Consider the following 144,179-nt stretch of genomic DNA (forward strand, 5'->3'; position numbering starts at 1 on the left):
TAGCCCAGGAAATACTTTGTGCCTAGTAGCAGTGTCTGCTAGTCAGCGGATTATCCCGGCTGTTAAGCAAGCTACACCACCTGTAGTTTAGACACTTAATTTTTTCAAAGGAAATGCTTCGGGACCATGGGATACTCAGTGAAGAGCATCAGGAGGCACCCCAAGGCATAGGGGCTGGGACTGGCAGTAGGATGCCTTGCGGTGGACAGCCGAGCTCGATCCTTATAAAAGCTTTTTAACTGCAGCAGCTTTAGTGGACGCTACTGGAGCTGGAATTACGCGGCTGCTGGCATGAGACTTGCCCTCCAATAGATCCTTGTAAATGGATTTAAAGTGTATTCATTCAAATTAGAGAGACAATTTAAATTAAAAAGCTTAGAGCTGCCTCCACCACAGGGGGGCTCGCTCGACCCACCAGCGGACAGGCACCAGTATTGGGAGAGGGGGGCTGGCCATCAGGGTTCACCGCGGCTCTGGCACAAACCCGGTGACACGGAGGTGGCACGGGCAGGAGCGGACTGGGCGTGTCGGCTTCTCACTTTTTGGATTTTAGAAGGGCATGACATGCCTATATCTGTGTCTCCCCCTCCTTTTACTCCTTCACCTCTTTTATTTTCGCATGACTATATGTACTTGTCACTTTTCCATGTGTTAGTTGTGTCTTCTGAGCAGTTTGTCAGCTTTTGGACACCTTTGAAGGTGTTTTCTATGTGTTTCTGTAGCGCTGGCGTCCCTGCCCTCTGCTAGGCAGGGACGCTGCTCCCCTCTCCGCTCTGCTCCGTGCCCGGCGTCCTCTCCCCGCTCTGCTGTCAGCGCGCGCTCCTTCCCGGCGTCCTCCTCCCGCTCTGCTCTCAGCGCGCGCTCCTTCCCGGCCCCTGTGCTTAGGGCGCGCGCGCGCGCTCCCCTCCTCTTAAAGGGGCCGCGCGCGCCGTCCTAAGGAGTCCCCGGCCAATGGCCGGAGGACTTCATCATATATAAGGCACCTCCTCCAAAATGGAGGTGCCCGAGCAATGTTGTTTGCACCTGTGTCTCACCTGTGCTTCAGCCCTCAGGTCCCGTTGCCAGTTACCTGCCAGTTTCCTGCCAGTTTCCTGCTAGTTACCTGCCAGTTACCTGCCTGATTCCTGCCTGAATACTTGTTACCTGTCTGCCAGTCTGAGGTCCGACGGTCTGCCTTACTACTCCTGTCAGTCTGTCTAAAGGACCAGCCTGCCCGCTCACCTGGGAGCGCATATCAGCTACCTGCCTGCTTGCCTGAGGTCCGACGGTCTGCCTTACTACTCCGGTCAGTCTGTCTATGGACCAGCTTGCCCGCTCACCTGGGAGCGCTTCTCCGTTATCTGCCTGCTTGCCAGCCCGGAGGCTCCGTTGTCACGTGCGGTGACCACCAGCTATCTCAGAGACTCTTGCCCGCTCACCTGGGAGCGCATCTCCGTTACCTGCCTGCTTGCCAGCCCGGAGGTCCCGTTGTCACGTGCGGTGACCACCAGCTATTCCAGAGACTCTTGCCCGCTCACCTGGGAGCGCTTCTCCGTTACCTACCTGCCTGCCAGCCCGGAGGTTCCGCCGTCACGTGCCGTGACCACCTGCTATTCCAGAGACTCTCGCTTGCTCACCTGGGAGCACACATCTACCATCTGCCTGCTAGCCTACCCGGAGGCTCTGCCATCACAGGTCGTACCTACCCCTTACCCAGAGACTGCCCTGATCACTTGCCGTAACTCCCTGTCCGTTCACCCAGAGACTGCCACCCGCTCCCTTACAAGGGCCGCCCCCTTGTATAGTAGCTCAGAGGTTCCGCCTCCCGGACCCGTTACAGTTTCTATGTGTTTTTGTTTGCCTGCCATTGGTTTTAACGGTGTTCGAAGGTGTTCGACGAACAGTTCGACGAACAGTTCGGCGAACACACGGGTGTTCGACGAACCGAACCGAACTCGAACACTACGGGGGTGGCTCAACACTACTGTTCACACTGAACAATTCGCAATACTGGTGTTGTTCTGTGCTTTCCTAGTAATTCGATCAAGAAGTGGGAGTGAGAAGTTGTGGCTGTTGGTTGTGGCACATTTTCACCTTGGCCACGGCCCCGTCCTCTGCACGCACCATCACTAGAACGTCCAGTTCCACGTCCCTTGCCACACGCCTTGCCCATTGTAAAGGAAGTAAAATAGCTTACACTCGCACTATCAATGGAAAAAGGTTAAAGGTTGTTCTATTTCTCTGGCCTAAACCCGACGGAAAAAATACCAAAACCGGAATAATAGAGATTTTTTACCATGGAATGGCAAATCCACAGTTATTGTTTACTGGGGTATATGTAGCACTCTGAGGATTCGGCTGCTACAGGGGTATTGCACCTCAACCCAGAGGTGTGATATTCCACTCCCGGGTAAGGATGGAGTGTGGAACTGAGCTAGTAGGCTGCATACACTACACACATCCCATTTCCGGGGAACAGACCGATGGTACTCCCACTAGAGAAATGTGCAGGTACGACAGTGTCTGTTCCTGGCTGGAGTGGGAGGGGGGTGGAACATCCCAGTAGTGTAGGGGCAGATAGGGGGAGCAGCCTGGGTAAAGCTAGGAGCTCATTGGGTGCTGGTCACCTGGGCTCACACATAGAGGGAGTATATAAGGTGGGCACCATCTTAGATCAGAGTCAGTCAGCCACAGTCAGTCAGTCAGACAGTCTGTCTGAGAGCCTGAGAAGCAGAGCAGAGGAGAAGAGAGAGAGACCCAGAGGCGCAGAGGGGACCCCAAGAGCCCATAAGAGAGCTAATAGGGTGAAGGGTCGGCAACAGGGTACCGGATCCCAAGCTGGCAGAGGCTACAGCACACCTTAGCCAGGAACCGGAGGTCGTGGGCAGGATCTGCCACGATCACCCACTAAATCTACCCGGAAGGCAGACCAAGAATAGGGTCAGGGAGCCCAGAGGAGGCTTGACCAACAAGAGGCCCGAGGGAGCCGGACTTAGGTGGATCCCTGGTGGGAACGGCCAGAAGAAGGGAGAGACAGAAAGGAGCTCAGGACCACACTCCGGAGTTGCCTGGGAGTTGACCGAGTCCAGGACCTGGTGGACGCAGCACGGCTTGGGTGGTCACTGCTGTACACAGTGACCCGAGCAACACCAGTAAGTAAAACCCTGGAACTGCATTTTATGTCTCTGAGTCTCCTTGCTGCACCTTCACAACCACCATCCTCCACGGCTGACCCCCTGAGGCTATACCCCTCCCGTTGGGGGTTATACTACCTAAGCTGCACACACCTCACCAGCCTCAGTGGACCCTGCTGCAGCGGCGGCCTTTTGACCGCAAATCAACGGGTGGCGTAGTCGACACAAAGAACTCTAATAACATCTATAAGGACTGCCGCACACTGAGTTTGACACCCTGGGCACGGACCGGGTCACAGCCACTCGGAGACTACAACCCCCATCTGATCCGGCTCCGGGTATCCCTAACAACATGGCCCAGGGGGCGCGTCAACTTTGGCGTAGTCGGCAGGATCACGTGCCCGCAACAACCGGGTACTGCGTGCCTGAAGAAAAGATCGCATTTACCTCAAAAAGAAGTCTCCCGCCAATTCCAGAGGGTCCCCGCCATCGGACGCCATCTCGGATCAGTTCCTGCCATTTGCCCGTCATCTGCAGTCTTTTCCCGCCATCCACAGAGTTTCCCGCCACTGGGAAGCGGTTCCCGCCATCTGAGAAGGTTTCCCGCCTTGGCAGAGCGGACGCCATTATGGGCGTGCCAAAGGATGGCAAGAGGCCACCTCCCATCGTGGGCCAGGACCGAAAATGGCGCCAAAAGTGGAAACCGCCCCCACCAGCAGAGACTGTGATGATTGATATGTCCATCAGCGTGAGAGAACTGCCCCTGGAACTGACAATCACAAAGTTGCCCCGGGACCACCCTCGATGTGGGCGGAGACTGAACAAGAGAACGAAGATGGGTGTCGCCTGGAGCAGTCTGGAGAGAGCGCACCCGGAGACAAGACGTCTGGAAGAGAGTCCAGAGAGAGCCTACCCGGAGATGGAGGGAGAGTCAGGCAGCACCGATCCAGTGGTCAGGAGCCTGTTGCAGGTCGCCACTCCAGAAGGCGTGCTGGAGATCCTAGCACAGCTCCCCCGAGACCGGGAGTGTGCACAGACCGCGTTGGAGGGCCTCGCACGGAGGATGGCCCGAGTGCAGCGGGACGTACTGGCCGCATGGAGCAGAGAGATGGCCCAGCAGGCTGGAACCCGCCAGCGAAGCACGCCACCCGAGACGAGGAGACAGACCGCCTCTGAGGATGGCGCAGGAGGAATGAAGGCAGGAGACGGCGCCGAGAAGGGAGCTGAACGGACGGAGGCAGGTAAAGGGGACGTCTCTACCCCGAGCCGAGAAACCGTGTACCTGCCCCAGCTCCCCGTCGCAGAGCCCGAAGTTCCCCCTGCCGTGCCCGTCACTGCATCGTCACCGCCGCAGACTAGGCCTCAAGCAGTAACCGTGGCCGCGACCCCTGTGACGTCACGCGTTTCGACCCTGAGCGCGGCAAAGCAGGAAATACCATCGGCCTGGTCGCAAGGCCTAGTACCTCCGGGCGCCGCAATACCAACAGCGCCCCCTACCTCCGCGGAGACACCGGCCTGGCCGCAGGGCCGAGTAACCACGGGCGCCGCCGTTCTTACGGTGCCCTTTTCCTTTAGCGTGCCCCAAGCCTGGTCGCAAGGCCTGGTCAACCCGGGCGCCGCTACCACCACAGCGCCCATAGCACCTAAAGAACCGCACCTGGGTGAGGACCTGTTCGCCCAGCATACGTGCCCGGATGGGCAGCCCTTCATATGGCCCCAGGAGTACATTCAGCTGGAACTCCAGAGAGCAAGGCCCATGTGCGAGCCCCTGATCCCGGCTCCGAAGCCTGTAAAGAGGACCTCGCCCCCGCTGGAGGAGGCACAGTTCGAGTGGGACCCCACCGGAGAAGACCTCATGGGGTTCACTCAGGAGACTCGGGAGGCCGCAGCAGAGCGTGCAGAGTGCTGCCGGCAGCAGCTCGAGGTCTTCGAGAGGGAGCGGAGAGAGAGGCGGGTCCGGGAACAGCAAGCGCAGATAAGGAGCGCGGAGCAGAAGAGCCGGACCAGGAGGAATCCCCGTGCAGCACATGGTCCCCCTTCCACCGGGACTGTGATAAAATTCAACATGCAGCACGGATGGGGCTTTATCAGAGACCATCAGACCCCCGGCGACGTCTTTGTAACCCGCAGAGACGTAGAAAGCCATCTGCCAGAGGGACACAGAGGTCGTGACCTGTATGTAGGGGACGAGGTCACCTTCACCCGGCACAAGTGTGCCAAAGGACCCTACGCCCTCCATGTGCATCGCCTGACGGAGGAGGAGCTGCAGTGTGAGGAGGAGCAAGAGGACCCGGACGGGTCTGAAACTGAAACCAACCAACAAGAAAGAGCAGGAGGACGCCGTCGTTGAAGTACGGTAGAGAGAGACTGTACATAGTTACCCGTCAGGGTATAAGAACTGTTCTAGTTAAAATATAGTCCCCGTTGGGACCAGCCAATTGAACTGATGTCCGTTTGTCCCTAGTTCCTAATACCTGGCCGAGGACTGAGAGCGGCCATATCCCCTTGTATATAGTTGCGCTTCCTAAAGCGCCCCCTACCGGTTTTATAGGGAACTGTTTTATTCCAAGAGAGACTGTCGCACTTTACCCGGTCACAAGTTGCACCGTGACCGGAGGAACCAGAAACAAGAATGTTATTTATATGAAAAGTTTATTGCTGATATATATATATGATGTTTTCTATGTTTATGTTTATGAAAAAAAAAAAAAATTGTATGTTTTGGATGTTTATATTTTACAGCCCGAGGACGTGCTGTGATTTACCAGGGGGGAATGTAGCACCCTGAGGATTCGGCTGCTACAGGGGTATTGCACCTCAACCCAGAGGTGTGATATTCCACTCCCGGGTAAGGATGGAGTGTGGAACTGAGCTAGTAGGCTGCATACACTACACACATCCCATTTCCGGGGAACAGACCGATGGTACTCCCACTAGAGAAATGTGCAGGTACGACAGTGTCTGTTCCTGGCTGGAGTGGGAGGGGGGTGGAACATCCCAGTAGTGTAGGGGCAGATAGGGGGAGCAGCCTGGGTAAAGCTAGGAGCTCATTGGGTGCTGGTCACCTGGGCTCACACATAGAGGGAGTATATAAGGTGGGCACCATCTTAGATCAGAGTCAGTCAGCCACAGTCAGTCAGTCAGACAGTCTGTCTGAGAGCCTGAGAAGCAGAGCAGAGGAGAAGAGAGAGAGACCCAGAGGCGCAGAGGGGACCCCAAGAGCCCATAAGAGAGCTAATAGGGTGAAGGGTCTGCAACAGGGTACCGGATCCCAAGCTGGCAGAGGCTACAGCACACCTTAGCCAGGAACCGGAGGTCGTGGGCAGGATCTGCCACGATCACCCACTAAATCCACCCGGAAGGCAGACCAAGAATAGGGTCAGGGAGCCCAGAGGAGGCTTGACCAACAAGAGGCCCGAGGGAGCCGGACTTAGGTGGATCCCTGGTGGGAACGGCCAGAAGAAGGGAGAGACAGAAAGGAGCTCAGGACCACACTCCGGAGTTGCCTGGGAGTTGACCGAGTCCAGGACCTGGTGGACGCAGCACGGCTTGGGTGGTCACTGCTGTACACAGTGACCCGAGCAACACCAGTAAGTAAAACCCTGGAACTGCATTTTATGTCTCTGAGTCTCCTTGCTGCACCTTCACAACCACCATCCTCCACGGCTGACCCCCTGAGGCTATACCCCTCCCGTTGGGGGTTATACTACCTAAGCTGCACACACCTCACCAGCCTCAGTGGACCCTGCTGCAGCGGCGGCCTTTTGACCGCAAATCAACGGGTGGCGTAGTCGACACAAAGAACTCTAATAACATCTATAAGGACTGCCGCACACTGAGTTTGACACCCTGGGCACGGACCGGGTCACAGCCACTCGGAGACTACAACCCCCATCTGATCCGGCTCCGGGTATCCCTAACAACATGGCCCAGGGGGCGCGTCATATACCATAAAATTTTAAATATACAGTGCAGACCAAAAGTTTGGACACACCTTCTCATTTAAAGATTTTTCTGTATTTTCATGACTTTGAAAATTGTACATTCACTCTGAAGGCATCAAAACTATGAATTAACACATGTGGAATTATATACTTAACAAAAAAGTGTGAAACGACTGAAAATATGTCTTATATTCTAGGTTCTTCAAAGTAGCCACCTTTTGCTTTGATGACTGCTTTGCACACTCTTGGCATTCTCTTGATGAGCTTCAATAGGTAGTCACATACACTCACATACACGTACATTTTTTCAAGGATAGCCAGGTACTGAAGAATAAGGAGTCCACAAGTGAAAACTGCCTCTTGATGAGCCTCCCCATGGCTGCAGACATCGTTCCCCTCCCCTTCCCCTCTGTCCCAGCTGAAATTGTTGTTGAGGAGTTGAGGGGGGGGGGGAGGGGTCACGAGTTTAAGGCAGAGGGCTAGTACCAGCTAGAAACACTGCAATGGCTATAGCAAGGAAAGGAAACTTACTAGTAGCAAATGGCTGCAGCGCTGTGTGAGTACTGAAACAGCTGATTGGACAGATCAGTCACACCTGCTGATAGGAGAAAATGTCCCTCCTCCTTGCAGCTGATTGGACAGCTCAGTCCAATCAGTGTTCACAGAGCTTCGCTGCACTCCCTAGCCCAGCACTAGTGAGCGATACACTCAAACAGTTTTTTTTAGATACAAAGCCCCACAACTGGATACTACAGAGATTTGACCCGTGGAAATGCAAAACCACACTGGGATTTGTCGGGCCTACAACAGACTATTTTCAACAGATATATTTTTGTGTCAGAACAGTCAGGAGACACTACTGCTTTTTTTTAAGGCCAAAGAAGCGAAAAGCAGGATAATAGAGATTTTTTACCGTGGAATAGCAAACCCACAGTTATAATTTACTGGTGTATACCAGACTTTTTTAAATATATAGATTTGCGGCTGATCAGTGAGCGACACACTCAAACTGTTTTTTTTTAGATACAAAAGGCCCACAACTGGATACTACAGAGATTTGACCCGTGGAAATGCAAAACCACACTGGGATTTGTCGGGCCTACAACAGACTATTTTCAACAGATATATTTTTGTGTCAGAACAGTCAGGAGACACTACTGTTTTTTTAAGGCCAAAAAAGCGAAAAGCAGGATAATAGAGATTTTTTACCGTGGAACAGCAAACCCACAGTTATAATTTACTGGTGTATGCCAGACTTTTTTAAATATATAGATTTGCGGCTGAACAGTGAGCGACACACTCAAACTGTTTTTTTTTTAGATCCAAAGGCCCACAACTGGATACTACAGAGATTTGACCCGTGGAAATGCAAAACCACACTGGGATTTGTTGGGCCTACAACAGACTATTTTCAACAGATATATTTTTGTGTCAGAACAGTCAGGAGACACTACTGTTTTTTTATATGGCCAAAAAAGCGAAAAGCAGGATAATAGAGATTTTTTACCGTGGAACAGCAAACCCACAGTTATAATTTACTGATGTATACCAGACTTTTTTAAATGTATATATTTGTGGCTGAACAGTGAGCGACACACTCAAACTGTTTTTTTTTCGATACAGAAGGCCCAAAAATGGATACTACAGAGATTTGACCCGTGGAAATGCAAAACCACACTTCTGTTTCTGTGGCCTATACCAGACTCTTTTCAACAGATATATTTGTGTCTGAAAAGTCAGGGACACCCTTTTTTTTTTTTTGGGGGGGGGGGGGGGGGACAGCAATAGGTTAATAAGACGGGTATTTGTACAGTGTGAAGGAGGAAAAAAAAAGGAGGATTTAGATGAAAGAAAAAGGATTTTTACTGGCCCCCGAGACCTGGAGCTAACTCCAGCAATTTCAGAAACAGGAGCACACAGGACTGTAATGCAGCGTTTGCTGGTATAACCACTGCGTCTCTTATACAGCCTGCCTGATATCTGGGATGGATATTAGTCCTGAGAAGGACTGTTTGTTCTGGCAGCCTTTACAGACCCTACACTAACTATTTCGCAGGAAAAATCTCTCCCTAGCTCAGCAGCGCTGTCCCTACACTGTCTAATCCGGAGCGACTATGTCCAAGATGGCGGTGCCCGGTTTTAATTACTCGAGGTGACGCTGTGCGGCCAGCCAATCACTGTAATGCCCACAAACAACATGGCTGCGGCATTACAGTAACTGGCTGGCAATCCCTGCATGTTCATTGGCTCTGTAAAGAGCGCCAAACATGCAGGGCGGAGACCCGAGCTCCCGCCCGAGTAACCCGGAAATGCTCGGTGCTCGCCGAACATCCCGAGTAGCGTGATGCTCGGGCGAGTACCGAGCAGTGTCGAGCATGCTCGCTCAACACTAAATACTATATATTCTACTGTTTCTTCAATTTTGAGTTCTCCTTCCCCTTATCCATTTTCCCACACCTATCCATTCCTCTCCCGTCCCCCATATATTCCTCTATTCACTAACCATATCCCTACCCCTTGAACTGTTATAAAATATTAATAAAAATGATTGAAAACAAATATAGTGTTACAGGGACAACTGTAAATCAATCTACTAGGTAAAAATTCCTACGACGTGCCGCGTCATATCCTTCACAACCCTGAAGGTTTAAATCATGTGATATCTAACCACCGTCAACCATTGGTACAGTGATCACTTAAAAGGTCCAGCGTCCCTCTCCTCTGACACGGCCCTGAGGAAGTGTGGACAAAATGCGCGTCGGGGAAGAGGGATGCAGGACAGACCCAGTCTCACACTCCACCGTGTAAGTGGCATAATGCTATTAGCAATACATTTTACCTTTTCTTGATTGCATCTAGCAGGGTCATTGGCAGTCCATGTTTTCCAGGCGTGCGGTATTGCATGTATAACCATACATGTTGTGAGTTTCTAACAAGCATATAAACTGCTTTTCACCTCTACTCTTTTGCTTCTGTGAACACTAAGTTATATACATGCTCTGTAGTAGCCCTGTCATTTCCAGACATTGGTGTATTATAATTCTGAGCATTATAATTCTCCATACACATGCACTTTAAGGGTTTATTATTAGTGTTGAGCGAGCACTAAAATGCTCGGGTGCTCGAAGCTCGGGCCAAGCTCACCGTGATACTCGGGTGCTCTACCCGAGCAACGAGCCCAATTTTAGTCTATGGGAGACCCGAGCATTTTTGCAGCGGCACCCCCGGCAGTCTTTTAAAAGCCTAACAAGTGCTCAAAATGATAGTGACAGTGCTCAAATGACATGGGGACAGCATGGGGATCGCCCCAGGAAGCATTTCAGACCCCCAGGTCACTGCTGTCAACAATGTGGTCAGAGGTATTAAGCCACTTTTAAGGGCTCACAGTAAAACGTTCAAAAACGAAAGTGAAACTGCTTTCCTGTGAAATATGTTAAGGAAGTTCCTTTCCAGGGTAAAGACTTGCGTATAAGGTAAAATAAATACCCCCCCCAAAAATACTCCTACACCTTGGTCTATGTTCACAAGTAGCATTTTTTATGCGTTTTTGCACTTTTGTATTGCTTTCAACCGTGACAAATGCATTCACCGGGAAATGTCATTTTAACATTTTACAACCTTATCTGGCCATGTGTTGGTTGACACATGCATACAGTGCTGAAAAGACATGGGAATAGCATGAGAAAGACCCCTGGAAGCATCTCTGACACCCAGGTCACTGACTAAAAGTGTGCCCATCAGAAGTCATCCTTGCCGCATCAGAAGATGCAGACTTGCAACTATCCCCTTGCAAGTCCTTGTCCCAGGGCAGTGTTCAATTGTACCTCCCCCATTCCTTGCAATGCAAGCGCAAATATGCAGCCAACCACCCACCCGCAGGCTGCAATACTATACTGCTTGCTTGCACTTGAAATGGGGCCTTTTAGTTTGGAGGAGGCCGAAGCTGGCCACTACCTCATGGCTGCTTCGGCAGCGAGGTATCCATACTCAGTCCCCAGCCACCCGGCGGCCTGGTGTCCACGCTCGGGCCCCAGCCGCCAGGGGGTGGCTGGGTGTCCATACTCGGTCCCCAGCCGCCCCTATTTCTCCTGTCACCTTCCCACACACTTTTCTTAGCCCGGCCTGCTTTAGGGCAGCATTGGACGAGCCCACCAGAGACCCAGACTCCTCCAGTGGGCCCTGGCTTCTCCATCAGTGGAGTTGAGAGTACCAACGTGAGGAGCATGATGATGATGATAGAAGTTAGCATCTGCTTTATTTTCTTTGAATGCAAGCGTAAGTGTGCAGCCTGCCACCCACCCACCCCCAGGCTGCAATACCATACTGCTTGCTTGCACTTGAAATGGGACCTTTTAGTTTGGAGGAGGCCGAAGCTGGCCACTACCTCATGACTGCTTCGGCAGCGAGGTATCCCCAGCCGCCCCTATTTGTCCCAGTGTGCCTTAAAATAAGATTAAATGCACATACCAAAACATTACCTGTGCCCTCCCCAGTGCATTTAGTGGGAAGGACAGCCTATTCCGCTGTAGTGTGTGCATGCCAAACCCATGTTCATGGTACATGCGAAGATGCCTCCCACCCTGCACCTGTCATTGCAGACTTGCAACTATCCCCGTTCAAGTCCTTGTCCCAGGGCAGTGTTCAATTGTACCTCTCCCATTCCTTGCAATGCAAGCACAAGTATGCAACCTGCCACCCACCCTCCCCCAGGCTGCAATACCATACTGCTTGCTTGCACTTGAAATTGGGCCTTTTAGGCATGTGGAGGCGGAATCTCAGTCCCCAGCCGCCCGACGGCCGGGTGTCCACACTCGGTCCCCAGCCACCAGGGGGCGGCCAGGTGTCCATACTCGGTCCCCAGCCGCCCCGCGGCCGGGTGTCCACATACGGTCCCCAGCCGCTTGGGGGCAGCTGGGTGTCCATAAACGGTCCCCAGCCGCCCCGATTTCTCCTGTCAACTTCCCCCCACACACTTTTCTTAGCCCGGCCTGCTTTAGGGCAGCATTGGACGAGCCCACCAGAGAACCAGACTCCTCCGGTGGGCCCTGGCTTCTCCATCAGGGGAGTTGAGAGTGCCAACGTGAGGAGCATGATGATGATGATAGAAGTTAGCATCTGCTTTGTTTTCTTGGAATGCAAGTGTAGCGCCCCGAGGGTTCGGTCGCTACAGAGGTATTGCACCTCAACCAGAGGTGTGATATCCCACTCCCGGGTAAGGATGGTGTGTGGACCGGGACTCAGTTAGCTGCATGCATCACACACACCCCATTTCCGGGGGACAGCTCAACGGTGCTCCCATTAGTACAGTAATGCAGGCATGACAGATCATGTCCCTGGCTGGAGTGGGGAGGGGCGAGAAAAACCCAGTGATGTAGGAGCAGGAGGGGACGGTTTCTGGGCATAGGTAGGAGCCCATTGGTTGCAAGTCACCTGGGCTCATACACAGAGAGGGAGGTTTAAGAGGTGGGCACCATCTTAGGACAGGGGGAGAGAGTTCAGTCGTGCAGAGAAGAAGTGCAGTCGGTGAGGAAAGGCTCTGCAGGAGCTCTGCTCCAGGGCCAGGCCTAGAGTAGAGGCCGGGGCCCGAGAGAAGAGAGGAGAACAGAAAGGAAAGTAAGAAGGAACAGAACACCAAGAGAGGCCCAGAGACACGAAGGCAGAAGGAACCCTAAGGACCCAGGAGATTACGGGTGAAGGGTTGGCAGAACAGGGTACCGGATTCCAAGTTGGTGGAGGTGACTAATCCTTAACCAAGAACCGGTGGTCGTGATCATTTACTGGTGCGACCCCTCACTACACCTTCTAGGAAGGCACACCACATAGGGTCAGGGAAGTGGACACCCAGTCCTCCTAGGAGAAGACCCGAGGCAGCTGGACAGAAGTAGTGTCACTGGTGGGGCACGGCTGACGAAAGGATAGAAGGGAGTCCTGTGCCACACTCTGGAATTGCCTGGGGGTTGATCGAGCCCCCTGCCTGGTGGACGCAGCACGGCTCAGGCGGTCCTACCTGTGCACAAGTGACCTGGATGAGAACTGTGAGTAAAGAACCTGAACTGCAACACCTTGTCTCTGTGCTTTCTCACCGCGTCAGCACTACTAGTACTGGGACGCCCCGCACCACAACCACCATCATCACTCTACACTGCCCTGAGGCTATACTTCTCCCGTGGGGAGTTGTACTACACTCTGCTGCACCCACAACACCAGCCTCAGCGGTCTGCCCTGCAGCGGCGGTTCATCCTGACCGCAATCCACAGGTGGCGTAGTCGGACATTTAATCATAAAAACCACATAAATAGACTGCCACTGGTTTGACCACCCTGAGCCATGGGACCGGGTCACCGCCACGGTGACTACAACCCCCAGCATCCACGAAAAGGCCCGGTTCCGGGTTCCCCACGCGGCCCAGGGTGTGCGTCACATGTATGTAGTAGCGGCTAGGCCTGAGGTGGTCAGCGTTTTGGCGCATATCCTACCTCCTGCGAGGATTGCTGGATGTTTTCCTGCTACTATCCCAGTTCTATAACTCCCGTTAAAACAAAGCTTCATGTGATAAATGATGAATGAGGTAGTGGCAAAGGAGAAAGAGCAGGAGGAACAGGGACCATTCACATCAATATCAGGCCAGTAAACCACATATGTCTTGTAGGATATGTTTCTGTAACAAAAGGAGCGGTTCGGCTACATAGTTATAGGGCATACAGTGAGTGCAATGCCTACCAAAAATTTCGAGGCACTCCAATGCCCTTTGGAAATGATATGGAGGTCAGAGGGCCTTAACTAAACAGTTTTTACCATTTATAGCAACTGGGTCTCCTGTAGACTGTTGGCCTAAGCAGTGAATGGAAGGCTTTCCAAAAGTTATGAGGAACTGCAATGCCCCTTGAAACAGACGTGGATTACAGCGTACTAAAAACCTTCTACCCATTATTGGGGAGTGTGTCTCCCTTAGTTTTCGCCTTTGCATTGAAAAGCAAAAGCTGACTAAAATTAGGAGGAAATGCAATGCCCGTTGGAAGAGTCGTGGAGGTTAGAGGTAATTAAAAACAACATTTCAATGCCCCTTGGAAGAGCTGTCGAGTTCAGAGTGGCTTAAAAAGACGCTTTTAATGCCCCTTTGAAGAGACGTGGAGGTCACAGTAGCTTAACAAGACAGTTTTAATGCCCCTCGGAAGAGACGTTGAGGTCCCAGTAGCTTAACAAGATGGTTTTAATGCCCCTTGGAAAAGTGGTGGAGGTCACAGTAGCTTAACAAGACGGTTTGAATGCCCCTTGGAGAAGTATTGGAGGTTGCAGTAGCTTAACAAGATGCTTTTAATGCCCCTCAGATGAGACGTGGATGTCCCAGTAGCTTAACAAGACGGTTTTAATGCCCCTTGAAAAAGTGGTGGAGGTCCCAGTAGCTTAACAAGACGGTTTTAATGCCCCTCAGAAGAGACGTGGAGGTCCCAGTAGCCTAACAAGATGGTTTTCATGCCCCTTGGAAGAGATGTGGAGGTCCCAGTATCTTAAAAAGACGGTATTAATGCCCCTTGGAAAAGTGGTGGAGGTCACAGTAGCTTAACAAGATGCTTTTAATGCCCCTCAGAAGAGACGTGGATGTCCCAGTAGCTTAACAAGACGGTTTTAATGCCCCTTGAAAAAGTGGTGGAGGTCCCAGTAGCTTAACAAGATAATTTTAATGCCCCTTGGAAAAGTGGTGGAGGTCACAGTAGCTTAACAAGACGCTTTTAACGCCCCTCAGAAGATACGTGGAGGTCCCAGTAGCTTAACAAGATGGTTTGAATGCCCCTTGGAAGAGACGTGGAGGTCCCAGTAACTTAACAAGACGGTTTTAATGCCCCTTGGAAAAGTGGTGGAGGTCACAGTAGCTTAACAAGACGGTTTTAATGCCCCTTACAAGAGCCATACAGTACAGCATCTTAAAAATATTATTCCCATTATTTTGGAGTGGGTCTCCCACAGTCTTTGTTTATGCCTTCCAAGCAAAAGCTGACAAAAATAAGGACGGAGGAACTTTCAATAATGGCAACACGGACCACGGTCACCCTGGTGGTATAGTGGTGCTGGAGGCTGAGGATAAGGAAAAGAACATAAAACAGCCGAAATGAAGAAATGTATACCCATGTGTGGGTATGAAGCAGTGCATGTGAATACACCTCCCGAAATAACACAGTGGATTTGACTTTATGTTACTCTGCTGTCATTTGGTGGTGATGAGAAGTCTGGCTCAATCCAGCCCTTGCTCATTTTGATAAGGGTCAGCTTGTCAGCATTGTCAGTTGACAGGCGAGTACGCTTATCAGTTATTATTCCCCCAGCGGCACTAAAAACACGCTCCGATAACATGCTAGCGGCAGGGCATGTCGGGACCTCCAAGGCGTACAGAGCAAGTTCATTCCAAGCGTCCAGCTTGGATACCCAAAAATTAAAAGTCACAGAGGAATCACGGAGGACGCTGGTACGGTCGGCAAGGTACTCCCTCACCATCTTTTGAAACTTTCCACTCCTTGTGAGAGTACCCCGCGCCTCAGGGTCTGTCCGAAGGGAGGGTCTGAGAAAACTGTCCCAGAATGTTGACAGTGTTCCCCTGCCTCTGCTGGATTGGAGTTGCGTCTCTCTCGCATGTACGCCTTGGTTGGGCAACGAACTGTGACCTCTGCCGCTAGCGAGTTCAGATTGGAATTTTTTTAACAGTTCTGCAGCAAGGGCCTTCTGGTACTGCCCCATTTTTGTAGACCTCTCCACCTCAGGAATAAGAGAGTGAAAGTTCTCCTTGTAGCGGGGGTCTACAAGTGTCACCAACCAGTAATGACTGTCACCCAACATTTTGACAACGCGAGGGTCACGGTTAAGGCAGCGTAACATAAAGTCAGCCATGCGTGCCAGACTGGTAACGGGCAAGACTTCCGTGTCCTCACCAAGATGACGACTGACCATGCTCTCCTCCTCCTCCTTCTCCCCCCTGTCCTCGGGCCACCCACGCTGAACCGACGGTATGACAGTTGTACAGGTACTATCGTCTACAGCGCATGATACAAGCTCCTGTTCTTCCTCCTCCTCCTCCTCCTCTCCCTTATTGTCCCCCAATGCACGTTGGGATGAGATGAGGCTGGACTGTGTGTAATCGACCGCTATGGCTTCTTGATCCATCTCATCATACTCTGGCTGCAATGCCTCCTCTTTAATTCTCTGCAAAGAGCATTGCAAAAGACAGACAAGTGGAATGCTAACGCTAATGATGGCGTCATCGCCACTCACCATCTTGGTGGACTCCTCAAAGTTTGTCAAGATGGTACATATGTCAGACATTCAGGTCCACTCCTGAGGTCTTATGTGTGAAGTCTGACCTGAATATGAACGGTCTTGTTACAGCTAGTACTCCACAACTGCTCTCTTCTGCTCACAAATCCTTTGCAACATGTGGAGAATAGAGTTCCAATGTGTGGGGACATCACACACCAGTCGGTGTGACGGAAGCTGCAAACGCTGCTGCTACACAGCAAGGGCGGCGGAAGCTGTAGCCGACTTACAAAAATGAGCTGACAGGTGGCGTATTTTGACGAGCAGATCTGGCAACTCGGGGTACGATTTAAGAAACCACTGAACCACGAGGTTAAGCACATGAGCCAGGCATGGTACATGTGTGATCTCGCCTTGCCTCAGAGCCGCCACCAGGTTACGGCCATTGTCACACACGACCATGCCTGGATGGAGGTACAGCGGTGTCAGCCACAGATCTGCCTGCTCTTTCACAGCTGTCCACAACTCACAAGCAGTGTGAGATTTCTCACCTTAGCTTATGAGTTTCAGCACAGTCTGTTGCCCCTTGGTGGAGGCAGTACTGCAGTGCTTCCAGCTTGTAACTGATGTGGTGATTTCTGAGATGGAGGCTGAACATGAGGAGGAGGATGATGCGCAAGAGCTGTACACTGTGGGGGCAACTCTGACTGACATAGGGCCCGCAATCCTCAGTGTGGGGAGGATGTGTTCCGTCCCAAGGTCCGACTGGGTCCCGGCTTCCACTATGTTTACCCAGTGTGCCGTCAGGGAGATGTACCATCCCAGGCCACAAGCACTTGTCCACATGTCCGTTGTCAGGTGGACTCTCCCAGTAACTGCGTTGTTGAGGGCACGGCAGATGTTTTGGGACACATGCTTGTGTAGTGCGGGGATGGCACACTGGGCAAAATAGTGTCGGCTGGGGACCGTGTACCGAGGGACGGCCACCGCTATAAGGTTGCGGAAGGATTCTGTCTCCACCAGCCTAAAAGGCAGCATTTCCAACGCAAGCAGTCGTGAAATGTGCAAATTTAGGACTGTGGCCTGTGGGGCGTTGGCTGCGAATTTCCGCTTTCGTTGAAAGGTCTGGGATATGGAAAATTGAACGCTGCGGTGGGACGTGGACGTTGATGCTGTTTCTTGAGAAACTGCCAGAACAAGTGAAGTTTGAGACGAGGGGGCATCTTTGCATGCAGTATGGACAGGGGATTGCCTTGGACGTACAACAGGGGGTTCTATTGCACGCACAACAGTGGAAGAAGCAGTGATGACACCCGCTGACACTGGTCGTGGACCCTGGGGTTCACCCCACAAAGTCGGGTGCTTTGCTGCCATGTGCCTGATCATGATGGTGGTGGTCAGGCTGGTAGTTTTGTCACCCCTGCTGATGCTGGCATGGCAGGTGGTACAAATGGCCTTTTTGGGGTTATCAGCAGAGTCTTTAACAAAATTCCAGACTCTGGAAGACCTACAGGTTGTACTGGCAACGTCCCTCGTGTTGGTGTTACGGGGAACTGTTGCCTGCCTTCTGTGTGCGGCCACCACACTGCTTCTTCCTGGCCTCACTCTGCATGTCCTCCTGCCACGTTGGGTCAGTTACTAGATCATCCACCACCTCCTCCTCTTCCACTTGCGCACCACGATCCTCCTCCTCACTTCCTGGCAATTGTGTCTCGTCATCGTCCACCTCTTGTGACAAATTGCCAGCGTCGACTTCCTGTGGCCGTGGCTGTTCAAATATTTGGGCATTGCTACATGGGATCTCCTCTTCCACCACTTCAAGGGGAGCAGGCGGTGAGCACAAATCTGGAAATGGACCAGTGAACAGCTCTTCAGAGTGTCCAAGTGTGGGATCAGTTGCTGTCTGACGACACTCGGCATGGTGGGAGGAAGGAGCATCAGAGTGAGGAGGAGTATGCAGTCGAGACTCATGGCTACTAAGAGTTGACCGTGTGGAAGACAGACCGGAGGTGGTGGTGCCCAGGTAACCGGAAGTATTATCTGCTATCCAATTAATAACCTGTTCACACTGATCAGTTCGCAATACTGGTGTTGTTCTGTGCTTCCCTAGTAATTCGGTCAAGAAGTGGGAGCGAGAAGATGTGGCTGTTGGTTGTGGCGCATTTTCACCTTGGCCACGGCCCTGTCATCTGCACGCACCATCACCAGAACGTCCAGTTCCATGTCCCTTGCCACGCGCCTTGCCCGTTTTAAATGAAGTAAAATAGCGTACACTCGCACTATCAATGGAAAAAGGGTAAAAAAAAGTAGATTAGAACCGTGGAAGAGGAAAACCACAGTTATATTTCTCTGGCCTACACCCGACTCTTTTAAACAATCTGAACAATCAGGGAGAAACTATTACTGTTTTTCTTTATGAAAAAAAATACCAAAAGCTGAATAATAGAGATTTTTTACCGTGGAATGGCAAAACCACAGTTATTGTTTACTGGGGTATATCAGACAATTTTAAATAGATATATTTGCGGCTGAACAGTGAGCGACACACTCAAACTGTTTTTTTTTTTAGGTAAAAATGGCCCAAAAGTGGATAATACAGAGGTTTGAACCGTGGAACTGCAAAACCACACTTCTATTTCTCTGGCCTACACCAGACTATTTTCAACAGATATATTTGTGTCTGAACAATCAGTAGACACTATTACTGTTTTTCTTTACGGCAAAAAATGCCAAAAGCAGGATAATACAGAGATTTGACCCGTGGAACTGCAAAACCACACTTCTTTTTCTCAGGCCTACACCAGACTATTTTCAACAGATATATTTGTGTCTGAACAATCAGGAGACACTATTACTGTTTTTCTTTACGGCAAAAAATGGCAAAAGCGTGAAAATACAGAGATTTGACCCATGGAACTGCAAAACCACACTTCTATTTCTCGGGCCTACACCAGACTATTTTCAAAAGATATATTTGTGTCTGAAAAATCAGGGAGACACTATTAGTTTTATTTTTATGGCAAAAAATGCCAAAAGCAGGATAATAGAGATTTTTTACCGTGGAATAGCAAAACCACAGTTATAATTAATTTAGTGGTGTATACCAGACTTTTTTAAATATATATATTTGCGGCTGAACAGTGGGCGACACACTCAAACTGTTTTTTTAATATACAAATGGCCCAAAAGTGGATAATACAGAGGTTGGAACCGTGGAACTGCAAAACCACACTTCTGTTTCTCTAGCCTACACCAGACTATTTTCAACAGATATATTTGTGTCTGAAAAATCAGAGACACACTTTTAGGGGGGGGACATCAAAAGGTTAATAAGACGGGTATTTGTACAGTGTGAAGGAGGAAAAAAAAAGAGGATTTAGATGAAAAAAAAAGGATTTTTCCTGGCCCCCGAGACCTGGAGCTAAGTCCAGCAATTTCAGCAACAGGAGCACACAGGACTATAATGCAGCGTTTGCTGGTATAACCACTGCGTCTCCTATACAGCCTGCCTGCCTGATATCTGGGATGGATATTAGTCCTGAGAAGGACTGTTTGTTTGATCTGGCAGCCTTTACAGACCCTACACTAACTATTTCGCAGTATGTATCTCTCCCTAAATCAGCAGCGCTGTCCCTACACTGTTTGATCCCAGCCATCTGTGTCCAAGATGGCGGTGCCTGGTTTTAAATACTCGAGGTGACGCTGTGCGGCCAGCCAATCAATGTAATGCCCACAATCAACATGGCTTGGGCATTACAGTGACTGGCTGGCAATCCCTGCATGTTCATTGGCTCTGTAAAGAGCACCAAACATGCAGGGCGGAGACCCAAGCTCCCGCTCGAGTAACCCGGAAATGCTCGATGCTCGCCGAACATCCCGAGTAGCGTGATGCTTGGGCGAGTACCGAGCAGTGTCGAGCATGCTCGCTCAACACTATTTATTATGTATTTATCCCTTGATTGGTGACTTTTAAGCAGGGTTTATTTTGTTTTTGTTTAACCACTGGACCACCCCAATTAATGAGCAATTTCCTTCTTTGATATGCACATGCACTTTGGATAGTTTCAATCCTTGTAATCGTTGGATTATTTAACGGTATAGGTTACTCTGCAGTGACTATCTCTGTTAGGTTGCTCTATGCTATTTTGTGGGGTGCACCAGGAAATAATATTCATGCATACTGGGTTGGCATTTCTTAGCATCCCTCAAACAAGAGGCATCTGTTTTTATTTTATGTATGTGTTTGGTAATTTCTATGATATTGTTCAGTAAAATAATTTTTTTTTTATACACACTAACTTGAAGTGTTCACATTTGTCTACTTAGTCCATTTTTTTTTCAACCATTCGTGTGTACTTTTGGATGTGTGCTTTGGGTCATTGTCTTGCTGGTGGACCCATGATCTTTGACTCAAACCAAGTTTTCTTACACTGGGTTGGACATTTCATTCTAAAATCTCTTGATAATTCTCTGATTTCATGATTTCTGTGATACGGTCAAGGCCTCCAGTACCAGGTGCAGCAAAGCAACCCCACAGCATTATGGATCCTCCACCATGATTAACTGTTGATAAGGTGTTCTTTCCTTAAAAGCTTCATTGCACCCTCTGTAAACAAACTGTTGTTTTGCATTGCCAAAAAGTTCTATTTTTGTTTCATCTGTCCACAGAACATTTTCCCAGAAGGATTGTGGTTTGTCAAGGTACTCTTTGGCAAAGATCAATCATTCCTTTTTATGTCTTTTCTTCAGCAATGGTTTCTTTCTTGACCTTCACCCATAAAGCTCTGCTTGGTTTAGTGTGCGGCGTATGGTACTTTATGAAACCATGACCCAATGTAAAGGACATATTAATATTCATGCTATCCAATTGTAAAGGACATATTGATACTCATGCTAGAGCAACTCCATTTTATCTGCTTGCTTTAAAATCATGTTATTATCACTAGTGTTGAGCCACCCCTGTACTGTTCGAGTTCGGTTCGGTTCGTCGAACACCCGTGTGTTCGCCGAACTGTTCGTCGAACTGTTCGTCGAACACCTTCGAACACCGTTAAAACCAATGGCAGGCAAACAAAAACACATAGAAACACATAGAAAACACCTTCAAAGGTGTCCAAAAGCTGACAAACTGCTCAGAAGAGACAACTAACACATGGAAAAGTGACAAGTACATATAGTCATGCGAAAAGAAAAGAGGTGGAGGAGTAAAAGGAGGGGGAGACACAGATATAGGCATGTCATGCCCTTCTAAAATCCAAAAAGTGAGAAGCCAACACGGCCAGTCCGTTCCTGCCTGTGCCACCTCTGTGTCGCCGGGTTTGTGCCAGAGCCGCGGTGGACCCTGACGGCCAGCCCCCCTATCCCAATACTGGTGCCTGTCCGCCGGTGGGTCGAGGCCCCCCACGGTGGGGGGGGAGTAACATCTGCAGAAGAAAGACCATCTTCCAGCCAAACTAAGATGTCGACTTCTTTTCGTGGACAATGTGATACGATCCCATTCTTACGGACACGCCCATCGCTACAAATTCTAGATGAGGCACAAAAACAGCAGGTGCTTCAACGGATATCAAGTGCTCCTTCAAGTGGGCTCTCCATCACCTCAATTTCAACATCACAAATACTCCAGTCCTCAGAGGTGTCACCCCAATCGCACTTGCTTCCTCACAGCTCCCAAGTCTCCAGCTGCCCGTCTGAGTATGGGGTAACACAGATGGCTGAGTCTGCCCAGCTGTTTACTCATACTATAGCCTGGGAAACGGAGGTCTGCTCCAGAGCTTCTGTTAATCCAGATGAGGAAATGATCTGATCCGATGCCCAGAATCTTTATAAGTTGGATCCAGGACCAGATGAAGAAGGTTCTGAGCATAATGTAGACCCTTGTTCCCAAACTGTAACTCCTGTTGGTGGAGACAATGATGAAGACAATGATGAGACTCAAATACCTGATTGGAGCGACAACTTGACTTTTCGGTCAGGGCAGGAAGAGTTTGGCTCTGAGGGCGACGGGTGTGATAACACACAGGGTGATGATGACGAGGTTGGAGATCCCACTTACTGTCAACCCACAGTCAGACAGTCGATGAGGTCAGCAGAGGAGGTGGAGGAGGATGTGACTAGCCCTGGGGATGGGGATGACTTGGTACCCGGGCATTTGCCTGGCCTTGGGGATGTCGCGGTGGTCGGCTCCCTGGCCCGTACCCTGGGGTCTCTCTTTAAAAGGGTGGATAATTGTTAATTTTATAAGAGTTCATGACGCCACCTGTGGTATCTGGTGACAAGCACCAGCGCTGCAGCAGTCCACTGAGGCCGGTGATAAGGCAGCTCGATGGTATAGCTTCCCACAGGTGGAGCTAGGTCTCAGGGCAGCGTATGCAGGGGGAATGCAGGACAGGCGAGACCCAGCTGGGTCAGAGCAAGAACGGGAACGGACACGGTAGTCACTTCAGTACCTTTTACTGGTGGAAATTCAGGCACATCCCGGAGCACTGTAGGGTGAAGGGTGCATATCAGGATCCTCCCCAATGAGCGGGTGTAGGGCCTCCTGTTTCTTGCCTCTGCGTAGTAAGTTTCTGACCTGCCTGGAGCTAGGCCTAACTTTGTCTCTGTCCTGCGCTGGCTGACCTTGTGGTAGGGCCTTCTCTTGGAGTTCACGCTCCCAGTATGCGGGGCCTAAGCGTCTCCTGGCTCTGTTACATATCAACACCTTAGCGATCCTGGGACTTGTAGTTCTCCAGGGATTCCGGTTATGCCTTACTGGGTCATAGAGATACCGGTAAGCTCGGATCCTGTGTCCGGTAAATGCTTCGGGGTGAGCTGGTTAAGCTCCTCTGCCCCTTATGTACTAACTCGCCACTCGCCTTCGGCCTACTCGGGCCCTCACTAGGCTATACACACTAACGGCAGCTTGCCGCGCTTCACTGATCTTACGGCACCGGCACACCTTAAGCTCTATCTGGGCTCCCTGAATCTAGCAAGCAGGAGCCTCGTGCTCCACTGCTGAACTATTAACTGCGTTCTCTAGACTAGACTGAGCTCCACTGCAGACTGACCTCTCTTAGGCTTCTCTACTGCAGGAACTCTTCAGAGGAACTGAACTGTCTAGCTCCACCTTCCCTATTTATATCCCTAACGGGCTCCCTCTGCTGGTCTGAGGTGGAAGGTGGAGATGTGTGAATGTTTATGGGGGCCTCTTGTGGAGGATTCCATCAATGCACTCTTGTAGGATCTGTGATACCAAACGCAGCGGGGCATCACAGATGCTATTGACGACGAGCTTAGGTTGCGCCTTCCTGAACAGAGACGGAGTACTGGAAGCACGTCAACAACTGCATCCTCAACCACAGCTCTGCCTCTGACCACAAGTCGTAGTGGCTCTTCAGGTCACATGGGCTCTAAGCCTTGCATAGCCTGGGCATTTATTCAGATCGATAAGGATGACCCAACTCGTGTTATCTGTAATATTTGTCAGCAAAAGCTAAGTAGAGGCCAAAAAATACATAGTTTGAGTACTTCATGCATGTACCGTCACATGGATATGAAGCATAAGTTGCAGTGGGAAGCTCACTGTGCTACAATGCGGCCTAGCCGGCTGGGCCAACCACCGTCTGCCCCATCTTGTGCATCCGCAGCCTCTTCATCCTCTGTGACTGGGGGGACAGCAGTCACACATGTTTTTGGACGCAGACCTGCCACCTCTTTACCCGCAACAGCCAGTGTGATTGGCAGGTCGTCAGTTCATTGGGAAGTGGAAACACCTGCTAGTGTTGAGCGCTCTCCGACATCGAGAGCACCACCTTTGGATCAAGGCAACCTAACATGTCCGCCTGCATCTTCCTCACAGACCGGCAGTTGCCGGGGACACCCTACTCAACACCGTCTAAGCACAACAGCCTGCCCTCGGTCACTCAGATGTGGAAAAGTAAAAGACCATTTCCTCCTAGCCATGAGAAAGCTAAGAGGTTGAATTTCACCATCTGCAAGCTGTTGGCTACAGAAATGCTGCCTTTCCACCTGGAGGACACAGAGGATTTTCAAGACCTTATGTCCGTCACAGTGCCCCAGTACCAGATGCTCAGTCGGCACTACTTCTCAAAGAAAGGTGTGCCTGCGCTCCACTAGCATGTCGCACACAACATCACCGCTTCTTTGAGAAACTCTGTGTGTGACAGGGTGCACTTCACCACAGACACTTGGACGAGAAGGCATGGACAGGGGCGTTACATGTCGCTGACTGGGCACTGGGTAACTATGGTGACAGCAGGACAAGGGGCTGCTGTCCAAGTCTTACCGTCCCCACGAGTTGTGTGTTAATCCTCTTTATCTCGAACTGCCTCCACTGCTTCTGCCTCCTCAACCTCCTCTCGGTCCTCCACCTGCACCCAAAGCCTGTCTGGTAATGCCACCTGCTTTCTAACTGCGCAGAAGGAATCCTGCACACCTCCTTACTATGCTGGCAGCAGGTCTCAACGCATCAGTGTTTACTTTGAAATGTCTGGGAAATGTGAGTCACACAGCTGAGGAGTTTTGGTCAGCTCTGGAGACCCAGTTTCATGAAAGGTTGTCTCCACTGGACCTGCAACCAGGGAAGGCCATGTGCGACAATGCTGCAAACCTGGGTGCGGCACTTCGCCGGGGCAATGTCACACACGTGCCTTGTATGGCTCACGTGTTGAACCTGGTTGTCCAGCAATTTTTAGCCCACTATCCCGGACTAGATGGCCTTCTGCAGAGTGCACGGTCGCTGTGTGCTCACTTCCGCCGTTCGCATCCCGCAGTTCAACGACTTACATCTCTACAGAAGTCGTTGGGCCTGCCAGTTCACCGGCTGAAATGCGATGTGCCGACACGGTGGAATTCAACTCTGCACATGTTGCAGCGACTGTGGCAGCACCGACAAGCCCTGGTGCAATACGTTCTGACGTATAGCCTGGGCCAACGAGATCCAGAGGTGGGGCAAATCACGCTGGAGGAGTGGTCTCAGATGAGGGACCTATGCACCCTTCTGCACAGTCTTGAAATGGCGACGAAGATGTTTAGTGCTGACGATGCCATTATCAGCATGACTATTACGGTGATTTACATGCTGGAGCACATGTTAAACAGAATTCGGAGTCAGGTGGTGGGACAAGAGGAGGTGGAGGAAGTAGAGGAGGAGTCGTATGCGGAAGGGATAACATCTCCAAGGTCCAGACGGTTGGCAGCACCAAGGCGGCAGGCATGGGAGGGTGGGGGAGAGGGATTAACCAGGGCGCATGGTAGCAGCCAAACTGTTGAGGAAGGTGCAGGAGCCGAGGAAGAAGTGGAGGACGAACTGGCAATGAGCATGGAAGACTCATCAGATGAGGGAGACCTTGATCACATTTCTGTTGTGCGAGGTTGGAGGGAGAGGGCAGAGGAAGGAAGCATGATTCTTACCTCGCTACCAACACAACAAGGACTTGGTCCTTCTGGATGCACAAGACACATGAGTGCCTTCTTGCTGCACTACCTGCAACATGACCCCCGGATTGTCAGAATTCGAAGTAATCCCGACTACTGGGTTGCCACACTCTTAGATCCCCGGTACAAAAGTATATTTGCCGAAATAATTCCTGCCATAAAAAGGTATTGACGAATGCAGGAGTATCTGTTGCAGAATCTTACATGTGCTTTTCCACAAAACACCAGTGGTGCACGTAGTGAATCTCACAGTTCTAACTTGCCAACGGTGGGACTGTCGAGTCTTCATCACTCAAACAGTAACAGTAACACAGTATCTGCTGGTAACAGCAATTTTGTGGAATCGTTTCACCACTTTTTTAGACCATCCTTTGCAAGGCCACAGGAGACAAGAAGTCTGACACATAGTCAATGCCTAGAGAGGATGGTACAGGAGAATCTCCAAGTGAACATCGAAGCCATGACTGTGTCACTGGACCCTTGCTCATTTTGGTATTCCAATCTTGAAAAATCGCCGGAGCTCGCCACTCACGCCTTGGAGATCTTGTCATGCCATGCAGCCAGCGTTCTCTCTGAACGTGTGTTCAGCGCTGCTGGTGGTGTGCTGACAGATAAGCGCACGCGGCTGTCCACTGAGAATGTAGACAGACTCACGTTCATAAAGATGATCAAATCATGGATTCGCAAGGACATTTCTACCCCTGTGTCATCCTTGGGAGACTAAAAGCTTGGGGATTTGGTAAAATCACCTCACCAACCGTTTTAAGCAACAGTGGGGCAATTGATGCCACTTAACCCTAGAACGCATGACCATAAAAATCTACACTTTCACATACCTGGGGCCCTTTAGGCCCGTGTGCAAATAACATGGAATAACTCAAACTCAAATGACAAACAACTATATACATGAAGAATACCTAGAGTTTCAAAATTCTAACTAAAGCAATCTTGCAGAAAATAGAAAACAATTAACTGGGCGGGCCTGCAAGGCCACAGGTATGCGTTCTAGGGTTAAGTGGTGTCTGTGCCACAATTTTGGGAGTCCCCTTGCTGTGTCTTACGTGACGTTGGCATCGTCAATTCCAGGTGGGTTGGGTCGCACCCCCCCCTTTTAACTGTAAGAAACTACATACACTATGGCTTGGGGTAACACAGATGGTTGAGTCTGAAGAGCTGTTTACTCAGAGGTCTGCTCCAAATCTTCAGTGTCTGCTAGTCAGCGTAGAATTTTTAACTGCATCTAGCCTAGGCAATACTTTGGGCGTAGTAGCCCAGCTGCGAAGCAAGCTGCACCGCCTGTGTATCTAATAAGAATTTTTAAATTAATCTAGCCTAGGCAGACTGTAGGGACCCCCAACCAAACCCAGATGCTCAGCCCCCCTACCGCCCCCCTTTCATGGACAACCCAATAATGTAACTCTTACAACTGGATGGGTGAGGATCGGTCACAGCTTTATTAACTCTTTATACTCATTCCATTAGAAAGGCATTTTATTTCTAAAATAATTCAGCTTGTTGCAGCATGCCCTGGGTCCCCACTCCGGCAAGTTGGCCAACAAGTGTAACTCTCCAATATGTCCTTTCTATTTCCAGGCCACGGAGGATCCAGCGTACTCGTATGCAGGACTCTGACCCCCACCCATCACTCTTAACGCTTGTTCCACTCCATCCTGGAGTCCTGACAGGAATATGTCCAGTCCAATATCTATTAAGTGAACACCGTCGGGCCGTATGAGGCCTGCTTTATCTCCTTCCAGTTGTCGGTGTCGTATCACTACACTGCCTCTGTCTCTTCTAAATTTTGCCATCCGAATATTTATTACCCGCCTTGTCCATTCGATGGCCGTGATGTCTCGCGCACCTTGCCATACCGCTATCGGCACAATCTCTGACCATACTATAGCTAATTTTGTGAAAAATTCTCTGAAGCGCTCAGTGTCTAGTTTCATTATTGCCATTAGTTATGCGCTCTTGTGATGACCTAGGTTGTTTCCCCCGGCCTGTATAACTAAGATGACCGGACCTCTTGCCTCTCTCCCTACCTTGATTACCTCCATTAGTACCTGTGGCCATAGCAGGCCTCTAATACCTCTCCAGTTGAAATATGAGTTATGAAACTCTAATTTCCTCCCGCCTGGGCGGACTTTCGCCCTCTTTTGTGCCCAATATATATACGAGTGGCCTATCACTCACACTGTTGGCTTAGCGTCACCTGTAAAAGAAACAAACCACGTTAGGATAACAAGTCCGGTCTTATGTATCTCGCCAAACACGTGGATCGCCATCTCCCTATCCTCTGAACTTCCGTTTCTGACAGTCCTGCTCTTGCTGCTTCCGTGGCCGCACCTATGCGGAATGAGTGTGTCCCGTAATCTTTGGGGTGGTTCCCTGCCGATGTTATGCATTTATTAAATACAGCTTGGAACAGGTATCTTGATAATGGCGTTCCATCAATGTGTGATACGAAAAAATGTGTGATCTGATGGTTAGATATGTTTTTACTATTGTTACCCGACTCAGTGTACCGTTTGTGGGTTGTAGAAGTACCCAAGTACCCCTGCCCGCTGGAACCGTTTTCGATTGGTGTATGCGTACACGTATTCCATTATTGGCTATGACTACTTCCTGGTGTAATAAGCGTCCACTGGTGGTAATTTTGGATTGAGGGACTAATTCGCTTATACATAGCGCCCCGAAGAAGTCGATCACAAATGCAGTAGACATTAGTGTTGCTTCAAATTGTGAGTGTCATGTTAATGGTGTTAGGGATAAGATGTGAGAAATCAGTTTTAGTGACACGGGACGGGACGTCTACATTCCTGACTTGGCTGACCCCTTTTCCACCCTTTTATGGATTGTCTGATGATGAATCTTTGTCACATCTCCCCAATTCAGTAGTTGGAAGTGAAATGATACTCCGGTCAGACACCGCTGCGCTGACGCCCCTGATATGCCCCTCATCATTAGCTGGTGGAGAAATTCTATGGTGACTTGTGATCTGGCTTGTTCACATTGGTCAACGCGTCTGCTTGCTACTAGTCGTGTCCACTCTTCCCATGCCTTACCGTATGCTTGCCACGTTGACGGGGCAACTGACGCTCTGATTAATGGCATCAACTGTTCGCCACTAGATCCCATAGGGAGGGTGGGCAACTGTTGCCCGATGGGTGGGCGTTGTGGAAGAGCTCTGTGAAAATCTGCCAATTGAATTGTTATAAAGCGTTAGCAGCAGCTTTATACCCCTCAGCATAGTGGCTAGCGCGGACCCATACATTGTGTTTTAGGCACAGGAATACTAGCCTGCGTAGTAGGCCTAGCACTGGGAGAGACGATGATGCCATCTTATTAATGCAGTGCGCTAGGCTGGTGTTTTGTGTTATGAAGCGTATATTTTTGTTAGCCAGGCGCGCGCCCCATATTTCTATTGCTACCACTATTGGGAAAAATTATTTTCAGGGCTAGAAGCAGCTAAAAATTATTATTAATTTCAAAGCTGGTGGAGCTTGGTATAGATGGCCTAATACAATGAGTCCCACACACTTCTAGAAGCCCAAATATTTTTTCAGAGGTAGATGCAGATAAAAATTATTTTTAATTTGCAACCTGATGGAGGTCAGTATAGATGGACTAATAGAGAAAGTCCCACACACTGCTAGAAGGCCAAATATTTTTTCAGAGCTAGATGCAGATAAAAATTCTATTCAATTTGCAACCTGATGGAGGTCAGTATAGATGGACTAATAGAGAAAGTCCCACACACTGCTAGAAGGCCAAATATTTTTTCAGAGCTAGATGCAGATAAAAATTATATTCAATTTGCAACCTGATGGAGGTCAGTATAGATGGACTAATAGAACAAGTCCCACACACAGCTAGAAGCCCAAATATTTTTTCAGAGGTACTGTAGATGCAGATAAAAATTATTTTTAATTTGCAACCTGATGGAGGTCAGTATAGATGGACTAATACAACAAGTCCCACACACAGCTAGAAGCCCAATATTTTTTCAGAGCTAGATGCAGACAAAAAAATATTTTGAATTTGCAACCTGATGGAGGTCAGTATAGATGGACTAATAGAGAAAGTCCCACACACTGCTAGAAGGCCACATATTTTTTCAGAGGTAGATGCAGAAAAAAATATATTCAGTTTGCAACCTGATGGAGGTCTGTATAGATGGATTAATAGAACAAGTCCCACACACAGCTAGAAGCCCAATATTTTTTCAGAGGTAGATGCAGAAAAAATATATTCAGTTTGCAACCTGATGGAGGTCAGTATAGATGGACTAATACAACAAGTCCCACACACAGCTAGAAGCCCAATATTTTTTCAGAGGTAGATGCAGAAAAAAATATATTCAGTTTGCAACCTGATGGAGGTCTGTATAGATGGATTAATAGAACAAGTCCCACACACAGCTAGAAGCCCAAATATTTTTTCAGAGGTAGATGCAGATAAAAATTATTTTTAATTTGCAACCTGATGGAGGTCAGTATAGATGGACTAATAGAGAAAGTCCCACACACTGCTAGAAGGCCAAATATTTTTTCAGAGCTAGATGCAGATAAAAATTATATTCAATTTGCAACCTGATGGAGGTCAGTATAGATGGACTAATAGAACAAGTCCCACACACAGCTAGAAGCCCAAATATTTTTTCAGAGGTACTGTAGATGCAGATAAAAATTATTTTTAATTTACAACCTGATGGAGGTCAGTATAGATGGACTAATACAACAAGTCCCACACACAGCTAGAAGCCCAATATTTTTTCAGAGGTAGATGCAGAAAAAAATATATTCAGTTTGCAACCTGATGGAGGTCTGTATAGATGGATTAATAGAACAAGTCCCACACACAGCTAGAAGCCCAATATTTTTTCAGAGGTAGATGCAGAAAAAAATATATTCAGTTTGCAACCTGATGGAGGTCTGTATAGATGGATTAATAGAACAAGTCCCACACACAGCTAGAAGCCCAATATTTTTTCAGAGGTAGATGCAGAAAAAAATATATTCAGTTTGCAACCTGATGGAGGTCAGTATAGATGGACTAATACAACAAGTCCCACACACAGCTAGAAGCCCAATATTTTTTCAGAGCTAGATGCAGACAAAAAATTATTTTGAATTTGCAACCTGATGGAGGTCAGTATAGATGGACTAATAGAGAAAGTCCCACACACTGCTAGAAGGCCACATATTTTTTCAGAGGTAGATGCAGAAAAAAATATATTCAGTTTGCAACCTGATGGAGGTCTGTATAGATGGATTAATAGAACAAGTCCCACACACAGCTAGAAGCCCAATATTTTTTCAGAGGTAGATGCAGAAAAAAATATATTCAGTTTGCAACCTGATGGAGGTCAGTATAGATGGACTAATACAACAAGTCCCACACACAGCTAGAAGCCCAATATTTTTTCAGAGGTAGATGCAGAAAAAAATATATTCAGTTTGCAACCTGATGGAGGTCTGTATAGATGGATTAATAGAACAAGTCCCACACACAGCTAGAAGCCCAAATATTTTTTCAGAGGTAGATGCAGATAAAAATTATTTTTAATTTGCAACCTGATGGAGGTCAGTATAGATGGACTAATAGAGAAAGTCCCACACACTGCTAGAAGGCCAAATATTTTTTCAGAGCTAGATGCAGATAAAAATTATATTCAGTTTGCAACCTGATGGAGGTCAGTATAGATGGACTAATACAACAAGTCCCACACACAGTTAGAAGCCCAATATTTTTTCAGAGCTAGATGCAGACAAAAAATTATTTTGAATTTGCAACCTGATGGAGGTCAGTATAGATGGACTAATAGAGAAAGTCCCACACACTGCTAGAAGGCCACATATTTTTTCAGAGGTAGATGCAGAAAAAAATATATTCAGTTTGCAACCTGATGGAGGTCTGTATAGATGGATTAATAGAACAAGTCCCACACACAGCTAGAAGCCCAATATTTTTTCAGAGGTAGATGCAGAAAAAAATATATTCAGTTTGCAACCTGATGGAGGTCAGTATAGATCGACTAATACAACAAGTCCCACACACAGCTAGAAGCCCAATATTTTTTCAGAGGTAGATGCAGAAAAAAATATATTCAGTTTGCAACCTGATGGAGGTCTGTATAGATGGATTAATAGAACAAGTCCCACACACAGCTAGAAGCCCAAATATTTTTTCAGAGGTAGATGCAGATAAAAATTATTTTTAATTTGCAACCTGATGGAGGTCAGTATAGATGGACTAATAGAGAAAGTCCCACACACTGCTAGAAGGCCAAATATTTTTTCAGAGCTAGATGCAGATAAAAATTATATTCAATTTGCAACCTGATGGAGGTCAGTATAGATGGACTAATAGAACAAGTCCCACACACAGCTAGAAGCCCAAATATTTTTTCAGAGGTACTGTAGATGCAGATAAAAATTATTTTTAATTTACAACCTGATGGAGGTCAGTATAGATGGACTAATACAACAAGTCCCACACACAGCTAGAAGCCCAATATTTTTTCAGAGGTAGATGCAGAAAAAAATATATTCAGTTTGCAACCTGATGGAGGTCTGTATAGATGGATTAATAGAACAAGTCCCACACACAGCTAGAAGCCCAATATTTTTTCAGAGGTAGATGCAGAAAAAAATATATTCAGTTTGCAACCTGATGGAGGTCTGTATAGATGGATTAATAGAACAAGTCCCACACACAGCTAGAAGCCCAATATTTTTTCAGAGGTAGATGCAGAAAAAAATATATTCAGTTTGCAACCTGATGGAGGTCAGTATAGATGGACTAATACAACAAGTCCCACACACAGCTAGAAGCCCAATATTTTTTCAGAGCTAGATGCAGACAAAAAATTATTTTGAATTTGCAACCTGATGGAGGTCAGTATAGATGGACTAATAGAGAAAGTCCCACACACTGCTAGAAGGCCACATATTTTTTCAGAGGTAGATGCAGAAAAAAATATATTCAGTTTGCAACCTGATGGAGGTCAGTATAGATCGACTAATACAACAAGTCCCACACACAGCTAGAAGCCCAATATTTTTTCAGAGGTAGATGCAGAAAAAAATATATTCAGTTTGCAACCTGATGGAGGTCTGTATAGATGGATTAATAGAACAAGTCCCACACACAGCTAGAAGCCCAAATATTTTTTCAGAGGTAGATGCAGATAAAAATTATTTTTAATTTGCAACCTGATGGAGGTCAGTATAGATGGACTAATAGAGAAAGTCCCACACACTGCTAGAAGGCCAAATATTTTTTCAGAGCTAGATGCAGATAAAAATTATATTCAATTTGCAACCTGATGGAGGTCAGTATAGATGGACTAATAGAACAAGTCCCACACACAGCTAGAAGCCCAAATATTTTTTCAGAGGTACTGTAGATGCAGATAAAAATTATTTTTAATTTGCAACCTGATGGAGGTCAGTATAGATGGACTAATACAACAAGTCCCACACACAGCTAGAAGCCCAATATTTTTTCAGAGCTAGATGTAGACAAAAAAATATTTTGAATTTGCAACCTGATGGAGGTCAGTATAGATGGACTAATAGAGAAAGTCCCACACACTGCTAGAAGGCCAAATATTTTTTCAGAGCTAGATGCAGAAAAAAATTATATTCAGTTTGCAACCTGATGGAGGTCAGTATAGATGGACTAATAGAGAAAGTCCCACACACTGCTAGAAGGCCACATATTTTTTCAGAGGTAGATGCAGAAAAAATATATTCAGTTTGCAACCTGATGGAGGTCTGTATAGATGGATTAATAGAACAAGTCCCACACACAGCTAGAAGCCCAATATTTTTTCAGAGGTAGATGCAGAAAAAAATATATTCAGTTTGCAACCTGATGGAGGTCAGTATAGATCGACTAATACAACAAGTCCCACACACAGCTAGAAGCCCAATATTTTTTCAGAGGTAGATGCAGAAAAAAATATATTCAGTTTGCAACCTGATGGAGGTCTGTATAGATGGATTAATAGAACAAGTCCCACACACAGCTAGAAGCCCAAATATTTTTTCAGATGTAGATGCAGATAAAAATTATTTTTAATTTGCAACCTGATGGAGGTCAGTATAGATGGACTAATAGAGAAAGTCCCACACACTGCTAGAAGGCCAAATATTTTTTCAGAGCTAGATGCAGATAAAAATTATATTCAATTTGCAACCTGATGGAGGTCAGTATAGATCAGGGGTCTCAAACTCGGCTGGGTATATGGGCCGCACATGGAAAAAATTTGAATTTGGGGGGCCGCATTCTTTGTTCAATGTGACATTTTTAGTGATACCATTTTTTTTGTATACACCTTTTGAACATTTTTGCCGTGTTTTTTATGGCTTGGGTCGTTATGGATGTGGCGATAATAAACGTGCACTTTTTTGTGTTTACTTTAGTTTACATATAAAACAGCATTTTTAGTGCCCAATATTTTTCATGCTTTATTTTATTTTTTATTTTTTTTACAATTTTATTTCCCCCAATTGGCCACATACAGTAATATTGTCTTACAATTAGCATCATATAGTAATAATGGAAAACATCTTGTAGTAATGTTCCCCATCCAAGTCCCCATCTTGTACTAATGTGCCCCATCCAGGTCCCCATCCTGTGGCTATGTGCCCCATCCAGGTCCCCATCCTGTGGCTATGTGCTCATCCAGGTCCCCATCCTGTGGCAACGTTCCCCATCCTGGCGCCCATCTTGTACTAATGTGCCTTATCCAGGTCCCCATCTTGGGGCTATGTGCCCCATCCAGGTCCCCATCCTGTGGCAATGTTCCCCATCCAGGTCCCCATCTTGTGGCTATGTGCCCCATCCAGGTCCCCATCTTGTGGCTATGTGCCCCATCCAGGTCCCCATCTTGTGGCTATGTGCCCCATCCAGGTCCCCATCTTGTGGCTATGTGCCCCATCCAGGTCCCCATCTTGTGGCTATGTGCCCCATCCAGGTCCCCATCTTGTGGCTATGTGCCCCATCCAGGTCCCCATCTTGTGGCTCTGGTCCCCATCTTGTGGCTCTGTGCCCCATCCAGGTCCACATCTTGAGGCTATGTGCCCCATCCAGGTCCCCATCCTGTGGCTATGTGCCCCATCCAGGTCCCCATCCTGTGGCTATGTGCCCCATCCAGGTCCCCATGTTGTGGCTCTGTGCCCCATCCAGGTCCCCATCCTGTGGCTATGTGCCCCATCCAGGTCCCCATCCTGTGGCTATGTGCCCCATCCAGGTCCCCATCCTGTGGCTATGTGCCCCATCCAGGTCCCCATGTTGTGGCTCTGGTCCCCATCTTGTGGCTCTGTGCCCCATCCAGGTCCCCATCCTGTGGCTATGTGCCCCATCCAGGTCCCCATCCTGTGGCTATGTGCCCCATCCAGGTCCCCATGTTGTGGCTCTGTGCCCCATCCAGGTCCACATCTTGAGGCTCTGTGCCCCATCCAGGTCCCCATCCTGTGGCTATGTGCCCCATCCAGGTCCCCTCTTGTGGCTATGTGCCCCATCCAGGTCCCCTCTTGTGGCTCTGTGCCCCATCCAGGTCCCCATGTTGTGGCTCTGTGCCCCCTGTGCTGTTCTTCACACACATAAAATAGAAAAAAAAAAAGATGATTCTCATCTGTCCTCCGTTCCCTCGGCGGCCTTCCTGCAGATGTGGCCCGCAGGCACCACAGAGTCCGACCCCTTGACGATCCCGACCTGGTCCAGGAGGAGCCGCCGACAGCAGCGCTGCATTGCCGCACAGAGACTGTCTCCCAGCACAGCATTTTCAATGTCAGCCGCCGGCCAATCAGAGGCCAGCAGCTGGCTTCTGCATATGGCAATGACGTCATACTCGCTGCGCCGACACGCAGATATCAGCTGCTGGCCTCTGATTGGCCGGCGGCTGACATTGAAAATGCAGTGCTGGGAAACAGTCTCTGTGCGGCAATTCAGCGCTGCTGTCGGCGGCTCCTCCTGGACCTGGTCGGGATCGTCAAGGGGTCTGTGCCTGCGGGCCGCATAAAGCAGCCTCAGGGGCCGCATGCGGCCCGCGGGCCGCGTGTTTGAGACCCCTGGTATAGATGGACTAATAGAACAAGTCCCACATACAGCTAGAAGCCCAAATATTTTTTCAGAGGTACTGTAGATGCAGATAAAAATTATTTTTAATTTGCAACCTGATGGAGGTCAGTATAGATGGACTAATACAACAAGTCCCACACACAGCTAGAAGCCCAATATTTTTTCAGAGGTAGATGCAGAAAAAAATATATTCAGTTTGCAACCTGATGGAGGTCTGTATAGATGGATTAATAGAACAAGTCCCACACACAGCTAGAAGCCCAATATTTTTTCAGAGGTAGATGCAGAAAAAAATATATTCAGTTTGCAACCTGATGGAGGTCAGTATAGATGGACTAATACAACAAGTCCCACACACAGCTAGAAGCCCAATATTTTTTCAGAGCTAGATGCAGAAAAAAATTATATTCAATTTGCAACCTGATGGAGGTCAGTATAGATGGACTAATAGAATGATGCTATGCCCAAAAGATTTTACTTCACTAGGTGCAGTAAAAAAATTGGTATTCTATACACAGGTGGTATATCTTGCAACACAGATAGGCTACTCCACTGACTAACACACTCTGCAATAGGCCAAAAAGGATTAGCTTTGCTAGATTCAGCCAAATGCTGTGAAAAAAACTTGCACAGCACTGGCACAGACCTGCCTGGCAAAAACTGATAGGAACTGATGTAACCTAGTCCTGAAAAGGACTCCAATTACAATTAGTCATTACTCCCACAACCTATCTATTTAAGAGCACAGACCTGCCTGATAAAAGTCATAGGAAATGCTGTAACCTAGTCCTTAAAAGGACTGCAATCACAACTATTCCCTACTCCCAAGCTATCTGTAGATTTGTGCGAAAATTGGCTTGAAATTAACAAGGTATAGCGCACACAGCATCAGCGGTGCCGTCTAACACGCAGCTGCAGCAGTGAGAAAATGGTGGCGACGGGGAAAATGGCTTGGTCTTATAGGGCAAGGACATGTGACATACACTGCCAATGACACATGCCCTTGCTTGTGTGAAAAAAAGCACTTCGCTCCGTGTGTGCGCTGCTGATAGGCTGACAGATTGCACCTCCCCACTGTAAATGAGGGAAAGAGAAAAAAAAAATGGAGATCTTCATTGTTCCTGCAGAGATCCATCCCCTGCCCCTCCCCCCACCCCGCTGTACACTCAAACTGCGTATTAACATTAATTTTCATCATTACTGAGAAAAAATCCAGTTATGATTTTGGTGCACGAACAGTTATCGAACATAACCTCGAACAGCCGAATTTTTCTCAAATTGTTCGTGTTCGCCGAACGGCTCGAACACCGCCCAAAACAGCTCGAATTTGAGATTGGCGAACAGTTCGAGTAGAACAACGCTCATCTCTAATTATCACTCCTTGCATAACATACATTCTTTCCTTCTTTTCTCATGCAACTATATCACACTGACCTTTTCTCACAAGAACATTCTTCGAGACATCCTGCTCCTGTTATCTAACTAGCCTAGGCTACGATTGACCTTGTAAATTTCCACCATGCACCGAACTAACGATAATATGACCATATGTGTATTTCCGTAATAATTGTACTAACATTGGCTCAAGCCTGTAGTACTGTAGTACGGCTGTAGATGATTGGACATTAATAAACTCAAAACAATATAAAATGCTAAGCAAAATAAACGGGATCAGAGATTCTCTAAATCCTCCCATACAGAGCATTGCCTCCGTTTGGTTTTCTGTGGATTGCGCAATCAACATAATAATTTGACACTCACTTAGTCAACCGTGAAGGGTTATTTCCCTCCCTCAACAGCTGGTGCCGTGACTCGGATGGTAAGAAGTATGTAACATCACTGTTGATCCGATCATGGTAAGTATTTCTTGATATACACATGAGGAAAAGGCTGGTCCTTGATCACTTTTGATAACTTCTGGGACTCCATACCGGCGAACAACTTCAGAGACCAGCTTCTTGGCGGTGGTAAGGTTGCAGCCTCTACCAATGTATCTTCAGTTGTGACAGCATATCCAGTATGAAACCTGCCAGAGGTGTCAACATGTCTGGATCCATCCGTATATAACGTAAGTTCTGGATCATCCAAGGGTACTTCCCCCACTAGAACAAGTGGAGTTGACTCCGCAGTAATTTGTTCCAGACAATCATGCGGTGGAGCCTCTTTCCCCTCTCCTTCAGGTGCAGGCAGCAGGGTGGCTGGGTTGATGGTGGTGTCTAATGCTCTGTCACACACTGATCGTGATGATCTTCCTCATACACATTCCAGGTGTAGTGTGTATTGCTACCTGTATTTCGGGTGTGCCAAGATGGCCGCCACCAGAAGGAAGCACACTACAGGAGGGGTGCGCCAAGATGGCCGCCACCAAAGGGACATCTGGTCAGAGGCCGGAGGTGTAGCAACATGGCTGCTGCAGGAAGGGTTGGAACTTTGGGCGGACATAGGTATGGGCACTAGGAGTGGCTAGGGTAGTAGTGAAGGGTGGGCCTCCTAGACGGGGTGCGTGACATGCAACACAATAATCTGCTGACAATGGATTCTGCTGGCCACAATTAGAACATTCCCAACAATTCATTACGCCGCCATTATCGGAGAGCAGTATCTTTGTAATACACATAACATAGCGTCTTTCCCTTATTGTCTGCATTTTCTAAATTCTCTGCTGTTCCGTACCAAGCCAAAGCTATTTGTAACAATCCTTTATCTTCTAACTTGCCCTTTTTCTTCTTCATAATTAACCGGCCCTTATCTGGTAGCTTGCATGTTTTAGTTAACTGTTTAAGTTTCTGTACATAACTTTTTCCTTCTTTCAATAAACCCAGCGTAGCATTTTTTCACATCAGCTGCATTTTGTAGCACAAAACAGTCAGACACTGCTGTTACAGTGCTAGATAATTCTACCTTCTTTACATAAAAATAATTAAAACAACCAGGCTTTGTCTCCTCCTCTGCGAGCGAGACGGCGGATGGCAGGCTGAGGTCTCCCTCCCACAGGAAAATTTAACACCTTAAACACTTTTGGTGCATTCTTAAATGATCTTTTCCCCTCTCGACCGATCATGATATTCATCACATCCTCTCCCTCCTGTCTCTCTCTCTCACCTCCTGTCTCTCTCTTTCTCTTCCCTCCTCTCTCTCTCTCTTCCCTCCTCTCTCACAGGGGAGACTAATTATTTCTGCTCCACGGAAACATTGATTAATCACTACAACTGACAAAAAGATCCTTAATTTTTGTGCACAGCAGAGTTCAGCCGGACATCCCAGCTGTTCCACTGACTCTCTTCCCTCCCGTCGGGGGAGTCTCGAACGGTCAGATGAATGGAGGAGAACTCTCTTCCGCAGTTCTCCGGACACTAGATATATGTATATCTGTGTGTGTGTCCTACCCAATCTTCGATCACCTGCCGCGACTGAACCTAACAGTGTTCAGTCTCCTAAGGATCTTTGTCAAAAGTTGAGAAAGATTCACACAATATTCACTTGTCAATCCGAGGTGATACTGTTTTGAAAGTAAATAATATCAGACCCCTAATGGGACTACACCCCTTATAGTCTCACCTTTGACTATATCCAACCAAGACGTCCGGAGATACTGCAAACAACCACACACCACGTGGAAACCATGCCAAATGGTCAGTAACACTAGTAAAGAACTTGTGCACTTACCGTGGCTTTTTGTGGGGGATGATCAGTCCCAATTCCAGTGGGGGAGGCTGAAGGCAAGTCTCTCTTTGTGGACATCAAGAGGTGGAGGGGCGTTCCTGGTTAGGGATCCGAGTCACAGCACCAGCTGTTGAGGGAGGGCAATAACCCTTCACGGGATTGAAGGGTTATTGCCAGGGATTGAAGCTTGAAGAGGACAATTTGCATATTCCAGGTGCCTTCTGGGAAAAGCGAAGAGTCTCCTTCAGCTAGAAGATCGTTGGGTACAGCCGGGACCAGCTGCTTGGAAAGCATCGCCAAACCAGGGATTGAAGCTTGAAGAGGACAATTTGCATATTCCAGGTGCCTTCTGGGAAAAGCGAAGAGTCTCCTTCAGCTAGAAGATCGTTGGGTACAGCCGGGACCAGCTGCTTGGAAAGCATCGCCAAACCAGGGATTGAAGCTTGAAGAGGACAGTTTGCATATTCCAGGTGCCTTCTGGGAAAAGCGAAGAGTCTCCTTCAGCTAGAAGATCGTTGGGTACAGCCGGGACCAGCTGCTTGGAAAGCATCGCCAAACCAGGGATTGAAGCTTGAAGAGGACAATTTGCATATTCCAGGTGCCTTCTGGGAAAAGCGAAGAGTCTCCTTCAGCTAGAAGATCGTTGGGTACAGCCGGGACCAGCTGCTTGGAAAGCAATTTTTTTAATTTGTTTATCCTAGGGTATCACAAGAAAGAAGACAGACATCAAGTCAGCAGGGACAAGGAGCAGCATGGCAGATGTGACAACCTACATGGTGAGCTGCAACATGTGCTACATGTTCACAGATCGACCAGAAGCTGAAACCAACTTCACCTGCCAGAAGTGTAGACTACTGGCTCTTTTAGAAGAAAAGGTGCGGGGACTGGAAGAAAGAATTGCGACATTAAAACTCATCAAGGAAAATGAAGACTTCCTGGACAGAACAGAAGCGTCACTACTGGTCACGGAAAGTGAAGGAAGCGTCAGAGAACCTCCAGAGGCAGACAAGTGGAGGCAAGTGACCAAAAGAAGCAAGAAGACCATGGAGACACCACCAACCACACAACTGAGAAACAGATTCCAAGGACTTGTGGAGGACGAAGATGGCACACCTAAGGATGAGGAACTACCAGCAAGCAAAAAAGAAAAGAGTACCCAGGAACACCCAGAAGCGACAAGAAAAAGGACAGCCAAGAAGGAAAGAAGAGTGGTGGTGGTGGGAGACTCACTACTGAGAGGAACAGAAGCAGCTATCTGCAGACCGGACATAACCGCAAGAGAAGTATGCTGCCTCCCAGGGGCGAAGATCAAGGATGTTACCGATAGGATACCGAAGCTCATCAGTTCCAAGGATGTCCACCCATTTCTTCTGATACATGTTGGCACCAATGACACGGCAAAGAAGGACCTACCGACAATCTGCAAGGACTTTGAAGCATTGGGGAAGAAAGTAAAAGAACTGGATGCGCAGGTAGTTTTTTCTTCTATCCTTCCAGTAGACGGGCATGGCGTCAGGAGATGGAACAGGATCCTTGATGTGAACAACTGGCTGAGACGATGGTGCAGACAACAAGGATTTGGATTCCTGGACCACGGTGTGAATTACCTCTATGACGGACTCCTTGCCAGAGACGGACTACACCTCAACAAACCCGGGAAACACACATTCGCCAGGAGACTCGCAACACTCATCAGGAGGGCGTTAAACTAGAAGAAGAGGGGATGGGAAGAAAAACGCCGGACACGAACATGCAACCAGAGAACATACTAATAAAAGATATGAAGTGCGACAAAGAAGGTCCAAGACAAGATACTTGGAAGGGAGGTAAGAAAATTTCAAATAGAATCCACAGGGAGAAGATTGGAACAAAACAAAATCGTGTAAACTGCGTGCTAGCAAATGCCAGGAGCCTGACAAACAAGATGGATGAACTGGAAGCAGAAATATCTACAGGTAACTATGACATAATGGGAATAACCAAGACATGGTTAGATGAAAGCTATGACTGGGCAGTTAACTTACAGGGTTACAGTCTGTTTAGAAGGGATCGAAGAAGTCGGAAAGGGAGTGGAGTCTGTCTATATGTAAAGACGTGTCTAAAGCCTACAATACGGGAGGATGTATGGGAGGGACATGAGGAGGTCGAGTCCTTATGGGTGGAGATACATGGGGAAAAAACAATAATAAAATTATCATAGGAGTCTGTTATAAACCACCAAATATAGCAGAAGCCACGGAAAGTCTATTAATGAGACAAATAGACGAAGTAGCAAAAAATAACGAGGTGATTATTATGGGGGACTTCAACTACCCCGATATAGACTGGGAAACCGAAAGCTGTAGATCTCAGAAAGGAAACAGGTTTCTGTCAATTATCAAAGACAATTATTTGTCACAACTTGTGCAGGAACCAACTAGAGGGACGGCCCTTTTAGACTTAATATTAACTAACAGGCCAGACAGAATAACTGAGGTGCAGGTCGGGGGGCACCTGGGAAATAGTGACCACAACATTATACAATTCCACATGTGCTTCAGTAGGGAGCCCAGCAAGGGAATCACAAAAACACTGAACTTCAGGAGGGCAAAGTTTGATCAGCTAAGAGATGCCCTTCACCTTATAGACTGGGATAGTATCTTTAGTAATAGGAGCACGGATAGAAAATGGGAAATTTTCAAAACAGTCCTACATAGTCACTGTAGAAGGTACATACCTTATGGGAATAAAAGGGCTAGAAATAGGAGGAAGCCAATGTGGCTAAATAAGGAAGTCAAGAGGGCAATGAAAAACAAAAAAAGGGCTTTCGGTAAACTTAAACAAGAAGGCAGCGAGGAAGCGCTAATATCTTATAGGGAAAAAAACAAAATCTGTAAGAAACAAATAAGAATAGCAAAAGAGGAGACAGAGAGACTAATTGCCAAGGAAAGTAAAACGAATCCCAAACTGTTCTTTAACTATATAAACAGTAAAAGGATTAAAACTGATGGAGTTGGCCCATTGAAAAATAACCTGGGTAAAATCATAGAGGGCGATGAGGGTAAAGCAAACCTACTCAATAGCTTCTTCTCCACTGTTTTCACAAAAGAAAACAATTTATCGGAGGAAATGCAGAGTGATAAAGTAAACCCTCCACTAAATATCACCCACCTAACCCAGGAGGAAGTTCAGAAACGCCTAAATAATATCAAAATAGACAAGTCACCAGGCCCAGATGACATACACCCCCGGGTACTAAAAGAATTAAGTAATGTGATAGACAGGCCGCTGTATCTTATATTCAAGCACTCTTTATGGACAGGGACTGTCCCACTTGACTGGCGCCAAGCAAATGTGGTACCAATATTCAAAAAGGGGTCTAAAAGTGACCCTGGGAACTATAGACCAGTCAGCTTAACGTCTGTTGTGGGTAAATTGTTTGAAGGATTTCTTAGAGATGCTATTGTAGAATATCTTAATGATAATAACTGTCTAACTCCATATCAACATGGATTCATGAGGGATTGCTCCTGCCAAACAAACCTGATGGCCTTCTACGAGGAGGTGAGCTTACAGCTGGACCGGGGAGAGTCAGTGGATGTTGTATACCTTGACTTCTCCAAAGCGTTTGATACCGTGCCACACAAAAGGTTGGTATATAAAATGAGAATGCTTGGTCTGGGGGATAATGTGTGCAAGTGGGTAAATAGCTGACTGAGTGATAGAAAGCAGAGGGTGGTTATCAATGGTGTAAGCTCAGGGTGTGTCAGGGTTACTAGCGGGGTGCCTCAAGGGTCTGTCTTGGGCCCTATATTATTTAATATATTTATTAATGATCTAGTGGAAGGGTTGCATAGTAAAATAGCAATATTTGCAGATGATACTAAACTTTGTAAAGTAGTTAATACAGATGAGGATAGGGCACAGCTACAGGAGGATTTAGATAAATTGGGGAGTTGGGCCAAAAAATGGCAAATGGGGTTCAATGCCGATAAATGTAAGGTCATGCACATGGGAAAGAAAAACAGCAGTCACCCATACATATTAAATGGGAAACCGTTGGGGAAATCTGACATGGAGAAGGACCTGGGCGTCTTGGTTAATAGCAAATTAAATTGGAGTGCCCAGTGTCAGGCAGCAGCTGCGAAGGCAAATAGAGTCATGGCATGCATCAGAAGAGGAATAGGGGCATATGATGAGAACATTGTTCTTCCTCTGTATAAAGCGCTGGTAAGGCCGCACTTAGAATATTGTGCACAGTTCTGGGCTCCGGTGCTCAGGAAAGACATATTGGAGCTAGAGAGGGTACAAAGGAGGGCGACTAAGGTAATAAAGGGAATGGAGGGACTAGAATACCCAGAGAGGTTGTCAAAATTAGGCCTATTTACGTTGGAAAAGAGAAGGCTTAGGGGAGACCTCATAAACATGTATAAATACATCAGGGGGCAGTACAGAGATCTCTCCCATGACCTGCTTATACCAAGGATGGTGACAAAGACGAGGGGGCACACTATGCGTCTGGAGGAAAGGAGGTTCCTGCATCAGCATAGAAGGGGATTCTTTACGGTCAGAGCCGTGAGACTCTGGAACTCTCTGGGAGAGGAAGTGGTGATGTCCAACTCACTTAATGAGTTCAAGAGAGGCCTGGACGCCTTTCTTGAGAACAATAAAATGACATCTTATGCTTAGTGATAGTTAATTAATCCAGGGATTTAATCTGACTGCCAGATTGGAGTTGGGAAGTGAATTTTTCCTCAATGATGTAAATTGGCCTATACCGCATGGTTTTTTTTGCCTTCCCCTTGATCAACGCTGCGGAATAGCTGCAGTGCACAAGAAATAGGCTGAACTCGATGGACGCTTGTCTTTTTTTCGGCCTTATAAACTATGTAACTATGTAACTATGTAACTATGTTGACCAAGTGAGTGTCAAATTATTATGTTGATTGCGCAATCCACAGAAAACCAAACGGAGACAATGCTCTGTATGGAGGGATTCAAAGAATCTCTGATCCTGTTTATTTTGCTTAGCATTTTGTATTGTTTTGACTTTATTAATGTCCAATCATCTACAGCCGTACTACAGTACTACAGGCTTGAGCCAATGTTAGTACAATTATTACGGAAATACACGTATGGTCATATTATCGTTAGTTCGGTGCATGGTGGAAATTTACAAGGTCAATCCTAGCCTAGGCTAGTTAGATAACAGGAGCAGGATGTCTCGCAGAATGTGCTTGTGAGAAAAGGTCAGTGTGATATAGTTGCATGAGAAAAGAAGGAAAGAATGTATGTTATGCAAGGAGTGATAATAACATGATTTTAAAGCAAGCAGACAAAATGGAGCTGCTCTAGCATGAGTATCAATATGTCCTTTACACTTGGATAGCATGAATATTAATATGTCCTTTACACTGTTCCAGGTTGGCCTTCTGGTCTTTGGATGTTTGGCGTGGTGGTTTTTCCACCATTTGCACCAACCTTCAAAGACATCTCTTGTCAATTTCCTCGTTCCCCCCACACCCAGAGACATTCTTGACAGTTCCATGCTTGGCAAACTTCTTAATATCATTGTGCACTGTTGAAACTGTGATAACAAAGTCTTTGGAGATGGCCTTATACCCTTTGGTAGTCTTGTGTTTGCTAATAATAGCAGTTATAATGTCCTCAGACAGGTCTTTTGTCTTCACCATTGTGACAAAGGAATAGCGCCTACCATGTGGCTTTCTAAAACACTGAAGTCATCATTCATTGGCTAATTCATGTCACATTGGCTCGGATAATTAATCACAGGTGAATCTCTTTTGTGATTTACCACTGGCGAGTTAAAATGTGTTTCCATACTAAATTAATGTAAAGGGTGCCAATACCAGTGACACAGCAAGCTTTAGGTTTTTCTATCCCCCCTAATTGTTTTTTGTTTTCAATTATTTTTTATCATTTGCTCTTTTGTATTTAACATGAATGCTCTATACAAAAAACGGTTTCAATTGATTCATTTTTTTTCAGGAGTCATTCCACATTATGTACTTCATCTTCATGGGTGCAAATAATGACGAGCTGGACTGTATATTGTATTGTATTAGTGCATTATACCTCCTATTTCTTATTTCTACGCTCTGTACTAACATTTATTATACACATAATCCGCTCGATATGCTTGGATGCTATGTTTGGATTTCTTTTTCCCTTAATAATAAAGACCTTCATTTAAAAACTGCATTTTGTGTTTACTTGTGTTATCTTTGTCTAATATTTCAATTTGTATTGTGATCTGAAACATTTAAGTGTGACAAAGGTGCAAAAGAATAAGAAATCAGGAAAATCGAAGAGTCTCCTTCAGCTAGAAGATCGTTGGGTACAGCCGGGACCAGCTGCTTGGAAAGCAATTTTTTTAATTTGTTTATCCTAGGGTATCACAAGAAAGAAGACAGACATCAAGTCAGCAGGGACAAGGAGCAGCATGGCAGATGTGACAACCTACATGGTGAGCTGCAACATGTGCTACATGTTCACAGATCGACCAGAAGCTGAAACCAACTTCATCCTGCCAGAAGTGTAGACTACTGGCTATTTTAGAAGAAAAGGTGCGGGGACTGGAAGAAAGAATTGCGACATTAAAACTCATCAAGGAAAATGAAGACTTCCTGGACAGAACAGAAGCGTCACTACTGGTCACGGAAAGTGAAGGAAGCGTCAGAGAACCTCCAGAGGCAGACAAGTGGAGGCAAGTGACCAAAAGAAGCAAGAAGACCATGGAGACACCACCAACCACACAACTGAGAAACAGATTCCAAGGACTTGTGGAGGACGAAGATGGCACACCTAAGGATGAGGAACTACCAGCAAGCAAAAAAGAAAAGAGTACCCAGGAACACCCAGAAGTGACAAAAAAAAGGACAGCCAAGAAGGGAAGAAGAGTGGTGGTGGTGGGAGACTCACTACTGAGAGGAACAGAAGCAGCTATCTGCAGACCGGACATAACCGCAAGAGAAGTATGCTGCCTCCCAGGGGCGAAGATCAAGGATGTTACCGATAGGATACCGAAGCTCATCAGTTCCAAGGATGTCCACCCATTTCTTCTGATACATGTTGGCACCAATGACACGGCAAAGAAGGACCTACCGACAATCTGCAAGGACTTTGAAGCATTGGGGAAGAAAGTAAAAGAACTGGATGCGCAGGTAGTTTTTTGTTCTATCCTTCCAGTAGACGGGCATGGCGTCAGGAGATGGAACAGGATCCTTGATGTGAACAACTGGCTGAGACGATGGTGCAGACAACAAGGATTTGGATTCCTGGACCACGGTGTGAATTACCTCTATGACGGACTCCTTGCCAGAGACGGACTACACCTCAACAAACCCGGGAAACACACATTCGCCAGGAGACTCGCAACACTCATCAGGAGGGCGTTAAACTAGAAGAAGAGGGGATGGGAAGAAAAACGCCGGACACGAACATGCAACCAGAGAACATACTAATGAAAGATATGAAGTGCGACAAAGAAGGTCCAAGACAAGATACTTGGAAGGGAGGTAAGAAAATTTCAAATAGAATCCACAGGGAGAAGATTGGAACAAAACAAAATCGTGTAAACTGCGTGCTAGCAAATGCCAGGAGCCTGACAAACAAGATGGATGAACTGGAAGCAGAAATATCTACAGGTACCTATGACATAGTGGGAATAACCAAGACATGGTTAGATGAAAGTTATGACTGGGCAGTTAACTTACAGGGTTACAGTCTGTTTAGAAGGGATCGAAGAAGTCAGAAAGGGGGTGGAGTCTGTCTATATGTAAAGACGTATCTAAAGCCTACAATACGGGAGGATGTATGGGAGGGACATGAGGAGGTCGAGTCCTTATGGGTGGAGATACATGGGGCAAAAAACAATAATAAAATTTTCATAGGAGTCTGTTATAAACCACCAAATATAGCAGAAGCCACGGAAAGTCTATTAATGAGACAAATAGACGAAGTAGCAAAAAATAACGAGGTGATTATTATGGGGGACTTCAACTACCCCGATATAGACTGGGAAACCGAAAGCTGTAGATCTCAGAAAGGAAACTGGTTTCTGTCAATTATCAAAGACAATTATTTGTCACAACTTGTGCAGGAACCAACTAGAGGGACGGCCCTTTTAGACTTAATATTAACTAACAGGCCAGACAGAATAACTGAGGTGCAGGTCGGGGGGCACCTGGGAAATAGTGACCACAACATTATACAATTCCACATGTGCTTCAGTAGGGTGCCCAGCAAGGGAGTCACAAAAACACTGAACTTCAGGAGGGCAAAGTTTGATCATCTAAGAGATGCCCTTCACCTTATAGACTGGGATAGTATCTTTAGTAATAGGAGCACGGATAGAAAATGGGAAATTTTCAAAACAGTCCTACATAGTCACTGTAGAAGGTACATACCTTATGGGAATAAAAGGGCTAGAAATAGGAGGAAGCCAATGTGGCTAAATAAGGAAGTCAAGAGGGCAATGAAAAACAAAAAAAGGGCTTTCGGTAAACTTAAACAAGAAGGCAGCGAGGAAGCGCTAATATCTTATAGGGAAAAAAACAAAATCTGTAAGAAACAAATAAGAATAGCAAAAGAGGAGACAGAGAGACTAATTGCCAAGGAAAGTAAAACGAATCCCAAACTGTTCTTTAACTATATAAACAGTAAAAGGATTAAAACTGATGGAGTTGGCCCATTGAAAAATAACCTGGGTAAAATCATAGAGGGCGATGAGGGTAAAGCAAACCTACTCAATAGCTTCTTCTCCACTGTTTTCACAAAAGAAAACAATTTATCGGAGGAAATGCAGAGTGATAAAGTAAACCCTCCACTAAATATCACCCACCTAACCCAGGAGGAAGTTCAGAAACGCCTAAATAATATCAAAATAGACAAGTCACCAGGCCCAGATGACATACACCCCCGGGTACTAAAAGAATTAAGTAATGTGATAGACAGGCCGCTGTATCTTATATTCAAGCACTCTTTATGGACAGGGACTGTCCCACTTGACTGGCGCCAAGCAAATGTGGTACCAATATTCAAAAAGGGGTCTAAAAGTGACCCTGGGAACTATAGACCAGTCAGCTTAACGTCTGTTGTGGGTAAATTGTTTGAAGGATTTCTTAGAGATGCTATTGTAGAATATCTTAATGATAATAACTGTCTAACTCCATATCAACATGGATTCATGAGGGATTGCTCCTGCCAAACAAACCTGATGGCCTTCTACGAGGAGGTGAGCTTACAGCTGGGCCGGGGAGAGTCAGTGGATGTTGTATACCTTGACTTCTCCAAAGCGTTTGATACCGTGCCACACAAAAGGTTGGTATATAAAATGAGAATGCTTGGTCTGGGGGATAATGTGTGCAAGTGGGTAAATAGCTGGCTGAGTGATAGAAAGCAGAGGGTGGTTATCAATGGTGTAAGCTCAGGGTGTGTCAGGGTTACTAGCGGGGTGCCTCAAGGGTCTGTCTTGGGCCCTATATTATTTAATATATTTATTAATGATCTAGTGGAAGGGTTGCATAGTAAAATAGCAATATTTGCAGATGATACTAAACTTTGTAAAGTAGTTAATACAGATGAGGATAGGGCACAGCTACAGGAGGATTTAGATAAATTGGGGAGTTGGGCCAAAAAATGGCAAATGGGGTTCAATGCCGATAAATGTAAGGTCATGCACATGGGAAAGAAAAACAGCAGTCACCCATACATATTAAATGGGAAACCGTTGGGGAAATCTGACATGGAGAAGGACCTGGGCATCTTGGTTAATAGCAAATTAAATTGGAGTGCCCAGTGTCAGGCAGCAGCTGCGAAGGCAAATAGAGTCATGGCATGCATCAGAAGAGGAATAGGGGCATATGATGAGAACATTGTTCTTCCTCTGTATAAAGCGCTGGTAAGGCCGCACTTAGAATATTGTGCACAGTTCTGGGCTCCGGTGCTCAGGAAAGACATATTGGAGCTAGAGAGGGTACAAAGGAGGGCGACTAAGGTAATAAAGGGAATGGAGGGACTAGAATACCCAGAGAGGTTGTCAATATTAGGCCTATTTACGTTGGAAAAGAGAAGGCTTAGGGGAGACCTCATAAACATGTATAAATACATCAGGGAGCAGTACAGAGATCTCTCCCATGACCTGCTTATACCAAGGATGGTGACAAAGACGAGGGGGCACACTATGCGTCTGGAGGAAAGGAGGTTCCTGCATCAGCATAGAAGGGGATTCTTTACGGTCAGAGCCGTGAGACTCTGGAACTTTCTGGGAGAGGAAGTGGTGATGTCCAACTCACTTAATGAGTTCAAGAGAGGCCTGGACGCCTTTCTTGAGAACAATAAAATTACATCTTATGCTTAGTGATAGTTAATTAATCCAGGGATTTAATCTGACTGCCAGATTGGAGTCGGGAAGTGAATTTTTCCTCAATGATGTAAATTGGCCTATACCGCATGGTTTTTTTTTGCCTTCCCCTTGATCAACGCTGCGGAATAGCTGCAGTGCACAAGAAATAGGCTGAACTCGATGGACGCTTGTCTTTTTTTCGGTCTTATAAACTATGTAACTATGTAACTATGTAACTATGTTGACCAAGTGAGTGTCAAATTATTATGTTGATTGCGCAATCCACAGAAAACCAAACGGAGACAATGCTCTGTATGGAGGGATTCAAAGAATCTCTGATCCTGTTTATTTTGCTTAGCATTTTGTATTGTTTTGACTTTATTAATGTCCAATCATCTACAGCCGTACTACAGTACTACAGGCTTGAGCCAATGTTAGTACAATTATTACGGAAATACACGTATGGTCATATTATCGTTAGTTCGGTGCATGGTGGAAATTTACAAGGTCAATCCTAGCCTAGGCTAGTTAGATAACAGGAGCAGGATGTCTCGCAGAATGTGCTTGTGAGAAAAGGTCAGTGTGATATAGTTGCATGAGAAAAGAAGGAAAGAATGTATGTTATGCAAGGAGTGATAATAACATGATTTTAAAGCAAGCAGACAAAATGGAGTTGCTCTAGCATGAGTATCATTATGTCCTTTACACTTGGATAGCATGAATATTAATATGTCCTTTACACTGTTCCAGGTTGGCCTTCTGGTCTTTGGATGTTTGGCGTGGTGGTTTTTCCACCATTTGCACCAACCTTCAAAGACATCTCTTGTCAATTTCCTCGTTCCCCCCACACCCAGAGACATTCTTGACAGTTCCATGCTTGGCAAACTTCTTAATATCATTGTGCACTGTTGAAACTGTGATAACAAAGTCTTTGGAGATGGCCTTATACCCTTTGGTAGTCTTGTGTTTGCTAATAATAGCAGTTATAATGTCCTCAGACAGGTCTTTTGTCTTCACCATTGTGACAAAGGAATAGCGCCTACCATGTGGCTTTCTAAAACACTGAAGTCATCATTCATTGGCTAATTCATGTCACATTGGCTCGGATAATTAATCACAGGTGAATCTCTTTTGTGATTTACCACTGGCGAGTTAAAATGTGTTTCCATACTAAATTAATGTAAAGGGTGCCAATACCAGTGACACAGCAAGCTTTAGGTTTTTCTATCCCCCCTAATTGTTTTTTGTTTTCAATTATTTTTTATCATTTGCTCTTTTGTATTTAACATGAATGCTCTATACAAAAAACGGTTTCAATTGATTCATTTTTTTTCAGGAGTCATTCCACATTATGTACTTCATCTTCATGGGTGCAAATAATGACGAGCTGGACTGTATATTGTATTGTATTAGTGCATTATACCTCCTATTTCTTATTTCTACGCTCTGTACTAACATTTATTATACACATAATCCGCTCGATATGCTTGGATGCTATGTTTGGATTTCTTTTTCCCTTAATAATAAAGACCTTCATTTAAAAACTGCATTTTGTGTTTACTTGTGTTATCTTTGTCTAATATTTCAATTTGTATTGTGATCTGAAACATTTAAGTGTGACAAAGGTGCAAAAGAATAAGAAATCAGGAAAATCGAAGAGTCTCCTTCAGCTAGAAGATCGTTGGGTACAGCCGGGACCAGCTGCTTGGAAAGCAATTTTTTTAATTTGTTTATCCTAGGGTATCACAAGAAAGAAGACAGACATCAAGTCAGCAGGGACAAGGAGCAGCATGGCAGATGTGACAACCTACATGGTGAGCTGCAACATGTGCTACATGTTCACAGATCGACCAGAAGCTGAAACCAACTTCACCTGCCAGAAGTGTAGACTACTGGCTCTTTTAGAAGAAAAGGTCCGGGGACTGGAAGAAAGAATTGCGACATTAAAACTCATCAAGGAAAATGAAGACTTCCTGGACAGAACAGAAGCGTCACTACTGGTCACGGAAAGTGAAGGAAGCGTCAGAGAACCTCCAGATGCAGACAAGTGGAGGCAAGTGACCAAAAGAAGCAAGAAGACCATGGAGACACCACCAACCACACAACTGAGAAACAGATTCCAAGGACTTGTGGAGGACGAAGATGGCACACCTAAGGATGAGGAACTACCAGCAAGCAAAAAAGAAAAGAGTACCCAGGAACACCCAGAAGCGACAAGAAAAAGGACAGCCAAGAAGGGAAGAAGAGTGGTGGTGGTGGGAGACTCACTACTGAGAGGAACAGAAGCAGCTATCTGCAGACCGGACATAACCGCAAGAGAAGTATGCTGCCTCCCAGGGGCGAAGATCAAGGATGTTACCGATAGGATACCGAAGCTCATCAGTTCCAAGGATGTCCACCCATTTCTTCTGATACATGTTGGCACCAATGACACGGCAAAGAAGGACCTACCGACAATCTGCAAGGACTTTGAAGCATTGGGGAAGAAAGTAAAAGAACTGGATGCGCAGGTAGTTTTTTCTTCTATCCTTCCAGTAGACGGGCATGGCGTCAGGAGATGGAACAGGATCCTTGATGTGAACAACTGGCTGAGACGATGGTGCAGACAACAAGGATTTGGATTCCTGGACCACGGTGTGAATTACCTCTATGACGGACTCCTTGCCAGAGACGGACTACACCTCAACAAACCTGGGAAACACACATTCGCCAGGAGACTCGCAACACTCATCAGGAGGGCGTTAAACTAGAAGAAGAGGGGATGGGAAGAAAAACGCCGGACACGAACATGCAACCAGAGAACATACTAATGAAAGATATGAAGTGCAACAAAGAAGGTCCAAGACAAGATACTTGGAAGGGAGGTAAGAAAATTTCAAATAGAATCCACAGGGAGAAGATTGGAACAAAACAAAATCGTGTAAACTGCGTGCTAGCAAATGCCAGGAGCCTGACAAACAAGATGGATGAACTGGAAGCAGAAATATCTACAGGTAACTATGACATAGTGGGAATAACCAAGACATGGTTAGATGAAAGCTATGACTGGGCAGTTAACTTACAGGGTTACAGTCTGTTTAGAAGGGATCGAAGAAGTCGGAAAGGGGGTGGAGTCTGTCTATATGTAAAGACGTATCTAAAGCCTACAATACGGGAGGATGTATGGGAGGGACATGAGGAGGTCGAGTCCTTATGGGTGGAGATACATGGGGCAAAAAACAATAATAAAATTATCATAGGAGTCTGTTATAAACCACCAAATATAGCAGAAGCCACGGAAAGTCTATTAATGAGACAAATAGACGAAGTAGCAAAAAATAACGAGGTGATTATTATGGGGGACTTCAACTACCCCGATATAGACTGGGAAACCGAAAGCTGTAGATCTCAGAAAGGAAACTGGTTTCTGTCAATTATCAAAGACAATTATTTGTCACAACTTGTGCAGGAACCAACTAGAGGGACGGCCCTTTTAGACTTAATATTAACTAACAGGCCAGACAGAATAACTGAGGTGCAGGTCGGGGGGCACCTGGGAAATATTGACCACAACATTATACAATTCCACATGTGCTTCAGTAGGGAGCCCAGCAAGGGAATCACAAAAACACTGAACTTCAGGAGGGCAAAGTTTGATCAGCTAAGAGATGCCCTTCACCTTATAGACTGGGATAGTATCTTTAGTTATAGGAGCACGGATAGAAAATGGGAAATTTTCAAAACAGTCCTACATAGTCACTGTAGAAGGTACATACCTTATGGGAATAAAAGGGCTAGAAATAGGAGGAAGCCAATGTGGCTAAATAAGGAAGTCAAGAGGGCAATGAAAAACAAAAAAAGGGCTTTCGGTAAACTTAAACAAGAAGGCAGCGAGGAAGCGCTAATATCTTATAGGGAAAAAAACAAAATCTGTAAGAAACAAATAAGAATAGCAAAAGAGGAGACAGAGAGACTAATTGCCAAGGAAAGTAAAACGAATCCCAAACTGTTCTTTAACTATATAAACAGTAAAAGGATTAAAACTGATGGAGTTGGCCCATTGAAAAATAACCTGGGTAAAATCATAGAGGGCGATGAGGGTAAAGCAAACCTACTCAATAGCTTCTTCTCCACTGTTTTCACAAAAGAAAACAATTTATCGGAGGAAATGCAGAGTGATAAAGTAAACCCTCCACTAAATATCACCCACCTAACCCAGGAGGAAGTTCAGAAACGCCTAAATAATATCAAAATAGACAAGTCACCAGGCCCAGATGACATACACCCCCGGGTACTAAAAGAATTAAGTAATGTGATAGACAGGCCGCTGTATCTTATATTCAAGCACTCTTTATGGACAGGGACTGTCTCACTTGACTGGTGCCAAGCAAATGTGGTACCAATATTCAAAAAGGGGTCTAAAAGTGACCCTGGGAACTATAGACCAGTCAGCTTAACGTCTGTTGTGGGTAAATTGTTTGAAGGATTTCTTAGAGATGCTATTGTAGAATATCTTAATGATAATAACTGTCTAACTCCATATCAACATGGATTCATGAGGGATTGCTCCTGCCAAACAAACCTGATGGCCTTCTACGAGGAGGTGAGCTTACAGCTGGACCGGGGAGAGTCAGTGGATGTTGTATACCTTGACTTCTCCAAAGCGTTTGATACCGTGCCACACAAAAGGTTGGTATATAAAATGAGAATGCTTGGTCTGGGGGATAATGTGTGCAAGTGGGTAAATAGCTGGCTGAGTGATAGAAAGCAGAGGGTGGTTATCAATGGTGTAAGCTCAGGGTGTGTCAGGGTTACTAGCGGGGTGCCTCAAGGGTCTGTCTTGGGCCCTATATTATTTAATATATTTATTAATGATCTAGTGGAAGGGTTGCATAGTAAAATAGCAATATTTGCAGATGATACTAAACTTTGTAAAGTAGTTAATACAGATGAGGATAGGGCACAGCTACAGGAGGATTTAGATAAATTGGGGAGTTGGGCCAAAAAATGGCAAATGGGGTTCAATGCCGATAAATGTAAGGTCATGCACATGGGAAAGAAAAACAGCAGTCACCCATACATATTAAATGGGAAACCGTTGGGGAAATCTGACATGGAGAAGGATCTGGGCGTCTTGGTTAATAGCAAATTAAATTGGAGTGCCCAGTGTCAGGCAGCAGCTGCGAAGGCAAATAGAGTCATGGCATGCATCAGAAGAGGAATAGGGGCATATGATGAGAACATTGTTCTTCCTCTGTATAAAGCGCTGGTAAGGCCGCACTTAGAATATTGTGCACAGTTCTGGGCTCCGGTGCTCAGGAAAGACATATTGGAGCTAGAGAGGGTACAAAGGAGGGCGACTAAGGTAATAAAGGGAATGGAGGGACTAGAATACCCAGAGAGGTTGTTAAAATTAGGCCTATTTACGTTGGAAAAGAGAAGGCTTAGGGGAGACCTCATAAACATGTATAAATACATCAGGGGGCAGTACAGAGATCTCTCCCATGACCTGCTTATACCAAGGATGGTGACAAAGACGAGGGGGCACACTATGCGTCTGGAGGAAAGGAGGTTCCTGCATCAGCATAGAAGGGGATTCTTTACGGTCAGAGCCGTGAGACTCTGGAACTCTCTGGGAGAGGAAGTGGTGATGTCCAGCTCACTTAATGAGTTCAAGAGAGGCCTGGACGCCTTTCTTGAGAACAATAAAATTACATCTTATGCTTAGTGATAGTTAATTAATCCAGGGATTTAATCTGACTGCCAGATTGGAGTCGGGAAGTGAATTTTTCCTCAATGATGTAAATTGGCCTATACCGCATGGGTTTTTTTTGCCTTCCCCTTGATCAACGCTGCGGAATAGCTGCAGTGCACAAGAAATAGGCTGAACTCGATGGACGCTTGTCTTTTTTTCGGCCTTATAAACTATGTAACTATGTAACTATGTAACTATGTTGACCAAGTGAGTGTCAAATTATTATGTTGATTGCGCAATCCACAGAAAACCAAACGGAGACAATGCTCTGTATGGAGGGATTCAAAGAATCTCTGATCCTGTTTATTTTGCTTAGCATTTTGTATTGTTTTGACTTTATTAATGTCCAATCATCTACAGCCGTACTACAGTACTACAGGCTTGAGCCAATGTTAGTACAATTATTACGGAAATACACGTATGGTCATATTATCGTTAGTTCGGTGCATGGTGGAAATTTACAAGGTCAATCCTAGCCTAGGCTAGTTAGATAACAGGAGCAGGATGTCGCGCAGAATGTGCTTGTGAGAAAAGGTCAGTGTGATATAGTTGCATGAGAAAAGAAGGAAAGAATGTATGTTATGCAAGGAGTGATAATAACATGATTTTAAAGCAAGCAGACAAAATGGAGCTGCTCTAGCATGAGTATCAATATGTCCTTTACACTTGGATAGCATGAATATTAATATGTCCTTTACACTGTTCCAGGTTGGCCTTCTGGTCTTTGGATGTTTGGCGTGGTGGTTTTTCCACCATTTGCACCAACCTTCAAAGACATCTCTTGTCAATTTCCTCGTTCCCCCCACACCCAGAGACATTCTTGACAGTTCCATGCTTGGCAAACTTCTTAATATCATTGTGCACTGTTGAAACTGTGATAACAAAGTCTTTGGAGATGGCCTTATACCCTTTGGTAGTCTTGTGTTTGCTAATAATAGCAGTTATAATGTCCTCAGACAGGTCTTTTGTCTTCACCATTGTGACAAAGGAATAGCGCCTACCATGTGGCTTTCTAAAACACTGAAGTCATCATTCATTGGCTAATTCATGTCACATTGGCTCGGATAATTAATCACAGGTGAATCTCTTTTGTGATTTACCACTGGCGAGTTAAAATGTGTTTCCATACTAAATTAATGTAAAGGGTGCCAATACCAGTGACACAGCAAGCTTTAGGTTTTTCTATCCCCCCTAATTGTTTTTTGTTTTCAATTATTTTTTATCATTTGCTCTTTTGTATTTAATATGAATGCTCTATACAAAAAACGGTTTCAATTGATTCATTTTTTTTCAGGAGTCATTCCACATTATGTACTTCATCTTCATGGGTGCAAATAATGACGAGCTGGACTGTATATTGTATTGTATTAGTGCATTATACCTCCTATTTCTTATTTCTACGCTCTGTACTAACATTTATTATACACATAATCCGCTCGATATGCTTGGATGCTATGTTTGGATTTCTTTTTCCCTTAATAATAAAGACCTTCATTTAAAAACTGCATTTTGTGTTTACTTGTGTTATCTTTGTCTAATATTTCAATTTGTATTGTGATCTGAAACATTTAAGTGTGACAAAGGTGCAAAAGAATAAGAAATCAGGAAGGGGTCAAACACTTTTTCACACCACTGTATGTGTGAAGCGTAAAGTAAATTATACAAGGTTTTCTATATATTGAGAAAATATAAATCTGATAACTGTGACTTGCATTTGTATTTATCCCACCGGAGTAAATAGTTTGTAGGACCACCTTTCGCTGCAATTACTGCTGCAAGTCTTTTCAGGTATGTCTCTTCTAGCTTTGCACATCTAGAGGTGACATTTTCTCCCATTCTTCTTTGTAAATGCGCTTATCTGAGTGAGATTGGATGGAGACGTCTGTGAACAGCAATTTCAAGTCTTGCCACAGATTCTCAATGAGATTTAGGTCTGGCCTTTGGGCCATTCACACACATGAATCTGCGGTGAGGGGTTCAGCATGAGACTGCGGTATGTGCATTGCATTACACACAACTATTGCCTGGTACATTTTCATACTTACCACAATGCTCTTCAATTCTATAAAATGTAAATCTGACATTTACAGAGTCACTTTTATCCCAAGCTTCTGAGGTACAACTAGAAGATGATTCCAAAAGTATAGCATCCAGAATATTAGTAATATACAGTGAACAGAAAAATAAGATTATGCCAAGATAATAGGACAAAACGCCAGCATAAAGTGTCATGTAGTGCTCCATCATTAGTGGCAAATGCTGCCCATGTCAGTAATGTCATACAGAGCCCATATGAATATATTCACCATCAATATTATAAACCCAGGTATGACTCTAGTCATTATGGCACAATATACCGATACATGGGTAGGCTCCGCATGGTGCTGGAATTCAGAAGTTCAAAGTGCACATTTCTTATAGCTACTATATTGTACATATGGCAACTATATGGCACAGTTGAATGGCATTACCCATATGGGCAGTTTATGGCACTAGTTATATTTGTTGGCATATACAACAGATTAGGACTTATTATAAGTGAAAGGAGGACTTTATACTAACCAGACAGCAGATGGCGATAGTGTGTAAAGTTATATGCTTGCTGTATGGTGGGAGGAAAGCTCTCAATTGTTGGTTGTTTTTACTTCCTGTGTGTTTTCTTTCTTTCCTGAATGTGTTATGTCAGCAGCACACGGACTGTGTGACACTGAATTGTATCTCATGTTTAACCAGTATGAAGTAAATACTGTTTACTCAAGATATCTTGCTGATTGAAGCTCTCATAAGTACAGTGGTGACTGCAAGAAGATGCACTCTGCGACAGGTTATGGGCCCAGGCCGGAACCCAGACACTACAGGCCTGCACTACAAGACGATCCTGGTTTATAACCCCAGATAATGGAGCACATAGATAAGCTCTGTAAACAGAAGGAAATAAATCCAGATACAAAGTGACAGAGGAATTCATGATCCCAGGAGCTGGATATAATTACAGAGAATTCAACACAGGCAGGACATACAGGAACTATCAGCAAGAAGAAAAAGCAGGAGAATATCTTCAGTACAACTTTCTAAACAAGTAAGACTATATAAAGATGATGAGTAACACAGAACTGAAATTCACAGTAGCTAAACTGAATAGTGAAAATTATCAGTTATGGAAATTCAAAGTAGAGATGTTGTTATCTAAGGATCATTTATGGGAAGTAATTGTTACAGAAAGACCAGATCAAGATAATCAGACATGGGATAAGAAGAATAGACAAGTGAGAGCCACCATTAGCTTATTAGTGGATGATGCTCAATTAATACATATAAGAAATGAAGAAACAGCTAAAGGAATGTGGGAAAAATTAAGAAAACCGTATGAAAGACCTAGCTTGAATCACAAGTCATTTTTATTAAGAAAGCTTTACAGTATGAGATTGAGTGCAAATGACGAGATGCAGAAGCACATATTCTCAATGATGGAAGTGATATCACAGCTACGATCTATTGGTGAAGACATTAAAGATAATCATGTAGCAGCTATATCATTGTGCAGTTTACCAGATTCGTATACAGCCTTGATAAATGCCCTTGAGACGAGACCAGAAACTGACATTACATTAGATTTTGTGAAAACAAGACTAATAGATGAATATCAGAGAAGAAAAGAACAAAGAAATGATTCTTCTACTGAAAAGGACAGTGAAAACGCTCTTAAAGCTACAGAATTTAAAAAACCCTATAATAAAGAGACAAGAGAATGCTTCAGATGTAAGAAAAAAGGTCTTTTAAAGAAAGACTGTACCATATGGAAAGCAGAACAACAAAAACTACAACATAAAAAGCATACACAGAAAGTAAAAAACACAATTTCCGATTCATGTGAGAATAATTGGAATAGCACATTTAAAGTAACAGACAAGAAATCATCAGTTGGTTGGTTTATTGATTCAGGAGCAACGAGTCATATGACAAGTGACAAGAATTTCTTTACTGATCTTGATTTAGATAAGAAAGAAGCCATTTATCTTGCAGATGGAAGCAAAATAACCGCAGAAGGTATCGGACAAGGTATGTTAAATTGCTCAAACAAGTTCGGACAAGATTCAAAGATACTTGTACAGGATGTGTTGTATGTTCCAAAATTGGATGACGGATTATTATCTGTGAAACGTTTAACAGCAAAAGGACTTACAGTAAAATTCAAAGACAATGAATGTGCAATTATTGCAGGAAACAAGGTGATCACCAAAGTCAAGGCAGATGAACAATTATATCATTTTGACACACCAAAGGAACAGATGAAGGTATGTACACATGATCACAAAAACTGTTTTCACATGTAGCATAGACGTAGACACCCTGACAGTATAAGGGAACTACAGAGAAAAGAATTGACAAAAGATTTAAAGATATCAGATTGCTCAATTACCGTAAGATGTGAATGTTGTATAAAATCCAAAGACACAAGGATATCTATTACAAAAGAAAGTGAGATGAAAAGCGAAAGACCACTTGATTTGGTGCATACTGACGTATGTGGACCCATGAAAGTGACTACATCAGGAGGCAATAGATACATGTTGACTTTTATAGACGACTACTCAAGATACACAGTCACATACTTAATTAAGAACAAAAGTGAAGTTTTTGATAAAGTTGTAGACTATGTAACAAGATCAAGTAACAAATTTCAAAGGAAGCCAATTGTCATCAGAAGTGATAATGGAGGTGAATTTACAGGTCACAGAATAGAAGACTACTTAAGCCAAAATGGAATAGAACACCAGAAAACTGTTCCATACACACATGAACAAAATGGAGTAGCAGAAAGGGAAAACAGAACTCTAACAGAAATGATAAGATGTACAGTCATGGCCAAAAGTTTTGAGAATGACACCAAAATTATATTTTCACATGATCTGCTGGCCTCTGGTTCTTATTAGTGTTTGTCTGATGTTTATATCACATACAGAAATATAATTGCAATCATATTATGAGTACCAATAGGTTATATTGACAGTTAGAATGAGTTAATGCAGCAAGTCAATATTTGCAGTGTTGCCCCTTCTTCTTCAAGACCTCTGTAATTCTCCCTGGCATGCTCTCAATCAACTTTTGGACCAAATCCTGACTGATAGCAGTCCATTCTTGCATAATCAATGCTTGCATTTTGCCAGAATTTGTTGGTTTTTGTTTGTCCATCCGTCTCTTGATGATTGACCACAAGTTCTCAATGGGATTAAGATCTGGGGAGTTTCCAGGCCATGGACCCAAAATCTCTATGTTTTGTCCCATGAGCCATTTAGTTATCACCTTTGCTTTATGGCAAGGTGCTCCATCATGCTGGAAAAGGCATTGTTGGGCGCCAAACTGCTCTTGGACGGTTGGGAGAAGTTGCTCTTGGAGGACATTCTGGTACCATTCTTTATTCATGGCTGTGTTTTTAGGCAAGACTGTGAGTGAGCCGATTCCCTTGGCTGAGAAGCCACCCCACACATGAATGGTTTCAGGATGCTTTACAGTTGGCATGAGACAAGACTGGTGGTAGCGCTCACCTCTTCTTCTCCGAATAAGCTGTTTTTCAGATGTCCCAATCAATCGAAAGGGGATTCATCAGAGAAAATGACTTTGCCCCAGTCCTCAGCAGTCCACTCCCTGTACCTTTTGCAGAATATCAGTCGGTCCCTGATGTTTTTTCTGGAGAGAAGTGGCTTCTTTGCTGCCCTCCTTGAAACCAGCCCTTGCTCAAAGAGTCTCCGCCTCACAGTGCGTGCAGAAGCACTCACACCAGCCTGCTGCCATTCCTGAGCAAGCTCGGCACTGCTGGTAGTCCGATCCCGCAGCTGAAACAGTTTTAAGATACGGTCCTGGCGCTTGCTGGTCTTTCTTGGGCGCCCTGGAGCCTTTTTGACAACAATGGAAGCTCTCTCCTTGAAGTTCTTGATGATGCGATAGATTGTTGACTGAGGTGCAATCTTTGTAGCTGCGATACTCTTCCCTGTTAGGCCATTTTTGTGCAGTGCAATGATGGCTGCACGTGTTTCTTTAGAGATAACCATGGTTAACTGAAGAGAAACAATGATACCAAGAACCAGCCTCCTTTTAAAGTGTCCAGTGATGTCATTCTTACTTAATCATGACTGATTGATCGCCAGCCCTGTCCTCATCAACACCCACACCTGTGTTAATGGATCAATCACTAAAACGATGTTAGCTGCTCCTTTTAAGGCAGGACTGCAATGATGTTGAAATGTGTTTTGGGGGTTAAAGTTCATTTTCTGGGCAAATATTGACTTTGCAAGTACAGTAATTGCTGTTAAGCTGATCACTCTTTGACATTCAGGAGTATATGCAAATTGCCATTACAAAAAATGAAGCAGTAAACTTTGGAAAAATTACTATTTGTCTCATTCTCAATACTTTTGGCCATGACTGTATGCTGACAGATTCCAAGCTACCAGAGAAATATTGGGGTGAGGAAGCAATGACAGCTACATATCTACAAAACCGACTTTTTTCCAGAAAACTGACGAAAACTCCATATGAACTGTGGCAAGGTATGAAACCAAGTGTCAATCATTTAAAAGTTTTTGGATGTAAAGTTTTTATATTCATTCCAATAGAAAAACGTTCCAAACTTCAAAACAGATCCATGGAAGGAATATTCGTTGGATATAGTGAAAATTGCAAAGGATATAGAATCCTAGATCCCAAAACAGACAGAGTTACGGTGAGTAACAGTGTGACATTCATTGAAGATTTAAATGAAGACATTATGATTTCAGTTGAAACAAAAAATGAGAAAAATGATAGTGACATAACTGAAGAAATATCTGATGAGAAAGAAGTAGAAATTAATGAAGAACAAAATACTGAAAGTGAAGAATCACAACTACAAGCAGACACAGAACCAAGACGTTCAATGAGAGAGAACAAAGGAAAACTACCAAAACGTCTCTCATACAAGACAAGCATAAGACAAATCTATGAGCCTACCTCTTGGGAAGACATATCTAAACTTCCTGAAGAAGAAGCTAATAAATGGATAGAAGCAACAGAAACAGAAATTAAATCCATGCATGATTCAAATACATGGACACTAACAGATTTGCCAGAAGGAAGAAAAGCCATAGGATGTAAATGGATTTTTAAAGTAAAATACCAAACAGATGGCACAGCTGAAAGATACCGAGCAAGACTTGTAGCTAAAGGGTATTCTCAAAAATATGGAGAAGACTATGATGAGACATTTGCTCCAGTTGTCAAACACACTACAATAAGAACTTTACTTACAGTTGCAGCAATGAAACAGATGGAACTGAGACATCTGGATGTAAAGACAGCTTTTTGAATGGAGATTTAACAGAAGACATTTACATGGAACAACCTCCAGGATTCAAAGATGAAAGAAATCCAAACAAAGTTTGCAAACTACAGAAAAGCATATATGGTTTAAAGCAAGCAGCTAAAGCGTGGAATGACAAAATCACGGAAGTACTTACAAATGAAAAATTTCAAAGAAGCAAACCTGATCCATGCTTGTACACAAAAAGGCTGATTAATTGATGGATTTATGTACTCATATATGTAGACGACATTTTGATTTGTTTTAAACAAGAAAGGGATAAAGAAAACATTCTAAAAATCATGAAGCAACATTTCGAAATCAAAGACTTGGGAAATGTAAAACAGCACCTAGGAATACAGGTAGAAAGAGAAGAAGACGGAAGTTTCCTACTTAATCAAAATCACATGATTCAAGACATAACAGAATAATTTGGATTAAAGGATGCAAAAACAGTAAAGTCTCCAATGGAAGCTAATTATCTCAAAGAGATGAACAGTGAAAAAAATATGCTACCAAATAATGAAGAATACAGAACAGCAATATGAAAACTACTGTATCTAGCGACCGTTACAAGACCAGACATCGCAGCAGCAGTAGGAATCCTGAGTAGAAAGGTATCAAAACCAAATAAAGCTGATTGGAATGCCGTGAAGAGAGTAATGCGTTATTTGAAAGGAATTAGCAATGTTAAGCTGAAATTACCCACAAGTGATAATTGCATTTTAACAGGATATGTTGATGCAGATTGGGCTGGAGATCCAACTAACAGAAGATCTACCAGTGGACATATTTTTTTTCTCTCAGGTGGACCAATAAGTTGGACAAATAAGAAACAGTCAATTGTGACACTGTCTTCAACAGAAGCAGAATATGTTGCCGCAACACATGCGAGTCAAGAAGTATTGTGGTTAAGACAATTGTTGACAGAATTAGGACAATCACAGTTGGAACCAACAAAACTGAAATAGGACAATTAAGGATGTCTTGTTCTTGCTCAGATGGAAAGAGTCAATCCAAGAACCAAGCATATTGATGTGAAATATCATTTCTTGAGAGATCATCAGGAACAAGGAGTCTTGAAGTTGGAGTATTTTCCTACTGAAGAAATGACAGCAGACATCTTCACGAAGGTGTTGAATGCTGATAAACACCAGAGACTAATAAAAAAGTTGGGTTTGATTGAATAAGTCCTTATTGTTGAGAAAGGGTGTTAGCATATACAACAGATTAGGACTTATTATAAGTGAAAGGAGGACTTTATACTAACCAGACAGTAGATGGCGATAGTGTGTAAAGTTATATGCTTGCTGTATGGTGGGAGGAAAGCTCTCAATTGTTGGCTGTTTTTACTTCCTGTGTGTTTTCTTTCTTTCCTGAATGTGTTATGTCAGCAGCATACGGACTGTGTGACACTGAATTGTATCTCATGTTTAACCAGTATGAAGTAAATACTGTTTACTCAAGATATCTTGCTGATTGAAGCTCTCATAAGTACAGTGGTGACTGCAAGAAGATGCACTCTGCAACAATATTCCCAGTATATGTTAACAGAATTGTATCCACCTGTATTTTATATTTAAAGTGCTGTCTATAAAAGGATAGTTTTTTACATCAGTCAGATTAATTACATTATTAAAAGGCTATATGCAATTTCTTAATTGGGTAAAATTGCAAAGTGCTTGTAAAAATAGGGAACTTTGCAAATAACCCCTTTTTAAAAATTCTCTTCATTTCTCATGAGAGGAGGTATTTTTAATTATAGAATTTGCTTGTTGCCTAGGTCAGCCACCATTCTGTCTGTCAGAGTTGACTGATCTCCCAAACAAGGAGGACAACGCTTACAAGTTGTTTTCTATAGAGCTTGTGAGTGCTGCTGAGAAGCTGTCTAGATACCTGGATTCAGCCACCTTCAGGGTCCTTGAGCTCCTCCGATGCCTCATGCCACATCCAAGCACTGATTTTACAATACATACTGCTTATATTATTATATATTATTATACATATCTGTTAGCCCAGATGAGGCTGGTGTACTTGTCAGCATATGCATAAAGATGGCTGTATAATCCTTTGTGAAACTTTTCCTTTATCACATTAAAATAAGGATAAAATGCTCCTCTTAACTTCAGGATTGCACATCCTGATGTGAATTTTCAGAGTACGTACATCAGCCCCATCTGGTCCGAGATCTGATTAATAGTATTTTTACAGTTTGCTTTGTGAAACCTGGTCACATAACTGCTTGAAAGTGTGAGTGCTGTGCTGTAAGAGGACGGACACCGAGACAGGTTGAGACTCTGCTGAGGAGCCTTCCAGTAGGTGGTGTAAAGTTTGGAAAGTGGAAGCCCAGCGTAAATGTTTTTGCCAGTCATCTATCTGTGGTGAAGCTGTTCCCCTATTTAAGAGTATTTGTAGTTATGAAGCATGTTGGCGTTTACAGGCGTTTAGTGTTCATAGAGAAGGTCGTCTACTCTGGAGCAATGGACATCATGAAGCTTCACTAGAAGAGCATCTATCCCTTCTGTAAGCCCAATTATTCTACGCATTACAGCTATTTAGTCACAAAGCAAATATGTAATTCTACATTGAAAGCTCAGGCCAGAAGTGGCATGCTTGGTCATTTAATAAGGGTCTGTGTTATTGAAAGAAATTGTTTGCATTAAAATTGTACTAAATATTATTTTTAAGTCAAAGTAAAATGTATAATACAAAAGGGTCAACATGATCTTTATCAAACATTCACTGTAAAAAATAATAATGTGACATAAGAAAAAAATATGAAAAACTTCCAATATACATCTAAGACAAAATGTATAATCTAGAATATAGTGAATAAGCGAATACTATTGAGAAGCGAATATCAATTATAAGCAAATAATCCCCATTAGGGTTTAGCAAAAAATTACAAAAAAAATGCTAATATGCCGAGACACTAGCAATGACTAATCTAGGATTCAGCAGAAAAAACAATCTGTATGCACCAAATGTGGAATTAAATTACAAATAACTCCAGTCCATATACTGATAATACAATTTATCACAAGAAAATAGTTATATGTGAAAAAAGTATGTAGTATAGTGTAAAAAATATATCCCACCAATATTATTACTATTGGCAAATAAAATCCTTGTGTCCGGTCTAGGAGGGCTGTATTTCCCTATTTACACTAATAAAAAGCGCGATCATTGCCTTGTCATTTCCTATAGTATTAACACCAGAATGAGTATTCACAGCGGCATTTCAAGTTCAGACTTACACTATTTTTGATGGACTAGAAACCAAGGGCATGTTCACATGTTGAATTTTTGCCGTATTTTCCAAAGTTATTTCCGCACGTTCTTTGCATGAAAAAACGCAGTGTTTTAATGTACTAGCAAAGTCAATGAGATTTCTGAAATCTCATGTACATTCTGCTTATTTTTTCCTTGCGAATTTGAAGAAGTTTCATATCTTCTGCATGTCAATTCTTTAAGCATTTTTGCAGGTTGTTTTACACATATAAAAAAAAACATCATATTTGGGTCTTTCTATAGGAAAAAAGGCAGCAGAAAAGCTAAAATAAACCTCTATCTGTGAGCTTGGCCAAATACTTTGTGATATGATAAGAATAAAATAGAAAAACACCAATATCTGATAACTCATATACATGACTGCTTATGGTCAATTCCTATCACATGACCAGTGAGCACATTGGAATGTTGCCGGTTGGCAGTTGGAGAGTTGCAGTTGGCTTGCGTGCGGATGAGGAGGAGCTGCCTTCAGCAAAGCGACATTATGGAGATTAAAGAGGAGGTCTTTAGGATGAGAGGGAAGAAAAGGAGAAGAAATGTTTTGGACTCATCGGATGATGAGAAGCCGTCTATCAAGAAGAGCCATAGGAGAGGAGAGAAGAGAAATGGCTCAGAGTTGGAGATCGTCTCCCAGAAGATTGATCACCAAGGCCAGAAAGAAGAACAGGAATGTCATCAGGAGGTCCTAGCTAGAAGAAGTGGAGCCAAGAGGAGAAGACAAATCTTTGGCTCATCACAAGAAAACTCTTCAATCAAGAAAGAAGAAGAAGGGCAGAAGACCACCAAGGGCACAGGTAATACTATACATCAATTTACCACAGGGAGCACCATGAAGTGTAGCTTCTCATGCCCACACTTACAGATCAGGGCAATGTTGTCACTTTACACAAGTTACACATCTTTTAAATCTGACAGGTGGAGGATGTGATACATGAGCAAGATCTGAAACTGGAGGGTTATAGAACTGTTCCCCAGTCCATTTATATATATGTATATATTCAGTACTTTGTTAAACCCCTACATGATCAGGCCATTTTTCCCCATTCTTGCCAAGGCACATTTTTTTCTTCTTTTCGTAAGTTAAAAAACTGTAAAAAATTGTAATGTTTGGATGTTTAAATATTTTTTTGTGAAACATCGAGTCTAAATTTTACAATATTTTAATATTATTTTTTTTTTTGGTAATATCTGTAGTAAATAAAGGATTTATGTGTCTGTTATTTTTATATATTAGTTACATGTTTTTTTGTTAGGGATGGGGCTTGTAAAAGTGTTTTTTTTATTATTTATTTTTCCTGTTTTTTTTTCCTCTTTATTTCTTTGATTTTATACAGGGGCTGTCTAACTTTTGAAACATTAGTTTTTTTCTTGCTTGAATGGATAAAAAAAAATTGCAGTTATGTTTCATTAAAATAAAATTGAGTCGTTCGCCTTCTATAGTCTTTGTGTTGCGCTGTCTATTGCTGGCTGCAGAATTAGTTAATGAGGTTGACCATTGACAGGGGTTGCATTGACAATTCAACACAATGGGCAGCACTTTGAACACATTTTATAAGTGGTCATAAACTTGTAAAAAACTCATGAAAGAATAAAGTTACGTTAAAACCAAGCACACCATTGTTTTTCTTATGAGATTCTCAATAAGTTTGATGTGTCACATGACCCTCTTCCCACTGAAAAAAATAAAGTTAGATCCAAAATGGCCGACTTCAAAATGGCTGCCATGGTCACCACCCATCTGGAAAAGTTTTCCCCCTCCCATATACTAATGTGCCACAAACAGGAAGTATCCATATAAATGGCCCACCCTGTGTATATATATATATATATATATATATATATATATATATATATATATATACATACAGTTAAGTGTCTATAAAGAAGGAATAATCAACAAGTGTTGTTAAGGCATGATTCGTCCCAAGGGAGGCAGAGAAAAATTAATAAATACGTTCAATTGATTCGTTAACATACTTACTGCATCCCATGCACAAAGGTTAATGATACACTAAATCAGGGATAAGACAAAGAGCAACTGGAAAAGAACGTATCAGAGTCCAGATCACAAGTAAAGCATATAAAGTACGAGTGCACAGCAGGAACTAATTATGCAGTACAAATTGCTAATATCCAGATAAGGAGAAGAATCATGCCTATGACACAGATGTCACAACATAAGTATATCTTCTAGTGAGAGTAATACACAGTGACACATATAGAAAGTTATGGTCCGACATAAAATGATAGTACAGCCCAGTTACAACCTGTGGATGGCGTAAAAGCGGCCCCGACGCGCGTTTCGAGTCCTGCTTCTTCAGGGGGCGATTGTGTATGGGTGACAGGCAGGGGATATATATATCCAAAGCATATTGGCACGTGTAGCGGGGGTACAGCGGCGCTTCCGCCGGCGGAAGCCAGCGCCGGAAGCCAGGGAGTCAGTGCCCAACGCAGCAGGTACCCACCCCCCGCTGACACGTCAGTGAGGAGGGCCCGAAGTGCCGCGTCATAGGGACGCGTATCCATTGTAATCAGGTGCTTGCCAGCTGGCAGAATGCGCACAATCAACAGGATGCCAAGAGATGCAGACATAGTTAGAGGGAGAGAAAGAAATTGCGGAGAACATTATCGACCCATACCTGGTGTAAGTTAATCATGACTTTCTATGTATATACTGTATATATACACAAAGATACAAAGATGTAGATAAAAGAGGGAAAATAATATATGAAAACACACAATCAGGAAAATATAGACATCATATTGTGAGAATTATATACAACATATGTGTATAAAGTATCATGTCCACCAAGTAATACCCAAAGTATCATTATTAAATATAAAGGAGTATATACAGAGAGAGTCATGAGACAATATAATATAATATGTACTCAATATGGTACAGAGAATATGGGAATACCATGTGTATCAACAGAACAAAGTTATAAATTGTGCATAAATGTGCAAAACTAATGGTGGTAAAAAAGAGGGGAGGGAAGGGAAAGGGAAAAGGAAGAAAAAATGAAGATGTGACAAGTGAATGAAAACATGGAAACAATAATAAATAGAGAGTGCACGAATTGTGTGAATATTTTTTATTATTATTTCGTGACCAAGCCCATGTGATGCAGATGTCGGATGCATCCAATGGCAACCAGAATCACAGCAACGTGAAAAACCACATATGTTACGTGAAAGTGTTACACTAGTGAGTAGTGATGAGAGAGCATGTTCGTTACTCGAGATTTATGAGCATGCTCGGGTGTTTTCCGAGCATCTTCAGTGTGCTTGAATATCATGTTTGAGTCACTGTGTGTGCATGAGTTGTGACTGTTTGACAGCTTTAACACATGTGAGGAATGCTTGTTTGTTAGGCTTTCCTCACATGTATTAAAGCTGTCAGACAGTCGCAAATCATGCACACACAATAAATCAAACATAACACCTCAGCACGCTGAAGATACTGGGCGAGCACCCGAGCATGCTCGCTGAAAGGGTTAACAAAACACGCTCGCTCATCACTACTAGTGAGACCAATCACAGGTAAAATAAATATAATAAATAACAATAGTATGAAGAGATAGTTAATGTCACAATACAAATGTATGTGTGCCCTTCACATACGAGTGAGCATAGACATGTGTTATATAGTAACATAGCTACTGACATCAGTATAATGGAAAATGCACAATAAAGTGCCCGTGCAATAAAAAAATAAAAAAATCAGAAAATTAAAAGCCACAATGGGCAAGAAGAATCGAAAAAAAAAAAATATACAAGTGATAGGAATACTGACGTGTCATTGTGACACAGGAAGTGCACCTTAAAGTGCCCTTTTTTGTGCATCCAAAATCACAGATTTAATGCAACAATAAACGAAGAGTAAAAGCCGATGAATAACAATAGTGAGTAAAATATTTTATAAAAAATACTTATAGCAGATGGAACCAATTAGTGGCACACCGCACAGAAAAATACCAATTGGAATAGACAGGTCCAAAAAAGAGAGAGCAGCAGGGCGGGATGCTGCTGAAAGGTGAGTACATATCCTTAAAAAGGGAGACGCGTGGAGCGCTGGCCCGCAAGGACGATTAGGCACCCGGTCGGCTGGTACTGTACACATCCCCGAGGGGGGCAGAAGAAGGGAGGGAGGGAAGGGAGAAGAAGATCCTCCAAGTGAGTGGTGGTCCAGCATCTGTCTCACAGTACAGTGTACAAAATACTGGATACCCTGCATGTAAATAAAAAAGTGAGAAGTTAAAAACAGCATAAAACATAAGCAAATCCTAAACACAATAGCACATTACAGAGATTCTGATGCATTCTTAATATCTCGCCTGTGCTCCTTCACACACACTCTCAGTTGGCGAAAAGTAAGACCCACATAGATGAGGCCACATGGACACAAGGTGTGGTAGATTACTCCTTCTGTATTGCAAGATGTATGCTGTGTGATTTGAAACTCCTTATGACCATCACTTGATGGGAAGGATGTACACCGCACCAGATTTGCACAGGCCGCACAGTTCTTGCATGGATGGAAGCCCCATCTGGGGCCTTTTGAGCTGAAGGCTTTCTCTGGTCCAGGATCTTTATGGTAACTATGTACCAGCAAGTCCCTCAGGTTCTTCGACCTTCTATAGGTGGTGGAAGGGACTGGTGTAGTACATTTGGAAAGGACTCGGTCTTGCTTCAAAATGGGCGAATATTTCCCCAATGCATTTCTAACATCTATCACAGTAATTGAAAACGCAGAGATGGTAATAAATCCTCTCTACCTTCTCTATAGGGAGTCCGACTGTGACTGCCGGTAGGCTCCCGGCTGAGGTAACTGCACAATCTGGTGCAGGTGTTATACAATGTAGTGTTGTTTTAGAACAGACCTGCACAACAAACAGCTCATGTACCACATGCAGCCCACCAAAGTTTTGCTGCAGCCCATGGAGCCGTCCAGGATATGGAGCTCCCTTCTTCTTATATTCAAATGTTTCAGACACAAACATATTTGAACACTGTCATCGGGACTAGGGTAAAGCAGCGCTCGTCAGTCCCAGCTTTGACATACAGCGGCATGATGAGGTCAGCACGCTGCTGACGTCATCACACTATCGTTGGCACCCAAACACCTCAGAGGAGAAAAGATGGCATAGCCAATAGTAAGTCAAGGAGCCAAAGATTAAATTAATTATATCATTGTGGATGAGAAAGGAACGGGCTAATGTTACAGTGAAGGCACATAATGAGGTTGACAATTGTCAAAGGGGGCACAATTGTGGTGGGGGGGGGTCCTTCATTCAGTAGGGCAATGTACGGGGGAATATTTTGGAGAGGGACAGTATTTGGGCATACAGTGGGTACAGAAAGTATTCTGACCCCTTTAAATTTTTCACTCTTTGTTTCATTGCAGCCATTTGGTAAATTCTAAAAAGTTCATTTTTTTTTCTCATTAAAGTACACTCTGCACCCCATCTTGACTGAAAAAAAAACAGAAATGTAGAAATTTTTGCCAAATTTATTAAAAAAACCTTGAAATATCACATGGTCATAAGTATTCAGACCCTTTGCTCAGTATTGAGTAGAAGCACCCTTTTGAGCTAGTACAGCCATGAGTCTTCTTGGGAATGATGCAACAAGTTTTTCACACCTGGATTTGGGGATCCTCTGCCATTCTTCCTTGCATATCCTCTCCAGTTCAATCAGGTTGGATGGTGAATGTTGGTGGACAGCCATTTTCAGGTCTCTCCAGAGATGCTCAATTGGGTTAAGGTCAGGGCTCTGGCTGGGCCAGTCAAGAATGGTCACAGATTTGTTCTCAAGCCACTCCTGTTATTTTAGCTGTGTGCTTAGGGTCATTGTCTTTTTTGAAGGTGAACCTTCGGCCAAGTCTGAGGTCCAGGGCACTCTGGGAGAGGTTTTCATCGAGGATATCTCTGTGCTTGGCCGCATTCATGTTTCCTTCAAGTGCAACCAGTCGTCCTGTCTCTGCAGCTGAAAAACACCCCCATAGTATGATGCTGCCACCACCATGTTTCACTGTTGGGATTGTATTGAGCAGGCGATGAGCTGTGCCTGGTTTTCTCCACACATACCACTTAGAATTATTACCAAAAAGTTCTATCTTCGTCTCATCAGACCAGAGAATCTTATTTTGCATAGTCTGGGAGTCCTTCATGTGTTTTTGAGTAAACTCTTTGTGGTCTTTCATATGTCTTGCAATGAGGAGAGACTTCCGTCGTGCCACTCTGGCATAAAGGCCCGACTGGTGGAGGGCTGCAGTTATAGTTGACTTTGTGGAACTTTCTCCCATCTCCCCACTGCAACTCTGGAGCTCAGCCACAATGATCTTGGGGGTTCTTCTTTACCTCTCTCACCAAGGCTCTTCTCCCACGATTGCTCAGTTTGGCTGGACGGCCAGGTCTAGGAAGACATCTGGTGGTCCCAAACTTCTTCCTTTTAAGAATTATGGAGGCCACTGTGCTCTTAGGAACCTTGAGTAATGCAGAAATTCTTTTGTAACCTTAGCCAGATCTGTGCCTTGCCACAATTCTGTCTCTGAGCTCCTTGGGCAGTTCCTTTGAGCTCATGATTCTCATTTGGTCTGACATGCACTGTGAGCTGTGAGGTCTTATATAGACCGGTGTGTGCCTTTCCAAATCAAGTCCTATCAGTCTACTTAAACACAGCTGGACTCCAATGAAGGAGTAGAACCATCTCAAGGAGGTTCACAAGGAAAGGGACTACGTGTGACTTAAATATGAGTGTCTGAGCAAAAAGTCTGAATATTTATGACCATGTGATATTTCAGTTTTTCTTTTTTAATAAATTTGCAAAAATTTCTACATTTCTGTTTTTTTTCAGTCAAGATGGGGTGCAGAGTGTACTTTAATGAGAAAAAAAATGAACTTTTTAGAATTTACCAAATGGCTGCAATGAAGCAAAGAGTGAAAAATTTAAAGGGGTCTGAATACTTTCCGTACCCACTGTATTTTGCAGAGAGGCAGTGTGCATAGGATATTTTGCAGAGGGGCAGGGTGCAGGAGATATTTTGCAGAGGGTCATTGTGCGGGGGACATTTTGCAGAGGGGCAGGCTGCAGGGGACATTTTTCAAAGGGGCAGTGTGCGAGGTACATTTTGCAGAGGGGCAGTGTGGGGTGTATTTTGTGCAGGAAGCACAAGCAATTAGTTATTCATGGGCACAGCATGGAAGATATTTTTTATTTATGGGGCAGTATAATGATACTTTTATTTTTAAGGGCACTGAGCTGCTGAAGACAGAGAAGAGGAAATCTGCAGAGACAAACTGCTTGTGAAATCTCATAATGGGGTCTGTATCACATGGAGACAAAAAGAGATGGAAATTAATTCAATCATGGAAGATGACAAATATTAGGTACCTGGATATATTCCTGCTTCTCTTCAGTGCTGTGGTTCCTGTATGATCCACAGTCTGATGATGACTGTTAAGAACAACTCCCAGTATCTCCTTACCATTGTTAAAGACATACTGGGAGTTGTAGGTTCATGCAAGTCAATTGTACATGGGGCTGACCTGTCATTGCAACTGATCGCTGTACTAAGCTTTTTGTACTTGGTGTATTCACGTACTGATGGTGGTTCTGGTGCATTTATGTGCAAACAGTGGTTCTGATCTTGTACACATGTGGCAATCCAAAACGTGCTTCATGGCTATGTTAAAACTTAATCTCAAAGTTCTTAATTTTAAGGATTTTATCAGGAGGATTTGACCAGATTCTGCTCCAAAAATTCAGTGTAAGTTGGTTTATGATCACACTTATTTTTTGGAACAGAAACTGAGCAGAATCTCTCCAAATCCTCCTCAAATACTCAAAACTCTGTTCTGGTGATGTATTAATGTAATGACTGTACTTATGGCGGTTCTGGTGATGTATTTATGTAAATAACCCTTTAAATTTTTCGCCGCCCTAGGGATTATTGGTTCAGTATGGCTATGCGTCACTTGGACCATAAAATGTTGTGTACCTCGGTTTTAGAACATCACTGCAGAGTAGAATGTGGACTGCCCCAGATGTTTAAAATCTATTGGTGGCCCAGAAATAGTTAAGCAGCCAAAACAATAATAATTGGTTATCACATTTCCCTCTGACTTGGTTATATTATATTGACTATGAAAGGTGGGATCATCCTAATGTAATTCCATGCATATGTGAAGTAATGCCATAACAGATCATGCCTGATGAGTCTTCTATATCATGCACAATCATAAATCTCCACTTGAAAGAGTCCAGCAGCTGATTTCTCGGATAGAAGGAGGCAGTCATTATGAATTTATTTCCCGAAAACAATCAATGGCCAACAATGTAATGTGTGAACCCTCTGCCCTATTAGCTCTAATCCACTCTAATTATGAGATTGGAGAAACTAAATAGTAAATTATTTTTGTAATGACCTTGTAATTACACTTTCAGGCTTAAACCTCATAAGCAATTTTACCAAAAAAGGGTTATCACAAAATAGGTAATAAAAGTGTAAATTCTGGGGGCCAGGTAAGCACTGCTGCCCCTTTAAATAGCTGATGATTAGGGGTACTGGGATTTAGACACACTGTAACCTGACACTTATGGCCTATTCTACATGTAGTATACTAATATATAAATACATAAACAAAATTTATAATTTATATATATGTATATGAACAGTATATACGGTAGTTATGTTTTATTGCTTTTGTACAATGAAAGTCTCTTTTTTGATGAAAGAGAGACATATTTCTTTAAGTTTTCCATTGATGTAACTACAGTTGCATCTCACTAAATTAGAATATCATCAAAAAGTTAATTTATTTCAGTTCTTCAATACAAAAAGTGAAACTCATATATTATATAGAGTCATTACAAACAGAGTGATCTATTTCAAGTGTTTATTTCTGTTAATGTTGATGACTATGGCCAGGGCTGGCTCCAGGTTTTTCTGGGCCCTGGGCGAAAGAGTCTCAGTGGGCCCTTTTAACACATACCACGATTCATGATGCACAGGTACGGCGGAGAAATATATAGTACACAGGGCCCAGCCTGCCACCTCATCCTTCACATATGCAGACATGCGCACACGGTACGCAGACATGCGCACGCACACACTGTAAGCAGACATGCGCATGCACACACGGTATGCAGACATATGCACGCACACACGGTACGTAGACATATGCACGCACACATGGTACACAGATATGTACACATACAGACATAGACACATTTTTACACAAATTCTTAAAAACATATATAAAACAGACAAATATATATACACAGTCATACACACTGACATTCACATACATGCACTCACACAGACCCATTACAAATATTTTTAATATGGGGATTGGGGAAGCCTCACTCACCTGTCCCCGGTCCAGTGTCCTGTCCAGCAGCTCCTCAGGTATGGGGCAGTGCAGGGCCCCCGACGTGTCACAGACATCATGGCCCTGGACCATCAGAGGGGCCAACTTGCGGTCGGGTCCGGGCCGCTCCCCCCTATCTGTGCAGGACCTCCGACGGTGTTTGATTGCCGGCACTTCCCCAGACATGGCCGCGCACTGTGGGGCTGTGTCTGCTAGTATTGACGCGGCAGGGGCGACACACAAGCACAATTAAAGGTGCAGTGCCATCGATCCTGCCGTGTCATTACTAGCAGACACAGCCACACAGCATGCGGCCACGTCTGGGGGAGTGCCGACAATCAAGCAGCGCCTGCGTCACTGAACAGGTGTCGAAGAAGCGGCCAGGACCCCGACAGTAAGTGGGCGGTGGGCCCCGACAGTGAGTGGGCGGTGGGCCCCTCTGATTTTCCAGGGCCCCGGCACTTGCCCGGGTAAGCCGGGTGCTGATGCCAGCCCTGACTATGGCTTACAGCCAATGAAAACACAAAAGTCATTATCTCAGTAAATTAGAATAATTAACAAAAAACACCTGCAAAGGCTTCCTAAGCGTTTAAAAAGTTCCCTTAGTCTGTTTCAGTAGGCTCCACAATCATGAGGAAGACTTCTAACTTGACAGATGTCCAGAAGGCAGTCATTGACACACTCCACAAGGTCCCAGAGTTCCAATTTTCATTTGGAAATCAAGGTCCCAGAGTCTGGAGGAAGAGTGGAGAGGCCACAATCCAAGCTGCTTGAGGTCTAGTGTGAAGTTTCCACAATCAGTGATGGTTTGGGGAATCATGTCGTCTGCTGGTGTAGGTCCACTGTGATTTTTCCAGACCAAAGTCAGCGCAGCCGTCTACCAGGAAATTTTAGAGCACTTCATGCTTCCCTCTGCCGATAAGCTTTTTGAAGATGGAAATTTCATTCTCCAGCAGGACTTGGCACCTGTTCACACTGCCAAAGTACCAATACCTGGTTTAAAAACAACAGTATCACTGTGCTTGATTTGGCCAGTAAACTCGCCTGACCTTAACCCCATAGAGAATCTATGGAGTATTGTCAAGAGGAATATGAGACACCAAACCCAACAATGCAGATGAGCTGAAGGCTTCCATAACACCTCAGCAGTGCCACAGGCTGATCGCCTCCATGCCACGCCGCATTGATGGAGTAATTGATGCTAAAGGAGCCCCGACCAAGTATTGAGTGCATTTACTGAACATACATTTCAGTAGGCCAACATTTCAGATTTTAAAAACATTTTTCAAGCTGTTGTTATAAAGTATTCTAATTTACTGAGATAATGACTCGTGTTTTCATTGGCTGTAAGCCATAATCATCAACATTAACAGAAAAAATACTTAAAATAGATCACTCTGTTTGTAATGACTCTATATAAGAGTTTCACTTTTTGTATTGAAGAAATGAAATAAATGAACTTTTTGATGATATTCTAATTTAGTGAGATGCACGTGTATATAGCCTCTATTTCTTTAGTGTTGTAAGTACCATTTTGAGGGTATGTACCGTTATTATTCATTGTAGCAAAATGGGAAACAGAGAAAATCCACTACTGTTGTTGCAGATTCATGGTTTTGCATAGCAGTTGCTCTTCTGCACTGATTATGGGGGCAGAAACCTCAGGGTGAAGATCTTTTATCTTCCACCATTTATACTCAAAAAACACATTTCCAACAAATGCATATAAAATTCCCCTCCTTGCTACTTTTTTTTCTTAAAGATTACAAATAGTTTATTAAATAGTAATATGTTGCAATAATCTCATTTATTTTAATGCAGTTATAGTGCTTCACATATAACATTTATTTATATTCTCTAATATACAATAAATATCCATACTCTTCAATCATCTGTTTAAGAAAAACAAAATGGAACAAATATTAACCCTTCCATATTATTCCATCATCCCTCCTCCCTTGAATCAAAACAAACCCCACCTGCACCCCCAAACTGAAGGGGAGGATACAAGGAAAAACCTTCACCCCATAACTAGCATTGCTCTACACCTGTCCATTCTTCCCAGATATGCTCATAAACAGTTGTCTGATTATTATTATCGTAGACCACTTTCTCTTTTTTCGCTTATCAATTAATTTAATTCAGGTTGTTCTTTTACCTTCCATTTCCTCATAACTGCAAACAGAGTTTGAAACAAAATACGTATTAATAAGATCTTATTACTACTTCTTTTAAGACTCAAATATCTACATCTAATAAAGAATTTTTAGGGTCATTTTATAAATGCACTTAAACATTATTTAATACACTATTGAATTACCATACAGTATCTTACTAATCTAGTGGCTAATCTAAGTGTTTTTGAGATGTAAATAGAGAGATATTCTCCCTTACAATTGATTATGGAAGATTCATTTATTTAAGGCAGGTTACTTGGGGGGTGGGTGGGTGCCTGGTTGAGGAGTTCTCTAAGGGCTCGTTCACACTGCTGTATGACATAGTAGAGTGCTCTCTGATGTTTTATCAGACAGCACTCCACCCAATATTATATTATGGGGCAGCGCAGATCTGCAATTTTTTTGCTTATGACGATTCGGCATGGGAAAACAATTGCAGCACGCTGGGAGTGGCTCAGCAAATCGGATCACATGCACCCATACAAGTCTATGGGTGCGTGTAAAACCTTGGCCCAGACTTGGATTTCATTCCAGTGCAGTTCGATTTATGCAGACACAGACAATGGAAAAGTTGGAGAAATTAAGTTCTCCATCCTCTCCGCACCTGTAATATGATTGTCTCAAACAAGAGAAACGGATCCCAGTAAACTGACACTCGGCTCAAACTCTGGTCAGAGCTTGAGCCTAGTGTCATTAGCATAAATGATCCAATTCTCTCACATGAGAGAATCAACACTTGTGTGACCCGGCCTAACGTGTAGTTGAGGAGCTAAGAGTGGGAGATGGTTTGAAGGGGTGAAGTGGAAGGTGGAGTGGGGGAGGTATCAGAAGAGGAGTGATATTTTAATTTAATTCTTATTTTAATATGGTGAAAGTTATCTAATTTAATGTTAGAAGGGTTTAAGATAAGTTGAAATGGTATGCTGTCTTTGATTGGATGAGAAGAGATCTGACATCTCTGATATGTCTTCAAAAGACACATTCAGATAGTGATTCAAGAAAGTAGCTAAAAGTGGGTTGTCAAGTACATGTATATCATGCTGTACATAATATCTACTCACGAAGGTCTTTATCCTTGTTCAAAGGGGTGTAAATTTAAGTATGTATTACACAGGGTAGAAGTAAGATACATTTATATATATATATATATATATACTTTTGAAATGTAAAATTAACAACATAAGGTTAGAAATTGCAAACACCTGTATTCCTCTCCCATATAAATCTAAGCTTCACTATGAAGAAAGTGAAAACTTGCAATATCCGATTTTGATTGTAGGAGATTTTAATACTGTAATTGACTTCACTTGTAATAGAAGATCATGTAGACGTGCGGCAAAGTCTAGAGATACAACATCTTTTCCAATCCTCTGGAAGAATTTTTTGGGGACGAGGCTTATAAATCTCAAGGATTATCAGGATTTATGTTACTCTAAGACTTAGCAATCTTGATTCCATATTGATATGGCTTTTGGCAAAGGAGAAATTTTGTATAAACTCCTTTAAGGGGGTTGGTACTCACTCAGCAGCTTTTACGGGGATCTCCCTGGGCAACCCAGGCTTGCACCGACTTTGGAAGGGAGTGGATGAACCTGTCCATGACGACCTTTTCCATCATCAGTGCTGGAGAGGAAGATTCAGGTTATAACCACTTTGAACCAGGTGTAGGAGGTCGAACATTTGGGACCTGGGAGGTTTGTCACTGCAATAGGCCCAGTGGTGCACCCGTTGCACCCTAACAGTCAGAGTCACTCCCAAGCGCGCCAAAATTTCTATTTTTAATTTGGCGTACTCCTTTGCGTCCTGCAGGGCCAAACAAGTCATAATGGGCTTTCTGCGGCTGGCCCGTTAAATATGGCACCAGCACCTCCGCCCACTGCTCCGGAGGCAATCTCTCCCGCTCCGCCACCCTCCCAAAGAACGTCAGGAACACCTCAACGTCATCACCCGGAGTCATCTTTTGCAGTGCTCTTCTTACCGTCTTCCTGACGTGTGAATCATTACCTGGAGTTGGGGGAGGGACGGCCTCTCTGCTGCAAATTTTCCCCGCTAGAAGTTCCATCTGCCGTTGTTGCTGCTGAATCTGCTGCATCAGGAGTTTATTAGTCTCTTGCTGCATCTGTTGCTGCTCCCGTTGCTGCTGTTGCAGGCTCTGCTGGCTCTGCAAGTGCTGCTTGTGCTGCTGTTGTTGGCTTTGCAGCAGGTGTTTGAGTGGCTCCTTCATGGTGCCGTACATTTCTGGCGGGCTGGCGGCCTTTACCCAGGACATCCACCGATCTCTGTGGCAGGTACACGTTTTCCTGGAATCTTGCCCACATTCTCCATGAATTGTAAGGGGGTTGATACTCACTCAGCCACAGGAGTCAGTTTCTTTAAAAGTGTCCAAGGTGGGTTTATTCGGACTTCATAAACTGCACTCTCCAGGTAAATGAAACATAGCCTTGTCTGGCACAAAGTAACAAAACAGTTCATACAAAACTGGGGGTTTACCAGCTACCAGTCAGTGTCCTGTAGCACAGACACGCTGGAGGTCTCCACACCTCCAGCCACAGACACTGAATGAGACACTTGGGCTCCATTTTATACACAGACCCTGGGGTGGGGATATATGAGCAACCAATCCCGCCCAACTCTTATGACTGCTCGTAATGATCAGCCCTGACACGCCCTATTAAACCTCTCAGCACTAAATGTGCTGGAGCTTGCTTTCCCGGTTTTACATCACCAAGGCTACCAACCTGGGTGATATATATCTCCCATCAAGGACCTGTCCGGCAGCCATCTTACACTCCATTAAGTGAAATAAACTACTATGTCATTATTAGACCATTCTCCGGCAATAATACAAGTTAATTTAAAGAAGACCAATCAATTGGATTAAACATTAGGTCACTCCATAGCTACAGTTAGGTCCATATATATTTGGACAGAGACAACATTTTTCTAATTTTGGTTCTAGACATTACAACAATGAATTTTAAACAAAACAATTCAGATGCAGTTGAAGTTCAGACTTTCAGCTTTCATTTGAGGGTACCACATTAAAATTGGATGAAGGGTTTAGGAGTTTCAGCTCCTTAACATGTGCCACCAAAAAATGTAAATGTTTGTTTGTTTGTTCAAAATCTTAAACCTCTGAAAGTTCTTCACCGATTGCGTTGAAAGTTTGACACAACGTTGCATTCGAATACACGCGTTTTTATATGCCTACTATGTTTTTATATACCAGCTGTTGGACGTAAAAGCAACAGCGAGAGGGGTGTTACGAGCTCAGTCCCAGGCTGACTCTCCCCGGCCGCCCGGCATTCTCCCCCCTTAGTGACATCTCATTAATAAACCCTTCTCCCTCTCCTTCATTCGCCCCAGCTGCTGCCTGTGCTCTGCTCCTTTCGTATCCCCTGTGGGGTTTAGGGGGAAAGGGAATGATGAGACTGTCTGTTCGAGGCTGAAAGACATTGCTGCTCATCACCACCACCGCCTGAGAGGCGGCCGCCTTTGCTCTCCGAAACCGCTGCTGCTGCGGCTTCTTCTCCGGCAGGTGAGTGGCTTATTTCCGACTACGCAACAACAAGCGGGGGAGGGAGGGAAGGAGAGAGGGAGGCTGCACGGAGAGGCGTAGGCCACGGCCTCCGCTCTGGGCGCTGAGCTGGGCCCAAGCCTTGCAGCAGTGGGCGGATAGTGAGCGAGTCCAAATCCCACTGCGCCACCGGAGGGAGCGGCACTGCGATCTGGCCGGTACCGGCCTGGGACATGTCAAGCGGATCACCCCCTCCTCCTCTGCCGCTGCCTGCATTCATCTCTGCGCCCCCTCCTGTCACATTCCCTCTGTACTAGGGAATTGCATAACTAGCAATCCCTAATATAACTGGCTCCATTGTGACACCTGACTGTGTCAAAATTTCAAATCAATCAATGAAGAACTTTCGGAGATTTAAGTTTTTGAAAAAATGAACATTTACATTTTTATTTATATAGATAGATTTGCTTTATCTAGATTTTTTGTATACAACAAAAAATATTGTATACCCACAAGCATTGTGAAATTCAATATTTTAGAAACGTGTGCTTTCTCTTTTCTTTCTTTTACATTTAACCACACTGAGCCACAGCAACGCATGGCCGGGTACAGCTAGTTAAAAATAAATAAAATAGATGTCCAAGCAGAGAAGTGCACTCACACACTGATCACCCAAAAGGGTGTGTGTACCAGCTATGTAGCTGCCTGGCAAAGATAGCGGGTAATTTGATACATATGGAACAAACGAGATTTGTCTCAGGAATCTATTCTCAAATATACGTATATCTGTTTTATTTTTGATTATGATCTTCCATCCAGATAATGAAGATGCTAGGGCACACAAGTCAAACTCTGGCCCGTGGGCCAAATCTCGCCCGCAGGCTGATTATGTTTGTACAGCGACTCCAGAACCACCTCCCCTATGTGGGGCCCATTATTCTGTATGGAGGACTATGTGGGGCCCATTATTCTGCATTGAGGACTATGTGGGCCCTTTATACTGTATACTGGTTGGCTCGCGACTTTGTCCAAGTTTTTCAAAAACTTGAGACAGGGATGAAGGTTCACCTTCCAGCAGGACAACGACTGTAAACATACTTCCAGAGCTACAATAAGATGGTTTAAATAAAAACATACTCATGTGTTTATATAACCCAGTTAAAGTCCAGACATAAATCTCATTGAGAATTTGTGGCAAGACTTAAAAATTGTTGTTCACAAAAATGCTCTCTATCCAATCTCACTGAGCTACAGCTAGTTTGCAAAGAAGAGTGGGCAAAAATTTCAACCTATAGTGCAAAGCTGGTAGAAAAATACCTTGCAGCAGTAATTGCAGCAAAAGGTGGTCCTACAAAGTGTTGACTCAGAGGGGCTGAATACAAATGCACGTCACAATTTTCAGATTTATATTTTTAAAATATTTAGAAAAACATGTATCATTTCCTTTACACTTCATAAATACTTGCTACTCTGTGTTGGTATATCACATAAAATTCCAGTAAAATACATTTAAGTTTTTGCATGTAACTTGAAAAAATGTGAAAAAGTTCACAGGATATGAATACTTTTTCAAGGCACTAGATTGTACATCTGCATGTACATAGGTACATAAGTATGAGTAAATATATGTGTGTGTACTGAGAATGACATTTATTAAAGATATTTTCCACAGTTATAAAGTAATAATTCAAAAAATTCCGTGTCAGCAGTGGTGACATCTCATACATTCTCCTGATTGCTAACCAATGACTCGTCTCAATGGTTTTGTCCAATAAATAGAGACATCCTCAATGAGACCAGTGATTGTCTGCAGCAAGGTAAACAAGTACAGGTTTGGACTACTGTGCCGGGCTCTGGAATAGCAAAGGATTTATCAGGGTAGTATTGTTTTATTTTTTTAATCATACAGTAGTTAGGAAGTTAGGACAAAAATGGAATTGAGGACAAGCCTCTTAATACTATTACTTCCAACTCTCAAAATTTTTAGGACATTCCTGGAAAAAGGAGAGAGCTCCTTGATTACCAGAGAAGCCAGCAAATATCCCAAAGCATACTCTTCACAATATATTCACCTCTCGTGTTTTCTGCAATTCTTATAACTCCTGGCATCACTGCAACATAAAACCTGACACCAGTGGTGCTGTGGAGTGAAAAGGAGTTTAGGATCAGGGCAAAGTGTCTGCAAATGTAGTCTCAGGTCTGTGCTGCAGATTAAGGTGGATTCACACTGTGCAGTTATCGGAAACCAGTGGAAACAGGCTGACGTTCGCCCGACAAACAAGAAAAGTGGTCTTTCATAGGGTAAAATGATCTTTTGTTTTGCTTAAATCTTTATCGATCTTGAAATAACCTATACAAAAAACTATGAGCAATAGCCAAGGTAGCATAAAAGGTATAGATTTTATTAGTACAATTAGACACATGATAAAATCAGATAAAAAAAGAGAAAATAAGATAAGGCTAAAAACACAGGCAAACCCCATGGTGCGTAACAAAAGAATATGCAGCAATATTAAGTAATGTATACACAATAGGCTATTAGAAAAAGGTATATTGGGTGGAAATAAATCCTACACACATATAAAGTGTAATAGACGCCAAATGTGATAAACTATATATGCTGCACAAAATAACCCTAGTATAGATAGGCATACATTTGCACCATGGTCTTTGATGCCAGCATCTATGTACAGCTGAGCTCTGCACCCCAACACAGTCTGTTCATATTGATTCTCATCTCAGCTTTTCATGGCTGACACAGGAATAATGCCGACCAGCTCTGGAGTTGTAGTTATTCCTGTCTCAATCATGCATGGCTAAGACTGAAATAATCCTTTAACCTCCTAGCTTTAATGGGTAATTCTAGTGCGGTTATTTCTCAGTGCCCGTGTTTATATCTATTAGATCTCCTGTATGTAAGCTAGTAAGAAACTGTAGAAATATAAAATTATAATAAAAGAAATCGCAATGGTGTCACTTTCCTGCTCCCCTCCACACTTATTTCAATGAGTTGTTCGGCCTTAGGGTACAAGTCTGCAGTAACTATGTGACTACAGACTTGTGAATCCTCACAGTGTGCAGTGTGTGTGCTGTTTCTCCAGTGCCGGTGCCAGGAATGGGCAGGAGCATAACTGCAGGTATGCAGTTTGCATACATGTGGTCATGTGCCGACGAGACATGTGCAGCTGTAAGATGCCTGAGAGCGGCGGTCGTGGATGAGCTGCTGCTCCATGTCGCCCTGGCACTTTACAGAAAAATTGTGTGCCAGCTCAAATGTGCCGTTGCGTGTAGGGTGCGTTACACTCACTTGTAGGCCACAGGCCCCAGCTGTCTCCAGGTCTTCAACTTAAGGAGCTGCCGCACATAGATTAGGGAACACTCAGTTCGTTTCAACACACAGAAGTTTACTCGACAGTTCAATTGCATCAGATTGTAATACACAGTATCGGGCACAACATTCTCCATTTCTTATTTCCATAGTACAGTACATTTTCAGCATTTATTTACGTTCTAACTGGACTATCCCTACGTTCACTGATCCTATCAGCCCCAGGAATTCCTAGTTGAGTTCCACAATACACCCGAGATCTGTTACATTTCCCAAACGCAATTGCACGTCCATCTTCCTCTGTATGTAAAGGGGTGAGGTGCTTGCCATGGCACCTGAATCGAGCCTTGATCTCCGGACATTGCAGGAATGTCTGCAGGGAATTTTTGTAAGGCCTCATTCCACCCAGAACAATATGTACTCACTCTTGATATCAGCCCTAACTGCCCTTGAATTTGATCTTATATCACTCACAAACGCTCTACAAACAGGAAGCAGTCTCCTTTAACTGGCTCTTTTCCCTCCCACTGTGAGCTAGTCCCAAACATTAACACTTTCTTACACTATTCTCATCCTACCTATGTCAACTCCTAAGTCCTGAACTATGTCTTATCTTGCGCAATCCTATGCTGTACACTATACATTATACATATGACCATATCACACTCTATATTACAATATATTGCAATTCACATAATATCATATACTGTAACTATGTAATTACACCATATATACTGAAAACTGCAGGACATACTGTAGTTTACACTACAATACAACACGATTGGTGTCTTCAGGGGTATGAATGCGACGGTCCAGTCAACACCCCCTTACACAGACTCGCTCGATACAAGGGATTTGAGTGAGGCCGGATAAATGACCATCCGCTCTAAACACTGGAGAATCCTCACGAGTCTACACTCACATAAAGTGTCTTCAGACTTTTACCCCAAGGCCAGACAACCCCTTTAATGAAGATCACCAACTAATGACCATTGTTTTCTAGGTGGTGCTGGCGGAAGATAGATATACCCGCCAGAAATTTGCTGTAAAAGTCATCACAAAGAGGAACCTGCTAGCTGAAGGAGAGGAGCGCGCGTTGGTGGAGCGGCGTGTGTTACAACTTGCATCTGGTAGCCCCTTCCTTCTTCATGGCACATTCGCCTTTCAGACCAAGGTAAAATTGTGACCTGTTCATTAATATTGGATAAAGAATAAAGTGCACTCATCTATATGCACAGGATATGTCCACATTTATATATGGTGTTTGTTAATATTTCAGCATTGGAAACATTTTAATGTCCTGCTCCTTGTATGTGTAGCTGTCACCTACTTTGGGAACACTGGACAAACCCTGGGAACCAGGCAATGTGCCTAGAAATATGATGCTGACGGTTAACTTTTTGGGTTTCTCTATTGAAGTCTATGGAAAATCTTGGAGTGGTCCAACTGGCTCCCAATATCTGAAGTCATTTGTCCACCCCTATGGATGTCATTCTTAATGAGTACTTCACAATGGTCAGAAATGCAGAAGGCAACATTACAGTGAAAAGTAATGCTGTATATTTAGCCCATCACATTCTACATATGTAGATATATCTTCTATATGTGTATACTTAGAATAACTAATAAACACATAGTAAAAGAAGAAAGTATAATTATTGCTATTATTATGTAACTATATCTTCATGAGTAAGTGGAACAGAGATCGATCACAGAAGAAATCGCAGAAGAAATCACTGATTATTGAGTGTTAGTAAATGTAGGACTGCTACAATGACTTTATCATACGACTGATTTCTACGTCTTGTCTGACAGGAGCTTGTGCTTCTTGGGATGGAGTATGTCACCTGTGGCGAATTCCACCATCTCCTGATGAGGAAGGGGTGTCTTGACATCCCCAGTGCACGGTACAGTATTCACAGTCTCAGCAATACAGCTGTGTATTTTCTAAATGAGACTGACTAGATTGATTCGATTGTTGGCCCTAACGTTCACGTAAATTCATATCTTCCATTCACAGGGATGTTATTAGTGAAACACTTAGAAAAATACAACTCTAATTTTTATTTCCAAAAATAGCACCACACCTGTCTACAGGTTGTGTGAGGCATCGCAGCTCATCCTCATTCACATTAGTCATGTGGCGTTATTTTTTAAAGAAAGACACCATGTTTGTCTGATCCTGGATAATCCTTTAACACCATATGAATATACATTCTAATAGTAGCAATTGTGTATCCCTATAGGCAAGAAGGAACTTAAAGAGGTTATCCACTACTTTAACATTGATGTCCTATACTTAGGATGAGCAGGTCCAGGTGCCTTATAATCAGTACGATATGTGCGACTGCCCTTCTAGACCATTATAATAATATAAATATCTGTATATAATAACCAGAAATATAAAATCCTGATAAGTCCTGCCTGTCTAGTCTTTTGGGCAATATATATTTCTGAGTTTCTCAGTCACTAAATACTATTTTCTCCTCTTTTCTTTCGGCCAGATTCTACGCCGCAGAACTTGTGTGTGGAATTCAACACCTGCATTCTAAGGGCATCATCCACCGGTAACTAGAAATACATCTAATCCTCCACCACCAGTGATGCCTATAACTATACACAGCAATACTGATAATAAGACAGCGGACACTGATAAGAATCCATTTGTCTTCTTCACAGAGATCTCAAGCCTTCTAACATCTTGGTGGCTGCGACGGGCCATATAAAGATTGCCGACTTCGGTCTGGCACTTGAGAACATCTATGGAGACCGGACAGCCACCGAATACGCTGGGACACCAGGCTTCATGGCTCCTGAGATGCTGGCTGCGGAGGAGTACAATGCTGGGGTAGACTGGTATGCATTTGGCATCATTTTGAACATCATGATTACCAGCAGGTCCAAATACCATCGAGGACTATTCAACGCTTCCAGCCAGGAGGCGAAGAACATCATTAAAAAGGTCAGTACATGATATAAGTTGTATTACTTTTATATTATTGTGTGATTCATTGTGATGTTAGCGGTAATTTACTATTATATTCAGCTCCGTTGGTGGAAGGGAGTGGAATCTCATGTTAGGTCAAGTGTTTACGTGTTCAATATAACACGTAAACACTTGTAGATGTGACGTGATGGTATATATTGCCTGTCATGTATTATTGAAGATGTCAGAATAAAAACACTAATATTAGGCTTTTTTAAAAAATATATATATATAATATTTATTTTTTTAGTTAAATTTTATTTATGAAGCTGTTATATAAATATAATTTTTTTTTTTCTTCTTTTGTAGCTCCTCCGGGAAGATCCTGCCAGGCGCCTCGGGGTCCATGGTAACATCAGAGCCCATAGGTTTTTCCAGCGTATTGACTGGGACTCGGTGGAAGCCCTTAGAATGTGTCCCCCACATGTTCCTGTGCCAGTAACTATTAGAGGAGATGTTTTATACAGACTCATTTATGAATAGTTTCACATAGCTTTAATCTCTTTTTCCAAATTCGTCAGATTACTAATAACAGTGAAGGTCTCTGATCTGAGCCGCACTACTGCTCGGATGAGGTTTATACCACTAATGTTTCCTTTCAGATGTCAAATTTGTCAGTGGAGAGATTGTAAGCCCCCATACATGTTAAATGATCAGCAGATAGTGACAAAATCTAGTGCTCATTGGTTGACATTTGTAGAGAGCCTCTAGCTTTACTGAACTTTACTATATACTGTTCTTATGTAATCAACTTCTTGTGTTTTCTTTTTCTCTTATAGCCAAGCAACATCCAGCGCAGCTCAAGACCATTCAATCTTCAAATTCTGGAAGCAGCAGAGGCTAACAACTCAGCCCTCTCAGCAGACCACCAGGCCTTATTCACGGGGTTTTCATTTACCAACATCAGCTGGAACACCCCAAACCATCCACCGGCTCTTTAATACCATCAGAGCCAGCTGTCTTCCTAAGCCCCAAGAAGAACATCAAAATAAGAAGATCCGGATGGCCAAGCAGGACCTGAACAAGCAAGAATTAAGCATGTCAGGACTCAAGCCAGGATCAGGACCCCAGAAGAACACCGAAGATATCCCTGTTCAAAAGGATGGCCACAAAGATGGATGAGGCAAGGGAGGTAAGTGCCCAGTAGGGACTTTTATGTCTGGCATTATGGTGTGCCTGGGAATACCATGCACACTACATGCCCCTGACAATAACAGCCTTATGACACTATGTGTATAGTGTTACGCTATGCATATAGTACATAAGAGAAAAAATATTCTAGTTATATTTACCGGTGACTACCGGTGACTATAATTACACTTTTCCCCTTCCTCCATAGCAAATCATTGAGCTGTCCTGGGCGACGGGGAAATAAGGTGTGTGATGGCTGGCTATTAAGGGGTGGAAGGAGGCCAGTTTTTTTTTTTTTTTTTTTTTTAAATCATAGCATTTAAAGCTATATTGCTTTGCTATGTAAAATAATTATATTTACCAGTGGCTACCGGTGACTATAGTTACACTTTTCCCCCTCATCCATAACTACTCATTGAGCTGTCCTGGGCGACGGGGAAATAAGGTGTGTGATGGCTGGCTATTAAGGGGTGGAAGGAGGCCAGTTTTTTTTTTTTAAATCATAGCATTTAAAGCTATATTGCTTTGCTATGTAAAATAATTATATTTACCGGTGGCTACCAGTGACTATAGTTACACTTTTCCCCCTCCTCCATAACAACTCATTGAGCTGTTCTGGGCGACGGGGAAATAAGGTGTGAAATGACTGGCTATTAAGGGGTGGAAGGAGGCCAGTTTTTTTTTTTTAAATCATAGCATTTAAAGCTATATTGCTTTGCTATGTAAAATAATTATATTTACCGGTGACTACCGGTGACTATAGTTACACTTTTCACCTTCCTCCATAACAACTCATTGAGCTGTCCTGGGCGACGGGAAAAAAGGTGGGTGATGGCTGGTTATTAAGCGGTGAAAGTAAGCTAGTTTTTTTTTTTAAATCATAGCATTTAAAGCTATATTGCTTTGCTATGTAAAATAATTATATTTACCGGTGACTACCGGTGACTATAGTTACACTTTTCACCCTCCTCCATAACAACTCATTGAGCTGTCCAGGGCGACGGGGAAATAAGGTGTGTGATGGCTGGTTATTAAGCGGTGGAAGGAGGCCAGTTTTTTTTTTTTAAATCATAGCATTTAAAGCTATATTGCTTTGCTATGTAAAATAAGTATATTTACCGGTGACTACCGGTGACTATAGTTACACTTTTCCCCATTCTCCATAACAACTCATTGAGCTGTCTTGGGCAATGTGGAAATAAGGTGTGTGATGGCTGGCTATTAAGGGGTTACATAGTTTATAATTACATAGTTTATAAGGCCGAAAAAAGACAAGCGTCCATCCAGTTCAGCCTATTTCTTGTGCACTGCAGCTATTCCGCAGCGTTGATACAGGGGAAGGCAACAAAAAACCATGCGGTATAGGACAATTTACATCATTGAGGAAAAATTCACTTCCCGACACCAATCTGGCAGTCAGATTAAATCCCTGGATTAATTAACTATCACTAAGCATAAGATGTAATTTTATTGTTCTCAAGAAAGGCGTCCAGGCCTTTCTTGAACTCTTTAAGTGAGTTGGACATCACCACTTCCTTTCCCAGAGAGTTCCAGAGTCTCACGGCTCTGACCGTAAAGAATCCCCTTCTATGCTGGTGCAGGAACCTCCTTTCCTCCAGACGCATAGTGTGCCCCCACGTCTTTGTCACCATCCTTGGTATAAACAGGTCATGGGAGAGATCTCTGTACTGCCCCCTGATGTATTTATACATGTTTATGAGGTCTCCCCTAAGCCTTCTCTTTTCCAATGTAAATAGGCCTAATTTTGACAACCTCTCTGGGTATTCTAGTCACTCCATTCCCTTTATTACCTTAGTCGCCCTCCTTTGTACCCTCTCTAGCTCCAATATGTCTTTCCTGAGCACCGGAGCCCAGAACTGTGCACAATATTGTAAGTGCGGCCTTACCAGCGCTTTATACAGAGGAAGAACAATGTTCTCATCATATGCCCCTATTCCTCTTCTGATGCATGCCATGACTCTATTTGCCTTCGCAGCTGCTGCCTGACACTGGGCACTCCAATTTAATTTGCTATTAACCAAGACGCCCAGGTCCTTCTCCATGTCAGATTTCCCCAACGGTTTCCCATTTAATATGTATGGGTGACTGCTGTTTTTCTTTCCCATGTGCATGACCTTACATTTATCGGCATTGAACCCCATTTGCCATTTTTTGACCCAACTCCCCAATTTATCTAAATCCTCCTGTAGCTGTGCCCTATCCTCATCTGTATTAACTACTTTACAAAGTTTAGTATCATCTGCAAATATTGCTATTTTACTATGCAACCCTTCCACTAGATCATTAATAAATATATTAAATAATATAGGGCCCAAGACAGACCCTTGAGGCACCCCGCTAGTAACCCTGAGACACCCTGAGCTTACTCCATTGATAACCACCCTCTGCTTTCTATCACTCAGCCAGCTATTTACCCACTTGCACACATTATCCCCCAGACCAAGCATTTTCATTTTATATACCAACCTTTTGTGTGGCACGGTATCAAACGCTTTGGAGAAGTCAAGGTATACAACATCCACTGACTCTCCCCGGTCCAGCTGTGAGCTCACCTCCTCGTAGAAGGCGATCAGGTTTGTTTGGCAGGAGCGATCCCTCATGAATCCATGTTGATATGGAGTTAGACAGTTATTATCATTAAGATATTCTACAATAGCATCTCTAAGAAATCCTTCAAACAATTTACCCACAACAGACGTTAAGCTGACTGGTCTATAGTTCCCAGGGTCACTTTTAGACCCCTTTTTGAATATTGGTACCACATTTGCTTGGCGCCAGTCTAGTGGGACAGTCCCTGTCCATAAAGAGTGCTTGAATATAAGATACAGCGGCCTGTCTATCACATTACTTAATTCTTTTAGTACCCGGGGGTGTATGTCATCTGGGCCTGGTGACTTGTCTATTTTGATATTATTTAGGCGTTTCTGAACTTCCTCTTGGGTTAGGTGGGTGATATTTAGCGGAGGGTTTACTTTATCACTCTGCATTTCCTCCGATAAATTGTTTTCTTTTGTGAAAACAGTGGAGAAGAAGCTATTGAGTAGGTTTGCTTTACCCTCATCGCCCTCTATGATTTTACCCAGGTTATTTTTCAATGGGCCAACGCCATCAGTTTTAATCCTTTTACTGTTTATATAGTTAAAGAACAGTTTGGTATTCTTTTTACTTTCCTTGGCAATTAGTCTCTCTGTCTCCTCTTTTGCTATTCTTATTTGTTTCTTACAGATTTTGTTTTTTTCCCTATAAGATATTAGCGCTTCCTCGCTGCCTTCTTGTTTAAGTTTACCGAAAGCCCTTTTTTTGTTTTTCATTGCCCTCTTGACTTCCTTATTTAGCCACATTGGCTTCCTCCTATTCCTAGCCCTTTTATTCCCATAAGGTATGTACCTTCTACAGTGACTATGTAGGACTGTTTTGAAAATTTCCTATTTTCTATCCGTGCTCCTATTACTAAAGATACTATCCCAGTCTATAAGGTGAAGGGCATCTCTTAGCTGATCAAACTTTGCCCTCCTGAAGTTCAGTGTTTTTGTGACTCCCTTGCTGGGCACCCTACTGAAGCACATGTGGAATTGTATAATGTTGTGGTCACTATTTCCCAGGTGCCCCCCGACCTGCACCTCTGTTATTCTGTCTGGCCTGTTAGTTAATATTAAGTCTAAAAGGGCCGTCCCTCTAGTTGGTTCCTGCACAAGTTGTGACAAATAATTGTCTTTGATAATTGACAGAAACCTGTTTCCTTTCTGAGATCTACAGCTTTCGGTTTCCCAGTCTATATCGGGGTAGTTGAAGTCCCCCATAATAATCACCTCGTTATTTTTTGCTACTTTGTCTATTTGTCTCATTAATAGACTTTCCGTGGCTTCTGCTATATTTGGTGGTTTATAACAGACTCCTATGATAATTTTATTATTGTTTTTTGCCCCATGTATCTCCACCCATAAGGACTCGACCTCCTCATTTCCCTCCCATACATCCTCCCGTATTGTAGGCTTTAGACACGTCTTTACATATAGACAGACTCCACCCCCTTTCCGATTTCTTCGATCCCATCTAAACAGACTGTAACCCTGTAAGTTAACTGCCCAGTCATAGCTTTCATCTAACCATGTCTCGGTTATTCCCACTATGTCATAGTTACCTGTAGATATTTCTGCTTCCAGTTCATCCATCTTGTTTGTCACGCTCCTGGCATTAGCTAGCATGCAGTTTACACGATTTTGTTTTGTTCCAATCTTCTCCCTGTGGATTGTATTAGAAATTTTCTTACCTCCCTTCCAAGTATCTTGTCTTGGACCTTCTTTGTCACACTTCATATCTTTCATTAGTATGTTCTCTGGTTGCATGTTCGTGTCCGGCGTTTTTCTTCCCATCCCCTCTTCTTCTAGTTTAACGCCCTCCTGATGAGTGTTGCGAGTCTCCTGGCGAATGTGTGTTTTCCGGGTTTGTTGAGGTGTAGTCCGTCTCTGGCAAGGAGTCCGTCATAGAGGTAATTTACACCGTGGTCCAGGAATCCAAATCCTTGTTGTCTGCACCATCGTCTCAGCCAGTTGTTCACATCAAGGATCCTGTTCCATCTCCTGACGCCATGCCCGTCTACTGGAAGGATAGAAGAAAAAACTACCTGCACATCCAGTTCTTTTACTTTCTTCCCCAATGCTTCAAAGTCCTTGCAGATTGTTGGTAGGTCCTTCTTTGCCGTGTCATTGGTGCCAACATGTATCAGAAGAAATGGGTGGACATCCTTGGAACTGATGAGCTTCGGTATCCTCTTGGTAACATCCTTGATCTTCGCCCCTGGGAGGCAGCATACTTCTCTTGCGGTTATGTCCGGTCTGCAGATAGCTGCTTCTGTTCCTCTCAGTAGTGAGTATCCCACCACCGCCACTCTTCTTCCCTTCTTGGCTGTCCTTTTTCTTGTCGCTTCTGGGTGTTTCTGGGTGCTCTTTTCTTTTTTGCTTGCTGGTAGTTCCTCTGTTATGATCTGCTACAGGGACTAAGGAAAGACAGGAGAACTGTCCCTACAATAGAACTAAACTAGATCCCTACGATGTAACGGGGAACCTGATCCTGCGATCAGACCCGCTAAAGTCCTCGGCTAGTCTGTACGAAGACCTATAGATGTGAGGGAGGGATCCCTACAAGAACTGGGGACTGGGATAAGTTGGACACCTCCTAGCAGAAATAGTAGCAGTCAAAGACAAACACACAACAAAAAGCATAGAGGTCAGAAGACCTAGCAAAACTAACAGAGAACGGCAACAGAGCACCAAGCTAGCTCAAGAGTAGTAAATACAATGAAGTCCAGCAAGACCAGGAGGGCGGAGCCGGATTAAATAGGCAAAAATGGTCATCTGACCAGCAAACTAAAAAAAAACTAACAGGAGAGTTCTAACAGTACCCCCTCTTCTAAGAGGATCCTCCGGATCCCCTAGGCCCAGGCTTACCAGGAAACCTCCTGTGAAACGCTCTGACCAGTCTGGAAGCAGAAACATCATCCGCCCTCACCCATGAGTTATCCTCAGGTCCGAAACCCTTCCAAGCGACGAGATACTGCAAACTCCCTCTATACCGTCTAGAATTTAGGATGCGGGAAATTTCATATTCCCCATCCTCCACCACCGGAGGAACAGTGGCAGAGGCGTCACCATCCGACACATCAGCTTTTTTCAACAGAGAAACATGAAACACCGGGTTAATCTTCCAGGACGTAGGAACCTCCAACCTAACAGCAGATTGGTTAACTATCTGAAGCACCTTAAAGGGCCCTACAAACTTGGGACCCAATTTTTTAGAAGGAATCCTCAATCGCAGATTCTTAGAGGACAACCAAACCAGGTCACCAACTGCAAACAAAACCTCTTGCCGTTTCCTATCAAAGTACCTCTTAGATTTTTTGTTAGCCTCCTGAAGATTACCACGCACATCCGTCCAAACTCTCTCCAAATCACCGGAAAAACTCTCCTCCTCAGGCACAGCCGAAACCAATTTGGAGAATGACCCAAAAGACGGATGTCTCCCAGAACAACAAAAAAAAGGCGAACACCCAGCAGAAGAGGATGTATGGTTGTTAAGAGCAAATTCAGCAAGTGGCAGAAACTCAGACCACCCCTCTTGATTGTCAGCCACAAAACAACGCAAGAACTGCTCAACATCCTGGTTCTTCCTTTCTGTCTGGCCATTAGACTCAGGATGATATCCAGATGAAAACGACAAATGAACTCCCAACCTGTCACAAAAGGCACGCCAAAAACGAGCCACGAACTGAGGTCCCCTATCAGAAACAATGTCAGTAGGAACACCATGTAGTCTGACAATTTCCTTGACAAAGGCCTTAGCGAGTGTCTTAGCGCAAGACAGTTTGATGAAGGGAACCAAGTGACACATCTTGCTAAAACGGTCCACGACCACCCAGATGACCGTGAAACCTTCAGAGGGGGGAAGGTCAGTAATAAAGTCCATAGCCAGATGTGTCCAAGGTGCACTAGGAACCTCCAGAGGGCAAAGCAACCCCGCAGCAGGAGCATGCGAAGACTTGGATCTAGCACACACAGTACATTGGCACACCCACTTAATGACTTCCTTCTGCCATCCAGGCCACCAAAACCTGCGACCCACAAGTCTCTTGGTCTCAGAAATTCCTGGATGACCTGCCAACCGAGACTCATGACACTCAACAAACAAATCTCTCCTAAAGGTCCTAGGCACAAACAACCTCCCATGGGGAGTGTTAGATGGGGCATTCTCCTGAGCTTTAAGAATCTCATCCTCCAAAACGGAGTCCAAAGCAGCAATCACAACACCTTCTTGTAAAATGCTCTCCTCTTCCTCCTCAACACCGACCATGGGAGAAAAGCTGCGAGACAAAGCATCCGCTTTAACATACTTGGTACCCGGGATGTAAGTAACGGAAAAATTAAACCGCGAGAAACAAAGTGCCCACCTAGCCTGACGGGCATTCAAGCGCTTGGCAGCATCAAGATAGATCAGATTTTTATGATCAGTGAAAACCTGAATGGGAAATTCAGCACATTCCAAGAGGTGACGCCAGTGTTCAAATGCGAGTTTAATAGCCAGCAATTCCCGATTACCAATATCGTAATTAAGTTCAGTCTCAGAAAATTTTTTTGAAAAAAAGGCACAGGGATGTACTCCATCCTTGTTTTCCTGAGACAACACCGCACCGACCCCCACCGAAGAAGCATCAACCTCAACCAAAAACGGCTTAGTCACATCAGGCTGCATAAGGATGGGAGCAGAGGTGAACCTCTCCTTTAGAAACACAAAAGCTTCAATGGCCTCAGAAGTCCACTGAACCGCATTAGCACCTTTCCTGGTGAGATCGGTCAGCGGTTTGACAATAATAGAAAAATTTTTTATAAATTTTCTGTAATAATTGGTGAAACCCAAAAACCTCTGTATCGATTTCAAACCAATAGGCCTAGGCCATTCCTGCACAGCTTGAACTTTAACCGCGTCCATCTCAAAACCTTCACTGGAGATAATGTAGCCCAAAAAACTAATTCTCTGTACAGCGAACTCACATTTTTCCAGCTTAGCAAAAAGCGAATTGTCCATTAATAACTGTAATACCTCACGTACGCTCCGCCAATGAGACTCCAGATCAGGCGAATAAATCAGAATGTCATCCAAATACACAAGACTTGGAAGGCCTAATGTGACCGGCGGCCAAGCTTGTCTGTATGTATTCCTCCAAAGCCTTTCTCTCAGGAATAGTAAGATTAAATAAACGACTTTTAGGAAGAGTAGCTCCAAGGACAAATTCAATTGTACAATCATAGTCTCTATGGGGAGGCAAAATTTGTGACTCCTCCTCAGAAAAAAACTCTCCAAAAATCCTGAATAGGTACAGGCAATTCCCCTTTATCCACAGCAGCAATACGTCCGTTACAACACTTGTCATAACACTTAGGGCTCCAGGACTTAATTTCATTGGTAGACCAATCCAGTACAGGATTGTGCAATTTTAACCAGGGTGACCCCAATATTACAGGAGAAGGCAAATTATCCAATACCACCAAATCCAAATTTTCTTGGTGAATACCATTAATAGTGAGGGGAAATTCACAGACCTTATGAGTAACACTCTTCAAGGGAGAGCCATCAACAGAAACCACAGCAATAGGGGATGACAAAGTTTTAGGTTCTAATCTAAGTTTTTCCAAGAATCCCCCATCAATCACATTCAGAGTAGAACCACAATCCACAAATACCCGAAATTCAATTAATTCATCCTGAGCAGCAGTAGTGGCAGATAGGAATACTCCCTTAGAATTTAAACAGGCAATACGGGCATAACTGACCATTTTTTTTTCTTTCTTCATACGAAGCACACAGTTCTTAATAAAATGACCAGAATTTCCGCAATAGAAGCACAAGCCTTCAGAAAGCCTGCGGTCTTTTTCCTGAGAGCGGGGTGTCATCGCCCCAATCTCCATCGGCTCTCCATTGTCAGCACAGACCCTCTCAGCACTCGGAGCTGACATAGCAGAGGATTTGCTCTCATTAACCCTTGCACGCAGTCTCCTGTCCACCCGTATAGCTAATTGCATTGCCTCCTGCAAGTTTCCAGGTGTGGGATAAGCAATCAGTAAATCCTTAACCCTTTCACCTAGCCCTGCAAGAAACAAGCTTTTCAAAGCTGAATCGTTCCACCCCACCTGGGCAGACCACCGACGGAAGTGAGAACAATATTTTTCCACATTACCTGATCCCTGCCTCAAACGTCTCAATTCAGACTCAGCAGATGAGACACGATCAGGATCATCATACAACAAACCCAAAGCAGAAAAAAAAACTATCCACTGATCTAAAGCACGGATCACTAGGTTGGAGAGAGAAGGCCCATCCCTGAGGATCTTTGCGCAAAAGTGACATTATGAACCCTATGCGCTGTGATTCATCACCAGAGGATCGGGGTCTCAAACGAAAATACAATAAACAAGCATTTTTAAAAGAAAAAAAATCTTGTTGTTCGCCAAAAAATAGATCAGGCAGACTTACCTTTGGTTCCACAAAATGCGCTCCAGAACAGCTACTCACGTGTTGTTGGAGCTCGGCCACCTCCAGAGAGAGTCCCTGCAAGCGTTGAGCCAAATCTTGAACCGAGACCATGATGGAAAACTGGAGGTCTTTCCTTAGAGAAAATTTTTTTTTCTTTTAGGGCTGGACTTACTGTTATGATCTGCTACAGGGACTAAGGAAAGACAGGAGAACTGTCCCTACAATAGAACTAAACTAGATCCCTACGATGTAACGGGGAACCTGATCCTGCGATCAGACCCGCTAAAGTCCTCGGCTAGTCTGTACGAAGACCTTTAGATGTGAGGGAGGGATCCCTACAAGAACTAGGGACTGGGATAAGTTGGACACCTCCTAGCAGAAATAGTAGCAGTCAAAGACAAACACACAACAAAAAGCATAGAGGTCAGAAGACCTAGCAAAACTAACAGAGAACGGCAACAGAGCACCAAGCTAGCTCAAGAGTAGTAAATACAATGAAGTCCAGCAAGACCAGGAGGGCGGAGCCAGATTAAATAGGCAAAAATGGTCATGTGACCAGCAAACTAAAAAAAACTAACAGGAGAGTTCTAACATCCTCATCCTTAGGTGTGCCATCTTCGTCCTCCACAAGTCCTTGGAATCTGTTTCTCAGTTGTGTGGCTGGTGGTGTCTCCATGGTCTTCTTGCTTCTTTTGGTCACTTGCCTCCACTTGTCTGCCTCTGGAGGTTCTCTGATGCTTCCTTGACTTTCCGTGACCAGTAGTGACGCTACTGTTCTGTCCAGGAAGTCTTCATTTCCCTTGATGAGTTTTAATGTCGCAATTCTTTCTTCCAGTCCCCGCATCTTTTCTTCTAAAAGAGCCAGTAGTCTACACTTCTGGCAGGTGAAGTTGGTTTCAGCTTCTGGTCGATCTGTGAACATGTAGCACATGTTGCAGCTCACCATGTAGGTTGTCACATCTGCCATGCTGCTCCTTGTCCCTGCTGACTGGTGAAGGAGGCCAGTTTTTTTTAAATCATAGCATTTAAAGCTATATTGCTTTGCTATGTAAAATAATTATATTTACCAGTGACTACCGGTGACTATAGCTACACTTTTCCCCCTTCTCCCTAACAAGTCATTGAGCTGTCTTGGACAATGGGGAAATAAGATGAGAGATGGCTGGCTATTAAGGGGTGGAAGGAGGCCAGTTTTTTTTAAATCAAAGCATTTAAAGCTATATTGCTTTGCTATGTAAAATAATTATATTTACCGGTGACTACCGGTGACTATAGTTACACTTTTCCCCCTTCTCTATAACAGCTCATTGAGCTGTCTTGGGCAATGGGGAAATAAGGTGTGTGATGGCTGGCTAATAAGAGGTGGAGGAGGCCAGTTTTTTTTTTAAATTATAGCATTTAAAGCTATATTGCTTTGTGTAATGGGTCTGGGAGGTGGAACCTCTGAGCAACTATACAAGGGGGCAGTACTTGTAAGGAAGCGGGTGGCTCCCAGGGAAGACGGGCAGGTAGTCACGGCAAGTGACAGGGACAGTCTCTGGGTAGAAGGGCAGGTAGTCACGGCAAGTGACAGGGACAGTCTCTGGGTAGAAGGGCAGGTAGTCACGGCAAGTGACAGGGACAGTCTCTGGGTAGAAGGACAGCGGGCCGGTGGCTGGTGAGCGCTCCCAGGTGAGCGGGCGAGAGTCTCTGGACAGGCAGGTGGTCACGGCAAGTGACGGCAAAGCCTCCAGGTAGGCTAGCAGGCAGGTAGCAGGTGAGCGCTCCCAGGTGAGCGGGCAAGAGTCTCTGGACAGGCAGGTGGTCACGGCAAGTGACGGCAGAGCCTCCAGGTAGGCTAGCAGGCAGGTAACAGGTGAGCGCTCCCAGGTGAGCGGGCAGGCTGGTCCATAGACAGACTGAAAGGTGTCGGAGGGCAGACCGTCGGACCGTAGGCTTGCAAGCAGGTAAGCGGATATCAGGCAGGTATCAAGCAGGAATCTGCCAGGTGACTGGCAGGTAACAGGCAGGAATCAGGCAGGTGACTGGCAGGTAACAAGCAGGAATCTGGCAGGTAACTGGTAACGGGACCTGAGGGCTGAAGCAGAGTGAAGGCTTTGCAACAACATTGCTCGGGCACCTCCATTTTGGAGGAGGTGCCTTATATATGGAGAGGTCCTCCGGCCATTGGCCGGGGACTCCTTAGGATGGCGCGCGTGGCCCCTTTAAGACAGGGGGAGCGCGCCGTGCCCTAAGCACAGAGGCCGGGAAGCAGCGCGCGCTGCCAGCAGAGCGGGAGGAAGCCGCCGGGTACGGAGCGGAGAGGTGAGGGGAACGGCGTCCCTGCCTAGCAGGGGCCAGGGACGCCGACGCTACACTTTGCTATGTAAAATAATTATATTTACTGGTGAGTATAGTTACACTTTTCCCCTCCTCCATAACAACTCATTGAGCTGTCCAGGGCGACGGGGAAATAAGGTGTGTGATGGCTGGCTATTAAGGGGTGAAGGAGGCCAGGTTTTTTTTTTTTTAAATCATAGCATTATATCTAGCAACACTGCTAGATGTAATCATAACAAAAGCATAAGGACATAAACATATGACGGTGTCAGGAGAGCCTGACGAGGCCGCAGTTAGTGAAATGCATGTCGAGGCTCACATACACCATCTGGACGCTCCTGTGCTTCTCGTGAGACATGGTACTGGTGCACATACTTTATGACTGATTATCTTCGGGCTCTCCTGATACCGTCATATGTTTATGTCTTTATGCTCTTGTTATGATTATATCTACCAGGGTTAATTGGCTTCATTATTTTCACCTGCACCCCATATTGGGGATTAGCATCTACTGCGGCCAGCTGGTCTTTTGACCAACTTCTGATTATTATATAGATATTGCAGGGGTATTATACAGGCAAAGTTTAAAGTTTTGCCTTCCTGCTCTCTACTATGTATTTATTTAACTGACTGCAATACACTCCGCTCATAAGACACTAGTGCTGTAGAACATCAGGGTTGCTTCACCTATATTTTGCGTACTATTAAAACATATTATAAACATCGAGCCTTTTTTCCGGGCTCTTATTAAAACTACGGCCACTCACAATTGATCAGCTATACTCTGACATTTATACCTTATATAATTGTGAGTTGGCTGCGAGGTTTTAGTATTTCATTTATTTAATTATACCGGATTATATGCTTACATATTCTACTTGTTAGTATACTTCTTTTGCAGGTATATTCATATTTTTTCTGTTTTTTATAGACTATTCATAATATTTCTTAGTCTCGCAGTTTGCAGTAATTACTAGTCAACCCTAATTGTGTTTGCCCCTAGAACTCTAGAGCATTTTTATCTCACAGGAGCTCCTCATTATCTGGTTCTTTCCTTATATTCAGGGATTGTGTCCATCCTCCCTGTTTTTTTAATTGTACTTCTCCCCCTTACTTTGTATTGTTGTATTATTGATATTATATTTATAATTGATGTGTAATAAAATGGTTTATATATTTACCAAACCTTTGTTTTCGTTTGGGTCTCTATCTCCTCCATATTTATTAATATTATATATATTGAGCGCTATTTGACTAGGATTCCCTTCTTTTTGGTTTTGACATCTTCTTAGGGGTACATCACACTTCTCTTTAGTGATATCTCTTATGTAGGTTTACATGTGTAGATACAGGTCTGGTGACGAATTCTGTGTGGCTCTATAAGTGTGCTGCAGTAATACAGTGGGTACGAAAAGTATTCAGACCCCTTTAAAATTTTTACTCTTTGTTTCATTGCAGCCATTTGGTAAATTCTAAAAAGTTCATTTTTTTCCTCATTAACTTACACTCTGCACCCCATCTTGACTGAAAAAAAAACAGAAATGTAGACATTTTTGCAAATTTATTAAAAAAGAAAAACTGAAATATCACATGGTCATAAGTATTCAGACCCTTTGCTCAGTACTGAGTAGAAGCACCCTTTTGAGCTAGTACAGCCATGAGTCTTCTTGGGAATGATGCAACAAGTTTTTCACTCCTGGATTTGGGGATCCTCTGCCATTCTTCCTTGCAGATCCTCTCCAGTTCCGTCAGGTTGGATGGTGAACATTGGTGGACAGCCATTTTCAGGTCTCTCCAGAGATACTCAATTGGGTTTAGGTTAGGGCTCTGGCTGGGCCAGTCAAAAATGGTCACAGAGTTGTTCTCAAACCACTCCTTTGTTATTTTAGCTGTGTGCTTAGGGTCATTGTCTTGTTGGAAGGTGAACCTTCGGCCAAGTCTGAGGTCCAGAGCACTCTGGAAGAGGTTTTCATCCAGGATATCTCTGTACTTGGCCGCATTAATGTTTCCTTCAATTGCAACCAGTGATCCTGTCCCTGCAGCTGAAAAACACCCCGAGAGCATGATGCTGCCACCACTATGTTTCACTGTTGGGATTGTATTGGACAGGTAATGAGCAGTGCCCGGTTTTCTCCACACATACTGCTTAGAATTATCACCAAAAAGTTCTATCTTCGTCTCATCAAATCAGAGAATCTTATTTCTCATAGTCTGGGAATCCTTGACTGGTGGACGGCTGCAGTGATAGTTGACTTTGTGGAACTTTCTCCCATCTCCCTACTGCATCTCTGGAGCTCAGTCACAGTGATCTTGGGGTTCTTCTTCAAATTATCAAATTAATAAATGTTAACAGTGCATATTATTGCATATATATTCACCGATTATACGCTACTAAAAATATCTTTATTGGTATTTATTAAAAACCTATAAATTCTAGAATATAAATTCAAATACACCTCAAAACATAACTCAAAATGATAATATAAAAAAATATCAAGATGTCAAGAGTAAGGGGGGAGGGAATCACCCTATTTGTCAACTACTCTTGTTCCTCCTACCTGTCCGCAGAGGTTGGCATTATCTTGATATGAAATTGTCATATCCTTGTCGACTAGCCCTGGTCGTCCTCGCTGCCTCCTCAGCCTCCCCCTGCCAGTCGCAGCCTCCCCTCAGCACCAGCCTCACCCTGCGGGACGCAGCCTTCCCTCAGAAACAGGCTCCCTCAGCACCAGCAGCAGCCTCACCTCAGCACCACCAGCAGCCTCCCCTCAGCACCAGAAGCAGCCTCCCCCCAGCAGCAGCTTCCCCTCACCACCACCAGCAGACTCCTCTCAACACCACCAGCAGTCTCCTCTCGCCACCTCCAGCCACCTCTCCTCACCACCACCATCCTCCCCTCATCACCACCACCAGCAGCCTTCCCTCATCACCAGCCTGCCCTCACCACCAGCAGAAGCCTCCTCTCATCACCAGCAGCAGCATAACCATCAGCCTCCAATCAGCACCAGCAGTAGCCTCTCCTCGGAACCAGCTACCCCTCAGCACCAACCTCCTCTCATCACCAGCAGCAGCCTCCCCTAATCACCAGCTGCAACCTCCCCTCAGCACCAGCACCAGCCTCCCCTCAGCACCAGCGTCTCCTCACCACCACCAGCAGCCTCCCCTCAGCACCACCAGAAGCCTCCCTCAGCACCAGCAGCCTCCCCTCACCACCACCAGTAGCCTCCCCTCACCACCATCAGAAGCCTTCCCTCACCACCACCAGAAGCCTCTCCTCAGCACCAGCAGCTGTCTCCCCTCAGCAGCTGCAGCAGCAGCCTCCCCTCATCACCAGCAGCAACCTCCCCTCACCACCACCAGCCTCCCCTCACCACCAGCCTCCTCTTACCACCAGAAACAGCCTACCCTTAGCACCAGCAGCAGCCTTCCCTCAGCACCAGCAGCAGCCTCCCCACAAGCCTCCCCTCAGCACCAGCAGCCTCTCCTCTGCACCAGAAGCAGCCTCTCCTTGGCACCAGCACCAGCCTCCTCTCGGCACCAGCACCAGCCTCCCCTCGGCACTAGCAGCAGCCTCTCCTCAGCACCAGAAGCTGCCTCCCCTCAGCACCAGCAGTAGCCTCCCCTCAGAACCAGCAGCAGACTCCCCACAAACCTCCCCTCAGCACCAGCAGCATCTCCTCTGCACCAGCAGCAGTCTCTCCTCAGTACCAGCAGCAGACTCCCCTCGACACCAGCACCAGCATCTCAACAAGCCTCCCCTCAGCACGAGCAGCCTCTCCTCTGCACCAGCAGCAGCCACTCCTCGGCACCAGCAGCAGCTTCCCCTCAGCACCAGCACCAGCCTCCCCTCGGCATCAGCACCAGCCTCCTCCCAGCACTAGCCTCCCCTCGGCACCAGCACCAGTTTCCCCTCGGCACCAGTAGCAGCCTCCCCTCAGCACCAGCAGCAGCCTCCCCACAAGCCTCCCCTCAGCACCAGCAGCCTCTCCTCAGCACCAGCAGCAGCCTCTCCTCGGCACCAGAAGCAGCCTCCCCTTGGCACCAGCACCAACCTCCCCTCGGCACCAGCACCAGCCTCCTCCCAGCAGCAGCCTCCCCCCTCGGCACCAGCAACAGTTTCCCCTCGGCACCAGTAGCAGCCTCCCCTCAGCCCCAGCAGCAGCCTCCCCACAAGCCTACCCTCAGCACCAGCAACAGCTTCTTCTCAGCACCAGCAGCAGCCTCCCCTCAGCACCAGCAGCAGCCTCCCCTCACCACCAGAAGCAGCAGCCTCCCCTAATCACCAGAAGCAGGCCCCCCCACCACCATCAGCAGGCCCCCAATCACCATCAGAAGGCCCCCCCACCACCATCAGCAGGCCCCCACATCACAATTAGCAGGCCCCCCCACCATCATCAGTAGGGCCCCCCATCAGCAGGCCCCCCCATCATCATCAGCAGGCCGCCCATCACCATCAGCAGGTCCCGCCATCATCAGGCCCCCCACAACCATCAGCAGGCCTCCGCATCACCATCAGCAGGCCCCCTCATCACCATCAGCAGGCCCCTCTGAGCACCACCAGGCCCCACTCACCACCAAACTCAGCAGCAGCTTCCTACTCCTGCTGCTCACACATCGGTCGCTGCCTCCGAGACACGCTGCTTTGCTCAGGAATGAAGATTACCATGCAGTGTGTCAGGAGATTGGAGTCAGGACCATGATGCACCCGTCTGCTGCTTAAAGGTAAAGCACCCATTTCCGTCCGCTGGGTGCATCGGGAATTTAACTGTTACCCCTGAGGCCCGGTAAGAAGATGCAAAGAGAGGGGCCCCGGGCTGCCAGCGTGCCTGCCCCCCTTCTTGCTTCTTTTCACCAGGCCCTATACAGTAGTAAGGGTAGTAATGCCCTGATGGCGGCCCTGGGGTCATGGAGCAGCATTGGAAGAAAACACATTCGCAAGATGACTTCTCTGCATTCAAACAAGCAACACTCGCTTTAAAATCAGCCCTTACCTCTGCTAAACAGGCTTACTTCACAGCCCTCGTATCTTCCTTATCCAGGGTCACACTAGGGTATCTGGGGCCCACAGGGGAAATTGACCCTAAGGGCCCACCCTACAGCTATATGCGCATACCTGTTAGCCGTTATCCCTGTTATAGTGGAGCGTCAGGCGGCTCCTGCACATCTACTGTGCGCCACCATAACTGGGATGTACAATTACTGTAGTTTGCATTAAAGGGTTCTTTGATGAAAACAAATCATCACCGACCCACAGGTTAGGTAGGTGATAACTTATTGATCGATGGAATCCAACCATTGGAAACCGCACTGATTGAAAGTATGGGAACTTTTATCCCTGACAGGACACTTTTATCCCCATTTTAAAATGGAGCGGCAGGTGGGAGGTCTGATCGCAGCTCCATTCATTCTCTTTGGGGGCTTCCAGAAAAAGCCAAGTGCAGCCCCTTAGGGAATGAATGGATCAGTGGTCGAGTCGTACATGTCGCTCCATACTAATAGGGATAAAAGTTGCACATTCTGCAGGACCCAGCAGTCGGACCCCCACCAATAAATAACTTATTTATCCTTTGGCCACGTTCACATGATCAGCATTTGGTCAGTATTTTACATCAGTATTTGTAAGCCAAAACCAGGTGAGGAACAATCAGAGGAAAAGTAAAATAGAAAGATGTCACCACTTCTGCATTTTTCACCCACTCCTGGTTTTGTCTTACAAAAACTGATGTAAAATACTGACCATATGCTGAACGTGTGAACATGACCTTAGGATAGGTGATTACTTGTTTTCACCGTAGAACCCATGTAAGTGCATATTTGCTGCTGTGTAATAGCCACAGGACAGGGAGGGGTTAAACATCCAAGCATTTAATCTCCATTGGAAATCAAGAATCTTCCCCTTATTCATATCAAAGAGAACAAGTAACCTCCATACACAACACAATCCACTATACCAAGACCAATACCACCACATACAAGGGATAAATACCGCCACACCATGACCAGACCACAAAGTGACCAAATACCACATACAGGCAATTAATACAGTCACACCATGACCAGACCACATATTACCTCCACATAGTGACTGAATAATACTGTCACACCATGACCAGAGCAGGTATTACCACCACATAGTGACAAAATAATACCACATACACTACCGTTCAAAAGTTTGGGGTCACCTAGACAATTTTGTGTTTTCCATGAAAAGTCATACTTTTATTTATCAAATGAGTTGCAAAATGAATAGAAAATATAGTCCAGACATTGACAAGGTTAGAAATAATGATTTTTATTTGAAAGAATAATTTTCTCCTTCAAACTTTGCTTTCGTCTAGAGATGAGCGTTGTTCGACTCCTACTGTTCGCCAATCTCAAATTCGAGCTGTTTTGGGCGGTGTTCGAGCCGTTCGGCGAACACGAACGATTTGAAAAAAATTCGGCTGTTCGAGGTTATGTTCGATAACTGTTCATGCACCAAAATCATAACTGGATTTTTTCTCAGTAATGCTGAAAATTAATGTTAATACACAGTTTGAGTGTACAGCGGGGTGGGGGGGAGGGGCAGGGGATGGATCACTGCATAAATAATGAAGATCTCCATTTTTTTTCTCTTTCCCGCATTTACAGTGGGGAGGTGCAGTCTGTCAGCCTATCAGCAGCGCACACACGGAGCGAACTGCCTTTTTTCACACAAGCAAGGGCATGTGTCATTGTCAGTGTATGTCACATGTCCTTGCCCTATAAGACCCAGCCATTTTCCCCGTCGCCACCATTTTCTCACTGCTGCAGCTGCATGTTAGACGGCACCGCTGTTGCTGTGTGCGCTATACTTTGTTAATTTCAAGCCAATTTTCACACAAATCTACAGATAGCTTGGGAGTAGGGAATAGTTGTGATTGCAGTCCTTTTAAGGACTAGGTTACATCTTTTCCTACGACTTTTATCAGTCAGGTCTGTGCTCTTAAATAGATAGGTTGAGAATAAAGACTAATTGTAATTGTAGTCCTTTTCAGGGCTAGGTTACATCAGTTCCTATCACTTTTATCAGGCAGGTCTGTGCTCTTAAATAGATAGGTTGGGAGTAAAGACTAATTGTAATTGCAGTCCTTTTGAGGGCTAGGTTACATCAGTTCCTATCACTTTTTGCCAGGAAGGTCTGTGCCAGTGCTGTGCAAGTTTTTTTCACAGCATTTAGCTAAATCTAGCAAAGCAAATCCTTTTTGGCCTCTTGCAGTGTGTGTTAGTCAGTGGAGTAGCCTATCTGTGTTGCAAGCTACACCACCTGTGTATAGAATACAAATTTTTTTAATGCACCTAGTGAAGTAAAACCTTTTGGGCATAGCATCATTCTATTAGTCCATCTATACTAACCTCCACCAGGTTACAAATTCAAAATAATTTTTATCTGCATCTAGCTCTGAAAAAATATTTCGGCTTCTAGCAGTGTGTGGGACTTGTTCTATTAGTCCATCTATACTAACCTCCACCAGGCTGCAAATTCAAAATAATTTTTATCTGCATCTAGCTCTGAAAAAATATTTTGGCTTGTAGCAGTGTGTGGGACTTGTTCTATTAGTCCATCTATACTAACCTCCACCAGGATGCAAATTCAATATAATTTTTTTCTGCATCTAGCTCTGAAAAAATATTTCGGCTTGTAGCAGTGTGTGGGACTTGGTCTATTAGTCCATCTATACTAACCTCCACCAGGTTGCAAATTCAAAATAATTTTTATCTGCATCTAGCTCTGAAAAAATATTTCGGCTTGTAGTAGTGTGTGGGACTTGTTCTATTAGTCCATCTATACTAACCTCCACCAGGCTGTAAATTCAATATAATTTTTTTCTGCATCTAGCTCTGAAAAAATATTTCGTCTTGTAGCAGTGTGTGGGACTTGGTCTATTAGTCCATCTATACTAACCTCCACCAAGTTGCAAATTCAAAATAATTTTTATCTGCATCTAGCTCTGAAAAAATATTTCGGCTTGTAGCAGTGTGTGGGACTTGTTCTATTAGTCAATCTATACTAACCTCCACCAGGTTGCAAATTCAATATAATTTTTTTCTGCATCTAGCTCTGAAAAAATATTTCGGCTTGTAGCAGTGTGTGGGACTTGTTCTATTAGTCCATCTATACTAACCTCCACCAGGTTGCAAATTCAAAATATTTTTTATCTGCATCTAACCCAGCCAATACTTTTGGGCTAGTACCACAGTTTGGCCACTCAGCTCTGCTCGGTTCCCATCCATTGTTTTTTGTGCAAACAACTCCAGAGTTGTGAATTAGTAAACCACCAAAATGAGTGGAAAAAGGCCTGCTGCTGGTGGAAAGGGGAATAGGCGTGTTGGGAATGGAAAAAAAGGTTGTGTCCGTGGGGTAGGTGTTAAAGCAACAGTAACATCTGCAGAAGAAAGACCATCTTCCAGCCAAACTAAGATGTCTACTTCTTTTAGCGGACAATGTGATAAGATCCCGTTCTTACGGCCACGCCAATCGCTACAAATTCCAGATGAGGCACAAAAACAGCAGGTGCTTCAACGGATATTAAGTGCTCCTTTAAGTGGGCTCTCCTCCACCTCAACTTCAACATCACAACTACTCCAGTCCTCAGAGGTGTCAGCCCAATCACACTTGCTTCCTCACAGTTCCCAAGTCTCCAGCTGCCCGTCTGAGTATGGGGTAGAACAGATGGTTGAGTCTGCAGAGCTGTTTACTCATACTATAGCCTGGGAATCAGAGGTCGGCTCCAGAGCTTCTGTGAATCCAGACGAGGAAATGATCTGCACTGATGCCCAGAATCTTTATGAGTCGGATCCAGGACCAGACGCAGAAGGTTCTGACCATAATGTAGACCCAAGTTCCCAAACTGTAACTCCTGTTGGTGGAGACAATGAGGAAGACGATGATGAGACTCAAATACCTGATTGGAGCGACAACTTTAGTTTTTTGTCAGGGCAGGAAGAGGTTGGCTCTGAGGACGACGGGTGTGATAACACACAGGGTGATGATGACGAGGTTGGAGATCCCACTTACTGCCAACCCACAGTCAGCCAGTCGAGGAGGTCAGCAGAGGAGGTGGAGGAGGATGCTAGTGACGACGAGGTCAGGTGTCGCCTTCCTGGACAGAGACGTAGTACTGGAAGCACGTCAACAACTGTATCCTCAAACACAACTCTGCCTCTGACCACAAGTCGTGGTGGCTCTTCAGGTCGCATGGGTGCTAAGCCTTGCATAGCCTGGGCATTTTTTCAGATCGATAAAGATGACCCAACTCGTGTTATCTGTAACATTTGTCAGCAAAAGCTAAGTAGAGGCCAAAAAATACATAATTTGAGTACTTCATGCATGAACCGGCACATGGATATGAAGCATAAGTTGCAGTGGGAAGCTCACTGTGCTACAATGCGGCCTAGCCGGCCGGGCCAACCACCGTCTGCCACATCTTGTGCATCCACGGCCTCTTCATCCTCTGTGACTGGGGAGACAGCAGTCATACCTGTTTTGAGACACAGACCTGCCACCTGTTTACCCGCAACAGCCAGCGTGATTGGCAGGTCATCATTTTCTTTGGAGGAGGAAACACCAGTTGGTGTACAGCGCTGTCCGACATCGATAGCACCACCTTTAGATCAAGGCAACTTAACATGTTCGCCTGCATCTTCCTCACAGACCGGCAGTTTGCCGGGGACACCCTTCTCAACCCTGTCTAAGCACAACAGCCAGCCCTCGGTCCCTCAGATGTGGACAAGTAAAAGACCATTTCCTCCTAGCCATGAGAAAGTTAAGATGTTGAATTTCACCATCTGCCATCTCTTGGCTACTGAAATGCTGCCTTTCCGCCTGGTGGACACAGAGGATTTTCGAGACCTTATGTCCGTCGCAGTGCCCCAGTACCAGATGCCCAGTACTTCTCAAAGAAAGGTGTGCCTGCGCTCCACCAGCATGTCGCACACAACATCACCGCTTCTTTGAGAAACTCTGTGTGTGACAAGGTGCATTTCACCACAGACACTTGGACAAGTAGGCATGGACAGGGGCATTACATGTCGCTGACTGGGCACTGGGTAACTACGGTGAAAGCAGGACAAGGGGCTGCTGTCCAAGTCTTGCCGTCCCCACGAGTTGTGCGTCAATCCTCTTTATCTCGAAGTTCCTCCACTGCTTCTGCCTCCTCACCCTCCTCTCGGTCCTCCACCTGCACCCAAAGCCTGTCTGGTCATGCCATAAGCTTTCTAACTGCGCAGAAGGGATCCTGCACACCTCCTTACTATGCTGGAGCAGGGCTCAACGTCATCAGGCGGGGTTTACTTTGAAATGTCTGGGAAATGTGAGTCACACAGCTGAGGAGTTGTGGTCAGCTCTGGAGAACCAGTTTCATGAATGGTTGTCTTCACTGGACCTGAAACCAGGGAAGGCCGTGTGCGACAATGCTGCAAACCTGGGTGCGGCCCTTCGCGGGGGCAATGTCACACACGTGCCTTGTATGGCTCACGTGTTGAACATGGTTGTCCAGCAATTTTTAGCCCACTATCCTGGACTAGATGGCCTTCTGCAGAGGGCACGGTCGCTGTGTGCTCACTTCCGCCGTTCGCATCCTGCAGCTCAGCGACTTACATCTCTACAGAAGTCGTTGGGCCTGCCACTTCACCGGCTAAAATGCGATGTGCCAACCCGGTGGAATTCAACTCTGCACATGTTGCAGCGACTGTGGCAGCACCGACAAGCCCTGGTGCAATACGTTCTGACGTATAGCCTGGGCCAACGAGATCCAGAGGTGGGGCAAATCACGCTGGAGGAGTGGTCTCAGATCAGGGACCTATGCACCCTTCTGCACAGTTTTGAAATGGCGACAAAGATGTTTAGTGCTGACGATGCCATTATCAGCATGACTATTCCGGTGATTTACATGCTGGAGCACATGTTAAACAGAATTTGGAGTCAGGTGGTGGCACAAGAGGAGGTGGAGGAAGTAGAGGAGGAGGAGTTGTATGCGGAAGGGCTAACATCTGCAAGGTCCAGATGGTCGGCAGCACCAAGGCGGCAGGCATGTGAGGGTGGGGGAGATGGTTTTACCAGGGCGCATGGAAGCAGCCAAACTAGTGAGGAAGGTGCAGGAGCCCAGGAAGAAATGGAGGACAAACTGATGGAAGACTCATCAGATGAGGGAGAACTTGATCACATTTCTGTTGTGCGAGGTTGGGGGGAGAGGGCAGAGGAAGGAAGGATGATTGTTACCTCGCCACCAACACAACAGGGACTTGGTGGTCCTGGATGCGCAAGACAGATGAGTGCCTTCTTGCTGCACTACCTGCAACATGACCCTCGAATTGTGAGAATTAGAAATAATCCTGACTACTGGGTTGCCACACTGTTAGATCCCCGGTACAAAAGTAAATTTGCAGAAATTATTCCTGCCATAGAAAGAGATGCACGCATGCAGGAGTATCAGCAGAGACTGTTGCAGAATCTTACATGTGCTTTTCCCCAAAACACTAGTGGTGCACGTAGTGAATCTCACAGTTCCAACTTGCCAACCGTGGGACCGTCGAGTGTTCAGCACTCAAAACATAACAGAAACACAGTATCTGCTGGTAACATCAATTTTGCGGAATCATTTCACCACTTTTTAAGCCCATCCTTTGCAAGGCCACAGGAGACAAGAAGTCTGACACATAGTCAACGCCTAGAGACGATGGTACAGGAGTATCTCCAAGTAAACATTGAAGCCATGACTGTGTCACTGGACCCTTGCTCTTTTTGGGCTTCCAATCTGGATAAATGGCCGGAGCTCGCCAATTACGCCTTGGAGATCTTGTCATGCCCCACAGCCAGCGTTCTGTCTGAACGTGTGTTCAGCGCTGCTGGTGGTGTGCTGACAGATAAGCGCACGCGGCTCTCCACTGATAATGTAGACAGACTCACGTTCATAAAGATGAACAAATCATGGATCCGAAACAAATTTTCTACCCCTGTGTCATCCTGGGGAGAGTAAAAGCTTGATGATTTGTTAAAATCACCTCACCAACCGTTTTAAGCTTTCAAATTACTAATCATGTTTATCTGTATCTTGGCTGGAAAATTATTTGGGCCTTGTAGCAGTGTGCAGTACTGATTCTATTAGGCCATCTATACTAAACTCCACCAGATATAAAATTACTAATCATGTTTATCTGTATCTTGGCTGCAAAATAATTTGGGTCTTGTAGCAGTGTGCAGTACTGATTCCATTAGGCCAGCTATACTAAGCTCCACCAGCTTTCAAATTAATAATAATTTTTAGCTGCATCTAGCCCGGAAAATAATTTTGGGGCTCCTAGATGCGCAAGACACATGAGTGCCTTCTTGCTGCACTACCTGCAACATGACCCTCAGATTGTCAGAATTCGAAATAATCCTGAATACTGGGTTGCCACACTCTTAGATCCCCCACACTCTTTGATCAACCTTTTCATTTTAATAAAGAACAAAAAAATGGTCATTTTTGAAATTATAAGCATTAGCAGGGTATTAGAAACTGAAATCAAACAGTTTTCAACTCAAAACTTTATTCTAGGTGATGTTACATTTGCACATAGGACCCCATGTTCGAAAGGAGCTTCTGAACTCTCTCGTCCATTGAATTTGTCAGGTTTTGGATGGTTTCTGCTTCAATTGTTTTGCATGAGGACAGAATACCCTCCCAGAGCTGTTGCTTAGATGTGAACTGCCTCCCGCCATCATAGACACTCCTTTTGATGATGCTCCAGAGGTTCTCAATGGGGTTGAGGTCAGGGGAGCATGGGGGTCACACCATAAGTTTGTCCCCTTTTATGCCCATATCAGCCAGAGATGCAGATGTGTTATGTGCAGCATGAGACGGTGCATTATCATGCTTGAAAATGATCTTGCTGCGGAATACACGGTTCTTCTTCTTGAATCATGGCAGGAAGTGCTGTTTGAGAAACTCCACATACATTATGGAGTTCATCTTTACCCCTTCAGGGATCCTAAAGGGGCTGACAATCTCTTTCCCCATGATTCCAGCCCAAAACATTACTCCACCTCCTCCTTGTTGGCACCGTAGCCGTGTTTGCATGGGGTGTCCATCAACCAGCCATCCTCCACTCCATCCATCTGGACCATCGAGCGTTGCACGGCACTCATCGGTGAACAAAACAGTTTTGAAGTCAGTCTTCATGTATTATTTGGCCCACTGGAGCCGTTTCTGCTTGTGTACAGTGGATAGAGGAGGTCGACAGGATGGCTTACGCACAGCTGCAAACCTCTGAAGGACCCTGCATCTTGTTGTTCAGGGGATGTTGGAGACACCAGCAGCTTCAAAAACTTGTCTGCTGCTCTGACAAGGCTTTTTTGCCGCTGCTCTTTTAACCTGACGTAATTGCTTGTAGGAAAGAGTCCTCAATTTTCCCTTATCAGCACGCACACGTGTGTACTGTGAATCAGCTACATACTTCTTGATTGTGCGATGATCAGGATGAAGTGTCTTGGCAATGTTGATTGTAGTCATGCCTTGACCTAAACACTCCACAATTTGTTGCTTCTCAGCAGCCGACACATCCTTTTTCTTTCCCATTTTGGCAGAAAATGTAGGCTGCTTAATAGTGTGGGACCGCCTTCTTAAGTAGTCTTGCCTTTCATTGGACACACCTGCCAAACTAATTAGCACAGGTGTCTGCAATTGCTTACAGTGATATAAAGAGCCCTGACACACATCACCATCAATGAGTTTAACTGACAAACAAAAAAATTCCTACCTTATCACTCCTAAACACTTTTTGCATAATAATTTGGAATACAGTGTACATGTGCTTTTCCACAAAACACCAGTGGTTCATGTAGTGAATCTTACAGTTCTAACTTGCCAACCGTGGCCTGTATGGAGTTGTTCAATAAAGGGCCCAAAATTAAGATAACATAGATGGGAAAGGTCTCTATGAATACGAATTCCTAAGTATTTGATACCCTGTGAGGGCCAGGCAAAGGGAAAGTTGGACTGGATGGAATCCTGTATGGATTTGGGGAGGGAGACATCGAGGGCCTCAGACTTCGCTGCATTGATTTTAAAATTTGACCATGTAACAAAGTGATCTATTTCAGCCATAACAGCGGGGATGGATATATGTGATTGAGTGATATATACTAGGACATCATCAGCAAATGCAGAGCACTTGTACTTGGTGCCTCCCACCTCAATCCACCTAATGTTGGGGTTATGGCAAATTGATGAGAGCAGGTGCTCCGTCACTAGGATCCATAAGAGAGGGGACAGAGGACATCCCTGCCTTGTCCCATTATTGATTATGAAAGGTGATGAAAATGTTCCATTTATCTTCAGCCTAGGTGACGTATTGCGATACAGGGCCGTGATTTTGCCTATATAAGGGTCCCCTAGACCCCTACCCCAAGCTTTTTAAGAGAATAATATATGGTGTGCCAGGAGACTCTATGGAATGCTTTCTCAGCATCCAACGAGAGTATCTAATTACAAATTTTTAACTGCATCTAGCCCAGGAAATACTTTGTGCCTAGTAGCAGTGTCTGCTAGTCAGCGGATTATCCCAGCTGTTAAGCAAGCTACGCCACCTGTAGTTTGGACACTTAATTTTTTCAAAGGAAATGGTTCGGGCCCCCGGGACACTCAGTGAAGAGCATCGGGGAGGCACCCCAAGGCACAGGGGCTGGGACTGGTGGTAGGACGCCTTGCGGTGGACCGCCAAGCTCGATCCTTATAAAAGCTTTTTAACTGCAGCAGCTTTATTGGACGCTACTGGAGCTGGAATTACTGCGGCTGCTGGCATGAGACTTGCCCTTCAATAGATCCTTGTAAAAGTATTTAAAGTGTACTCATTCAAATTAGAGAGACAATTTAAATTAAAAATATTAGACCTGCCTCCACCGCAGGGGGGGCTTGCTCAACCCACCAGCGGACAGGCACCAGTATTGGGAGAGGGGGGCTGGCCGTCAGGGTCCACTGCGGCTCTGGCACAAACCCGGCGACACGGAGGTCACACGATCAGGAACGGACTGGCCGTGTCGGCTTCGCACTTTTTTGGTTTTAGAAGGGCATGACATGCATATATCTGTGTCTCCCCCTCCTTTTACTCCTCCACCTCTTTTCTTTTCGCATGACTATATGTACTTGTCACTTTTCCATGTGTTAGTTGTGTCTTCTGAGCAGTTTGTCAGCTTTTGGACACCTTTGAAGGTGTTTTCTATGTGTTTCTATGTGTTTTAGTTTGCCTGTCATTGGTTTTAACGGTGTTCGAAGGTGTTTGACGAACAGTTCGACGAACAGTTCGGCGAACATACGGGTGTTCGACGAACCGAACTCGAACACTACGGGGGTGGCTCAACACTACTTTCGTCAAAGAATGCTCCCTTTGCAGCAATTACAGCATTGCAGACCTTTGGCATTCTAGCTGTTAATTTGCTGAGGTAATCTTGAGAAATTTCACCCCATGCTTACTGAAGCCCCTCCTACAAGTTTGATTGGCTTGATGGGCACTTTTTGCATACCATAGGGTCAAGCTGCTCCCACAACAGCTCAATGGGGTTGAGATCTGGTGACTGCCCAGGCCACTTCATTACAGATAGAATACCAGCTGCCTGCCTCTTCCCTAAATAGTTCATGCATAATTTGGAGGTGTACTTTGGGTCATTGTCCTGTTGTAGGGTGAAATTGGCTCCAATCAAGCGCTATCCACAGGGTATGGCATGGCGTTGAAAAATGGAGTGATAGCCTTCCTTATTCAAAATCCCATTTACCTTGTACAAATTTCCCACTTTACCAGCACCAAGGCAACCCCAGACCATCACGTTACCTCCACCATGCTTGACAGATGGCGTCAGGCACTCTTCCAGCATTTTTTCAGTTGTTCTGCGTCTCACAAATGTTCTTCTGTTCTTTGATTCGCCTGTCCATAAATCTTTTTTCCAATCTTCTTCTGTCCAATGTCTGTGTTCTTTTGCCCATATTGATCTATTCCTTTTATTAGCCATTCTCAGACATGGCTTTTTCTTTGCCACTTTTCCCTGAAGTCCCGGAGTCACCTCATCACTGTAGATGTTGACACTGGCATTTTGCATGTACTATTTAATGAAGCGGCCAGTTGAGGAGCTGTGAGGCGTCGATTTCTCAAACTAGAGACTCTAATGTACTTGTCTTGTTGCTCAGTTGTGCAGCGGGGCCTCTCACTTCTCTTTCTACTCTGGTTATAGCCTGTTTGTGCTCTCCTCTGAAGGGACTAGTACACACCGTTGTAGGAAATATTCAGTTTCTTGGCAATTTCTCTCATGGAATAGCCTTCATTTCTAAGAACAAGAATGGACAGTCGAGTGTCACATGAAAGTTCTCTTTTTCTGGCTATTTTGAGAGTTTCATAAAACAAACAAATGTAATGCTCCAGACAGTTTTCAGCTGGGTTAACATACTTGTGCAAGGGTTTTCTATGGTTTTCTAACCATCCATTAGCCTTCTTACACAGTTAGCAAACACAATGTACCATTAAAACACTGGAGTGGTGGTTGTTAGAAATGGGCCTCTATTCACCTATTTAGATATTGCAATAAAAACAAGACGTTTGCAGCTAGAATAGTCATTTACCACATTAACAATGTACAGAGTGCATTTCTGATTCATTTAATGTTAGCTTCATTGAAAAAAAATGTGCTTTTCTTTCAAAAATAATGAAATTTCTAAATGACCCCAAACTTTTGAACGGTAGTGTACAAGGAACAAATACCTCCACACCATGACCAGATCATATATTACCACCTCAGAGTGACCGAATAATACAATACTGATCATTAATAAAAAACACAATACTAATAACACTAATATTACCACTGGTGACATGTTACACAGGAGCTCTGTATATAGTGTCAGTGTACAGGTAATACAGTGATCACCAGTGACATTACAGTGTCGTCACTGCATTCTTGGTCTTCTATCCTTTGGATTACTATATCGGAGAGAAGAAGACACAGGACAGGATGTTTGTGTCTAAACATACTCTAAACTTTATTACAAAACACAGGGCTAATATACACCCTGAAGGCAGGAAACGGATTTGCCATATATGGTTCGATTATACAGTTTAGCTGAACAAGCGAAAAAAAATAGTTTCTGTATGCTTTAAAATATTTAATTAGACGTATCTGGTTAGCAAGGCCATTTTTTCTTCTTGCAAGAACACATTATTGCTACAAGAAGAAACATCTGGCCAGGGAGTACATGTTATCTTCTTAGCAAGGACACGCTATTGATACAAGAAGGAACATTTCAGCTTGCTGTTGTTTTGACCTAAAATAACTGTCAAACTTATATAGCATAGATGGGGCCTTTAAACTTGAGGGACTCCATCTTCTGCTATAACATTTTGTTCCTTCATTTATCAATACAAATCTCTATGTTTTCCTTTAGTACAACGCTGAATGCACATTAGAAAAAGCTTAAAAACCAAATAAACCACAAGGCACATTAGCAAAACCTGAAAAATCGCTTGTACTATACCAGCCAATCACCCACCGATACCTTTAAACCAATTTGCGGGATTTAGAAAGGAAAATCTCTGTGTGGAATTATTGGCCCAAATATTTGAACAGTTCACCCAAAAGTTTATCTCTTCCCATGAGACTGGAACAGCGAGAAAGGGTATGCTAGTGGATGTCACAGGGGCATGTGTACATATCCAACAATTAGCAATGGTCTGGTTTTGCTCCTTTAGTCCATCGATTAGAGCAAGATGGTGTCTAATGAATCTATTGTCGTCTCCATCTGTGGTGCCCAACCTAATCCATGCACCTGTGGTCGCAAGGATGCAGGTAAGTATAAACAATGTCATCATTCTTTGTCCGCTGGTTCTCCTAGTATCTTTTTGCAATGGGACGCGTGGATCCAGGTCTCTTTTCCCTCTAGCTTAACGGCTGTACTTGTGGTCAGCAGAACTTGAAAGGGTCCGTCAAACCGTGGATCTAGGCTTTTCCTCATGTGTCTTTTTATAACCACCCAGTCTCCAGGTTGCAGCGTATGGCTGCTAGAGTCTTGATCTGGATCTGGAAGAGAACTGAAGACATTATCATGTACTTGCTTAATCTTTTTGTGCAAAGCCCTCACATAGGAACTTAGCACAGGGTTGTTAATTTCTAATGCTTGCGGATAGAAACACCCTAGGCTGGGTACGTTGCCAAACAATATCTCATATGGAGAGAGTCCAGTCTTTCTATTAGGCGTGTATCTTACTGAAAACAGAGCAAGCGGTAAACAGTCCGGCCATGGTTTTCCTGTCTCAGCCATGGCTTTCTGAATTTTTAATTTCAATGTCCCATTCAGTCTTTCCACTTTGCCACTACTTTGCGGGTGATATGGGGTGTGGAATGCTTGTTGAATTCCTAGAGCTGACATGACTTCATTCATTATTTCACCTGTGAAGTGTGTACCTCTGTCACTCTCAATTACCTCTGGTACCCCATACCTGCAGACCACCTCCGCAAGCAGTTTCTTTGTGGTTGCCGCAGCCGTGGCTTTGGCAATCGGGAAAGCCTCTGGCCATCCTGAGAACAAATCAATACAGACCAACACATATTCCCATGATCCTGACTTTGGCAGCTGAATATAATCAATTTGCAGTCTCTGGAATGGATAGAGGGGCCGGGGGGTGTGTTTGGGTGGTGTTTTAACTACTCTACCCTGATTATGTGTAGCACATATCATGCACCCTTGTACCAGGTTTTCAATACAGGTGGAGAATCCTGGTGCCACCCAATGTTTCTGCATCACACTCATCACACCCATTTTAGATTGGTGTGTCGGCCCATGTAGTATCTGGGCAGCTGCTGGGTACAGTGCCCTTGGAAGGCATCGTCGTGTCCCTTTCCCCCATAACCCATTTGCTTCATTCAGGCATGCACCTTCCTTTAACCACTTATCAACCTCCTCCTTTTGAGCCTGAGCCTGCATTTGGGATAAGATGTACTCCGACACAAAGGGGTTTTTAGGGGCACTTAACTCACGTACTGTTGACCCTTGTTGCGGCTTACAGGCTGCTGTTTTTGCCGCTGCATCTGCCATTGCGTTTCCTCTGCTTACCTGGTCGGTGCGTCTGGTATGTGCTCTTACCTTTATGACAGCTACTTGTTTGGGTAGTTGTAGCGCATCAATTAACTGCTGGATCGCATCAGCATTCTTTATGGGGTGTCCTGCTGCCGTCAGGAAACCTCTTGACTTCCATATGGGACCAAAATCATGTGAGATACCGAATGCGTACCTAGAATCTGTGTAAATGTTAACAATACTACCTTCCGCTAGTTTACAGGCCTCGGTTAGGGCCCTAAGTTCGGCCTCTTGAGCCGATTGGTGTGGGAGCATTGGTTCTGCCTTGATTACTGCATTGAGGGAGACAACTGCATATCCAGTATGGAAGGTACCTGAATCGTCCTGATGGCGGGATACATCTACAAAAAATTCAAAATCTGCATTTTGTAATTCATGTCCAAATACAGTAGGTAAACCTGCCGTTTCTTGTGCCATCATTTGTGCACAGTCATGAGGAACTTCCTCTCTTGGATCTTCCTTAAAAAGCACAGTACCTGACTCCTCCTTCAGATCCGAGAGAGGTAACAAAGTTGCTGGATTCAGGGTAGTACACTTCTGTAAAGAAACATTGAGAGGCATTAACAGTGTACATTGTAACCTAAGATGACGTGCTGCTGAGAGGTGAGCGGGTTGCACTTGGTTCAATATAGTGTAGACATCATGAGGTGTTAGAATGGTGAGCGGGTGGTCAAGAACAATGTCTGCGGATTTATGGAGTAATAGTCCAACAGCATGCAGAGCACGTACACAGGATGGTGCACCTCTGGCTACCGCGTCTAATCTGCCACTAAAGTAGGCAACAGGTCTCTGATTATCACCGTGTGTTTGAGTTAAAACTCCTGCTGCATGTCCAGCTTGCTCATGAAGGTACAGAGTAAATGAGAGCTCATAATTAGGGGTACCCAAATCTGGAGCGGCCAAAATACGTTTTTTGAGAGCATAAAAACAGTCTATTGCCTCTGATGTTAGTACAAAATGTGTTGGAGTAAGACAGTCATAGAGGGGCTGCATTAAAACAGAGACGGCATGAATCCACTGTCTGCAATAGGAAACAAGTCCAAGAAAAGTTCTGAGGGCTGCAACATTAATGGGGACGGTGAATGCCTGTACTGCTTGTTTACGTGCATTTGTTAAATGACGAGCTCCTGGTGTAATGCAATGTCCCAAAAAGGTGACTGAAGATTTACAAAACTGAAGCTTATCTTTCGATGCCTTGCAGCCAGCGTGATAGAGAAACAACATAAGCGATATAGTTGCACTATGACATTGTTTCCTGGAGGGGGCACAAATGAGCAGGTCATCGACATATTGCAAAACAACGATATGTGGTTCAGACCATGCCTCCAGTATTTCCTGCCGACTTGCAGTGTACATTGTGGGTGAATTCTGGGCACCCTGTGGCAACACTGTCCATGTATATTGACTACCCTGGAATGTGAAAGCAAACAGGTACTGGCAGTCAGGATGTAATGGTACACTGAAAAATGCATTTGCCAAATCGACCACTGAAAAGCAAAGAGAGTTAGAAGGTATCTGTGACAGGAGAGTATGCGGGTTGGGCACAACTGGTGTTAGAAGTTCTGTGACTTTGTTAACCAACCGGAGGTCATGGACCATTCTATATGCGGCTGGTTATCCTGGCACGCTCTTTTTCTTTACTGGGAACAGGGGAGTGTTGCAAGGGGACTGGGTTTTGACTAGGACTCCTCTGTGTAGTAATTTTTGGACTTGCTGAGCTATGGCATTCTCCTGAGCCGAGCTAAGGGGATACTGCCTCTGTGGAGGTAAGATTGCTCCTGGTTTTAATTTCACCATTACTGGTTGAACTCTTAACCTACCAACATCTGTTTTGTCTGAGGCCCAAAAATCATGTGGCACAGCATTAGAGATGAGCGATGTTCTACTCGAACTGTTCGCCAATCTCAAATTCGAGCTGTTTTGGGCGGTGTTCGAGCCGTTCGGCGAACACGAACGATTTGAGAAAAATTCGGCTGTCCGAGGTTATGTTCGATAACTGTTCGTGCACCAAAATCATAACTGGATTTTTTCTCAGTAATGATGAAAATTAATGTTAATACGCAATTTGAGTGTACAGCGGGGTGGGGGGAGGGGCAGGGGATGGATCTCTGCAGGAATAATGAAGATCTCCATTTTTTTTTCTCTTTCCCGCATTTACAGTGGGGAGGTGCAATCTGTCAGCCTATCAGCAGCGCACACACGGAGCGAAGTGCTTTTTTCACACAAGCAAGGGCATGTGTCATTGGCAGTGTATGTCACATGTCCTTGCCCTATAAGACCAAGCCATTTTCCCCGTCGCCACCATTTTCTCACTGCTGCAGCTGCGTGTTAGACGGCACCGCTGTTGCTGTGTGCGCTATACCTTGTTAATTTCAAGCCAATTTTCGCACAAATCTACAGATAGCTGGGGAGTAGGGAATAGTTGTGATTGCAGTCCTTTTAAGGACTAGGTTACAGCATTTCCTACGACTTTTATCAGGCAGGTCTGTGCTCTTAAATAGATAGATTGTGGGAGTAAAGACTAATTGTAATTGCAGTCCTTTTCAGGACTAGGTTACATCAGTTCCTATCAGTTTTTGCCAGGCAGGTCTGTGCCAGTGCTGTGCAAGTTTTTTTCACAGCATTTGGCTGAATCTAGCAAAGCTAATCCTTTTTGGCCTATTGCAGAGTGTGTTAGTCAGTGGAGTAGCCTATCTGTGTTGCAAGATATACCACCTGTGTATAGAATACCAATTTTTTTACTGCACCTAGTGAAGTAAAATCTTTTGGGCATAGCATCATTCTATTAGTCCATCTATACTGACCTCCATCAGGTTGCAAATTGAATATAATTTTTTTCTGCATCTAGCTCTGAAAAAATATTTGGGCTTCTAGCAGTGTGTGGGACTTGTTCTATTAGTCCATCTTTACTGACCTCCATCAGGTTGCAAACTGAATATAATTTTTTTCTGCATCTAGCTCTGAAAAAATATTTGGCCTTCTAGCAGTGTGTGGAACTTTCTCTATTAGTCCATCTATACTGACCTCCATCAGGTTGCAAACTGAATATATTTTTTTTCTGCATCTACCTCTGAAAAAATATTGGGTTTCTAGCTGTGTGTGGGACTTGTTCTATTAATCCATCTATACAGACCTCCATCAGGTTGCAAACTGAATATAATTTTTTTCTGCATCTACCTCTGAAAAAATATTTGGGCTTCTAGCTGTGTGTGGGACTTGTTCTATTAGTCCATCTATACTGACCTCCATCAGGTTGCAAATTAAAAATAATTTTTATCTGCATCTACCTCTGAAAAAATATTTGGGCTTCTAGCTGTGTGTGGGACTTGTTCTATTAGTCCATCTATACTGACATCCATCAGGTTGCAAACTGAATATAATTTTTTTCTGCATCTAGCTCTGAAAAAATATTTGGCCTTCTAGCAGTGTGTGGGACTTTCTCTATTAGTCCATCTATACTGACCTCCATCAGGTTGCAAATTAAAAATAATTTTTATCTACATCCAGCTCTGAAAAAATATTTGGCCTTCTAGCAGCGTGTGGGACTTTCTCTATTAGTCCATCTATACTGACCTCCATCAGGTTGCAAATTAAAAATAATTTTTTGTCTGCATCTAGCTCTGAAAAAATATTTGGCCTTCTAGCAGTGTGTGGGACTCTATTAGTCCATCTATACTGACCTCCATCAGGTTGCAAACTGAATATATTTTTTTTCTGCATCTACCTCTTAAAAAATATTGGGCTTCTAGCTGTGTGTGGGACTTGTTCTATTAATCCAACTATACAGACCTCCATCAGGTTGCAAACTGAATATAATTTTTTTCTGCATCTACCTCTGACAAAATATTTGGGCTTCTAGCTGTGTGTGGGACTTGTTCTATTAGTCCATCTATACTGACCTCCATCAGGTTGCAAACTGAATATAATTTTTTTCTGCATCTAGCTCTGAAAAAATATTTGGCCTTCTAGCAGTGTGTGGGACTTGTTCTATTAGTCCACCTATACTGACCTCCATCAGGTTGCAAATTCAAAATAATTTTTTGTCTGCATCTAGCTCTGAAAAAATATTTGGCCTTCTAGCAGTGTGTGGGACTTTCTCTATTAGTCCATCTATACTGACCTCCATCAGGTTGCAAACTGAATATATTTTTTTTCTGCATCTACCTCTGAAAAAATATTTGGGCTTCTAGCTGTGTGTGGGACTTGTTCTATTAGTCCATCTATACTGACCTCCATCAGGTTGCAAACTGAATACAATTTTTTTCTGCATCTACCTCTAAAAAAATATTTGGGCTTCTAGCTGTGTGTGGGACTTGTTCTATTAGTCCATCTATACTGACCTCCATCAGGTTGCAAATTGAATATAATTTTTTTCTGCATCTAACCCTGCCAATAGTTTTGGCCTAATACCACAGTTTGGCCACTCAGCTCTGCTCGGTTCCCATCCATTGTTTTTTTGTGCAAACAACTCCAGAGTTGTGAATTAGTTAACCACCAAAATGAGTGGAAAAAGGCCTGCTGCTGGTGGAAAGGGGAATAGGCGTGTTGGGAAGGGGAAAAAAGGTTGTGTCCGTGGGGTAGGTGTTAAAGCAACAGTAACATCTGCAGAAGAAAGACCATCTTCCAGCCAAACTAAAATGTCTACTTCTTTTAGCGGACAATGTGATAAGATCCCTTTCTTACGGCCACGCCAATCGCTACAAATTCCAGATGAAGCACAAAAACAGCAGGTGCTTCAATGGATATCAAGTGCTCCTTTAAGTGGGCTCTCCTCCACATCAACTTCAACATCACAAATACTCCAGTCCTCAAAGGTGTCACCCCAATCGCACTTGCTTCCTCACAGCTCCCAAATCTCCAGCTGCCCGTCTGAGTATGAGGTAGAACAGATGGTTGAGTCTGCAGAGCTGTTTACTCATACTATAGCCTGGGAATCAGAGGTCGACTCCAGCGCTTCTGTGAATCCAGACGAGGAAATGATCTGCACTGATGCCCAGAATCTTTATGAGTCGGATCCAGGACCAGACGCAGAAGGTTCTGACCATAATGTAGACCCTCATTCCTAAACTGTAACTCCTGTTGGTGGAGACAATGAGGAAGACGATGATGAGACTCAAATACCTGATTGGAGCGACAACTTTAGTTTTTTGTCAGGGCAGGAACAGGTTGGCTCTGAGGACGACGGGTGTGATAACACACAGGGTGATGATGATGAGGTTGGAGATCCCACTTACTGTCAACCCACAGTCAGCCAAGAGATGAGGTCAGCAGAGGAGGTGGAGGAGGATGCTAGTGACGACGAGGTCAGGTTGCGCCTTCCTGGACAGAGACGTAGTACTGGAAGCACGTCAACAACTGCATCCTCAAACACAACTCTGCCTCTCACCACAAGTCGTGGTGGCTCTTCAGGTCGCATGGGTGCTAAGCCTTGCATAGCCTGGGCATTTTTTCAGATCGATAAAGATGACCCAACTCGTGTTATCTGTAACATTTGTCAGCAAAAGCTAAGTAGAGGCCAAAAAATACATAGTTTGAGTACTTCATGCATGAACCGGCACATGGACATGAAGCATAAGTTGCAGTGGGAAGCTCAGTGTGCTACAATGCGGCCTAGCCGGCCGGGCCAACCACCGTCTGCCATATCTTGTGCATCCGCAGCCTCTTCATCCTCTGTGACTGGGGGGACAGCAGTCACACCTGTTTTGGGGCGCAGACCTGCCACCTCTTTACCCGCAACAGCCAGCGTGATTGGCAGGTCATCATTTTCTTTGGAGGTGGTAACACCAGCTGGTGTTGAGCACTGTCCGACATCGATAGCACCACCTTTGGATCAAGGTAACCTAACATGTCCGCCTGCATCTTCCTCACAGACCGGCAGTTTGCCGGGGACACACTTATCAGCCCCGTCTAAGCACAATAGCCAGCCCTCGGTCCCTCAGATGTGGACAAGTAAAAGACCATTTCCTCCTAGCCATGAGAAAGCTAAGAGGTTGAATTTCACCATCTGCAAGCTCTTGGCTACAGAAATGCTGCCTTTCCGCCTGGTGGACACAGAGGATTTTCGAGACCTTATGTCCGTCGCAGTGCCCCAGTACCAGATGCCCAGTCGGCACTACTTCTCAAAGAAAGGTGTGCCTGCGCTCCACCAGCATGTCGCACACAACATCACCGCTTCTTTGAGAAACTCTGTGTGTGACAGGGTGCATTTCAACACAGACACTTGGACGAGTAGGCATGGACAGGGGCGTTACATGTCGCTGACTGGGCACTGGTAACTATGGTGACAGCAGGACAAGGGGCTGCTGTCCAAGTCTTGCCGTCCCCACGAGTTGTGCGTCAATCCTCTTTATGTCAAAGTTCCTCCACTGCTTCTGCCTCCTCAACTTCCTCTCGGTCTTCCACCTGCACCCAAAGCCTGTCTGGTCATGCCACAAGCTTTCTAACTGCGCAGAAGGGATCCTGCACACCTCCTTACTATGCTGGCAGTAGGGCTCAACGTCATCAGGCGGTTTTTACTTTGAAATGTCTGGGAAATGTGAGTCACACAGCTGAGGAGTTGTGGTCAGCTCTGGAGAACCAATTTCATGAATGGTTGTCTCCACTGGACCTGAAACCAGGGAAGGCCGTGTGCGACAATGCTGCAAACCTGGGTGCGGCCCTTCGCCGGGGCAATGTCACACACGTGCCTTGTATGGCTCACGTGTTGAACCTGTTTGTCCAGCAATTTTTAGCCCACTATCCCAGACTAGATGGCCTACAGCAGAGGGCACGGTCGCTGTGTGCTCACTTCCGCCGTTCGCATCCCGCAGCTCAGCGACTTACATCTCTACAGAAGTCGTTGGGCCTGCCACTTCACCGGCTAAAATGCGATGTGCCTACCCGGTGGAATTCAACTCTGCACATGTTGCAGCGACTGTGGCAGCACAGACAAGCCCTGGTGCAATACGTTCTGACGTATAGCCTGGGCCAACGAGATCCGGAGGTGGGGCAAATCACGCTGGAGGAGTGGTCTCAGATCAGGGACCTATGCACCCTTCTGCACAGTTTTGAAATGGCGACGAAGATGTTTAGTGCTGACGATGCCATTATCAGCATGACTATTCCGGTGATTTACATGCTGGAGCACATGTTAAACAGAATTCGGAGTCAGGTGGTGGCACAAGAGGAGGTGGAGGAAGTAGAGGAGGAGGAGTTGTATGCGGAAGGGCTAACATCTGCAAGGTCCAGACGGTCGGCAGCACCAAGGCGGCAGGCATGTGAGGGTGGGGGAGATGGTTTTACCAGGGCGCATGGTAGCAGCCAAACTAGTGAGGAAGGTGCAGGAGCCCAGGAAGAAGTGGAGGACGAACTGATGGAAGACTCATCAGATGACGGAGACCTTGATCACATTTCTGTTGTGCGAGGTTGGGGGGAGAGGACAGAGGAAGGAAGCATGATTGTTACCTCGCCACCAACACAACAGGGACTTGGTGCTCCTGGATGCGCAACACACATGAGTGCCTTCTTGCTGCACTACCTGCAACATGACCCTCGAATTGTGAGAATTAGAAATAATCCTGACTACTGGGTTGCCACACTGTTAGATCCCCGGTACAAAAGTAAATTTGCAGAAATTATTCCTGCCATAGAAAGGGATGCACGCATGCAGGAGTATCAGCAGAGACTGTTGCAGAATCTTACATGTGCTTTTCCACAAAACACCAGTGGTGCACGTAGTGAATCTCACAGTTCCAATTTGCCAACCGTGGGACCGTCAAGTGTTCAGCACTCAAACCGTAACAGAACCACAGTATCTGCTGGTAACATTAATTTTGCGGAATCATTTCACCACTTTTTTAGCCCATCCTTTGCAAGGCCACAGGAGACAAGAAGTCTGACACATAGTCAACGCCTAGAGACGATGGTACAGGAGTATCTCCAAGTAAACATTGAAGCCATGACTGTGTCACTGGACCCTTGCTCTTTTTGGGCTTCCAATCTGGATAAATGGCCGGAGCTAGCCACTTACGCCTTGGAGATCTTGTCATGCCCCGCAGCCAGCGTTCTGTCTGAACGTGTGTTCAGCGCTGCTGGTGGTGTGCTGACAGATAAGCGCACGCGGCTCTCCACTGATAATGTAGACAGACTCACTTTCATAAAGATGAACAAATCATGGATCCGAAATGACTTTTCTACCCCTGTGTCATCCTGGGGAGAGTAAAAGCTTGATGATTGGTTAAAATCACCCTACCAACCGTTTTAAGCTTTCAAATTACTAATCATGTTTATCTGTATCTTGACTGGAAAATAATTTGGGCTTTGTAGTAGTGTGCAGCACTGATCCTATTAGCCCATCTATACTAAGCTCCACCAGATTTAAAATTAATAATAATTTGTAGCTGCATCTAGCCCGGAAAATAATTTTGGGGCTCCGAGATGCGCAAGACACATAAGTGCCTTCTTGCTGCACTACCTGCAACATGACCCTCATATTGTCAGAATTCGAAGTAATCATGACTACTGGGTTGCCACACTCTTAGATCCCCCAAACTTTTCGATCAACCTTTTCATTTTAATAAAGACCAAAAAAATGGTCATTTTTGAAATTATAAGCATTAGCAGGTTATTAGAAACTGAAATCAAACAGTTTTCAACTCAAAACTTTATTCTAGGTTATGTTACATTTTCACATAGGAACCCTTGGTCGAAAGGAGCTTCTGAACTCTCTCGTCCATTGAATTTGTCAGGTTTTGGATGGTTTCTGCTTCAATTGTTTTGCATGAGGACAGAATACCCTCCCAGAGCTGTTGCTTAGATGTGAACTGCCTCCCGCCATCATAGACACTCCTTTTGATGATGCTCCAGAGGTTCTGAATGGGGTAGAGGTCAGGGGAGCATGGGGGTCACACCATAAGTTTGTCCCCTTTTATGCCCATATCAGCCAGAGATGCAGATGTTTTATGTGCAGCATGAGATGGTGCATTATCATGCAAAAAAATGATCTTGCTGTGAAATAAATGGTTCTTCTTCTTGAACCATGGCAGGAAGTGCTGTTTGAGAAAATCCACATACATTATGGAGTTCATCTTTAGCGCCTTCAGGGATCCTAAAGGGGCCGACAATCTCTCTCCCCATGATTCCAGCCCAAAGCATTACTCCACCTCCTCCTTGTTGGCGCTGTAGCCGTGTTTGCGTGGGGTGTCCATCAACCAGCCATCCTCCACTCTATCCATCTGGACCATCGAGCGCTGCACGGCACTCATCCGTGAACAAAACAGTTTTGAAATCAGTCTTCATGTAATGTTTGGCCCACTGGAGCCGTTTCTGCTTGTGTGAAGTAGATAGAGGAGGTCGACAGGATGGCATATGCACAGCTGCAAACCTCTGAAGGACCCTGCATCTTGTTGTTCGGGGGACATTGGAGGCACCAGCAGCTTCAAAAACTTGTCTGCTGCTATGACAAGGCTTTTTTGCCGCTGCTCTTTTAACCTGACGTAATTGCCTGTAGGAAAGAGTCCTCAATTTGCCCTTATCAGCACGCACACGTGTGTACTGTGAATCAGCTACATACTTCTTGATTGCCAAGACACTTCATCCTGATCATCGCACAATGTTGATTGTAGTCATGCCTTGACCTAAACACTCCACAATTTGTTGCTTCTCAGCAGCCGACACATCCTTTTTCTTTCCCATTTTGGCAGAAAATGTAGGCTGCTTAATAATGTGAGACAGCCTTCTTACGTAGTCTTGCCTTTCATTGGACACATCTGCCAAACTAATTAGCACAGGTGTCTGCAATTGCTTACAGTGATATAAAGAGCCCTGACACACATCACCATCAATGAGTTTAACTGACAAACAAACAAATTCTTCCCTTATCACTCCTAAACACTTTTTGCATAATAATTTGGAACACAGTGTACATGTGCTTTTCCACAAAACACCAGTGGTTCACGTAGTGAATCTTACAGTTCTAACTTGCCAACCGTGGTCTGTATGGAGTTGTTCAATAAAGGGCCCAAAATTAAGATAACATAGATGGGAGAGGTCTCTATGAATAGGAATTCCAAAGTATTTGATACCCTGTGAGGGCCAGGCAAAGGGAAAGTTGGACTGGATGGAATCCTATATGGATTTGGGGAGGGAGACATCGAGGGCCTCAGACTTCGCTGCATTGATTTTAAAATTTGACCATGTAACAAAGTGATCTATTTCAGCCATAACAGCATGGATGGATATATGTGATTGAGTGATATATACTAGGACATCATCAGCAAATAGAGAGCACTTGTACTCGGTGCCTCCCACCGCAATCCACCTAATATTGGGGTTATGGCGAATTGATGAGAGCAGGTGCTCCGTCACTAGGATGTATAAGAGAGGGGACAGAGGACATCCCTGCCTTGTCCCATTGGTGATTGTGAAAGGTGATGAAAATGTTCTGATGCACCCCCTGGGCCTTGGTACACCCGGAGCCGGACCCTTTTTGGTGGATGCTGGTGGTTGTAGTCTTCGTGGCGGCGACCCGGTTCCGTGGCTCAGGGTGGTCAAACCAGTGGCGGAACTATTTATGTGGTTTTGATGTTTAAATGTCCGACTATGCCACCCGTGGATTGTGGTCAGAGTGAACCGCCGCTGCAGGGCAGACCGCTGAGGCTGGTGTTGTGGGTGCAGCAGAGCGTAGCATAACTCCCCACGGGAGGAGTATAGCCTCAGGGCAGTGTATGCGGAGGATGGGGGTGATGGTGCAGGGCAGCAGCAGTAACGACACGGAGTCAGTGATGCAGTCCAGGGCCTTTACTCACAGTTCTTATTATCCAGACCACGTCTGCAGGTAACGGCTGCCCACGTCGTACTGTGCTCACCAGGTGAGGGGCTCAGACAACTCCCAGATAACTTTGGAGCGCTTCACAGGACCCCCTTTGTGTGTCCTTTGTCTGGCCTTTCTTACCAACCCTTCTGTCCGGCTGCCTCGGGCCTCCTCTTGGTAAACTTGGCGCCAGTTTCCCTGACCCTATGTGCTGCCCTCCTAGCGGGTGTAGCGAGGTGCTGCGCCACATAAAATGTCACAGCCTCCGGTTTATAGCTGAGGGTCGTTTCCTGCCTCCACTAGTTTCGGGGACCGGTCTCCCCCTTTGGCCTGACCCCTCCATGCAGGTGGATTCGGGCGTGCGGTGGCGACTCGCCCGTCCGCACCCCTGGGATCCCTTCATTCCTCGTTCCTGGAGCCTTCTCCGCTCCTCTTCCTTCCTTCTCCCTCTTCCAGGCCTGGGCCTCTGTTACTAGGCCCGCCTCCGGAGCAGAGCTCATGCAGAGCCCCTGCTCCCTGCCACTTCTGCTCAGACTACTCTGCACTGAACTAAGATGGTGCCCACCTTTTATACTCCCTTCTCAATGCACCCAGGAACTGCTTCCTCCCTGCTCCTGCACTACAGGGTTCCCCTTCCTCAGTGTTCCCTCCCCCCACTCCAGCAAGGGACAGGGACTGTCGTGCCCATCTCAGGGGCATATTGGTCGCCCTGCCCCACGGCAATGTGGTGTAATGCATGCAGGTGTCGGGTCCTGATCCACACTCCATCCTTACCTGAGAGTGAGATATCACACCTCTGGGTGAGGTGCAATACCTCTGTAGCAACCGAGCCCTCAGGGTGCTACAGTTCCATTTATCTTCAGCCTAGGTGACGTATTGCGATACAGGGCCGTGATTTTGGCTATAAAAGGGTCCCCTAGACCCCTACCCCAAGCTTTTTAACCCCTTACTTACCGGGGACGTATTAGTACGCATATTTGCGTACCCTCCGTTCAGTGAGGGCTGCTGCGCTGAGCCCTCACTGAACGGAGCACATGTCAGCTGATTCTTACAGCTGACATGTGCCCGCAACAGCCGCGGGTGGAATCGCGATCCACCCGCGGCTGTTAACCAGTTAAATGCTGCTGTCAGTCTCCGACAGCAGCATTTAACGCGCGCTTCCGGGTAGCGCGTCATAAGCCCCCCCACCGGCGACCCCGTCACGTGATCGCGGGTCGCCGATGGGCGTGCATGACAACCCAGGGTCTGCAGCAGACGCCTGTGGTTGTCATGATCTTGTCGCTATGAGCGCCACCTAGTGGTCGGCGCTCATAGCACAGCACCATTTCTGCTGCATGCATGGGACCTGCTCGTCCCCTGCATGCAGCAGAGGCGATCGGATAGTTGCTGCTTCTAGTCTCCTATGGAGACTATAGAAGCATGCAAAAAGTAAAAAAAAAAAGTTTTTAAAAATATTAAAAAAAATAAAAAAATATAAAAGTTTAAATCACCCTCCTTTCGCCCCATTCAAAATAAAATATATAAAAAAAAAACCCACATACACATATTTGGTATCGCCGCGTTCAGAATCGCCCGATCTATCAATATAAAAAAAGAATTAATCCGATTGGTAAACGGCGTAACGAGAAAAAAATTCTAAACGCCAGAATTACGTTTTTTGGTCGCCGCAAAATTGCAATAAAATGCAATAACGGGCGATCAAAACATCGGATCTACTCCAAATGTTATCAATAAAAACGTCAGCCCGGCGCGCAAAAAATAAGCCATCAACCAGCCCCAGATCATGAAAAATGGAGACGCTACAGGTCTCGGAAAATGGCGCTATTTTTTTATTTTTTTTTTACCAAATTTTGGAATTTTTTTTCACCACTTAAATATAAAAGAACCTATACATGTTTGGTGTCTATGAACTCGTAATGACCTGTAGAATAAGAAGGGCAGGTCAGTTTTAGCATTCAGCGAACGTGGTAAAAAAAATAAATAAAAAACAACTGTGGTATTGCACTTTTTTTGCAATTTTACCGCACTTGGAATTTTTTTCCCGTTTTCTCGTACAGGATATGGTAAAACTAGTAATGGCGTTGAAAAGTACAACTCGTCCCACAAAAAATAAGCCCTCACATGGCCATATTGACCAAAAAATAAAAACGCTATGGCTCTGGGAACAAGGGGAGCAAAAACGAAAATGCAAAAACGAAAAATGCTCCGGGGCTTAAGGGGTTAAGAGAATCATATATGGCGTGCCAGGAGACTCTATGGAATGCTTTCTCAGCATCCAACGAGAGTATCTAATTACAAATTTTTAACTGCATCTAGCCCAGGAAATACTTTGTGCCTAGTAGCAGTGTCTGCTAGTCAGCGGATTATCCCGGCTGTTAAGCAAGCTACACCACCTGTAGTTTGGACACTTAATTTTTTCAAAGGAAATGGTTCGGGCCCCCGGGATACTCAGTGAAGAGCATCAGGAGGCACCCCAAGGCATAGGGGCTGGGACTGGCAGTAGGATGCCTTGCGGTGGACAGCCGAGCTCGATCCTTATAAAAGCTTTTCAACTGCAGCAGCTTTAGTGGACGCTACTGGAGCTGGAATTACGCGGCTGCTGGCATGAGACTTGCCCTCCAATAGATCCTTGTAAATGGATTTAAAGTGTATTCATTCAAATTAGAGAGACAATTTAAATTAAAAAGCTTAGAGCTGCCTCCACCACAGGGGGGCTCGCTCGACCCACCAGCGGACAGGCACCAGTATTGGGAGAGGGGGGCTGGCCGTCAGGGTTCACCGCGGCTCTGGCACAAACCCGGCGACACGGAGGTGGCACGGGCAGGAGCGAACTGAACGTGTCGGCTTCTCACTTTTTGGATTTTAGAAGGGCATGACATGCCTATATCTGTGTCTCCCCCTCCTTTTACTCCTCCACCTCTTTTCTTTTCTCATGACTATATGTACTTGTCACTTTTCCATGTGTTAGTTGTGTCTTCTGAGCAGTTTGTCAGCTTTTGGACACCTTTGAAGGTGTTTTCTATGTGTTTCTATGTGTTTTTGTTTGCCTGCCATTGGTTTTAACGGTGTTCGAAGGTGTTCGACGAACAGTTCGACGAACAGTTCGGCGAACACACGGGTGTTCGACGAACCGAACCGAACTCGAACACTACGGGGTGGCTCAACACTACACAGCATGCTCCAATATCGGGGGAAACTCATTTGTCTCTTCTATGCTGGCAAGATCTAGTGACATAATTTTGCAAAGGCTACTTGGTTTTAAACCTGGGGTCATGGTGACAGTGCCATCGGGATGATACTCTATATGTGCTTGTAATTGGGACAACACATCATTTCCCAATAGATTACATTGGCCTCGGGGCGATACCATGAGCTGGCTATGTACAGTAGCTCCTTGAATTTGCAGGGGAATTTTTTTAGTGACAGGGAGCAGGACAGACGGGGAATTGAAGGGGGTGGCAATGACATGATGTGAAAAATCAGTGTGAGTATATGGCCAATCACCTTGCGTAATTACTGAATTGTCGGCCCCCGTATCTACTTGGAAATCGATTTCATGTCCCCCTGGTAGGTTCACCTGCACTATACAACTGGGAGTTGGGGGTAAGGAGATGAGGGGATTCATGTGCAAGATACCCTCATCCTATGGGGGCGTTGTTTGGTCGGCTGGAGGACCCGTACTCTGAGCATTTGGATACGGGTTGGTCCTACAGTTTTTTCTAAATTGTCCTGGCTTTTTACATCCGTAACACAGTTTCTGTCCTCCTCCTTCAGTCCGTCCTCTGCCTCTGTTGTTTCTGGGGGTCGTCTCTACTATATGTATTCTGGCAGCTCTTTTTGCCTGCGCTATGTCATGTTGTGCCCCCTGAGCTATTCTAGCTAAATCTTCTGCTTTCACTGATCTCCAGTCCGGTCTACTTGCTTTTACCTTCTCTGCAATCTCTTTCTTTAGTCCATTCATGAAAGCACTTGCTAATACCCTCTCACTAGTCTTATTCCCGGGGTTGAACCCCATTTCTGACCAGGTTTTCTTTAGTGCATAGAAATAATCCTTAGGATCTTCCTCCTTCCCTTGCACTCTATCTTCTAGTGTAACTTGCTTTTCTGCTTGCCTGTCTTGACATGCTTTTACCAACGCTGCTGCGAATAGGACTCCAGCTGCTGCATCATTAGATTCTGCATCTACGGGTCCGGTTCTATTGGCATACTGTTTTTTGTCTCATCTATCAACCTATCATAGCGGGCTTCATCTGCCAATTTTCCCTTAATTACCCCCTGCAGATCTATTCTAGTGGCATGGTATGTATCCTGTATGGTGGTGATCATTCTAGCGAAACCCATAGGGGACTGGGATAGGTCTGGCAGCTGGGAGATCAGTGCCAACTGCTCTGAAGGACTGCATGGTCTATACATTAACATTGTATGAGCTTCCTGACCTGGAACCACTGCATCCCCCCCTGCTGCTGCTGCTGCTCCCGGTGCTCCTGGCACAACTTCCGTCCTCATTCGGAATTGTCTAGCTGGGTGGGGTCTCGGTCCTCCACATGCCACACAGATGTCTACTGTCAAGGGGTTCTGCTGTCCACATCTGGGGCAAACCCAACATTTAGGCTCCTGGGAATTCTGCTACTGGGGTGGGGGTGACGTCGGGAGCGGACAGGGAGGAAAATCTGTCATTCCGGTTTTTGTCAGTCTGTAACGTCCGTCTCCTAATTTTTCAATCTTTCCTTCAAAATAAGCGCATGCATTCATCCATACATCTACTGTCCCTAACAGACCCTTATCTTTCAGCCATCCATGATAGGAGTTAAAGAAGGATTTCCATTTCTCTCCATTCATCTCTCCATTCTCATTCATTCCCGCTTTACACAATATTTTGTCAATTCCAATCAGTGCCTGTTTCCCTTCTCTGCGCACTACTAAGTCTTTGGCTATAATGCCTTCCTTGGCATTTTGGTTCCCCATTCTTTTGGTTCTCCTCACCTAGAAGAGACTCCTCTGTCACTTAGACAATGGTCACTTAGACAATGGGCCACAAAGGTTTCTGAACCATTCCACTACTAGCCTCTCTAGGACTTATACGCCAGCCAGAAAAACAGTCCAAAAACATCAATCCCGGGACACATCCACAACACAATCATCGGATCCATACTTTCATTCTTAAATTCTCCAAAGGATAGAAGGCAGGACTGATATGAGGGGATTCTAATGGTTCAAAGGGACCTGAGCCAGACAACAATCTGTTGAATTACCTGGGGAGCCGACCGCTCGGGGGTGAGGGAGTCTCTTCTATACAGTGATATAATTAGGTAGAATATAACAGTTATTCTTACCTCAGCGCTGTATATATCACCAACAGAGAGCTTCACTCATCCCACGTCTCGGACCGGTCGAGCACCCTTGGGTAGATTAACTCAAGGTCCCTGTTCGAGGCACCAGCTGTCGTCACTGCATTCTTGGTCTTCTATCCTTTGGATTATGATATCGGAGAGAAGAAGACACAGGACAGGATGTTTGTGTCTATACATACTCTAAACTTTATTACAAAACACAGGGCTAATATACACCCTGAAGACAGGAAACGGATTTGCCATATATGGTTCGATTATACAGTTTAGCTGAACAAGCGAAAAAAACTAGTTTCTGTATGCTTTAAAATATTTAATTAGACGTATCTGGTTAGCAAGGCCATTTTATCTTCTTGCAAGAACACATTATTGCTACAAGAAGAAACATCTGGCCAGGGAGTACATGTTATCTTCTTAGCAAGGACACGCTATTGATACAAGAAGGAACATTTCAACTTGCTGTTGTTTTGACCTAAAATAACTGTCAGACTTATATAGCATAGATGGGGCCTTTAAACTTGAGGGACTCCATCTTCTGCTATAACAACAGCATATACAGAGTACCTATATATGCTGTAATACAGAAATATACAGGTAATACAGTGACTACCTCCATAAAGAATTATGGGCCCCATGTAATGCTGCTCCATACAGTATATTGTCCCATTGTAATGCTGCTCCATACAGTATATTGGCCCCATATGATGCTGCTCCATACAGAATATTGGCCCCATATGATGCTGCTCCATACAGTATATTGTCCCAATGTAATGCTGCTCCATACAGTATATTGGCCCCATGTAATGCTGCTTCATACAGTACATTGGCCCCATATGATGGTGCTCCATACAGTATATTGGCCCCATATGATGCTGCTTCATACAGTATATTGGCCCCATATGATGCTGCTCCATACAGTATATTGGCCCAATGTCATGCTGCTCCATACAGGATATTGGCCCCATATGATGCTGCTCCATGCAGTATATTGGCCCCATGTAATGCTGCACCATACAGTATATTGTCCCATTGTAATGCTGCTCCATACAGTATATTGGCCCCATATGATGCTGCTCCATACAGTATATTGGCCCCATATGATGCTGCTCCATACAGTATATTGGCTCCATGTAATGCTGCTCCATACAGTATATTGGCCCAATATGATGCTGCCCCATACAGAATATTGGCCCCATGTCATGCTGCTCCATACAGTATATTGGCCCCATATGATGCTGCTCCATTCAGTATATTGGCCCCCATGATGCTGCTCCGTCCATTATCTTGGCCCCATATGATGCTGCTCCATACAGTATATGGTCCCAATGTAATGCTGCTCCATACAGTATATTGGCCCCCATGATGCTGATCCATACAGTATATTGGCTCCATGTAATGCTGCTCCATACAGTATATTGGCCCTATGTCATGCAGCTCCATACAGTATATTTGACCCCATGATGCTGCTCCATACAGTATATTGGCCCCATATGATGCTGCTCCATACAGTATATTGGCCCCATGTCATACTGCTCCATACAGTATATTGGCCCCATATGATGCTGCTCCATACAGTATATTGGCCCCATGTCATGCTGCTCCATACAGTATATTGGCTCCATATGATGCTGGTCCATACAGTATATTGGCCCCATATGATGCTGCTCCATACAGTATATTGGCTTCATGTAATGCATGATGCTGCTCCATACAGTATATTGGCTTCATGTAATGCTGCTCCATACAGTATATTGGCCTCATGTAATGCTGCTCCATACAGTATATTGGCCCCATGTAATGCTTCTCCATACAGTATATGGGCCCCATGTAATGCTGCTCCATACAGTATATCGGCCTCATGTGATGCTGCTCCATGCAGTGTATTGGCCCCATGTAATGCTGCTCAATACAGTATATTGGCCCCATGATGCTGCTCCATACAGTATTTGGCCCCCATGATGCTGCTCTATACAGTATATGGGCCCCCATGATGCTGCTCCATACAGTATATGGGCCCCCATGATGCTGCTTCATACAGTGTATGGGCCCCCATGATGCTGCTCCATACAGTATATGGGCCCCCATGATGCTGCTCCATACAGTATATGGGCCCCCATGATGCTGCATACATAAAAAAAATCAAATATCTCTCCCGTTCCCTGCAGGTCCGGTGTACTCAGCACGTCGTCTTCTGACTCTGCAGTGCTCAGAGCAGAGGGCGGTAGTGACGTCACCTCGCCCTCTTCCCTGAGACATCAGAATCAGAAGACGCTAACATCACTGGAGCTGCAGGGAACGAGGAGGAGAGGTAAGTATTTAAGAAGGAGAGGTGGGAGTGGGGGCGGGGGCTCTCCCTCCTGAAGGGGGCGCTCTCCCTCTCAGAAGGGGGGCTCTCCCTCCACCGACTCATAGGCCCAGTAGCGTGCCGGTGTCCCTTCCCCCTGGGGCCGCAACTCTTACTTGGGTGCGCCGAGTGGCGGTGACGCGTGCCATGGTCATCGCTGCGGGTCAGGTCTGCTTGCGCGCGCTCCTGTCTTCCACACTTTTAAAAGGCCCATGTCCTTAAAAAAAAATTTTTTCCTCTCGTTCTGTGGGGCCCACCGGGCATTTCACCGGCACCCCGCCAGGCCAGTCAGACCCTGTCCTTATTTTTCAACTCCAAACAATTATTTAACCCCTTACTTACCGGGGACGTATTAGTACGCATATTTGCGTACCCTCCGTTCAGTGAGGGCTGCTGCGCTGAGCCCTCACTGAACGGAGCACATGTCAGCTGATTCTTACAGCTGACATGTGCCCGCAACAGCCGCGGGTGGAATCGCGATCCACCCGCGGCTGTTAACCAGTTAAATGCTGCTGTCAGTCTCCGACAGCAGCATTTAACGCGCGCTTCCGGGTAGCGCGTCATAAGCCCCCCCACCGGCGACCCCATCACGTGATCGCGGGTCGCCGATGGGCGTGCATGACAACCCAGGGTCTGCAGCAGACGCCTGTGGTTGTCATGATCTTGTCGCTATGAGCGCCACCTAGTGGTCGGCGCTCATAGCACAGGACCATTTCTGCTGCATGCAGGGGACCTGCTCGTCCCCTGTATATAGCAGAGGCGATCGGATAGTTGCTGCTTCTAGTCTCCTATGAGAACTATAGAAGCATGCAAAAAGTAAAAAAAAAAAGTTTTTAAAAATATAAAAAAAAATAAAAAAATATAAAAGTTTAAATCACCCCCCTTTCGCCCCATTCAAAATAAAATATATAAAAAAAAAACCCACATACACATATTTGGTATCGCCGCGTTCAGAATCGCCCGATCTATCAATATAAAAAAAAAATTATTCCGATCGGTAAACGGCGTAGCGAGAAAAAAATTCTAAACGCCAGAATTACGTTTTTTGGCCGCCGCAAAATTGCAATAAAATGCAATAACGGGCGATCAAAACATCGGATCTACCCCAAATGTTATCAATAAAAACGTCAGCCTGGCTCGCAAAAAATAAGCCATCAACCAGCCCCACATCATGAAAAATGGAGACGCTACGGGTCTTAGAAAATGGCGCTATTTTTTTATTTATTTTTTTACCAAATTTTGGAATTTTTTTTCACCACTTAAATATAAAAGAACCTATACATGTTTGGTGTCTATGAACTCGTAATGACCTGTAGAATAAGAAGGGTCGGTCAGTTTTAGCATTCAGTGAACATTGTAAAAAAAATAAATAAAAAACAACTGTGGTATTGCACTTTTTTTGCAATTTTACCGCACTTGGAATTTTTTTCCCGTTTTCCCGTACAGGATATGATAAAACTAGTAATGGCGTTGAAAAGTACAACTCGTCCCGCAAAAAATAAGTCCTCACATGGCCATATTGACCAAAAAATAAAAACGCTATGGCTCTGGGAACAAGGGGAGCAAAAACGAAAATGCAAAAACGAAAAATGCTCCGGGGCTTAAGGGGTTAATATTTTTAACTCCCTCCTCTGTCCACCACTGCCCCATCCAACCACCTCATCTCTGCCGAGGACTTTGCCACATACTTCAAAAATAAGATCGACCAAACAAAGCAAGTTTTTTTTGTCGACCACCACAACCCCTTTGTATGTCAGACTCATGCCCTTCCAACATAACCTCCCTCTCCAACATCACTGAAGGAAAGCTTACTCGGCTCCTCTCCAAATCACACCTCACCACTTGTGCACTGGACCCCATCCCATCCCACCTCCTCCCCAACCTCACCCCCATACTTATCACAACCCTAACCCATCTCTACAATCCATCACTAACTTCTGGTGCCTTCCCTTCTGCTTTCAAACATGTCACAACCACGCCTATCCTCAAAAAGCCATCCCTCGACTCATCTGCTTTGTTAAGCTATCGCCCCATATCGCTGCTCCCATTTGCTTCCAAACCCCTTGAGAAGCATGTCCACGTTTAACCTTCCTCCTATCTCTCATCTAACTTTTTCTTTGACAACCTACAATCTTGTTTCTGTCCCCATCATTCCACTGAAACTGCCCTGACCAAAATTAATAATAACCTACTTACAGCCAAAGCTAACAGACAATTCTCTATACTCCTCCTTCTAGACCGGTCCTCCGCCTTTGACACAGTTGACCACTGCCCCTCCTACTACAGATCCTCTCTTCCTTTGGCATCAAAGACCTTGCCCTATCCTGGATCTCCTCATACCTTTCCAACCACACATTCAGCGTCTCCCACTCCCACACTACCTCTTCTTCCCGCCCTTTCTCTGTTGGAGTCCCTCAAGGCTCTGTCCTAGGACCCCTACTCTTCTCCATCTATACCCTTTGCCTGGGACAACTCAAAGTCCCATGGCTTCCAGTATCACCTATACGCTGATGACACTCAGATCTACCTCTCTTTCCAAGACATCACCTCTCTGCTGTAAAGAAATCCAGAGTGTCTATCAGCCATATCCTCCTTCTTCTTCTCTTGCTTCCTCAAGCTCAATGTGGACAAAACTGAACTCATCATCTTTCCTACATCTCATGTATCTTCCCTGCCTGACCTATCTATCACAATAAGAGATTACCGGAGGCGCTCCCGTGGATAATGATGGAGACTCCACTTTAGGTGCAGTCGAAACGTTCCAATAGGCTTGCAGGTGATGGCTCAAAAGCGCATAGGTACAAGTTATAAAAATTTATTTTGGATTAAAAACCACTCAAGGGATGAGTGGTTAGCATATAATAGCATATAATGGCACAACACGTTTCTTCTCAAGGAGCCTTCATCAGGTGCATGTTGAGCTATACAATATGCAAGCTTTAAATACCCTATTTGTATAGTAAAGAGTGGGGCTCTCTCCCCCTGCATTGAGCTGAACTTCATTATGTTAAGCAGCCGACACCTTCCCACTCGCACACAGGCTGCAGGAACACTCCATCCAAACCACGTTTAAAAAAAAACAAATAAATAAAAAGGTGACTCATCTCATTTATTTCATAAGATAAGACCTACTAGAGTTGTAATAAATTACCAATCACAAGTGCGAAATATACGTACCTGACTGTTATATCTGAAACAAACAGGATTTTTATTTTGACTGTGTGTGATTTATTCCGTCTACTATTAAAGGATGGTATTAGATGGACTCTACAACCTCATTTAAACCGTCCGGATTGAGGCTCCCAAGCTTAAAAATCCAGAAGGATTCTTTGGAATTGAGTGTGTAGCTCATCAGTTGTTTACTGGGAGAAGGCATTGTCCACGTTAGGAGCTGCACATGGAGCAAAATGGACTATTATTCTACCAGAATTGAGCTGTGGAAAAACCTTATTGCCTCTCTGAGGAATAAAGAGGAATTTACAGATTTGCACATTAAGACAAATCAAGGTTAGGAACCGGTGCCTGATTTACACACTATTATACATATATATATATACATGGGATTTTTTTCGAAATTCGAAAATAATATGAAAACTGAAATGAAACATGAAATAGATGCACATTTTTTGGAGTTGTGCTTGACCAAAAATCAGGTCCCAAAGGGTCTACAGGTCAGTAATCCATCGACTTTTCATAATGACTCAGAATTTACCAAAATATTGGTTGACCACTTGCACATATTGCATATTTTGATAGAAAAACGTAGGAATCTAGCAAGGTCCGCAACTATATTGTGCAATGAATGTGTGAAGGACCTTGACAAATATACGAATGTGCCCTTATTCAAAGAGATGAATAATGAAGCCACTCTAAGGCTCAAAAAGTTTGAAAAGAATTTGATTGAAAAAAAAGCATCCAAATTCCTACGGGATCAGCCTTCTAGTAGGCAAGAAAGTATCACTAAAGATTTTAAACATACTCCCTCAGACCCTACATCGGGGTCCCATGTGGCCCTGTCATCTCACACTTACCAAAATAGATCTGTTTCCCAGCCTGCAAAGGCATATAACCAGCGGTATAAAAATCTTAACTCTGTTGGTTTTCTACCCAAACCATCTTATGATTCCAAGAATAAGCAGACCTCTTTCCAACGTCGGACACTCACTCAGTCCATTAGGTCTCAATCTCATTCCAGAGACAATACCTTACAGCCCCCCCCCCCTGGGGGACACCCCACCTGTTCCTCCATTCCACCTGGTTACAAACAATTCCATATCTGCCCTCAATACACACAATCTACTGGTGGTTGTGGATCCCTCCAGCTATCCAACACCCAATCCAAATTTACCAGCACTCATCACTACTAGTGTTGAGTGAGCACTAAAATGCTCGGGTGCTCGAAGCTCAAGCCGAGCGAGCTGTGATACTCGGGTGCTCGACCTGAGCAACGAGCCCAATGTTAGTCTATGGGAGACCCGAGCATTTTTGCGGCGGCACCCCCGGCAGTCTATAGAAAGTCTAAAATGTGCCCAAAACGATAGTGACAGTGCTCAAATGACATGGGGACAGCATGGGGATCGCCCAAGGAAGCATTTATGACCCCCAGGTCACTGCTGTCAACAAAGTGGTCAGAGGTATTAAGCCACTTTTACGGGCTCACAATAAAACGTTCAAAAACGAAACTGAAACTGCTTTCCTGTGAAATATGTTAAGGAACATCCTTTCCAGGGTAAAGACTTGTGTATAAGGTAAAATAAATAATCAAAAACAAAAATACTCCTCCACACCTTGGGCTATGTTCACAAGCAGCATTTTTATGCATTTTTGAACTTTTGTATTGCTTTCAACCATGACAAAAGCATTCACCGGAAAATGTCATTTTAACATTTTACAACCTTATCTGGCCATGTGCTGTGTGACACATGCATACAGAGCTGAAAATACATGGGAACAGCATGGGGAAGACCCCTGGAAGCATCTCTGACACCCAGGTCACTGCCTAAAAGTGTGCCCATCAGAAGTTATCCTTGCCGCATCAGAAGATGCAGACTTGCTACTATCCCCGTGCAAGTCCTTGTCCCAGGGCAGTGTTCAATTGTACCTCCCCCATTCCTTGCAATGCAAGCGTAAGTATGCCGCCTGCCACCCACCCCCAGGCGGCAATACCATACTGCTTGCTTGCTTGCACTTGAAATTGTGCCTTTTAGGCATGTGGAGGCGGAATCTGGCCACCACGTCATGGCTGCGTCGGCGGCCTGGTATCCATACTTGGTCCCTAGCCGCCCCGCGGCCAAGTGCCCCCACACGGTCCACTGCCGGGTGTCCATAAATGGTCCCCAGCCGCCCCTATTTGTACCGGTGCGCCTTATACTCAAGCGCGCATACCAAAACATTACCTGTGCCCTCCCCAGTGCATTTAGGGGGAAGGACAGCCTAACCACAAACACATGGACAAGTGAATGTGGTCAGGGTTGGTCCATCTCACTGACGCCTTCACACTGGGTTAATATTGTGGAAGCCGGGACACAGTTGGACACTGGGATGCAACATGTCCTCCAGACATAGAGGATTGCGGGTCCTGAGTCAATCAGGCTTCAACACAAAGTTCAGAAGGTAGACAGCAGCAGTGGTCGGCCTCCTACACAACGAGTAGATTATTCATGATCATGTATGTAGTAGCGGCTAGGCCTGAGGTGGTCAGCGTTTTGGCGCATATCCTACCTCCTCTGAGGATTGCTAGATGTTTTCCTGCTACTATCCCAGTTCTATGACTCCCGTTAAAACAAAGCTTCAGGTGATGAATCATGGATGAGGTGGTGGCAAAGGAGAAAGAGCAGGAGGAACAGGGACCATTCACATCAATATCAGGCCAGTCAACCACACATGTCTTGTAGGATATGTTTCTGTACCCAAAGGAGCTGTTCGGCTTCACAGTTATAGGGCATACAGTGAGTGCAATGCCTACCAAAAATTTTGAGGCACTCCAATGCCCCTTGGAAGTGACATGGAGGTCAGAGGGCCTTAACTAAACCTTTTTTTCCATTTATAGCAACTGGGTCTCCTGTATACTGTTGGCCTAAGCAGTGAATGGAAGGCTTTCCAAAAATTATGAGGAACTGCAATGCCCCTTGAAACAGACGTGGATTACAGCGTACTAAAAACCTACTACCCATTATTGGGGAGATGGTCTCCCTTAGTGTTCGCCTATGCATTGAAAAGCAAAAGCTGACTAAAATTAGGAGGAAATGCAATGCCCGTTGGAAGAGTTGTGGAGGTTAGAGTTAATTAAAAACAACATGTCAATGCCTCTTGGAAGAGTTGTGGAGTTCAGAGTGCTTTAACAAGACAGTTTTAATGCCCCTTGGAAGAAACGTGGAGGTCAGAGTGGTTTAACAAGATGGTTTTAATGCCCCTTGGAAGAGACGTGGAGGTCAGAGTAGCTTAACAAGACAGTTTTAATGCCCCTTGGAAGAGACGTGGAGGCCAGAATGGTTTATCAAGATGGTT

Source organism: Phyllobates terribilis, unplaced genomic scaffold (genome assembly GCF_046119375.1).
Source record: "Phyllobates terribilis strain yellow unplaced genomic scaffold, ASM4611937v1 Scaffold_11__3_contigs__length_659146591, whole genome shotgun sequence".
NCBI classification, from domain to species: Eukaryota; Metazoa; Chordata; class Amphibia; order Anura; family Dendrobatidae; genus Phyllobates; species Phyllobates terribilis.